Source organism: Heliconius melpomene, chromosome 16, assembly GCF_056956725.1.
Source record: "Heliconius melpomene rosina isolate 202511_hmr_F chromosome 16, ASM5695672v1, whole genome shotgun sequence".
NCBI classification, from domain to species: Eukaryota; Metazoa; Arthropoda; class Insecta; order Lepidoptera; family Nymphalidae; genus Heliconius; species Heliconius melpomene.
The window spans coordinates 1-123909 of NC_140404.1; the positions used below are offsets into that span (position 1 = coordinate 1).

The window sequence follows — 123909 nt, forward strand, 5'->3', positions numbered from 1 at the left end:
CCGCAACCAAGAGTGGAGTTCCGATATATTCGGCGCTGGCACATCACTGCACCTGCGTGGCGGTAGGGTGAGTACACGCCACGCGCGCCCTCCGGTTCCTCACACTGTGGCCTCTGCATGACAGAGGACACGCGGAGAACCACGTCGGATTATTAGCCAGCTAGCAATCATTACCCAAGGACGAATCCTGTGGGCACCAATTACTAGCCGCCCAGGGTGCACCGGCCCGCAACACTGTTCGTCCCCCCCGGATGACAAGCATTCGAGAAAGGGCCAACAGCGAGCGAACACACGAGGAGGTTATCCGACCAAGCACCCCAACCCAACCCAACCCTTTTTTTTTTTTTTTTTTTTTTTTTTTTTTTTTTTTTTTTTTTTTTTTTTTTAACGTGAGGAAATCCTTTTACGGATACCGGCCCGAGTGGGGACTCGGGCGGGTTATGTGGGACTCGTGGACCGGCTGAAGGCCAATCCCAATACCCACTAAAACCTCACGGTGCTCCTCCTCGACCGCCACTGGCCGCGAGACGCGGGGACTAGAATCGTCCACGAATCGCGGCGGCGGGAGCCTGCAAGGCACGTCGCGGAGTCAAGGGTGTGTGGGCACCCTCGACGGCCTGCTCGGAGTAGCGCGCGGGAGCAACCTGCGCGCGCCTACTCGGGCCAGGTTGGTAGGCGGCCAGCTTCCCCAAGCTGACCGCCCTCTGGCACATTAGGGCGGAAGGCGGCGGTCGTGTGCCGCCCTCCGGCGACCCGGTCTCCTACGGCGGATGGCGACTTCGGCAAAAGCCTCCCTCGCCCGTTCCGCCGACTCCTTCTCGAGCACCACTGCCTCGCAGAAGGATGAGACCGCGTCCCACGACGTCTCGCTGCCGGCCATAGCCTTGACCACGGCCGGCAGGGAAAGGTCGTCCCCTATGACGTCGCGCAAAGCGCGACGTTGAGACGCCCAGGCTGAGCACACCTCCAACGTGTGCTGGGCCGTCTCATCGAGGCAGTCGTCGCAGTGGTGGCAGCGAGCGTCGGGCTCCCTTCCGGCGATCCGACACAGGTAACCCCCGAAGCAGCCATGCCCCGTGAGCACCTGTGTCATGCGGAAGGTTAGGACGCCGTGACGCCGCGCTAACCACTGGCGGAACACTGGACGAACAGCCTCGATCGTCCTCAGGCCGGCAGATGGTGTTGCCAGCCGAGTTTCCCACATTTCAACAGCGGCTACCCGCGCCTCCTCAGTGCGTGCTTGGCTTGCCGGTTCCCCGGACACAAGGCCCCGACGCCGGCAATAGACCGACGCCAGAGAACGAGCATCCAGATCCCACGGCATGACTCCAGCCAGCACGAACCCAACCCTTTTTTTTTTTTTTTTTTTTTTTTTTTTTTTTTTTATCGTGAGGAAATCCTTTTACGGATACCGGCCCGAGTGGGGACTCGAGCGGGTTATGTGGGACTCGTGGACCGGCTGAAGGCCGATCCCAATACCCACTAAAACCTCACGGTGCTCCTCCTCGACCGCCACTGACCGCGAGACACGGGGACGTGAGTCTTCCGCGAAACGCGGCGGCGGGAGCCTGCAAGGCACGTCGCGGAGTCAAGGGTGTGTGGGCACCCTCGACGGCCTGCTCGGAGTAGCGCGCGGGAGCAACCTGCGCGCGCCTACTCGGGCCAGGTTGGTAGGCGGTCAGCTTCCCCAAGCTGACCGCCCTCTGGCACATTAGGGCGGAAGGCGGCGATCGTGTGCCGCCCTCCGGCGACCCGGTCTCTTACGGCGGATGGCGACTTCGGCAAAAGCCTCCCTCGCCCGTTCCGCCGACTCCTTCTCGAGCACCACTGCCTCGCAGAAGGATGAGACCGCATCCCACGACGTCTCGCTGCCGGCCATAGCTTTGACCACGGCCGGCAGGGAAAGGTCGTCCCCTATGACGTCGCGCAAAGCGCGACGTTGAGACGCCCAGGCTGAGCACACCTCCAATGTGTGCTGGGCCGTCTCATCGAGGCAGTCGTCGCAGTGGTGGCAGCGAGCGTCGGGCTCCCTCCCGGCGATCCGACACAGATAACCCCCGAAGCAGCCATGCCCCGTGAGCACCTGTGTCGTGCGGAAGGTTAGGACGCCGTGACGCCGCGCTAACCACTGGCGGAACACTGGACGAACAGCCTCGATCGTCCTCAGGCCGGCAGATGGTGTTGCCAGCCGAGATTCCCACAACTCCATTGCGGCTACCCGCACCTCCTCAGTGCGTGCCTGGCTTGCCGGTTCCCCGGACACTAGGCCTCGACGCCGGCAATAGACCGACGCCAGAGACCGAGCATCCAGATCCCACGGCATGACTCCAGCCAGCACGCACGCCACCTCACCGGAGATGGTCCGGTACCCCCGTATCGCCCGGATGGCCATCACCCTCTGCGCCCGTCGTAGCAGGGTGATGTTTTGCCGATCCAGGGCGTCCGCCCAGACGGGAGCACCGTAGAGGGCCATCGACCTGACCACTCCGGTGTACAGCCGACGGCTAGAGGCGCTCGGCCCATCGACATTGGGCAAAAGGCGCGCCAGTGCCGCCGCTGTCTTCATCAGTTTCGGGGCCAAGGATGTAAAGTGGCCCCGGAAACTCCACCGACCGTCCAGAACAAGTCCGAGGTACTTCATGCTCCTCTTGACGTCTATGTTGACGCCACCGACGACGATGTGGGCATCAGGTGGTGGGCCCTTTCGAGGAGCATGGAAGTATAACGCCTCGGACTTGTTCAAGGCGACCTCCAGACCAAGCCGCCTTATGCGGCCGACAATCTCCGCTACTCCAGCGGTCGCGAGTACCGCCGCCTCCCGATAGGTCCTCTGCTGTGCCAAGACCAGCGTGTCATCGGCGTAGCAGAGGACCTTTATCCCCCTCAGGGTACCGCCTCGCAGCACCCAGTCGTATCCGATGTTCCAGAGGATCGGACCCAGCACCGATCCTTGTGGAACACCGGCCGACACCTCATACTCCTCCCAACCTCCTCCAGGAGCCGGAAAGATCACAGACCTCCCGGACAGGTAAGCCCCGATGACGCAGCGCAGGTATGGAGGCACACGGTGGTATAAAAGTGCCTCCTTAATGCAGGGCCAGGGCAGGGAGTTGAAGGCGTTGGCGATGTCTAAAGACACCGCCAAAACTCCATCGCCCTTGGCCACCGCATCCTGCGCATGGGACTTCACCTCCAGTATGGCATCCACCGTCGATCGCCCCCTGCGGAAGCCATACTGCTGGTCCGAGAGGTCCGGACCTGTCTCCTCCAAGTGGTGTTGCAGCCTCCTGGCTACAACACGCTCGAAGAGCTTGGCGATCTCGCTCAAGAGCACGATGGGCCTATAGGCGGAGGCTGAATCCGCCGGGCGACCCTCCTTCTTGATGAGGACTAGCCTGCCTGTCTTCCACCGCTGTGGAATTATGGCTTGAGCCAGACAGGCAGAGAATAGCCCTCGCACTCTGGGCCCAAGGATGTTAAGGGCCAGAGTTAGCGCCCGGCCGGGAACGCCATCCAAGCCCGGGGCGGTGCTCTTGAGCCGAGATCGGCATATAGCTTCTTCGAGCTCCTTCTCATCCACCAGTGGTGCGACACTATCGACTTCCTCCTCCTGCACTACAGGGCGGGCCATGGTTGGTGGTGTAAAACTGGCCCGCTGCGGGAACAATGACGTCAGCACTCCTCGGAGGACGTCCGGTTGGAGCGACTGCGTCAAGGGCGGAGCCCACGTCCGGAGTTTACCGCACACCATGCGATACGGCGTTCCGAACGGATCCCCGTCTATCCCCGCGATCAATCGGTCGTTAGATTCTGCCTTCGAACGACCGATTGCTTCCTGTAGCGCCTTCCTCGCCTCAACATATGTGCGGTACCGCCGTTCCTCCTCCTCTTCCTCTCGGCGTACCCGCCTGCGATAGTGCGTGTACTGGCGTCTCGCCTCAATGCAGGTGACGCGCAATTGAGCGATCTCTCCCGACCACCAGTACACTTGTCGCCGCTGAGGGCGGTGCCTAGAACGGGGCATAGACGCGTCGCAGATACGCGTCATAGCCCTCTGCGCCCAGGTGGCAGCGTCTTCCACAGACGCCAAGCTCTGGGGCAGCCAGGCCTGCACTATCGCAGCCTCCTCCAGGAGTTCTCTGTCGAGACACCCAAGTCGCCACCGCGGTCCGAACTCTCCCGAAGTTGGACTGGGGGCTGACTGCGCCGCTGAATGTGTGGAGATCTCATATTGGATGTAGAGATGGTCCGAGAGAGTCTCCACATCATTCAGCACTCGCCAGCCCTGAACACGGCACGCTAGGACAGGACTCGCAAACGTTATGTCTACGACGGACCCGCCCTGCCTTCGCACACACGTGTTTGTAGTCCCTCGGTTGAGAACTGACAAACCGGTGGCGACAATCCACTCCTCCAATGTCGCACCACGTACGTCCGTCCTTGCGGAGCCCCACACGCTGGATTTAGCATTCAGGTCTCCTGCGACCAAGACCTCCGGCGCACGGTGTCTTTCCACCATTTCCCCCAAGCGGATTAGGAATTCCTCGAACTCTGCAAGAGTTCGATTGGGAGAAAAGTAGACGCCTATTACAACTAGATCGCCGACATGTGCCGCGACGCATCCCGCACCCTTCTCTACTCGTGAAAAGGGCGGAGAGCCCGCAGCGATCTGGGTGACCAGAGCTACCACTCCGGTGTTGTCTGCGACCCAGTTGTCACGTGCAGGAATGCTATAAGGCTCCGCAACGACCGCCACCTGAATCGACCACTGCACCAGGCTTTGGACCAATAAGTCTTGGGCTCTGGCACAGTGGTTGATGTTCGCCTGGAGCACGTGGAGCGCCATTATTGATGCTCCATGTGCTGCAGCTCCTCGCCCTGCGTCGGGGCTTCAGGTCGGCTTCGGCTTGTTCGCCTCGCCGCACCTCTCCGCTTCTTCGCTTGAGCGCACATCTTGGCGCACGCTGCTCCACCTGCCAGGTGATCCGCAGGCCTATTCGCGTCCTCGCAAATAGGGCAGTGCGCCGCCGCAGAGCAAACACTTTGTTTGTGCCCTGGCTTCCCGCACCTGTAACAGTGTGCACTCCGGTCTTTGTCACTCGTGCAATTAGCCGCGACATGCCCTACTTCGTGGCAGCGGAAGCAGCGCAGCACGCGAGGCTTCAGTAACTGCACGCGTGCCGACACAAAGCCGACCAACAGCCTTCCGCCGCTGACCTTCTTCGCCGCTGCCACTGGACAGCGGAGCCAGGCAGTACCGAGCCCATTTCGATCTTGGCGGATCTCCCCCACTTTAACGGCGCTAGCGTCGCAGCCACCTGCTCGACTCACAGCCGCCGCCACCTCCTCCGATGTCACAGAGTCATCGAGCCCACAAACTCTCAGCTCCGCACACCTGGTGGGCCTCGAGACCTGCACATCACCAGCGTTAAGGACGCTCCGCAGATGTTGCGCGAGAACGTCCGCCTTCTCCCCGGTATTCAAACCCGGCAGTTCGAGTAGCCTCGCTCCCGTTGAGGCAACTCTGAACCTGACGTCCGTGATGCCCAGATCTTCCAGTACCACCTTCTCCTTGATCTGGGTCAGGACGTCCTTGTAAGTCACCTCCTTAGCACCCGGCTGCAGCTTCAGCGCAACCACAGACGACCTAGGAGGTCGCAGTCTGGGAGCTTTCGGCGCAGACTTTTGTCGCGTCTTCCCGCCCTTCGGCTGCTGCTGGACAGCCTTCTCCTTCTTCTTCTTGCCCTTCCTGGCGACGACGTTCCACCCCTCATTTAGGTCTGCCGGAGCAGGTGGTAGAGGCCGCGGCTCGGGAGCTTTCGCCACAGTGCTCTTCCCCTTACCCTTGCCTTTGCCCTTGCCCTTACCCTTGCCACTCTCCGGCATTGGGCCTCTTTTGGGAGCAGGGTTCGCAGGAGCCATGAGCGTGGTTGTCGTCTCTGCCCTCGCCGATGTTGTGGCAGTCGCTTTATTGGCACCCTTTGACGCCGCCAGCGGAGGGCGCATGCTCTTCTCCGGAAGAAGTCGGCTCTCAAGTCCCTCAATCCTTGCACTGACCATGGTTCCGACCTCCATCATAATGGAGCGCATCAGCTCGTCGGAACGCCCAGGCATAACCTTCTCAGGTGCCACTCCTTGGCCCTTTTGCTTTTGGAGGTCAGCCCGTAAAAGACTGACCTCGTTTCTCAACTCCGACATTTCGTAGCGCAGCTTGTTATTATGAACGCGCAGCTGCGCCACCTCCTCTGTCGCCGTCCGCTGTGCCAACTCGTCTACGGCCATGCCTATGGCTTTGGCAGCCTCCTTTAGGGCCCTGGTAAAGGTGCCCTTCAGGTTACCAGACTTGGTGGCAACCTTCCTTATAATTTCTAGGCTCCCAGCCACCTGATGCTGTAGGTCAGATGCGAGTCTGGCTTCGTCCTGCTCCCCATCGGACCGCCGAGACATGTCTGAAAGTCTAGAACTGACTCTAGACCGCACGACTGAGACACTTTCCAGTACCTCTTTCTCATTTCTGAGTTGTAACTCCTCTTTATTGGCCTCCCTAATCTTCTCAGCTTCTATAGTAGGCCGACCTCTTTCTCTTTTCTTGGCCACAACTTTTGACGCCGGTCGGTCGGACTCTCCATCGCCGGAGGACCCTGATTGGTCACTCGGCTTCCGTGGTCTTTTCCTCCTATCTTTCATGAACTGTGACCGCGTCTTAGTTCGTTGCGACTCCACCGACATTACGCTTTCGGAATCAGAAGCTCTCGACTCCAATGCTGCCCATAGCCGCCCAAACGACGAACCAGATCCTCTCCTCGATCTACCACCAGTGATAGACGCTACATCGTCGAGATCCACCCTGGTCAAAACCACTCGCGGCTCCCCCTCTGCGAATTGGCCAACATAATCTGACCCAAACGCCACACTACTCGACACGGACTGCCTCCGCTGTTCACATTCACGTGTCTCCACAACCACTGCCGTTGCACTTCCAACACCTTCGCCCTTCCCGGACCCAACTTCTCCTTCTCCTTCTCCTTCTCCGCCCCTTCACAGGCACTCCCTCCACTCCGCCCATCTCGGGCCCCTCCCCAGCAACACATCGGAAAGACTGGCCCCCCCCAGATTCGCGGGGCTTGCGTGCCGTAGCACGGAGGGATTCCCCGGCCTCGTAGAGACCGGAACCCTCCTGGGGTAGTGAATTGTAATTCTGCTTGTCCGACATGTTTGTTACTGTTCCACAGTGGGGCTTTTCTGTCGGGGTGTGCTCCCCTAGGCCGTGTCCATAACAATGGACTAAAGACACGCCCATGCCTAGCTGGTTTTGGTCCGCGCCGGGAACAAATTCCCGGTCCACTCGCCCGCAAGTGCGAGTGGTTTCCCCTATCCGCCACCGGGGGACGCGCCCAGTAGGAGACCAGCAACTCCCTTGGGAGCACGAACCCAACCCAACCCAACCCAACCCAACCCAACCCAACCCTTTTTTTTTTTTTTTTTTTTAACGTGAGGAAATCCTTTTACGGATACCGGCCCGAGTGGGGACTCGAGCGGGTTATGTGGGACTCGTGGACCGGCTGAAGGCCGATCCCAATACCCACTAAAACCTCACGGTGCTCCTCCTCGACCGCCACTGGCCGCGAGACTCGGGGACTAGAATCGTCCACGAATCGCGGCGGCGGGAGCCTGCTAGGCACGTCGCGGAGTCAAGGGTGTGTGGGCACCCTCGACGGCCTGCTCGGAGTAGCGCGCGGGAGCAACCTGCGCGCGCCTACTCGGGCCAGGTTGGTAAGCGGCCAGCTTCCCCAAGCTGACCGCCCTCTGGCACATTAGGGCGGAAGGCGGCGGTCGTGTGCCGCCCTCCGGCGACCCGGTCTCTTACGGCGGATGGCGACTTCGGCAAAAGCCTCCCTCGCCCGTTCCGCCGACTCCTTCTCGAGCACCACTGCCTCGCAGAAGGATGAGACCGCGTCCCACGACGTCTCGCTACCGGCCATGGCCTTGACCACGGCCGGCAGGGAAAGGTCGTCCCCGATGACGTCGCGCAAAGCGCGACGTTGAGACGCCCAGGCTGTGCACACCTCCAACGTGTGCTGGGCCGTCTCATCGAGGCAGTCGTCGCAGTGGTGGCAGCGAGCGTCGGGCTCCCTCCCAGCGATCCGACACAGGTAACCCCCGAAGCAGCCATGCCCCGTAAGCACCTGTGTCGTGCGGAAGGTTAGGACGCCATGACGCCGCGCTAACCACTGGCGGAAAACTGGACGAACCGCCTCGATCGTCAACCGGCCGGCAGATGGTGTCGCCAGCCGGGATTCCCACACTTCTAATGCGGCTTCCCGCTCCTCCTCGGCGCGTGCTGGGCTAGCCGGTTCCCCGGACGCTAGGCCTCGACGCCGGCAATAGACCGACGCCAGAGACAGAGCATCCAGATCCCACGGCATGACTCCAGCCAGCACGCACGCCACCTCACCGGAGATGGTCCGGTACCCCCGTATCGCCCGGATGGCCATCACCCTCTGCGCACGTCGCAGCAGAGTGATGTTGTGCCGATCCAGGGCGTCCGCCCATACGGGAGCACCATAGAGCGCCATCGATCGGACCACTCCGGTGTACAGCCGACGGCTAGAGGCGCTTGGCCCATCGACGTTGGGCAAAAGGCGCGCCAATGCCGCCGCTGTCTTCAACAGTTTCGGGGCCAAGGATGTAAAGTGGCCCCGGAAACTCCACCGACCGTCTAGAACAAGTCCGAGGTACTTCATACTCCTCTTGACGTCGATTCGGACGCCACCGACGACGATGTGGGCATCTGCCGGTGGGCCCTTCCGAGGAGAATGGAAGTATAACGCCTCGGACTTGTTCAAGGCAACCTCCAAGCCCAACCTTCTAATTCGGCCGACAACGTCAGCCACTCCGGCCGTTGCGAGCACAGCTGCCTCGCGATAAGTCCTCTGCTGCGCCAAGACCAGCGTGTCATCGGCGTAGCAGAGGACTCCAACTCCTCGTAGGGTGTCACCTCTCAACACCCAGTCGTACCCGATGTTCCACAGGAGTGGCCCGAGAACCGAGCCCTGTGGAACACCGCACGACACTTCGTACTCTTCCCACCCTCCTCCAGGAGCCGGAAACGTCACAGACCTCCCGGACAGGTAAGCCCCGATGACGCGGCGCAGGTATGGAGGCACTCGGTGATAGATGAGTGCCTCCTCAATGCAGGGCCAGGGCAGGGAGTTGAAGGCGTTGGCGATGTCTAAAGACACCGCCAAGACTCCATCGCCCAGGGCCACCGCATCCTGCGCATGGGACTTCACCCTCAGTATGGCATCCACAACCCAACCCTTTTTTTTTTTTTTTTTTTTTTTAACGTGAGGAAATCCTTTTACGGATACCGGCCCGAGTGGGGACTCGAGCGGGTTATGTGGGACTCGTGGACCGGCTGAAGGCCGATCCCAATACCCACTAAAACCTCACGGTGCTCCCCCTCGACCGCCACTGGCCGCGAGACGCGGGGACTAGAATCGTCCACGAATCGCGGCGGCGGGAGCCTGCTAGGCACGTCGCGGAGTCAAGGGTGTGTGGGCACCCTCGACGGCCTGCTCGGAGTAGCGCGCGGGAGCAACCTGCGCGCGCCTACTCGGGCCAGGTTGGTAGGCGGCCAGCTTCCCCAAGCTGACCGCCCTCTGGCACATTAGGGCGGAAGGCGGCGGTCGTGTGCCGCCCTCCGGCGACCCGGTCTCCTACGGCGGATGGCGACTTCGGCAAAAGCCTCCCTCGCCCGTTCCGCCGACTCCTTCTCGAGCACCACTGCCTCGCAGAAGGATGAGACCGCGTCCCACGACGTCTCGCTGCCGGCCATAGCCTTGAACACGGCCGGCAGGGAAAGGTCGTCCCCTATGACGTCGCGCAAAGCGCGACGTTGAGACGCCCAGGCTGAGCACACCTCCAACGTGTGCTGGGCCGTCTCGTCGAGGCAGTCGCCGCAGTGGTGGCAGCGAGCGTCGGGCTCCCTTCCGGCGATCCGACACAGGTAACCCCCGAAGCAGCCATGCCCCGTGAGCACCTGTGTCATGCGGAAGGTTAGGACGCCGTGACGCCGCGCTAACCACTGGCGGAACACTGGACGAACAGCCTCGATCGTCCTCAGGCCGGCAGATGGTGTTGCCAGCCGAGTTTCCCACATTTCAACCGCGGCTTCCCGCGCCTCCTCAGTGCGTGCTTGGCTTGCCGGTTCCCCGGACACTAGGCCTCGACGCCGGCAATAGACCGACGCCAGAGAACGAGCATCCAGATCCCACGGCATGACTCCAGCCAACACGCACGCCACTTCACCGGAGATGGTCCGGTACCCCCGTATCGCCCGGATGGCCATCACCCTCTGCGCTCGTCGCAGCAGGGTGATGTTGTGCCGATCCAGGGCGTCCGCCCATACGGGAGCACCGTAGAGCGCCATCGATCTGACCACTCCGGTGTACAGCCGACGGCTAGAGGCGCTCGGCCCATCCACGTTGGGCAAAAGGCGCGCCAGTGCCGCCGCTGTCTTCAACAGTTTCGGGGCCAAAGATGTAAAGTGGCCCCGAAAACTCCACCGACCATCCAGAACAAGTCCGAGGTACTTCATGCTCCGGGCAACGTCAATCTTGACGCCACCGACGATGATGTGGGCATCTGCCGGTGGGCCCTTTCGAGGAGCATGGAAGTAGATTGCCTCGGACTTGTTGAGGGAGACCTCTAAGCCCAGCCGCTTTATGCGGCCGACCACCTCCGCCACTCCAGCCGTCGCGAGGACCGCTGCCTCCCGATAGGTCCTCTGCTGCGCCAAGACCAGCGTGTCGTCGGCGTAACAGAGGACCTTTATCCCCCTCAGGGTACCGCCACGCAGCACCCAGTCGTATCCGATGTTCCAGAGGATCGGACCCAGCACCGATCCTTGTGGAACACCGGCCGACACAACGAACTCCCTCCAACCTCCTCCAGGAGCCGGAAAGGTCACAGACCTCCCGGACAGGTAAGCCCCGATGGCGCGGCGCAGGTATGGAGGCACACGATGGTATAACAGTGCCTCCTTTATGCAGGGCCATGGCAGGGAGTTAAAGGCAACCCTTTTTTTTTTTTTTTTTTTTTTTTTTTTTTTTTTTTTTTTTTTTTTTTATCGTGAGGAAATCCTTTTACGGATACCGGCCCGAGTGGGGACTCGAGCGGGTTATGTGGGACTCGTGGACCGGCTGAAGGCCGATCCCAATACCCACTAAAACCTCACGGTGCTCCTCCTCGACCGCCACTGACCGCGAGACACGGGGACGTGAGTCTTCCGCGAAACGCGGCGGCGGGAGCCTGCAAGGCACGTCGCGGAGTCAAGGGTGTGTGGGCACCCTCGACGGCCTGCTCGGAGTAGCGCGCGGGAGCAACCTGCGCGCGCCTACTCGGGCCAGGTTGGTAGGCGGTCAGCTTCCCCAAGCTGACCGCCCTCTGGCACATTAGGGCGGAAGGCGGCGATCGTGTGCCGCCCTCCGGCGACCCGGTCTCTTACGGCGGATGGCGACTTCGGCAAAAGCCTCCCTCGCCCGTTCCGCCGACTCCTTCTCGAGCACCACTGCCTCGCAGAAGGATGAGACCGCATCCCACGACGTCTCGCTGCCGGCCATAGCTTTGACCACGGCCGGCAGGGAAAGGTCGTCCCCTATGACGTCGCGCAAAGCGCGACGTTGAGACGCCCAGGCTGAGCACACCTCCAATGTGTGCTGGGCCGTCTCATCGAGGCAGTCGTCGCAGTGGTGGCAGCGAGCGTCGGGCTCCCTCCCGGCGATCCGACACAGATAACCCCCGAAGCAGCCATGCCCCGTGAGCACCTGTGTCGTGCGGAAGGTTAGGACGCCGTGACGCCGCGCTAACCACTGGCGGAACACTGGACGAACAGCCTCGATCGTCCTCAGGCCGGCAGATGGTGTTGCCAGCCGAGATTCCCACAACTCCATTGCGGCTACCCGCACCTCCTCAGTGCGTGCCTGGCTTGCCGGTTCCCCGGACACTAGGCCTCGACGCCGGCAATAGACCGACGCCAGAGACCGAGCATCCAGATCCCACGGCATGACTCCAGCCAGCACGCACGCCACCTCACCGGAGATGGTCCGGTACCCCCGTATCGCCCGGATGGCCATCACCCTCTGCGCCCGTCGTAGCAGGGTGATGTTTTGCCGATCCAGGGCGTCCGCCCAGACGGGAGCACCGTAGAGGGCCATCGACCTGACCACTCCGGTGTACAGCCGACGGCTAGAGGCGCTCGGCCCATCGACATTGGGCAAAAGGCGCGCCAGTGCCGCCGCTGTCTTCATCAGTTTCGGGGCCAAGGATGTAAAGTGGCCCCGGAAACTCCACCGACCGTCCAGAACAAGTCCGAGGTACTTCATGCTCCTCTTGACGTCTATGTTGACGCCACCGACGACGATGTGGGCATCAGGTGGTGGGCCCTTTCGAGGAGCATGGAAGTATAACGCCTCGGACTTGTTCAAGGCGACCTCCAGACCAAGCCGCCTTATGCGGCCGACAATCTCCGCTACTCCAGCGGTCGCGAGTACCGCCGCCTCCCGATAGGTCCTCTGCTGTGCCAAGACCAGCGTGTCATCGGCGTAGCAGAGGACCTTTATCCCCCTCAGGGTACCGCCTCGCAGCACCCAGTCGTATCCGATGTTCCAGAGGATCGGACCCAGCACCGATCCTTGTGGAACACCGGCCGACACCTCATACTCCTCCCAACCTCCTCCAGGAGCCGGAAAGATCACAGACCTCCCGGACAGGTAAGCCCCGATGACGCAGCGCAGGTATGGAGGCACACGGTGGTATAAAAGTGCCTCCTTAATGCAGGGCCAGGGCAGGGAGTTGAAGGCGTTGGCGATGTCTAAAGACACCGCCAAAACTCCATCGCCCTTGGCCACCGCATCCTGCGCATGGGACTTCACCTCCAGTATGGCATCCACCGTCGATCGCCCCCTGCGGAAGCCATACTGCTGGTCCGAGAGGTCCGGACCTGTCTCCTCCAAGTGGTGTTGCAGCCTCCTGGCTACAACACGCTCGAAGAGCTTGGCGATCTCGCTCAAGAGCACGATGGGCCTATAGGCGGAGGCTGAATCCGCCGGGCGACCCTCCTTCTTGATGAGGACTAGCCTGCCTGTCTTCCACCGCTGTGGAATTATGGCTTGAGCCAGACAGGCAGAGAATAGCCCTCGCACTCTGGGCCCAAGGATGTTAAGGGCCAGAGTTAGCGCCCGGCCGGGAACGCCATCCAAGCCCGGGGCGGTGCTCTTGAGCCGAGATCGGCATATAGCTTCTTCGAGCTCCTTCTCATCCACCAGTGGTGCGACACTATCGACTTCCTCCTCCTGCACTACAGGGCGGGCCATGGTTGGTGGTGTAAAACTGGCCCGCTGCGGGAACAATGACGTCAGCACTCCTCGGAGGACGTCCGGTTGGAGCGACTGCGTCAAGGGCGGAGCCCACGTCCGGAGTTTACCGCACACCATGCGATACGGCGTTCCGAACGGATCCCCGTCTATCCCCGCGATCAATCGGTCGTTAGATTCTGCCTTCGAACGACCGATTGCTTCCTGTAGCGCCTTCCTCGCCTCAACATATGTGCGGTACCGCCGTTCCTCCTCCTCTTCCTCTCGGCGTACCCGCCTGCGATAGTGCGTGTACTGGCGTCTCGCCTCAATGCAGGTGACGCGCAATTGAGCGATCTCTCCCGACCACCAGTACACTTGTCGCCGCTGAGGGCGGTGCCTAGAACGGGGCATAGACGCGTCGCAGATACGCGTCATAGCCCTCTGCGCCCAGGTGGCAGCGTCTTCCACAGACGCCAAGCTCTGGGGCAGCCAGGCCTGCACTATCGCAGCCTCCTCCAGGAGTTCTCTGTCGAGACACCCAAGTCGCCACCGCGGTCCGAACTCTCCCGAAGTTGGACTGGGGGCTGACTGCGCCGCTGAATGTGTGGAGATCTCATATTGGATGTAGAGATGGTCCGAGAGAGTCTCCACATCATTCAGCACTCGCCAGCCCTGAACACGGCACGCTAGGACAGGACTCGCAAACGTTATGTCTACGACGGACCCGCCCTGCCTTCGCACACACGTGTTTGTAGTCCCTCGGTTGAGAACTGACAAACCGGTGGCGACAATCCACTCCTCCAATGTCGCACCACGTACGTCCGTCCTTGCGGAGCCCCACACGCTGGATTTAGCATTCAGGTCTCCTGCGACCAAGACCTCCGGCGCACGGTGTCTTTCCACCATTTCCCCCAAGCGGATTAGGAATTCCTCGAACTCTGCAAGAGTTCGATTGGGAGAAAAGTAGACGCCTATTACAACTAGATCGCCGACATGTGCCGCGACGCATCCCGCACCCTTCTCTACTCGTGAAAAGGGCGGAGAGCCCGCAGCGATCTGGGTGACCAGAGCTACCACTCCGGTGTTGTCTGCGACCCAGTTGTCACGTGCAGGAATGCTATAAGGCTCCGCAACGACCGCCACCTGAATCGACCACTGCACCAGGCTTTGGACCAATAAGTCTTGGGCTCTGGCACAGTGGTTGATGTTCGCCTGGAGCACGTGGAGCGCCATTATTGATGCTCCATGTGCTGCAGCTCCTCGCCCTGCGTCGGGGCTTCAGGTCGGCTTCGGCTTGTTCGCCTCGCCGCACCTCTCCGCTTCTTCGCTTGAGCGCACATCTTGGCGCACGCTGCTCCACCTGCCAGGTGATCCGCAGGCCTATTCGCGTCCTCGCAAATAGGGCAGTGCGCCGCCGCAGAGCAAACACTTTGTTTGTGCCCTGGCTTCCCGCACCTGTAACAGTGTGCACTCCGGTCTTTGTCACTCGTGCAATTAGCCGCGACATGCCCTACTTCGTGGCAGCGGAAGCAGCGCAGCACGCGAGGCTTCAGTAACTGCACGCGTGCCGACACAAAGCCGACCAACAGCCTTCCGCCGCTGACCTTCTTCGCCGCTGCCACTGGACAGCGGAGCCAGGCAGTACCGAGCCCATTTCGATCTTGGCGGATCTCCCCCACTTTAACGGCGCTAGCGTCGCAGCCACCTGCTCGACTCACAGCCGCCGCCACCTCCTCCGATGTCACAGAGTCATCGAGCCCACAAACTCTCAGCTCCGCACACCTGGTGGGCCTCGAGACCTGCACATCGCCAGCGTTAAGGACGCTCCGCAGATGTTGCGCGAGAACGTCCGCCTTCTCCCCGGTATTCAAACCCGGCAGTTCGAGTAGCCTCGCTCCCGTTGAGGCAACTCTGAACCTGACGTCCGTGATGCCCAGATCTTCCAGTACCACCTTCTCCTTGATCTGGGTCAGGACGTCCTTGTAAGTCACCTCCTTAGCACCCGGCTGCAGCTTCAGCGCAACCACAGACGACCTAGGAGGTCGCAGTCTGGGAGCTTTCGGCGCAGACTTTTGTCGCGTCTTCCCGCCCTTCGGCTGCTGCTGGACAGCCTTCTCCTTCTTCTTCTTGCCCTTCCTGGCGACGACGTTCCACCCCTCATTTAGGTCTGCCGGAGCAGGTGGTAGAGGCCGCGGCTCGGGAGCTTTCGCCACAGTGCTCTTCCCCTTACCCTTGCCTTTGCCCTTGCCCTTACCCTTGCCACTCTCCGGCATTGGGCCTCTTTTGGGAGCAGGGTTCGCAGGAGCCATGAGCGTGGTTGTCGTCTCTGCCCTCGCCGATGTTGTGGCAGTCGCTTTATTGGCACCCTTTGACGCCGCCAGCGGAGGGCGCATGCTCTTCTCCGGAAGAAGTCGGCTCTCAAGTCCCTCAATCCTTGCACTGACCATGGTTCCGACCTCCATCATAATGGAGCGCATCAGCTCGTCGGAACGCCCAGGCATAACCTTCTCAGGTGCCACTCCTTGGCCCTTTTGCTTTTGGAGGTCAGCCCGTAAAAGACTGACCTCGTTTCTCAACTCCGACATTTCGTAGCGCAGCTTGTTATTATGAACGCGCAGCTGCGCCACCTCCTCTGTCGCCGTCCGCTGTGCCAACTCGTCTACGGCCATGCCTATGGCTTTGGCAGCCTCCTTTAGGGCCCTGGTAAAGGTGCCCTTCAGGTTACCAGACTTGGTGGCAACCTTCCTTATAATTTCTAGGCTCCCAGCCACCTGATGCTGTAGGTCAGATGCGAGTCTGGCTTCGTCCTGCTCCCCATCGGACCGCCGAGACATGTCTGAAAGTCTAGAACTGACTCTAGACCGCACGACTGAGACACTTTCCAGTACCTCTTTCTCATTTCTGAGTTGTAACTCCTCTTTATTGGCCTCCCTAATCTTCTCAGCTTCTATAGTAGGCCGACCTCTTTCTCTTTTCTTGGCCACAACTTTTGACGCCGGTCGGTCGGACTCTCCATCGCCGGAGGACCCTGATTGGTCACTCGGCTTCCGTGGTCTTTTCCTCCTATCTTTCATGAACTGTGACCGCGTCTTAGTTCGTTGCGACTCCACCGACATTACGCTTTCGGAATCAGAAGCTCTCGACTCCAATGCTGCCCATAGCCGCCCAAACGACGAACCAGATCCTCTCCTCGATCTACCACCAGTGATAGACGCTACATCGTCGAGATCCACCCTGGTCAAAACCACTCGCGGCTCCCCCTCTGCGAATTGGCCAACATAATCTGACCCAAACGCCACACTACTCGACACGGACTGCCTCCGCTGTTCACATTCACGTGTCTCCACAACCACTGCCGTTGCACTTCCAACACCTTCGCCCTTCCCGGACCCAACTTCTCCTTCTCCTTCTCCTTCTCCGCCCTTCACAGGCACTCCCTCCACTCCGCCCATCTCGGGCCCCTCCCCAGCAACACATCGGAAAGACTGGCCCCCCCCAGATTCGCGGGGCTTGCGTGCCGTAGCACGGAGGGATTCCCCGGCCTCGTAGAGACCGGAACCCTCCTGGGGTAGTGAATTGTAATTCTGCTTGTCCGACATGTTTGTTACTGTTCCACAGTGGGGCTTTTCTGTCGGGGTGTGCTCCCCTAGGCCGTGTCCATAACAATGGACTAAAGACACGCCCATGCCTAGCTGGTTTTGGTCCGCGCCGGGAACAAATTCCCGGTCCACTCGCCCGCAAGTGCGAGTGGTTTCCCCTATCCGCCACCGGGGGACGCGCCCAGTAGGAGACCAGCAACTCCCTTGGGAGTTAAAGGCAACCCTTTTTTTTTTTTTTTTTTTTTTTTTTTTTTTTTTTTTTTTTTTATCGTGAGGAAATCCTTTTACGGATACCGGCCCGAGTGGGGACTCGAGCGGGTTATGTGGGACTCGTAGACCGGCTGAAGGCCGATCCCAATACCCACTAAAACCTCACGGTGCTCCTCCTCGACCGCCATTGGCCGCGAGACGCGGGGACTAGAATCGTCCACGAATCGCGGCGGCGGGAGCCTGCTAGGCACGTCGCGGAGTCAAGGGTGTGTGGGCACCCTCGACGGCCTGCTCGGAGTAGCGCGCGGGAGCAACCTGCGCGCGCCTACTCGGGCCAGGTTGGTAGGCGGCCAGCTTCCCCAAGCTGACCGCCCTCTGGCACATTAGGGCGGAAGGCGGCGGTGCCGCCCTCCGGCGACCCGGTCTCTTACGGCGGATGGCGACTTCGGCAAAAGCCTCCCTCGCCCGTTCCGCCGACTCCTTCTCGAGCACCACTGCCTCGCAGAAGGATGAGACCGCGTCCCACGACGTCTCGCTACCGGCCATGGCCTTGACCACGGCCGGCAGGGAAAGGTCGTCGCCGATGACGTCGCGCAAAGCGCGACGTTGAGACGCCCAGGCTGTGCACACCTCCAATGTGTGCTGGGCCGTCTCGTCGAGGCAGTCGTCGCAGTGGTGGCAGCGAGCGTCGGGCTCCCTCCCAGCGATCCGACACAGGTAACCCCCGAAGCAGCCATGCCCCGTGAGCACCTGTGTGGTGCGGAAGGTTAGGACGCCGTGACGCCGCGCTAACCACTGGCGGAAAACTGGACGAACCGCCTCGATCGTCAACCGGCCGGCAGATGGTGTCGCCAGCCGGGATTCCCACACTTCTAATGCGGCTTCCCGCTCCTCCTCGGCGCGTGCTGGGCTAGCCGGTTCCCCGGACGCTAGGCCTCGACGCCGGCAATAGACCGACGCCAGAGACAGAGCATCCAGATCCCACGGCATGACTCCAGCCAGCACGCACGCCACCTCACCGGAGATGGTCCGGTACCCCCGTATCGCCCGGATGGCCATCACCCTCTGCGCACGTCGCAGCAGAGTGATGTTGTGCCGATCCAGGGCGTCCGCCCATACGGGGGCACCATAGAGCGCCATCGATCGGACCACTCCGGTGTACAGCCGACGGCTAGAGGCGCTCGGCCCATCGACGTTGGGCAAAAGGCGCGCCAATGCCGCCGCTGCCTTCAACAGTTTCGGGGCCAAGGATGTAAAGTGGCCCCGGAAACTCCATCGACCGTCTAGAACAAGTCCGAGGTACTTCATACTCCTCTTGACGTCGATTCGGACGCCACCGACGACGATGTGGGCATCTGCCGGTGGGCCCTTTCGAGGAGCATGGAAGTATAATGCCTCGGACTTGTTCAGGGCAACCTCCAAACCCAACCTTCTAATTCGGCCGACGACGTCGGCCACTCCGGCCGTCGCGAGCACCGCAGCCTCGCGATAAGTCCTCTGCTGCGCCAAGACCAGCGTGTCGTCGGCGTAGCAGAGAACTCCAACTCCTCGTAGGGTGTCGCCTCTCAACACCCAGTCGTACCCGATGTTCCACAGGAGTGGCCCGAGAACCGAGCCCTGTGGAACACCGCACGACACTTCATACGCCTCCCATCCTCCTCCAGGCGCCGGAAACGTCACGGACCTCCCGGACAGGTAAGCCCCGATGACGCGGCGCAGGTATGGAGGCACTCGGTGATAGATAAGTGCCTCCTCAATGCAGGGCCAGGGCAGGGAGTTAAAGGCGTTGGCGATGTCTAAAGACACCGCCAAGACTCCATCGCCCAGGGCCACCGCATCCTGCGCATGGGACTTCACCCTCAGTATGGCATCCACCGTCGAGCGCCCCCTGCGGAAGCCATACTGGAGGTCCGAGAGGTCCGGACCTGTCCGCTCCAAGTGACGCTGCAACCTCCTCGTCACAACTCGCTCGAAGAGTTTGGCGATCTCGCTCAAGAGCACAATTGGCCTGTAGGCCGAGGCCGAGTCCGCCGGGCGACCCTCCTTCTTAAGGAGGACTAGCCTGCCTGTCTTCCACCGCTGTGGAATTATGGCTTGAGCCAGACAGGCAGAGAATAGTCCTCTCACTCTGGGCCCAAGGATGTTAAGGGCCAGAGTTAACGCCCTCCCGGGAACGCCATCAAGGCCGGGTGCGGTGCTCTTGCCGCGAGATCGGCGAACTGCTTCCTCCAGCTCCTCCTCCTCCACCTGTGGTGCGACGCTGTCCTCCTCCTCTTGCGGTGCAGGGCGGGCCATTGAAGGTGGTGAAAAGTTGGCCCGCTGCGGGAACAGTGACGACAGAACCCCTCGGAGAATGTCCGGTCGGAGTGTCTGCGTCAGTGGCGGAGCCCAAGCCCGTAGCTTGCCAAGTACCATACGGTAAGGCGTGCCAAACGGGTCTTGGTCTATTCCCGCGAGCATCTGGTCGTGTGACTCGCCTTTCACACGACCGATCTCCTCCTGCAACCGCGTTCTCGCCTCGACATACAATTGGTACAGTCGGTCTTCCTCCTCCCGTAGTTAAAGGCAACCCTTTTTTTTTTTTTTTTTTTTTTTTTTTCGTGAGGAAATCCTTTTACGGATACCGGCCCGAGTGGGGACTCGAGCGGGTTATGTGGGACTCGCGGACTAGGCAGATGTAGGCCGTCCGCATACCCACTAAAACCTCACGGTGCTCCTCCTCGACCGCCACTGGCCGCGAGACGCGGGGACTAGAATCGTCCACGAATCGCGGCGGCGGGAGCCTGCAAGGCACGTCGCGGAGCCAAGGGTGTGTGGGCACCCTCGACGGCCTGCTCGGACTAGCGCGCGGGAGCGACCTGCGCGCGCCTACTCGGGCCAGGTTGGTAGGCGGCCAGCTTCCCCAAGCTGACCGCCCTCTGGCACATTAGGGCGGAAGGCGGCGATCGTATGCCGCCCTCCGGCGACCCGGTCTCTTACGGCGGATGGCGACTTCGGCAATAGCCTCCCTCGCCCGTTCCGCCGACTCCTTCTCGAGCACCACTGCCTCGCAGAAGGATGAGACCGCGTCCCACGACGTCTCGCTACCGGCCATGGCCTTGACCACGGCCGGCAGGGAAAGGTCGTCCCCGATGACGTCGCGCAAAGCGCGACGTTGAGACGCCCAGGCTGTGCACACCTCCAACGTGTGCTGGGCCGTCTCGTCGAGGCAGTCGTCGCAGTGGTGGCAGCGAGCGTCGGGCTCCCTCCCAGCGATCCGACACAGGTAACCCCCGAAGCAACCATGCCCCGTGAGCACCTGTGTGGTGCGGAAGGTTAGGACGCCGTGACGCCGCGCTAACCACTGGCGGAAAACTGGACGAACCGCCTCGATCGTCAACCGGCCGGCAGATGGTGTCGCCAGCCGGGATTCCCACATTCTTACCGCGGTTTCCCGCGCCTCCTCCGTGCGTGCCTGACTTGCCGGTTCCCCGGACACTAGGCCTCGACGCCGGCAATAGACCGACGCCAGAGACAGAGCATCCAGATCCCACGGCATGACTCCAGCCAGCACGCACGCCACCTCACCGGAGATGGTCCGGTACCCCCGTATCGCCCGGATGGCCATCACCCTCTGCGCACGTCGCAGCAGAGTGATGTTGTGCCGATCCAGGGCGTCCGCCCATACGGGAGCACCATAGAGCGCCATCGATCGGACCACTCCGGTGTACAGCCGACGGCTAGAGGCGCTCGGCCCATCGACGTTGGGCAAAAGGCGCGCCAATGCCGCCGCTGTCTTCAACAGTTTCGGGGCCAAGGATGTAAAGTGGCCCCGAAAACTCCACCGACCATCCAGAACAAGTCCGAGGTACCTCATGCTCCTCTTGACGTCAATATTGACGCCACCGACAACGATGTGGGCATCTGCTGGTGGGCCCTTTCGAGGAGCGTGGAAGTATAACGCCTCGGACTTGTTGAGGGAGACCTCCAAACCCAGCCGCTTTATGCGGCCGACGACCTCCGCCACTCCAGCCGTCGCGAGGACCGCCGCCTCCCGATAGGTCCTCTGCTTCGCCAAGACCAGCGTGTCATCGGCGTAACAGAGGACCTTTATCCCCCTAAGGGTGCCGCCCCGCAGCACCCAGTCGTACCCGATGTTCCAGAGGATCGGACCCAGCACCGACCCTTGTGGAACACCGGCCGACACTCCTCCCAACCTCCTCCAGGAGCCGGAAAGGTCACAGATCTCCCGGACAGGTAAGCCCCGATGACGCGGCGCAGGTATGGAGGCACACGATGGTATAACAGTGCCTCCTTTATGCAGGGCCATGGCAGGGAGTTGAAGGCGTTGGCGATGTCTAAAGACACCGCCAAGACTCCATCGCCTCGGGCCACCGCATCCTGCGCATAGGACTTTACCTCCAGTATGGCATCGACCGTCGATCGCCCCCTGCGGAAACCATACTGATGGTCCGAGAGGTCCGGACCTGTCCCCTCCAAATGGTGTTGTAGCCTCCTGGCTACAACACGCTCGAAGAGCTTGGCGATCTCGCTCAAGAGCACGATGGGCCTATAGGCGGAGGCTGAATCCGCCGGGCGACCCTCCTTCTTGATGAGGACTAACCTGCCTGTCTTCCACCGCTGTGGAATTATGGCTTGAGCCAGACAGACAGTGAATAGTCCTCGCACTCTGGGCCCTAAGGTGTTGAGGGCCAGAGTTAGCGCCCGGCCGGGAATGCCGTCCAAGCCCGGGGCGGTGCTCTTGAGCCGAGATCGGCGAATAGCTTCTTCGAGCTCCTCCTCCTCCACTGGTGGTGTGACGCTGTCTTCGTCCTCATCCTCCTCACGCACTGCAGGGCGGGCCATACTGGGTGGTGCAAAACTGGCCCGCTGCGGGAATAGCGACGACAGAACCCCTCGGAGTACGTCCGGTTGGAGTGTCTGCGTCAGTGGTGGTGCCCAAGCCCGTAACCTACCGAGCACCATTCGGTAAGGTGTGCCGTACGGGTCTTGGTCTATCCCCGCGATCAACCGGTCGTGCGACTCGCCTTTCACACGACCGATCTCCTCCTGCAGCTGTTTTCTCGCCTCGACATAGACGCGGTACAGTCGGTCTTCCTCCTCCTGCACCTTCTGTACCCGTCTGCGATAGTGGCTGTACTGGCGTCTCGCCGCAACGCAGGTGTTACGCAGTTGCGCGATCTCCCACGACCACCAGTACACTTGCCGCCGTTGAGGGCGGCGCCCGGAACGGGGCATTGACGCGTCACAGATACGCGTCAGCGCCCCCTGCGCCCAGGATGCGGCGTCTTCTGCAGACGCCAAGCTCTGGGGCAGCCAGGATTCCACTATCGCGGCCTCCTCCAACAACTCCCTGTCGAGACGACCCAGTTGCCACCGCGGTCCGTACTCTCGCGAGTTTGGACTGGGGGCTGGTTGCACCGCAGGATGTGTGGAGATCTCGTACAAGATGTAGAGGTGATCCGAGAGAGTCTCCACATCATCCAGCACTCGCCAGCCCCGAACACGACACGCTAGGGCCGGGCTCGCGAACGAAACGTCCACGACGGATCCGCCCAGCCTTCGCACACACGTGTTCTTGGTCCCTCGGTTGAGCACAGACAAACCGGTGGCAACAACCCACTCCGACAGCGTCACACCACGCACATCCGTCGTTGCGGAGCCCCACACGCTGGACTTCGCGTTGAAATCGCCCGCGACTACCACTTCCGCCGGACGAAATCGCTCTACCATTTCCCCCAATCGTATAAGGAACTCTTCAAACTCCGCGAGAGTTCGATTGGGGGAAAAGTAGACCCCTACGACAACTAGGTCGCCGACAAGTGCTGCGACGCATCCCGCACCCCTCTCTACTCGTGAGAAGGGCGGAGAGCCCGCTGCGACCTGGGTGATAATAGTCACCACCCCGGTGTTGTCGGCTACCCAGTTGTCTCTGTCGGGAACGCTGTAGGGCTCCGAAACAACCGCCACCTGGATAGACCACTGCGCCAAGCTTTGGACCAATAAGTCCTGGGCCCTGGCACAGTGGTTAATATTCGCCTGCAGCACACGGAGAGCCATTATTGGTCTTCCATGTGCTGCGCCTCCTCTCGCCCAAGTGGGGCGTCTGGCTTGCCCGCTAGTGGCCCATTTCCTCCCTTCCTGCCGCTCCTCCTCTTCCTCGAGGTGCTGGCTTTCGCACATATGGCGCTTCCCACTGTATGGTCTGCGGGCTGTTCTGCCGCCACGCAAACCGGGCAGTGAGGTGCCGCCGAGCACTGATTTTGTTTGTGCCCAGCTTGTCCGCACCTGAAACACTGCTGGCTCCTATCATGTGCACTGCTGCACTTCGCCGCCACGTGACCAATTTCGTGGCAGCGATAGCAGCGCAGGGCTCGCTGTTGCAGCAGTTGCACACGCGCCGAAACGAAGCCCACTAGGAGCCTCGACCCGCTGACCTTCTTCGCTGCCATAATAGGGCAGCGAACCCACACTGTGCCCAGACCATTTCTGTCCTGCCGGATCTCCCCTGACTTCACTGACCCTTCGTCACATCCGCCAACTCGGCTTATAGCCTGCACCACCTCCTCCGAAGTGGCAGAGTCATCCAGGCCACTGACCCGCAACTCTGCGCACTTCACTGGTCTTGCGACCAAAACCTCGCTGGAGTCCAGCACCCCACGCAGCCGCTGAGCTAGGGTATCCGCCTTTTCGCTACTATTGGCGCCAGGTAGCTCCAGAACCCTGGCACCAGTAGAGGCGACTCTAAGACGCAAGTCAGAGATGCCCAGGTCTTCTAACTTTATCGCCTGCTTTACTTGTGACAGCACGTCTTTGTATGTCAACTCCTTGTTGACGGCTGCCGGCTGCAGAGTCAGCGTCACCGCCGCCGATCGCGGGGGGCGCAACTTGGGCTGCTTGGCAGACTTCTTCGCCTTCGTCTGCTTCCCACTAGGGACTACAGCCGCCTTCTTTTTGCCCTTGCGCACCACCACGCTCCAGCCCTCGTTCAAATCGGCAGGAGTGGGAGGCAGCGGACGAGGCTCCACAGACGCCGCTTTCTTTCCTCCCGTTTTGCTTTTCCCTTTCTTTAGGCCCTGTTTTTGCTTTGGGCCTGGATTGGCAGGCGCGACTAGGGTTGTCACAGTGGGCTCAGCCACCACCACTGAGACGGCCGCCTGTCGCCTTCTGTCCGCCGCTAAAGGAGGACGAACTGGCTTTGCCGGTAGGAGCCTGTCCTCCAGCGCCGCCAGCCGCGTATTAAGCAATGTGCCCACCTGCACCATTACCGTACGCGCCACGTCGTCCTCCTTTTTCTTCTTTTCGTGTCCCTGTCGCTGGGTCCTTGATCGTTCTAATTCCTCTCCCATCAAGGACATCTCTTTGCGCAGCTCCGACAGCTCATTAGTTAGACGGCTATTGGCCGCCCGCAACTGCGTCACCTCCTCGTTTGCCGTCTTATTGGCCAAAACTTCCACGGCCATACTAATGGCGCCGGCGGCCTGCTTAAGGGCTTTTGTAAAAGTGCCCTTAAGATTGCCGGATCTGCAGGCGACTTTGTTGATAATGGACAAGCTGTCCTTGACCTGGTGCTGCAGATCTTGCACCAGTTGGCCACTTACACTAGGTCTCGCCGAGTCGGAGAAATCCGAGAGCCTGGAGCTTGCCCTGGACTGCACCGACTCCATCATCCCCTCAACCTCTTCCTCCGCTTGTAGCCGAAGCTCCTCTCGCCGAACCGAACTTAACTTGGCCTTCGGCTTTTCTCTCTCTCCGCCACTTTCCGAAGAGCCGGAGCGGGTCTTCCTGCTCCTCGGCCTCTTCCGATACTTGCGGTCTCTCCGCATCTCCTCAGTTTGTGGCTCTATGGAGACACAACTATCTGCCCCCGACTCAGTGGCCGCCCAGAAACGGCCACGTGAGGATGTTGAGCCCGACCTGGACCTTCCGCTGACAGTGGAGGCGATTTCCGCCACGTCCAGCCGCTCTATCACCACTCTCGCGTCTTTTACGCCACTAGCTCCACTTACAGGCGCAGAAGCCAGTTTACCGCCGCCTATGAAAGGCACAACGCCTTCTACTCCGCCCATCTCGGGCACTATCACACCACCGCCCTCCTCGGGCCCCACCACATCATCAATTTGGTTTTTAGTTTTTAAATCTTCCATATTGTTCCCACGAGCGTGGGGGAAAAACGGTCCATCCGAGCAGTGCCCCCTGTACTCGGATAAGCCTATTACGCCAGGGTGTCGGCCGGTACCCTGGCGGGACCAGCAGTAGCGACTGATCTCCCCATCAGCCATGAACCCCTCGCGCTGCTTCGCCGCTTGGGTTGGGGTAATTTTTTTTATAGAGGTTTTCTTCCTCGCAGCCCGGCCGGTAAAGGCAAGGCCCTCGGTTCCACTCCTGATTACGAGACATGACCGCAACCAAGAGTGGCGTTCCGATATATTCGGCGCAGGCACATCACTGCACCTGCGTGGCGGTAGGGTGAGTACACACCACGCGCGCCCTCCGGTTCCTCACACTGTGTACTCTGCATGACAGAGGACACGCGGAGAACCACGTCGGATTATTAGCCAGCTAGCAATCATTACTCAAGGACGAATCCTGTGGGCACCAATTACTAGCCGCCCAGGGTGCACCGGCCCGCAACACTGTTCGTCCCCCCCGAATGACAAGCATTCGAGAAAGGGCCAACAGCGAGCGAACACACGAGGAGGTTATCCGACCAAGCACCCCAAAAAGTATTATTGCTGCGACGTAGGCTCGAACTCGGGTCTACTCGATTTGTTTCTTCGTACATCACCATTAGGCCAACGTAAACGTTAACCCAACCCAACCCAACCCTTTTTTTTTTTTTTTTTTTTTTTTTTTTTTTTTTTTTTTTTTTTTTTTTTTTTTTTATCGTGAGGAAATCCTTTTACGGATACCGGCCCGAGTGGGGACTCGAGCGGGTTATGTGGGACTCGTGGACCGGCTGAAGGCCGATCCCAATACCCACTAAAACCTCACGGTGCTCCTCCTCGACCGCCACTGGCCGCGAGACGCGGGGACTATAATCGTCCACGAAACGCGGCGGCGGGAGCCTGCTAGGCACGTCGCGGAGTCAAGGGTGTGTGGGCACCCTCGACGGCCTGCTCTGAGTAGCGCGCGGGAGCAACCTGCGCGCGCCTACTCGGGCCAGGTTGGTAGGCGGCCAGCTTCCCCAAGCTGACCGCCCTCTGGCACATTAGGGCGGAAGGCGGCGGTCGTGTGCCGCCCTCCGGCGACCCGGTCTCTTACGGCGGATGGCGACTTCGGCAAAAGCCTCCCTCGCCCGTTCCGCCGACTCCTTCTCGAGCACCACTGCCTCGCAGAAGGACGAAACCGCGTCCCACGACGTCTCGCTGCCGGCCATGGCCTTGACCACGGCCGGCAGGGAAAGGTCGTCCCCGATGACGTCGCGCAAAGCGCGACGTTGAGACGCCCAGGCTGTGCACACCTCCAACGTGTGCTGGGCCGTCTCGTCGAGGCAGTCGTCGCAGTGGTGGCAGCGAGCGTCGGGCTCCCTCCCAGCGATCCGACACAGGTAACCCCCGAAGCAACCATGCCCCGTGAGCACCTGTGTGGTGCGGAAGGTTAGGACGCCGTGACGCCGCGCTAACCACTGGCGGAAAACTGGACGAACCGCCTCGATCGTCAACCGGCCGGCAGATGGTGTCGCCAGCCGGGATTCCCACACTTCTAATGCGGCTTCCCGCTCCTCCTCGGCGCGTGCTGGACTGGCCGGTTCCCCGGACGCTAGGCCCCGACGTCGGCAATAGACCGACGCCAGAGACAGAGCATCCAGATCCCACGGCATGACTCCAGCCAGCACGCACGCCACCTCACCGGAGATGGTCCGGTACCCCCGTATCGCCCGGATGGCCATCACCCTCTGCGCACGTCGCAGCAGAGTGATGTTGTGCCGATCCAGGGCGTCCGCCCATACGGGAGCACCATAGAGCGCCATCGATCGGACCACTCCGGTGTACAGCCGACGGCTAGAGGCGCTCGGCCCATCGACGTTGGGCAAAAGGCGCGCCAATGCCGCCGCTGTTTTCAACAGTTTCGGGGCCAGAGATGTAAAATGGCCCCGGAAACTCCACCGACCGTCTAGAACAAGTCCGAGGTACTTCATACTCCTCTTGACGTCGATTCGGACGCCACCGACGACGATGTGGGCATCTGCCGGTGGGCCCTTTCGAGGAGCATGGAAGTATAACGCCTCGGACTTGTTCAGGGCAACCTCCAATCCTAACCTTCTAATTCGGCCGACGACGTCGGCCACTCCGGCCGTTGCGAGCACTGCTGCCTCGCGATAAGTCCTCTGCTGCGCCAAGACCAGCGTGTCATCGGCGTAACAGAGGACTCCAACTCCTCGTAAGGTGTCGCCTCTCAACACCCAGTCGTACCCGATGTTCCACAGGAGTGGACCGAGAACCGAGCCCTGTGGAACACCGCACGACACTTCATACGCCTCCCATCCTCCTCCCGGAGCCGGAAACGTCACGGACCTCCCGGACAGGTAAGCCCCGATGACGCGGCGCAGGTATGGAGGCACTCGGTGATAGATAAGTGCCTCCTCAATGCAGGGCCAGGGCAGGGAGTTGAAGGCGTTGGCGATGTCTAAAGACACCGCCAAAACTCCATCGCCCAGGGCCACCGCATCCTGCGCATGGGACTTCACCCTCAGTATGGCATCCACCGTCGAGCGCCCCCTGCGGAAGCCATACTGGAGGTCCGAGAGGTCCGGACCTGTCCGCTCCAAGTGACGCTGCAACCTCCTCGTCACAACCCGCTCGAAGAGTTTGGCGATCTCGCTCAAGAGCACAATTGGCCTGTAGGCCGAGGCCGAGTCCGCCGGGCGACCCTCCTTCTTAAGGAGGACTAGCCTGCCTGTCTTCCACCGCTGTGGAATTATGGCTTGAGCCAGACAGGCAGAGAATAGTCCTCTCACTCTGGGCCCGAGGATGTTAAGGGCCAGAGTTAACGCCCTCCCGGGAACGCCATCAAGGCCGGGTGCGGTGCTCTTGCCGCGAGATCGGCGAACTGCTTCCTCCAGCTCCTCCTCCTCCACCTGTGGTGCGACGCTGTCCTCCTCCTCTTGCGGTGCAGGGCGGGCCATTGAAGGTGGTGAAAAATTGGCCCGCTGCGGGAACAGTGACGACAGAACCCCTCGGAGAATGTCCGGTCGGAGTGTCTGTGTCAGTGGCGGAACCCAAGCCCGTAGCTTGCCAAGTACCATACGGTAAGGCGTGCCAAACGGGTCTTGGTCTATTCCCGCGAGCATCTGGTCGTGTGACTCGCCTTTCACACGACCGATCTCTTCCTGCAACCGCGTTCTCGCCTCGACATACAATTGGTACAGTCGGTCTTCCTCCTCCCGTACCTTCTGTACCCGCCTGCGATAGTGGCTGTACTGGCGTCTCGCCGCAACGCAGATGGTACGCAGTTGCGCGATCTCCCACGACCACCAGTACACCTGCCGCCGATGAGGGCGGCGCCCGGAACGGGGCATTGACGCGTCACAAATACGCGTCAGCGCCCCCTGCGCCCAGGATGCGGCGTCTTCTGCAGACGCCAAGCTCTGGGGCAGCCAGGATTCCACTATCGCGGCCTCCTCCAACAATTGCCTGTCGAGGCGACCCAATTGCCACCGCGGTCCGCACTCTCGCGAGTTTGGACTGGGGGTTGGTTGCACCGCTGAATGTGTGGAGATCTCGTAAGAGATGTAAAGGTGATCCGAGAGAGTCTCCACATCATCCAGCACTCGCCAACCCCGAACACGACGCGCTAGGGCCGGGCTCGCGAACGAAACGTCCACGACGGATCCGCCCAGCCTTCGCACACACGTGTTTGTCGTCCCCCGGTTGAGCACCGACAAACCGGTGGCAATCACCCACTCGGACAGCGTCACACCACGCACATCCGTCGTTGCGGAGCCCCACACGCTGGACTTCGCGTTGAGATCGCCGGCCACCAACACCTCCGCCGGACGAAATCGTTCTACCATTTCCCCCAATCGTATAAGGAACTCTTCAAACTCCGCAAGAGTTCGATTGGGGGAAAAGTAGACCCCTACGACAACGAGGTTGCCGACAAGTGCGGCGACGCATCCCGCACCCCTCTCTACTCGTGAGAAAGGCGGGGAGCCCGCGGCGACCTGGGTGATCACAGCCACCACCCCGGTGTTGTCGGCTACCCAGTTGTCTCTGTCGGGAACGCTGTAGGGCTCCGAAACAACCGCCACTTGTATCGACCACTGCGCCAAGCTTTGGACCAATAAGTCCTGGGCTCTGGCACAGTGGTTGATGTTCGCCTGCAACACACGGAGAGCCATTATTGGTCTTCCATGTGTTGCACCTCCTCAGGCCCAGCTGGGATATTAGACGTGGCCGATGTTGCTGGCACTCGTCTGCGCTTTCCACCTTTATTGGTGCTAGCCTTTCCACAGGCAGCATTCCCCAACATGTAACCCTTTTTTTTTTTTTTTTTTTTTTTTTCGTGAGGAAATCCTTTTACGGATACCAGCCCGAGTGGGGACTCGAGCGGGTTATGTGGGACTCGTGGACCGGCTGAAGGCCAATCTCAATACCCACTAAAACCTCACGGTGCTCCTCCTCGACCGCCACTGGCCGCGAGACGCGGGGACTAGAATCGTCCACGAAACGCGGCGGCGGGAGCCTGCTAGGCACGTCGCGGAGTCAAGGGTGTGTGGGCACCCTCGACGGCCTGCTCGGAGTAGCGCGCGGGAGCAACCTGCGCGCGCCTACTCGCGCGCGGACGCGGACTTGTTGAGGGAGACCTCCAAACCCAGCCGCTTTATGCGGCCGACGACCTCCGCCACTCCAGCCGTCGCGAGGACCGCCGCCTCCCGATAGGTCCTCTGCTGCGCCAAGACCAGCGTGTCATCGGCGTAACAGAGGACCTTTATCCCCCTTAGGGTGCCGCCCCGCAGCACCCAGTCGTACCCGATGTTCCAGAGGATCGGACCCAGCACCGATCCTTGTGGAACACCGGCCGACACAACAAACTCCCTCCAACCTCCTCCAGGAGCCGGAAAGGTCACAGACCTCCCGGACAGGTAAGCCCCGATGACGCGGCGCAGGTATGGAGGCACACGATGGTATAACAGTGCCTCCTTTATGCAGGGCCATGGCAGGGAGTTGAAGGCGTTGGCGATGTCTAAAGACACCGCCAAGACTCCATCGCCTCGGGCCACCGCATCCTGCGCATAGGACTTTACCTCCAGTATGGCATCCACCGTCGATCGCCCCCTACGGAAGCCATACTGGTGGTCCGAGAGGTCCGGACCTGTCCCCTCCAAATGGTGTTGTAGCCTCCTGGCTACAACACGCTCGAAGAGCTTGGCGATCTCGCTCAAGAGCACGATGGGCCTGTAGGCGGAGGCTGAATCCGCCGGGCGACCCTCCTTCTTGATGAGGACTAACCTGCCTGTCTTCCACCGCTGTGGAATTATGGCTTGAGCCAGACAGGCAGTGAATAGTCCTCGCACTCTGGGCCCTAAGGTGTTGAGGGCCAGAGTTAGCGCCCGGCCGGGAATGCCATCCAAGCCCGGGGCGGTGCTCTTGAGCCGAGATCGGCGTACAGCTTCTTCGAGCTCCTCCTCCTCCACCGGTGGTGTGACGCTGTCCTCGTCGTCCTCCTCTTCCTCCTCACGCGCTGCAGGGCGGGCCATACTGGGTGGTGCAAAACTGGCCCGCTGCGGGAATAGCGACGACAGAACCCATCGGAGTACGTCCGGTTGGAGTGTCTGCGTCAGTGGTGGTGCCCAAGCCCGTAACCTACCGAGCACCATTCGGTAAGGTGTGCCATACGGGTCTTGGTCTATCCCCGCGATCAACCGGTCGTGCGACTCGCCTTTCACACGACCGATCTCCTCCTGCAGCTGCGTTCTCGCCTCGACATAGACGCGGTACAGTCGGTCTTCCTCCTCCTGCACCTTCTGTACCCGTCTGCGATAGTGGCTGTACTGGCGTCTCGCCGCAACGCAGGTGTTACGCAGTTGCGCGATCTCCCACGACCACCAGTACACTTGCCGCCGTTGAGGGCGGCGCCCGGAACGGGGCATTGACGCGTCACAGATACGCGTCAGCGCCCCCTGCGCCCAGGATGCGGCGTCTTCTGCAGACGCCAAGCTCTGGGGCAGCCAGGATTCCACTATCGCGGCCTCCTCCAACAACTCCCTGTCGAGACGACCCAGTTGCCACCGCGGTCCGTACTCTCTCGAGTTTGGACTGGGGGCTGGTTGCACCGCTGGATGTGTGGAGATCTCGTACAAGATGTATAGGTGATCCGAGAGAGTCTCCACATCATCCAGCACTCGCCAGCCCCGAACACGACACGCTAGGGCCGGGCTCGCGAACGAAACGTCCACGACGGATCCGCCCAGCCTTCGCACACACGTGTTCTTGGTCCCTCGGTTGAGCACAGACAAACCGGTGGCAACAACCCACTCCGACAGCGTCACACCACGCACATCCGTCGTTGCGGAGCCCCACACGCTGGACTTCGCGTTGAAATCGCCCGCGACCACCACTTCCGCCGGACGAAATCGCTCTACCATTTCCCCCAATCGTATAAGGAACTCTTCGAACTCCGCAAGAGTTCGATTGGGGGAAAAGTAGACCCCAACGACAACTAGGTCGCCGACAAGTGCTGCGACGCATCCCGCACCCCTCTCTACTCGTGAGAAGGGCGGAGAGCCCGCTGCGACCTGGGTGATAATAGTCACCACCCCGGTGTTGTCGGCTACCCAGTTGTCTCTGTCGGGAACGCTGTAGGGCTCCGAAACAACCGCCACCTGAATTGACCACTGCGCCAGGCTTTGGACCAATAAGTCCTGGGCCCGGGCACAGTGGTTTATATTCGCCTGCAGCACACGGAGAGCCATTATTGGTCTTCCATGTGCTGCGCCTCCTCTCGCCCAACTGGGGCGTCTGGCTTGCCTGCTGGTGGCCCATTTCCTCCCTTTCTGCCACTCCTCCTCTTCCTCGAGGAGCTGGCTTTCGCACATATGGCGCTTCCCACTGTATGGTCTGCGGGCTGTTCTGCCGCCACGCAGACCGGGCAGTGAGGTGCCGCCGAGCACTGATTTTGTTTGTGCCCAGCTTGTCCGCACCTGAAACACTGCTGGCTCCTATCGTGTGCACTGCTGCACTTCGCCGCCACGTGACCAATTTCGTGGCAGCGATAGCAGCGCAGGGCTCGCTGTTGCAGCAGCTGCACACGCGCCGAGACGAAACCCACTAGGAGCCGCGACCCGCTGACTTTCTTCGCTGCCATAACAGGGCAGCGAACCCATACTGTGCCCAGGCCATTTCTGTCCTGCCGGATCTCCCCTGCCTTCACCGACCCTTCGTCACATCCGCCAACTCGGCTTATAGCCTGCACCACCTCCTCCGGAGTGGCAGAGTCATCCAGGCCACTGACCCGCAACTCTGCGCACTTCACTGGTCTTGCGACCAACACCTCGCTGGAGTCCAGCACCCCACGCAGCCGCTGAGCTAGGGTATCCGCCTTTTCGCTACTATTGGCGCCAGGTAGCTCCAGAACCCTGGCACCTGTAGAGGCGACTCTGAGACGCAGATCAGAGATGCCCAGATCCTCCAGCTTGACCGCCTGCTTGACCTGCGACAGCACATCCTTATACGTCATCTCCTTGTTGACGGCTGCCGGCTGCAGAGTCAGCGTCACCGCCGCCGATCGCGGGGGGCGCAACTTGGGCTGCTTGGCAGACTTCTTCGTCTTCGTCTGCTTTCCACTAGGGGCTACCGCCGCCTTCTTTTTGCCCTTGCGCACCACCACATTCCAGCCCTCATTCAAATCGGCAGGACTGGGAGGCAGCGGACGAGGCTCCACAGACGCCGCTTTCTTTCCCTCCTTTTTGCCTTTCCCTTTCTTTGGGCCCTGTTTCTGCTTTGGGCCTGGATTGGCAGGCGCGACTAGGGTCGTCACAGTGGGCTCAGCCACCACCACTGAGACGGCCGCCTGTCGCCTTCTGTCAGCCGCCAAAGGAGGACGAACTGGCTTTGCCGGTAGGAGCCTGTCCTCCAGCGCCGCCAGCCGCGTATTAAGTAATGTGCCCACCTGCACCATTACTGTACGCGCCATGTCGTCCTCCTTCTTCTTCTCCTCGGGGCCCTGTCGCTGAGTCCTAGAGCGCTCAAGTTCAGCTCTCATAAGCGACATCTCCTTGCGTAGCTCTGACAGTTCTTGGGTCAGCCGGATGTTCGCTGCCCGTAGCTGCGTCACCTCCTCGTTAGCGGTCCTGTTGGCCAACATGCCCACAGCCGTATTAATAGCGCCGGCGGCCTCCTTAAGGGCTTTTGTAAAGGTGCCCTTAAGGTTGCCGGATCTGCTGGCCACTTTATTAATGATGGCGATGCTGTCAGAGACCTGGTGCTGCAGATCATGCACCAAAGGGCCATCCACCCTAGGTCCCGCAAAGTCGGGCAAATCTGAGAGCCTGGAGCTTGCCCTAGACTGCACCGACTCCGCCATCCCTACTACCTCTTCCTCCGCTTGGAGACGAAGCTCCTCTCGCCTAGCCGTGGATAACTTGGCCTTCGGCTTCTCTCTCTCCTCTCCACTTTCCGAAGAGCCGGAGCGGGTCTTCTTGCTCCTTGGCCTCTTCCGATATTTGCGGTCTCTCCGCATCTCCTCAGTTTGTGGCTCTATAGAGACACAACTGTCCGCCTCCGACTCAGTGGCCGCCCAAAAACGGCCACGTGAGGATGTTGAGTTCGACCTGGACCTTCCACTGATGATAGAGGCGATTTCCGCCAGGTCCAGTCGTTTCAAGACAACTTTAGAGTCTTTGATACTCCCTGCCTCACTTGTGGGCACAGAAGCCCTCCTCTCGCCTATAGCAGGCACGACTCCTTCAACTCCGCCCATCTCGGGCCACGTCACCTCACCGCCCTCCTCGGGCTCCACCACATCCTCAATTTGGTTTTTAGTTTTTAAATCTTCCATATTGATCCCACGAGTATGGGGGAAAAACGGTCCATCCGAGCAGTGCCCCCTGTCCTCGGATAAGCCTATTACGCCAGGGTGTCGGCCGGTACCCTGGCGGGACCAGCAGTAGCGACTGATCTCCCCATCAGCCATGAACCCCTCGCGCTGCTTCGCCGCTTGGGTTGGGGTAATTTTTTATAGAGGTTTTCTTCCTCGCAGCCCGGCCGGTAAAGGCAAGGCCCTCGGTTCCACTCCTGATTACGAGACATGACCGCAACCAAGAGTGGAGTTCCGATATATTCGGCGCAGGCACATCACTGCACCTGCGTGGCGGTAGGGTGAGTACACACCACGCGCGCCCTCCGGTTCCTCACACTGTGTCCTCTGCATGACAGAGGACACGTGGAGAACCACGTCGGATTATTAGCCAGCTAGCAATCATTACCCAAGGACGAATCCTGTGGGCACCAATTACTAGCCGCCCAGGTTGCACCGGCCCGCACACTGTTCGTCCCCCCCGAATTACAAGCATTCGAGAAAGGGCCAACAGCGAGCGAACACACGAGGAGGTTATCCGACCAAGCACCCCTTCCAACATGTAACCCAACCCTTTTTTTTTTTTTTTTTTTTTTTTTTTTTTTTTTTTTTTTTTAACGTGAGGAAATCCTTTTACGGATACCGGCCCGAGTGGGGACTCGAGCGGGTTATGTGGGACTCGTGGACCGGCTGAAGGCCAATCCCAATACCCACTAAAACCTCACGGTGCTCCTCCTCGACCGCCACTGGCCGCGAGACACGGGGACGTGAGTCTTCCGCGAAACGCGGCGGCGGGAGCCTGCAAGGCACGTCGCGGAGTCAAGGGTGTGTGGGCACCCTCGACGGCCTGCTCGGAGTAGCGCGCGGGAGCAACCTGCGCGCGCCTACTCGGGCCAGGTTGGTAGGCGGTCAGCTTCCCCAAGCTGACCGCCCTCTGGCACATTAGGGCGGAAGGCGGCGATCGTGTGCCGCCCTCCGGCGACCCGGTCTCTTACGGCGGATGGCGACTTCGGCAAAAGCCTCCCTCGCCCGTTCCGCCGACTCCTTCTCGAGCACCACTGCCTCGCAGAAGGATGAGACCGCGTCCCACGACGTCTCGCTGCCGGCCATAGCTTTGACCACGGCCGGCAGGGAAAGGTCGTCCCCTATGACGTCGCGCAAAGCGCGACGTTGAGACGCCCAGGCTGAGCACACCTCCAATGTGTGCTGGGCCGTCTCATCGAGGCAGTCGTCGCAGTGGTGGCAGCGAGCGTCGGGCTCCCTCCCGGCGATCCGACACAGGTAACCCCCGAAGCAGCCATGCCCCGTGAGCACCTGTGTCGTGCGGAAGGTTAGGACGCCGTGACGCCGCGCTAACCACTGGCGGAACACTGGACGAACAGCCTCGATCGTCCTCAGGCCGGCAGATGGTGTTGCCAGCCGAGATTCCCACAACTCCATTGCGGCTACCCGCACCTCCTCAGTGCGTGCCTGGCTTGCCGGTTCCCCGGACACTAGGCCTCGACGCCGGCAATAGACCGACGCCAGAGACCGAGCATCCAGATCCCACGGCATGACTCCAGCCAGCACGCACGCCACCTCACCGGAGATGGTCCGGTACCCCCGTATCGCCCGGATGGCCATCACCCTCTGCGCACGTCGCAGCAGGGTGATGTTTTGCCGATCCAGGGCGTCCGCCCAGACGGGAGCACCGTAGAGGGCCATCGACCTGACCACTCCGGTGTACAGCCGACGGCTAGAGGCGCTCGGCCCATCGACATTGGGCAAAAGGCGCGCCAGTGCCGCCGCTGTCTTCATCAGTTTCGGGGCCAAGGATGTAAAGTGGCCCCGGAAACTCCACCGACCGTCCAGAACAAGTCCGAGGTACTTCATGCTCCTCTTGACGTCTATGTTGACGCCACCGACGACGATGTGGGCATCAGGTGGTGGGCCCTTTCGAGGAGCATGGAAGTATAACGCCTCGGACTTGTTCAAGGCGACCTCCAGACCAAGCCGCCTTATGCGGCCGACAATCTCCGCTACTCCAGCGGTCGCGAGTACCGCCGCCTCCCGATAGGTCCTCTGCTGTGCCAAGACCAGCGTGTCATCGGCGTAGCAGAGGACCTTTATCCCCCTCAGGGTACCGCCTCGCAGCACCCAGTCGTATCCGATGTTCCAGAGGATCGGACCCAGCACCGATCCTTGTGGAACACCGGCCGACACCTCATACTCCTCCCAACCTCCTCCAGGAGCCGGAAAGGTCACAGACCTCCCGGACAGGTAAGCCCCGATGACGCGGCGCAGGTATGGAGGCACACGGTGGTATAAAAGTGCCTCCTTAATGCAGGGCCAGGGCAGGGAGTTGAAGGCGTTGGCGATGTCTAAAGACACCGCCAAAACTCCATCGCCCTTGGCCACCGCATCCTGCGCATGGGACTTCACCTCCAGTATGGCATCCACCGTCGATCGCCCCCTGCGGAAGCCATACTGCTGGTCCGAGAGGTCCGGACCTGTCTCCTCCAAGTGGTGTTGCAGCCTCCTGGCTACAACACGCTCGAAGAGCTTGGCGATCTCGCTCAAGAGCACGATGGGCCTATAGGCGGAGGCTGAATCCGCCGGGCGACCCTCCTTCTTGATGAGGACTAGCCTGCCTGTCTTCCACCGCTGTGGAATTATGGCTTGAGCCAGACAGGCAGAGAATAGCCCTCGCACTCTGGGCCCAAGGATGTTAAGGGCCAGAGTTAGCGCCCGGCCGGGAACGCCATCCAAGCCCGGGGCGGTGCTCTTGAGCCGAGATCGGCATATAGCTTCTTCGAGCTCCTTCTCATCCACCAGTGGTGCGACACTATCGACTTCCTCCTCCTGCACTACAGGGCGGGCCATGGTTGGTGGTGTAAAACTGGCCCGCTGCGGGAACAATGACGTCAGCACTCCTCGGAGGACGTCCGGTTGGAGCGACTGCGTCAAGGGCGGAGCCCACGTCCGGAGTTTACCGCACACCATGCGATACGGCGTTCCGAACGGATCCCCGTCTATCCCCGCGATCAATCGGTCGTTAGATTCTGCCTTCGAACGACCGATTGCTTCCTGTAGCGCCTTCCTCGCCTCAACATATGTGCGGTACCGCCGTTCCTCCTCCTCTTCCTCTCGGCGTACCCGCCTGCGATAGTGCGTGTACTGGCGTCTCGCCTCAATGCAGGTGACGCGCAATTGAGCGATCTCTCCCGACCACCAGTACACTTGTCGCCGCTGAGGGCGGTGCCTAGAACGGGGCATAGACGCGTCGCAGATACGCGTCATAGCCCTCTGCGCCCAGGTGGCAGCGTCTTCCACAGACGCCAAGCTCTGGGGCAGCCAGGCCTGCACTATCGCAGCCTCCTCCAGGAGTTCTCTGTCGAGACACCCAAGTCGCCACCGCGGTCCGAACTCTCCCGAAGTTGGACTGGGGGCTGACTGCGCCGCTGAATGTGTGGAGATCTCATATTGGATGTAGAGATGGTCCGAGAGAGTCTCCACATCATTCAGCACTCGCCAGCCCTGAACACGGCACGCTAGGACAGGACTCGCAAACGTTATGTCTACGACGGACCCGCCCTGCCTTCGCACACACGTGTTTGTAGTCCCTCGGTTGAGAACTGACAAACCGGTGGCGACAATCCACTCCTCCAATGTCGCACCACGTACGTCCGTCCTTGCGGAGCCCCACACGCTGGATTTAGCATTCAGGTCTCCTGCGACCAAGACCTCCGGCGCACGGTGTCTTTCCACCATTTCCCCCAAGCGGATTAGGAATTCCTCGAACTCTGCAAGAGTTCGATTGGGAGAAAAGTAGACGCCTATTACAACTAGATCGCCGACATGTGCCGCGACGCATCCCGCACCCTTCTCTACTCGTGAAAAGGGCGGAGAGCCCGCAGCGATCTGGGTGACCAGAGCTACCACTCCGGTGTTGTCTGCGACCCAGTTGTCACGTGCAGGAATGCTATAAGGCTCCGCAACGACCGCCACCTGAATCGACCACTGCACCAGGCTTTGGACCAATAAGTCTTGGGCTCTGGCACAGTGGTTGATGTTCGCCTGGAGCACGTGGAGCGCCATTATTGATGCTCCATGTGCTGCAGCTCCTCGCCCTGCGTCGGGGCTTCAGGTCGGCTTCGGCTTGTTCGCCTCGCCGCACCTCTCCGCTTCTTCGCTTGAGCGCACATCTTGGCGCACGCTGCTCCACCTGCCAGGTGATCCGCAGGCCTATTCGCGTCCTCGCAAATAGGGCAGTGCGCCGCCGCAGAGCAAACACTTTGTTTGTGCCCTGGCTTCCCGCACCTGTAACAGTGTGCACTCCGGTCTTTGTCACTCGTGCAATTAGCCGCGACATGCCCTACTTCGTGGCAGCGGAAGCAGCGCAGCACGCGAGGCTTCAGTAACTGCACGCGTGCCGACACAAAGCCGACCAACAGCCTTCCGCCGCTGACCTTCTTCGCCGCTGCCACTGGACAGCGGAGCCAGGCAGTACCGAGCCCATTTCGATCTTGGCGGATCTCCCCCACTTTAACGGCGCTAGCGTCGCAGCCACCTGCTCGACTCACAGCCGCCGCCACCTCCTCCGATGTCACAGAGTCATCGAGCCCACAAACTCTCAGCTCCGCACACCTGGTGGGCCTCGAGACCTGCACATCGCCAGCGTTAAGGACGCTCCGCAGATGTTGCGCGAGAACGTCCGCCTTCTCCCCGGTATTCAAACCCGGCAGTTCGAGTAGCCTCGCTCCCGTTGAGGCAACTCTGAACCTGACGTCCGTGATGCCCAGATCTTCCAGTACCACCTTCTCCTTGATCTGGGTCAGGACGTCCTTGTAAGTCACCTCCTTAGCACCCGGCTGCAGCTTCAGCGCAACCACAGACGACCTAGGAGGTCGCAGTCTGGGAGCTTTCGGCGCAGACTTTTGTCGCGTCTTCCCGCCCTTCGGCTGCTGCTGGACAGCCTTCTCCTTCTTCTTCTTGCCCTTCCTGGCGACGACGTTCCACCCCTCATTTAGGTCTGCCGGAGCAGGTGGTAGAGGCCGCGGCTCGGGAGCTTTCGCCACAGTGCTCTTCCCCTTACCCTTGCCTTTGCCCTTGCCCTTACCCTTGCCACTCTCCGGCATTGGGCCTCTTTTGGGAGCAGGGTTCGCAGGAGCCATGAGCGTGGTTGTCGTCTCTGCCCTCGCCGATGTTGTGGCAGTCGCTTTATTGGCACCCTTTGACGCCGCCAGCGGAGGGCGCATGCTCTTCTCCGGAAGAAGTCGGCTCTCAAGTCCCTCAATCCTTGCACTGACCATGGTTCCGACCTCCATCATAATGGAGCGCATCAGCTCGTCGGAACGCCCAGGCATAACCTTCTCAGGTGCCACTCCTTGGCCCTTTTGCTTTTGGAGGTCAGCCCGTAAAAGACTGACCTCGTTTCTCAACTCCGACATTTCGTAGCGCAGCTTGTTATTATGAACGCGCAGCTGCGCTACCTCCTCTGTCGCCGTCCGCTGTGCCAACTCGTCTACGGCCATGCCTATGGCTTTGGCAGCCTCCTTTAGGGCCCTGGTAAAGGTGCCCTTCAGGTTACCAGACTTGGTGGCAACCTTCCTTATAATTTCTAGGCTCCCAGCCACCTGATGCTGTAGGTCAGATGCGAGTCTGGCTTCGTCCTGCTTCCCATCGGACCGCCGAGACATGTCTGAAAGCCTAGAACTGACTCTAGACCGCACAACTGAGACACTTTCCAGCACCTCTTTCTCATTTCTGAGTTGTAACTCCTCTTTATTGGCCTCACTAATCTTCTCAGCTTCTATAGTAGGCCGACCTCTTTCTCTTTTCTTGGCCACAACTTTTGACGCCGGTCGGTCGGACTCTCCATCGCCGGAGGACCCTGATTGATCACTCGGCTTCCGTGGTCTTTTCCTCCTATCTTTCATGAACTGTGACCGCGTCTTAGTTCGTTGCGACTCCACCGACATTACGCTTTCGGAATCAGAAGCTCTCGACTCCAATGCTGCCCATAGCCGCCCAAACGACGAACCAGATCCTCTCCTCGATCTACCACCAGTGATAGACGCTACATCGTCGAGATCCACCCTGGTCAAAACCACTCGCGGCTCCCCCTCTGCGAATTGGCCAACATAATCTGACCCAAACGCCACACTACTCGACACAGACTGCCTCCGCTGTTCACATTCACGTGTCTCCACAACCACTGCCGTTGCACTTCCAACACCTTCGCCCTTCCCGGACCCAACTTCTCCTTCTCCTTCTCCGCCCTTCACAGGCACTCCCTCTACTCCGCCCATCTCGGGCCCCTCCCCAGCAACACATCGGAAAGACTGGCCCCCCCCAGATTCGCAGGGCTTGCGTGCCGTAGCACGGAGGGATTCCCCGGCCTCGTAGAGACCGGAACCCTCCTGGGGTAGTGAATTGTAATTCTGCTTGTCCGACATGTTTGTTACTGTTCCACAGTGGGGCTTTTCTGTCGGGGTGTACTCCCCTAGGCCGTGTCCATAACAATGGACTAAAGTCACGCCCATGCCTAGCTGGTTTTGGTCCGCGCCGGGAATAAATTCCCGGTCCACTCGCCCGCAAGTGCGAGTGGTTTCCCCTATCCGCCACCGGGGGACGCGCCCAGTAGGAGACCAGCAACTCCCTTGGGAACCCAACCCAACCCAACCCTTTTTTTTTTTTTTTTTTTTTATCGTGAGGAAATCCTTTTACGGATACCGGCCCGAGTGGGGACTCGAGCGGGTTATGTGGGACTCGTGGACCGGCTGAAGGCCAGACCCAATACCCACTAAAACCTCACGGTGCTCCTCCTCGACCGCCACTGGCCGCGAGACACGGGGACGTGAGTCGTCCGCGAAACGCGGCGGCGGGAGCCTGCAAGGCACGTCGCGGAGTCAAGGGTGTGTGGGCACCCTCGACGGCCTGCTCGGAGTAGCGCGCGGGAGCAACCTGCGCGCGCCTACTCGGGCCAGGTTGGTAGGCGGTCAGCTTCCCCAAGCTGACCGCCCTCTGGCACATTAGGGCGGAAGGCGGCGATCGTGTGCCGCCCTCCGGCGACCCGGTCTCTTACGGCGGATGGCGACTTCGGCAAAAGCCTCCCTCGCCCGTTCCGCCGACTCCTTCTCGAGCACCACTGCCTCGCAGAAGGATGAGACCGCATCCCACGACGTCTCACTGCCGGCCATAGCCTTGACCACGGCCGGCAGGGAAAGGTCGTCCCCGATGACGTCGCGCAAAGCGCGACGTTGAGACGCCCAGGCTGAGCACACCTCCAACGTGTGCTGGGCCGTCTCATCGAGGCAGTCGTCGCAGTGGTGGCAGCGAGCGTCGGGCTCCCTCCCGGCGATCCGACACAGATAACCCCCGAAGCAGCCATGCCCCGTGAGCACCTGTGTCATGCGGAAGGTTAGGACGCCGTGACGCCTTGCTAACCACTGGCGGAACACTGGACGAACAGCCTCGATTGTCCTCAGGCCGGCAGTTGGTGTTGCCAGCCGAGATTCCCACAACTCCATTGCGGCTACCCGCACCTCCTCAGTGCGTGCCTGGCTTGCCGGTTCCCCGGACACTAGGCCTCGACGCCGGCAATAGACCGACGCCAGAGACAGAGCATCCAGATCCCACGGCATGACTCCAGCCAGCACGCACGCCACCTCACCGGAGATGGTCCGGTAACCCCGTATCGCCCGGATGGCCATCACCCTCTGCGCACGTCGCAGCAGGGTGACGTTGTGCCGATCCAGGGCGTCCGCCCAGACGGGAGCACCGTAGAGGGCCATCGACCTGACCACTCCGGTGTACAGCCGACGGCTAGAGGCGCTCGGCCCATCCACGTTGGGCAAAAGGCGCGCCAGTGCCGCCGCTGTCTTCATCAGTTTCGGGGCCAAGGATGTAAAGTGGCCCCGGAAACTCCACCGACCGTCCAGAACAAGTCCGAGGTACTTCATGCTCCTTTTGACGTCTATGTTGACGCCACCGACGACGATGTGGGCATCAGGTGGTGGGCCCTTTCGAGGAGCATGGAAGTATAACGCCATGGACTTGTTCAAGGCGACCTCCAAACCAAGCCGCTTTATGCGGCTGACAATCTCCGCTACTCCAGCGGTCGCGAGAACCGCCACCTCCCGATAGGTCCTCTGCTGTGCCAAGACCAGCGTGTCATCGGCGTAACAGAGGACCTTTATCCCCCTCAGGGTACCGCCACGCAGCACCCAGTCGTATCCGATGTTCCAGAGGATCGGACCCAGCACCGATCCTTGTGGAACACCGGCCGACACCACGTACTCCTCCCAACCTCCTCCAGGAGCCGGAAAGGTCACAGACCTCCCGGACAGGTAAGCCCCGATGACGCGGCGCAGGTATGGAGGCACACGATGGTATAAAAGTGCCTCCTTAATGCAGGGCCAGGGCAGGGAGTTAAAGGCGTTGGCGATGTCTAAAGACACCGCCATTACTCCTTCGCCCCGGGCCTCCGCATCCTGCGCATGGGACTTCACCTCTAGTATGGCATCCACCGTCGAGCGCCCCCTGCGGAAACCATACTGGTGGTCCGAGAGGTCCGGACCTGTCCCCTCCAAGTGGTGTTGTAGCCTCCTGGCTACAACACGCTCGAAGAGCTTGGCGATCTCGCTCAAGAGCACGATGGGCCTGTAGGCGGAGGCTGAATCCGCCGGGCGACCCTCCTTCTTGATGAGGACTAGCCTGCCTGTCTTCCACCGCTGTGGAATTATGGCTTGAGCCAGACAGGCAGAGAATAGCCCTCGCACTCTGGGCCCAAGGATGGTAAGGGCCAGAGTTAGCGCCCGGCCGGGAACGCCATCCAAGCCTGGGGCGGTGCTCTTGAGCCGAGATCGGCGTAAAGCTTCTTCGAGCTCCGTCTCATCCACCGGTGGTGCGACACTGTCCACTTCCTCCTCCTGCGCTACAGGGCGGGCCATGGTTGGTGGTGTAAAATTGGCCCGCTGCGGGAACAATGACGTCAGCACTCCTCGGAGAACGTCCGGTTGGAGCGACTGCGTCAAGGGCGGAGCCCACGTCCGGAGTTTGCCGCACACCATGCGATACGGCGTTCCGAACGGATCCCCGTCTATCCCCGCGATCAATCGGTCGTTAGATTCTGCTTTCGAACGACCGATTTCTTCCTGTAGCGCTTTCCGCGCCTCGACGTACGTGCGGTACCGCCGTTCCTCCTCCTCTTCCTGTCGGCGTACCCGCCTGCGATAGTGCGTGTACTGGCGTCTCGCCTCAATGCAGATGACACGCAATTGAGCGATCTCTCCCGACCACCAGTACACTTGTCGCCGCTGAGGGCGGTGCCTGGAACGGGGCATAGACGCGTCGCAGATACGCGTCATAGCCCTCTGCGCCCAGGTGGCAGCGTCTTCCACAGACGCCAAGCTCTGGGGCAGCCAGGCCTGCACTATCGCAGCCTCCTCCAGGAGTTCTCTGTCGAGACACCCAAGTCGCCACCGCGGTCCGAACTCTCCCGAAGTTGGACTGGGGGCTGACTGCGCCGCTGAATGTGTGGAGATCTCATATTGGATGTAGAGATGGTCCGAGAGAGTCTCCACATCATTCAGCACTCGCCAGCCCTGAACACGGCACGCTAGGGCAGGGCTCGCAAACGTTATGTCTACGACGGACCCGCCCTGCCTTCGCACACACGTGTTTGTAGTCCCTCGGTTGAGAACTGACAATCCGGTGGCAACAATCCACTCCTCCAGTGTCACACCACGTAAGTCCGTCCTTGCGGAGCCCCACACGCTGGATTTAGCATTCAGGTCTCCTGCGACCAAGACCTCCGCCGCACGGTGTCTTTCCACCATTTCCCCCAAGCGGATTAGGTATTCCTCGAACTCTGCCAGAGTTCGATTGGGGGAAAAGTAGACGCCTATGACAACTAGGTCACCGACATGTGCCGCAACGCATCCCGCACCCTTCTCTACACGTGAAAAGGGCGGAGAGCCCAAAGCAGCGATCTGGGTGACCAGAGCTACCACCCCGGTGTTGTCTGCGACCCAGTTGTCACGCGCAGGAATGCTATAAGGCTCCGCAACGACTGCCACCTGAATCGACCACTGCACCAGGCTTTGGACCAATAAGTCTTGGGCTCTGGCACAGTGGTTGATGTTCGCCTGGAGCACGTGGAGCGCCATTATTGGTGCTCCATGTGCTGCGGCTCCTCGCCCTGCGTCGGGGCTTCAGGTCGGCTTCGGCTTGTTCGCCTCGCCGCACCTCTCCGCTTTTTCGCTTGAGCGCACATCTTGGCGCAAGCTGCTCCGCCTGCCAGGTGATCTGCGGGCCTATTTGCGTCCTCGCAAATAGGACAGTGCGCCGACGCAGAGCAAACATTTTGCTTGTGCCCTGGTTTCCCGCATCTGAAACAGTGTGCACTCCGGTCCTTGGCACTACTGCAATTAGCCGCCATATGCCCTACCTCGTGGCAACGAAAGCAGCGCAGCACGCGAGGCTGCAGTAATTGCACGCGTGCCGACACGAATCCGACCAACAGCCTTCCGCCGCTCACCTTCTTCGCCGCTGCCACCGGACAGCGGATCCAGGCGGTACCAAGCCCGTGTCGGTCTTGGCGGATCACCCCAACCTTAATGGCGCGAATGTCGCAGCCACCTGCTCGACTCACAGCCACCGCCACCTCCTCCGATGTCACAGAGTCATCGAGCCCACACACTCTCAGCTCAGCACACCTGGTGGGCCTCGAGACCTGCACATCGTCAGCATCAAGGACGTTCCGCAGATGTTGCGCGAGAACGTCCGCCTTCTCCCCAGTATTGACACCCGGCAGTTCGAGTAGCCTCGCTCCCGTTGAGGCAACTCTGAACCTGACGTCCGTGATACCCAGATCCTCCAGTACCACCTTCTCCTTGATCTGGGTCAGGACGTCTTTATATGTCACTTCCTTGTTTGCACCCGGTTGCAGCTTTAGTGCAACCACAGACGACCTCGGAGGACGAAGTCTGGGCGCTTTTGGCGCAGATGTTGGTCGCGCTTTCTTCCCTTTCGGTGGCTGTTGGGCTGCCACTCCCTTCTTCTTTTTGCCCTTCTTGGCGACGACGTTCCACCCCTCGTTCGTGTTTGCCGGAGCAGGTGGTAGAGGCCGCGCCTCAGGAGCTTTCGCCGCTTGTGCCTTATTGCTCTTCCCTTTACCCTTGCCCTTGCCTTTCGCAGGCTTTTGTCCTTTCGTGGGGGCTGGGTTGGCGGGGGGCATGAGTGTGGTCACTCTGGCCTCAGTAGCGCTTGTTGCCGAAGTTGAGGCTACATTCGCTGGCGTTCGGTCTGACGCAAGCGGCGGACGCAAGCGCTTAGCTGGCAGTAGCCTATCTTCCAGGCCTTCCAAGCGAGCACTGACCATGGTCCCGACTTGGATCATTATGCTCCTTGCCAGCTCGTCGGGGTCCCCTGACTTCTCATTACGAGACGGCTTGTTAGGTCTCTTGTGGACCTGCTGCTCTGCACTTCTCTCTTGTGAGCGGCTGCTATCAAGGTCAGCCCGTAAAAGACTGACCTGTCTTTGCATGTCCAGCATCTCCTGTTGCAGCTTGGTGTTATGTGCTCGTAGTGTGGCAACCTCCTCGGTAACCGTTCGCTGAGCGAGCGTGTCCACAGCTACAGCTATAGATTTAGCTGCCTCCTTCAGGGCCTTCGTAAACGTGCCCTTTAAATTTCCTGATTTGGTGGCAACCTTTTGGATGATTGCCAGACTCTCCGCTACCTGACCTTTCAGGTCTGAGGTTAGCCTCGTCTCCTCCAAGTCCATATCCGAGAGCAGCGACATATTGGACAAAGCCAAGTTTGTGCTGCTTTGCACAGCTAGGGTTCTCTGCGCCACCTCTTCCTCTGCCCTAAGCCGGCGTTCCTCCAAATTTGCCTTCCTGGCCTCGGCCTGCACTACACGTAATCCCGGTGTTGCGGGTCTTCCTTTCCCTCTCTTGCCAGCCACGATTTTCGGCGCTGGTCTGTCCGACACTCCCTCTCCAGAAGAGCCGGATTCGTCACTCCTGCGTCTGGGCCGCTTTCTTCTATCCTTCAGGTAAAGCGCCCTTACGGTCTTTGACTGCGACCCGACCGAGGTGAGGCTCTCTGTATCCGAGCCCTTCGACCCAGGCACCCCCCAGAACCTTCCCGCAGACGAGATGGACTCACATCTCGATCTCGCACCGTCGGACGCAATCGACACTCCTTCGCTCAGGTCTAACCTCTCAACTACGACCCTCGCTTCCTTCAGGACACCTCCGCTGTTATGAGGCACCTCTCCCAACACCTCCACAGTCTCCTGCAACTCTCCACCTTCCACAGGCATCTCTACTCCGCCTGTCACAGGCACTCCCACTTCTCCGCCCTTCCCAGGCACTCCCCCTACTCCGCCCATCTCGGGCCCTTCCCCAGCAACATATCGGCAAGGCTGGCCCCCCCCAGATTCGCGGGGCTTGCGTGCCGTAGCACGGAGGGATTCCCCGGCCTCGTAGAGACCGGAACCCTCCTGGGGTAATGAATTGCAATTCTGCTTGTCCGACATGTTTGGTTACTGTTCCACAGTGGGGCTTTTCTGTCGGGGTGTGCTCCCCTAGGCCGTGTCCATAACAATGGACTAAAGACACGCCCATGCCTAGCTGGTTTTGGTCCGCGCCGGGAATAAATTCCCGGTCCACTCGCCCGCAAGTGCGAGTGGTTTCCCCTATCCGCCACCGGGGGACGCGCCCAGTAGGAGACCAGCAACTCCCTTGGGACCCAACCCAACCCAACCCTTTTTTTTTTTTTTTTTTTTTTTTTAACGTGAGGAAATCCTTTTACGGATACCGGCCCGAGTGGGGACTCGAGCGGGTTATGTGGGACTCGTGGATCGGCTGAAGGCCGATCCCAATACCCACTAAAACCTCACGGTGCTCCTCCTCGACCGCCACTGGCCGCGAGACGCGGGGACTAGAATCGTCCACGAAACGCGGCGGCGGGAGCCTGCTAGGCACGTCGCGGAGTCAAGGGTGTGTGGGCACCCTCAACGGCCTGCTCGGAGTAACGCGCGGGAGCAACCTGCGCGCGCCTACTCGGGCCAGGTTGGTAGGCGGCCAGCTTCCCCAAGCTGACCGCCCTCTGGCACATTAGGGCGGAAGGCGGCGGTCGTGTGCCGCCCTCCGGCGACCCGGTCTCTTACGGCGGATGGCGACTTCGGCAAAAGCCTCCCTCGCCCGTTCCGCCGATTCCTTCTCGAGCACCACTGCCTCGCAGAAGGATGAGACCGCGTCCCACGACGTCTCGCTACCGGCCATGGCCTTGACCACGGCCGGCAGGGAAAGGTCGTCCCCGATGACGTCGCGCAAAGCGCGACGTTGAGACGCCCAGGCTGTGCACACCTCCAACGTGTGCTGGGCCGTCTCATCGAGGCAGTCGTCGCAGTGGTGGCAGCGAGCGTCGGGCTCCCTCCCAGCGATCCGACACAGGTAACCCCCGAAGCAGCCATGCCCCGTGAGCACCTGTGTCGTGCGGAAGGTTAGGACGCCGTGACGCCGCGCTAACCACTGGCGGAAAACTGGACGAACCGCCTCGATCGTCAACCGGCCGGCAGATGGTGTCGCCAGCCGGGATTCCCACACTTCTAATGCGGCTTCCCGCTCCTCCTCGGCGCGTGCTGGACTGGCCGGTTCCCCGGACGCTAGGCCTCGACGCCGGCAATAGACCGACGCCAGAGACAGAGCATCCAGATCCCACGGCATGACTCCAGCCAGCACGCACGCCACCTCACCGGAGATGGTCCGGTACCCCCGTATCGCCCGGATGGCCATCACCCTCTGCGCACGTCGCAGCAGAGTGATGTTGTGCCGATCCAGGGCGTCCGCCCATACGGGAGCACCGTAGAGCGCCATCGATCGGACCACTCCGGTGTACAGCCGACGGCTAGAGGCGCTCGGCCCATCGACGTTGGGCAAAAGGCGCGCCAATGCCGCCGCTGTCTTCAACAGTTTCGGGGCCAAGGATGTAAAGTGGCCCCGGAAACTCCACCGACCGTCTAGAACAAGTCCGAGGTACTTCATACTCCTCTTGACGTCGATTCGGACGCCACCGACGACGATGTGGGCATCTGCCGGTGGGCCCTTTCGAGGAGCATGGAAGTATAACGCCTCGGACTTGTTCAGGGCAACCTCCAAGCCCAACCTTCTAATTCGGCCGACAACGTCAGCCACTCCGGCCGTTGCGAGCACAGCTGCCTCGCGATAAGTCCTCTGCTGCGCCAAGACCAGCGTGTCATCGGCGTAGCAGAGGACTCCAACTCCTCGTAGGGTGTCGCCTCTCAACACCCAGTCGTACCCGATGTTCCACAGGAGTGGCCCGAGAACCGAGCCCTGTGGAACACCGCACGACACTTCGTACTCTTCCCACCCTCCTCCAGGAGCCGGAAAGGTCACAGACCTCCCGGACAGGTAAGCCCCGATGACGCGGCGCAAGTATGGAGGCACTCGGTGATAGATGAGTGCCTCTTCAATGCAGGGCCAGGGCAGGGAGTTGAAGGCGTTGGCGATGTCTAAAGACACCGCCAAGACTCCATCGCCCAGGGCCACCGCATCCTGCGCATGGGACTTCACCCTCAGTATGGCATCCACCGTCGAGCGCCCACTGCGGAAGCCATACTGGTGGTCCGAGAGATTTGGACCTGTCCGCTCCAAGTGACGCTGCAACCTCCTCGTCACTACCCGCTCGAAGAGCTTGGCGATCTCGCTCAAGAGCACAATTGGCCTGTAAGCCGAGGCCGAGTCCGCCGGGCGTCCCTCCTTCTTAAGGAGGACTAACCTGCCTGTCTTCCACCGCTGTGGAATTATGGCTTGAGCCAGACAGGCAGAGAATAGTCCTCTCACTCTGGGCCCAAGGATGTTAAGGGCCAGAGTTAACGCCCTCCCGGGAACGCCATCAAGGCCGGGTGCGGTGCTCTTGCCGCGAGATCGGCGAACTGCTTCCTCCAGCTCCTCCTCCTCCACCTGTGGTGCGACGCTGTCCTCCTCTTCTTGCGGTGCAGGGCGGGCCATTAAAGGTGGTGAAAAATTGGCCCGCTGCGGGAACAGTGACGACAGAACCCCTCGGAGAATGTCCGGTCGGAGTGTCTGCGTCAGTGGCGGAACCCAAGCCCGTAGCTTGCCAAGCACCATACGGTAAGGCGTGCCAAACGGGTCTTGGTCTATTCCCGCGAGCATCTGGTCGTGTGACTCGCCCTTCACACGACCGATCTCCTCCTGCAACCGCGTTCTCGCCTCGACATACAATTGGTACAGTCGGTCTTCCTCCTCCCGTACCTTCTGTACCCGCCTGCGATAGTGGCTGTACCGGCGTCTCGCCGCAACGCAGATGGTACGCAGTTGCGCGATCTCCCACGACCACCAGTACACCTGCCGCCGATGAGGGCGGCGCCCGGAACGGGGCATTGACGCGTCACAAATACGCTTCAGCGCCCCCTGCGCCCAGGATGCGGCGTCTTCTGCAGACGCCAAGCTCTGGGGCAGCCAGGATTCCACTATCGCGGCCTCCTCCAACAATTGCCTGTCGAGGCGACCCAATTGCCACCGCGGTCCGCACTCTCGCGAGTTTGGACTGGGGGTTGGTTGCACCGCTGAATGTGTGGAGATCTCGTAAGAGATGTAAAGGTGATCCGAGAGAGTCTCCACATCATCCAGCACTCGCCAACCCCGAACACGACGCGCTAGGGCCGGGCTCGCGAACGAAACGTCCACGACGGATCCGCCCAGCCTTCGCACACACGTGTTTGTCGTCCCCCGGTTGAGCACCGACAAACCGGTGGCAATCACCCACTCGGACAGCGTCACACCACGCACATCCGTCGTTGCGGAGCCCCACACGCTGGACTTCGCGTTGAGATCGCCGGCCACCAACACCTCCGCCGGACGAAATCGTTCTACCATTTCCCCCAATCGTATAAGGAACTCTTCAAACTCCGCAAGAGTTCGATTGGGGGAAAAGTAGACCCCTACGACAACGAGGTTGCCGACAAGTGCGGCGACGCATCCCGCACCCCTCTCTACTCGTGAGAAAGGCGGGGAGCCCGCGGCAACCTGGGTGATCACAGCCACCACCCCGGTGTTGTCGGCTACCCAGTTGTCTCTGTCGGGAACGCTGTAGGGCTCCGAAACAACCGCCACTTGTATCGACCACTGCGCCAAGCTTTGGACCAATAAGTCCTGGGCTCTGGCACAGTGGTTGATGTTCGCCTGCAACACACGGAGAGCCATTATTGGTCTTCCATGTGTTGCACCTCCTCAGGCCCAGCTGGGATATTAGACGTGGCCGATGTTGCTGGCACTCGTCTTCGCTTTCCACCTTTATTGGTGCTAGCCTTTCCACAGGCAGCATTCCCCAACATGTGATTAGCGGGCCTTTGCGCCGCCTCACACACCGGACAATGAGGCTCTGCCGAGCACGATCTCTGCTGATGCCCGGTTTGGCCACACTGGAAACACTGTTTGCTGCGGTCCACCTGGCTACTGCACTTCGCAGCCATGTGGCCCACTTCGTGGCAACGGAAACATCGTTGCGCACGGGGCATCAACAGCCTCACTCCAGCAGAGACGAAGCCAACAAGTAGTCTCGCCCCGTTGATCTTCTGCGCTGCGCCGACAGGACATCGGACCCATACTGTTCCTAGACCGGCCCGGTCCTGTCGGATCTCTCCGACTTTTATATTAGCCGCAGCACAGCCGGAAACTCGGCTTATTGCCGCCGTCACGTCCTCAGCAGTGGCGGAATCATCGAGGCCAAACACCCTCAATTCCGCGCATTTCACTGGCCTCGACACCTGAACCTCTTCGGGGCTGAGAACCCCGCGCAACTTCTCAGCCAGCGCATCCGCCTTCTCAGCAGTGTTGGCGCCAGGCAACTCCAGCATTCTAGCGCCAGTAGACGCAACACGGAATCTCAGATCATCTATACCCAGGTCTTCCAACTTTATACTTTCCTTGACCCGGGTAAGGACATCGCTATACGACATCTTGTCGGCTACGGCTGGCTGCAGCTTAATCGTCACAACTTGCGATTTAGGACGACGCAGCTTTGGCTCCTTTTTCGCTTTAGCCTTTTGCGCTTTCGGCTTAGGAGCTGGCTTTCCCTTCTTGGCCCCCTTCCGGGCTACTACAGTCCAGCCCTCAGACATATCAGCCGGAGCGGGTGGCAAAGGTCGAGGCTCAACAGACGCGATCTTCACCGGACCTTTCTTCTTCTTGGCCTTTTTAGACCTTTGCTCCTTCGGTGCCGGATTAGCCGGCGCCATCAAAGTGGATGCAACAGGGTCCACTGGCGCCTGCTTTGGGCTATCCACCTTGCGCTTGTCCGCCGCTAGCGGAGGTCGCAGATTTCTCTCTGGTGGTAGCCGATCTTTAAAGGCTTCCAGCCTGGTGGAGACCATAGTGCCCACTTCCACCATCACAGTGCGCACTATGTCCTCCACAGCAATAGACTCCGTGGGAGTGGGTCGCAAATCCGGTGCTCTAGACCGCTCCAACTCCGCTCTCAAAAGGGCAAACTCCTTCCGCAGCTCCACCAACTCCGACTGCAGCCGCGAGTTTGTTGCCTTGAGGATATCCACTTCCTCTGATGCCGTCCTCTTTGCCAGAGTATTAACGGCAGAAGAGATAGCTCCGGCAGCGTCTTTAAGGGCCCTAGTGAATGTGCCCTTCAAATTCCCCGACTTGCAGGCGACTCTGTTGATTATAGCCAAGCTATCAGATACTTGGCTACGCAAGTCGGAGACCATGTGCTCCTCACCGCAAAGTTCCAGGGGCACATCCGAGAGCCTAGAACCTGCTCTACTCTGTATCGCCGCGGAGATTTCAGCAACTTCCTCCTCCGCCCTCAGCCGACGCTCCTCTCGCTTGGCGTCGTTAAGCGCCTTCTTCCCAACGTCTAGCCCTATGTTTGGTGGACCATAGCTCCGTCTGGCCGAAGCCACTTTCGCTTTCGGCTTCTCTGTTCCCCCATCCGCATCCGAGGACTCAGACCCACTCTTCTTGGTACGGCGCCTCTTCCTGTCCTTTCGGAACTGCGCCTTAGCCCCCTCGATAACATTCGAGCTGTTCGAACCGACAGACATCACGCTATCGGCATCCGACTCGGAAACCGCCCAGAAACGGCCTCGTGACGAAAGTGATGATCTGGACCTACCACCACCACTTATAATAGAGGCAACCTCCTCGTGGTCCAGACGCTCCAACACGACTCGCGCATCCTTCCACGCTCCTCCTACTGGCACAAGTGCCGGACTTTTGCACCTCTCGGGCAAAGTATCCCCTACGCCTATCTCGGGCACAACAACTTCTCCGCCCATCTCGGGCACAACAACTACTCCGCCCATCGTGGGCACAACAACTACTCCGCCCTCCTCGGGCCCTCCCACGCCTTCATTTTGGGTTGTTTTTGAATTTTCCATTTTGTTCCCACGAGTGTGGGGGAAAAACGGTCCATCCGAGCAGTGCCCCCTGTACTCGGATAAGCCTATTACGCCAGGGTGTCGGCCGGTACCCTGGCGGGACCAGCAGTAGCGACTGATCTCCCCATCAGCCATGAACCCCTCGCGCTGCTTCGCCGCTTGGGTTGGGGTAATTTTTTATAGAGGTTTTCTTCCTCGCAGCCCGGCCGGTAAAGGCAAGGCCCTCGGTTCCACTCCTGATTACGAGACATGACCGCAACCAAGAGTGGAGTTCCGATATATTCGGCGCAGGCACATCATTGCACCTGCGTGGCGGTAGGGTGAGTACACACCACGCGCGCCCTCCGGTTCCTCACACTGTGTCCTCTGCATGACAGAGGACACGCTGAGAACCACGTCGGATTATTAGCCAGCTAGCAATCATTACCCAAGGACGAATCCTGTGGGCACCAATTACTAGCCGCCCAGGGTGCACCGGCCCGCAACACTGTTCGTCCCCCCCGAATGACAAGCATTCAAGAAAGGGCCAACAGCGAGCGAACACACGAGGAGGTTATCCGACCAAGCACCCCAACCTAACCTAACCTAACCTAACCTAACCTAACCTAACCTAACCTAACCTAACCTAACCTAACCTAACCTAACCTAACCTAACCTAACCTAACCTAACCTAACCTAACCTAACCTAACCTAACCTAACCTAACCTAACCTAACCTAACCTAACCTAACCTAACCTAACCTAACCTAACCTAACCTAACCTAACCTAACCTAACCTAACCTAACCTAACCTAACCTAACCTAACCTAACCTAACCTAACCTAACCTAACCTAACCTAACCTAACCTAACCAGAACCTAACCTAACCTAACCTAACCTAACCTAACCCATCTGCGGGAGTAAAACCTACAAATATATATTTCTTCTATATTGTATATATTCTGTTATCATTCTGACACGGTAGGCCGAGAGGGGAAGATTAGCTTTTTATTAAAAAATCTTTTGGTTCCCCTCACCCCAGTACATATCTACTTCCTTCTTTATTTACTCCCGACAGTTTTTTATATTTATTTGACTCTGGGTGGCTCTATACACCACTCAGATAGCATTGACGAGTCCCTCTGGCAACACCGAAATGTTCCGTACACCGTCAAAAGGACATGCCCAAACCCTGGATCTCTCAGGAACCCCAGAAGAAGTGGGGTTCCTGAACGACTCGCCGGTCCGAATAACCTCCCCGCCCGTCCCATCCCGCCCAAGGAAACCCAAGAATATTGCGACCGAGGAAAGCCTCGGCCCTAAGAAGAGACCTAGTTACGCGAGCAGGACAGCCGAAGCCAAGGCGTGGCTCACAAAAGCCAAAATCCACCTTGGCAACTCGCGTAATTTGAAGTCCGACATTAGGGCCGAGGTCACGGGCGCGATAGAGAGGTTGTACCAGCTCGTGAAGGAAGCGGAAGCAGAGCGGCTTAAGGAAGAAGGGAAGGATCCAAGAGAGAGAGAGGAGGAGAAAGATGGGGGAGAGGTGAAAGGAAAAAGGGAAGAGGAGTTAAGCAAGAAATTGGAAGCGCACGCTCTGCTTATCAAAGAAAACGGAGAAAAAAAAAAAAAAAAAAAAAAAAATGGAGGACTTGAAACGGGTCCTAGAACACCAGAAGACAACGCTCGAAAAGAACACATACGCGAGCGTGGCGGCCGGCGAAACCAAAAGGGTTAGCCCACAGCCAGCCGCACTACACTCGGTTGTGGTCTCCTCAAAGAACGCCACTGACACCGGCGAGGAAGTACTCGCACATATAAGAGAGGCGGTTGATGCCAAAGATGGCTGGGTCAGGGTGGAAAAGGTCAGAAAAGCGAAGGACAGGAAAGTGATTTTGGGATGTAGTTCGGAAGCGGAGAGGGAAAGAGTCAAGGAAAGGCTTAAGAGGGCTAGCGATAGGCTACAAGTAGAGGAAGTTAAGAACAAAGATCCACTCCTGATCCTCCGCGACGTGCTGACGTACAACACAGACGCGGACATCCTAAGCGCCTTCAGGAAGCAAAATCGGGGCGTCTTCGAAGGTGTTCCCGACGAAGAATTCCGCGCCGAGATCAAATTCCGTCGGAAGGCAAGGAACCCCTTGAGTAGCCACCTTATTATGAGTGTGTCCCCCGGAGTTTGGAATCGGGCAGTTGCGGCGGGTGCACTGCACATCGACCTGCAAAAAGTCAGAGTAGCAGACTTTTCGCCACTCGTGCAGTGCTCCCTATGCCTGGGATATGGACACAGCAGACGCTTCTGTAAAGAAACCGAGCCAAAGTGCAGCCACTGTGGGGGGTCTCACATGAGGACGGACTGTGAAAGCTGGCAGAACAATAAAGCGGCATCGTGCTGTAACTGCGTTGGGGCCAGACTCGAACGGGCCGACCACAATGCATTCAGCACAGAATGCCCGGTCAGAAGGAAGTGGGACGCGCTGGCCAGGGCAACCACAGCGTACTGCTAAAGGCGCCCCAGTCGTACAAACCCGTGCCGGATACACTGTGGCTCAGGCCAATCTGCAAAGAAGCAAACTAGCCACGAACGAGCTCATGATGTTCGCGGAACGCACCGGAACGGCCATAGCGCTTCTGCAGGAGCCTTACGTCGGCAGCATCAGGACCGTTAAGAGTTATGGGGGGGCGAGGATCTACCAGAACACCAACATAGGAGAAGGGACTGTAAAAGCTGCTGTAGCGGTCTTCGATCAAAGCCTAGACGTTATACAGTGCCCAGAACTCACCACTAATAACATCGCCGTGGTGAGGATCCGTACCGAATCCTGGGAGATCACCGCCGTCTCATACTACTTCGAGCCGGAACAGCAGATCGAGCCATACCTGAACCACCTAGAAAGGATCAGCAGGGAGAGGGGAAACACCAGAATCCTCATAGGCGGAGACGCAAACGCAAAAAGCGCATGGTGGGGTAGCACGAGCACGGACCTGAGAGGCGAGGTGATGTCCGGTGCCCTGGACCAATTCGGACTGCAGGTGCTGAACGAAGGCAACACTCCTACCTTTGATACCGTAAGGGGAATTAGGCGAATCACCAGCCACATCGACGTGACAGCATGCACGGACGACTTATTCAACCTCGTGGAGGAATGGAGGATCGACGAGCGTGCGACGAGCTCGGACCACAATACAATTATTTTTAAAATCAATTTAAGGAAATCTCGTGGAATAACAATAAACAGAACTACCAGGGTATATAACACTAAAAAAGCCAACTGGAAAAAATTTAGGGAAAAATTATTAATCTCATTAGAACAAAATTATATAACAGAAACTAAAATAAAATTAATAAATAATAAAACAGACATAGATTGTACAGTAGAAAATTACATTAAAATTATAAATACAGTTTGCGAAGAATCAATACCAAAAAAGAAAAATAAAGAAAAGTTTAACTTACCTTGGTGGAACGAAGAGCTCGCCGCACTAAAACACGAAGTTGCAACGCTGAAACGTCGAATCCGCTGCGCCGCTCCAGTGCGAAGATCCAAAGTCGTGGGTGAGTACCTGAAAGCAAAAGAAGAGTATCAAGAAAAAGAGAAAAGTGCCCAGTTAGCAAGCTGGAAGAGCTTTTGTGAGAAGCAGGACAGGGAAGGGATCTGGGAGGGAATATACAGGGTAATCGGAAGAACAGCAAAGAGGGAACAAGACACCTTACTGAAGAGAAACGGAAAAACCTGCGGCCCCGAAGACTCAGCCGCTCTGTTGGCAGAAGTCTTCTACCCGGACGACGATCCTGTCCAGGATGGAGCCGAGCATTGCCGCATTAGGAAAAGGGCGGAAGGCATAAATGATGGGGAAAAATGTGAGCGTTTGGATCCACCATTTACCACATACGAGATGCTCGCGGCGGTGAACGGCTTCAACCCGAAAAAAGCTCCCGGCTCAGACGGACTAGGAGCGGATATCTGCCAGCACGCAATAGCCACTTGCCCCGACATATATTTGGGAATTGCAAACAAATGTCTGGAACTTGGGCACTTCCCAAAAATCTGGAAGATAGCGACAGTCGTGGCCCTCCGAAAACCCGGGAAATCGGACTACACGGAACCCAAATCCTATCGCCCTATTGGGCTCCTGCCAGTTATGGGTAAAATCCTGGAGAAGCTGTTGATCACACGCATTAGGTGGCATATCCTCCCAAGCCTCTGTACCCGCCAGTACGGTTTCATGCCCCAAAAAAGTACCGAAGACTCCCTCTACGACTTGATGGGACATATTAACGACAAACTTCTTTTGAAGAAACTAGTCCTAATAGTCTCCCTGGACATAGAGGGAGCCTTCGATAGCGCATGGTGGCCAGCTATAAAAACTAGACTGGCTGAGGAAAGTTGCCCTATTAACCTAAGACGAGTGATCGACAGCTATCTCCAGGACCGAAGGGTTGCCGTGAGATACGCCGGCGCGGAATACTCTAAAAATTCCACAAAAGGCTGTGTGCAGGGATCGATAGGTGGCCCAACCTTGTGGAACCTTCTTCTTGACCCCCTGCTTCATGGACTCGTGCGCCAACAGATTTATTGCCAGGCATTCGCGGACGACGTCGTTCTAGTGTTTGAGGGAGACACCGGTCTGGAGTTGTCCCTGCGGGCCAACGCCGCTCTCGCCTATGTTCAGGAGTGGGGTACAACGAATAAATTGAAGTTTGCGCCACACAAAACTCAGGCGATGATGGTGACGCGTAAGCTAAAATATGATACCCCACGCCTGACCATGGGCGGGATCGGTGTTGCATTCTTCAAAGAAATAAAGATACTCGGACTGACAATCGACGACAAGCTCACCTTCAACTCACATGTCAACAAATTAAATTTAAAGGTGACAAACATTTATAAACAACTGTCCAGAGCGGCGAAAGCCAGTTGGGGTCTTCAGCCCGAAGTCGTTAAACTAATATACACGGCAGTTGTCGAACCGGTGGTATTGTATGCGGCGAGCGCATGGGCAAAAGAGGCACAAAAGTTGGGAGTCCGGAAGCGTTTGGACGCATTGCAAAGGGGTTTTGCCCAGAAAATCGTCAGGGCCCACCGAACCGTCTCCCTGAATGCCTCCCTGGTGCTTGCTGGATTGCTGCCACTTGATCTCAGGGTGCAGGAGGCGGCGGCCCTCTATGAGATCAAGAGGGGGAAATCCGAAGCCGTCCTTGGGGACAGGCAGATCGAGCGGAGAGTTGGGCCCTTCGGATTGCAGCACCCGGCAGAGGGAACAGCCCTCAAATTCTCCAGCCTGGAGGACCGAGAGCAGGTTGATAGGCACAACTGCCAAGCAGTGCGAATGTTTACAGATGGGAGTAAGTTTGAAGAGCGAGTTGGGGCGGCCATATCCGTGTGGAATGGCGACGCGGAAACCAGGGCCTTCAAACTGAAACTTGCTTCGCACTGCTCGGTCTACCAGGCTGAGCTACTGGCGCTGTGCAGGGCCACAGCCCTAATGCTGGAAAATCCGGCCAGCTCCTTTGGTCTATACACCGACTCGAGATCGTCACTCGAGTCGGTGATAGGCCAAAAGTCCCTCCACCCACTGGTAGTGCAAATCAGGGACAACCTGAGGCGTTGTCGCACCCAAAATAAGAACGTATGCTTGTTTTGGGTGAAGGCACACGCAGGGCTGGAGGGGAACGAGCGCGCAGACGAGCTGGCCAAGCTAGCGACCAAATTGAAAAAAAGGCCAGACTACGACGCGTGTACGATCTCATTCGCCAAACGACTTCTTCGTCAGAAGTCGATTGGCGAATGGAATCGGAGATACCAGTCTGGCCAAACGGCGTCCGGAACAAAACTGTTCTTCGCGGATGTAGCAAGCGCTTACAAGACCACCAGGAGGCTTAGTATGGACACGGTGTTGACTCAAATATTGACCGGCCACGGTGGGTTCTCCCAGTACTTACATAGGTTTAAGTGCAGGGAGAGCCCATCGTGCATCTGTGAGCCGGGCACCGCAGAGAGCGTGACTCACATTCTGTGCGAGTGTCCGGTCCACAGTAGTGAGAGGGCCCAACTGGAGATCCAAACCGGTAAAAGGATAGCAGCCGACAACCTAAAAACATTGTTAAGGGACAGGGAGAGCCACGAAGCATTTGTAAATTTCTGTAAAGACATAGGCAACAAAGTTATTAGTAGAAATAAATAAAATAAAAGTACTTCCAGCGTCAGCGGTAAATCTTATTCTAAAGCACATTCCAGCAGTTTCATCCAAGATATTATTTTAAAGTCAGGCAATTCTAAAGTGAAATTCATCATTGGCCTAGAGCCACTTCTTCAAAATTAAAATCAGTTGAATAAAATAAAACAAAATTAATAAAGTCTCTGATTACGTCAGAGGGACGAAAAATAAAAAAAAAAAAAAAAAAAAAAAACCTAACCTAACCTAACCTAACCTAACCTAAACCTAAACCTAAACCTAAACCTAAACCTAAACCTAAACCTAAACCTAAACCTAAACCTAAACCTAAACCTAAACCTAAACCTAAACCTAAACCTAAACCTAAACCTAAACCTAAACCTAAACCTAAACCTAAACCTAAACCTAAACCTAAACCTAAACCTAAATAGGAGAATATGGGTATATATATCTCGCCATATATTTAAAGTTGGTACTTGACACCTTTCAAACACAGGTGTTTCACATTCATTCGACAAGTACAACCTCCTTTGTGTGTTCTCCATACAACGTGATATTGGCGAAGTGAATAGTGCTCAACTGGCTTGCTCGAAGCGCCATAAATAAAGAACCGAACCGTTCATTCGCCAATTTGTGTGAATGTGGGCTGGACGACGGTTCACCTTCCCACATACTTTTTTCCTGTCCTAAATTAATTCATCCCTTATATGATGTTCTTCCTTATAAAGTTCCCCGTCCTCTTAGTGTTCAATGTTTACTAATGTTTGTGTTTATTCCTCTATGTAAATTGTTATGTAAATATATTAGATATAATAATATTAAACTATAAATTAATATATTTGTAAAATACTATTTACTACTAACTCATGTTCATGTATATATTTATTTTATGATTTTCTATTTTATAGGTGAAGGCAACACTTTAACTGGACTCTTTTTGACATGCATTCTCCTATCGTGTAATATAATCTCTTTTATACCGTACAACCTCCTTTGTGTGTTCTCCATACAACGTGACATTGGCGAAGTGAATAGTCAACTCAACTCAACTGGCACGCTCGAAGCGCCATAAATAAAGAACCGAACCGAACCTTCGACAATTACTTTACTAACTTATATAAAGTTGATAAATAGTATATATAAATCAGTTTCTCTTATAATTGTAGTTTGATAGTGAAAGTTTAACAAGATTTATGTAGTTAAATGCATTCTCATTCTATTACATCAAAAATTATTGAAGTGAAACATACAGTTTATTGTAGTTAGTGCATTGTCAAAATATTCTATAGTAACTAACACAAGACTTACTGAAGACAACATAAACGGTATGTGCTACTAGTATTATATAATAAATATGTATTTATTTATTTATTTTATTTTATTTTAACTGTATAGATATAGATTTTTCTACAAGAGTACAGTTAGTAATCATTGTTTTCAAAAATATATATTTTAAGGTAAATAAAATTAACAACATTTACTTATGATGAAAATCATAATAATTTTGTCCACTTTTTTACATTGATTAGGTCATATTTATTAGAAGTATAGCATTCTCAGCATGATGGGACATTATCCAGGTATTTAAAATCATTTAAATGCTTAAAATAATAAAATGTTTCCTGCAAGGTAAAAGTATTTTTGTTTGTCTGTTATTCATATACTATAAAAAAAAATATATATATTTTACATTGAAGTTAGTCCATTAGAAGCATATTAATGTAATTACCAAGAATGCCTGCTTTCTTATCAGTATGACTTAAATATGTATAGCCTTATGAAACTAGGTATATATTCTTATATTGTTTAGTGTAAAATGTTTGCAATACTATTTAAAAATTTATGAAAGGAAATGACAAGTTTTAGAATATATTAAATATTTCTTTTTTTCCTATTCTTTAGGCTTCATCCCTGGAAATCATTGTTACAATAATAATCACCTTCTGCGGGCAATATACAAAAAAAGAGTATTCAGCATTTGTCCGAGTTTAATATTTTTTAAACTCGGACAAATTATAATTAAAAAAAACAAAAATTATAATTTATCAGATACAATAAATAAGAAACATGCAAATTCATCAAACTTGATATAATAGTAAAAATTACTTTGAATTTATTTTGTTTTAAAATGTATGTAAAAGTATTTTTAAAGCATACTTAAGTTATACTCAATAATGTACATTTTTATAATATTGTACAATTTGTAAAAATAAAGCCTCATACTGTTGGTCTTTTATTTACCACGTCCTACGTCATACGTCACTACGTCGAACAAATGTCAAACAAGTGGCGAGTGGCGACATCTGTAGAACTCTATAGTCTCTGGATATTGTCTCTATTGAGATAGGTTATAGAATGATTAAATAATAGTCCTATATTGGTGAGGAGCCACGCACAATTTTGTAGCATATGTAATATATATTGTTGCACAGCACTAGTGCAACAGATAATATAATACCTCGCATCATACCACCCACTATTTAATATATAGTTAGGAGACTTCTGTGCTACAATAAGTCAACTGTCAAATATAGTACTGCTATGTGTCAATGTCGAAATGCCCGCTCTTTTCATTTTGTTATTAAAAGTTACTAATTTAAGCGGGAAGACATATTTGCCCCTCACATACTTGAGGTTACACGTGTTGTAGTCGATGTGATTTGTTACTAGGTTGTTAATAGATAATTATTAGCAAGTTATAAAGTAATTTAAATGTTTTAATTAATAAATATTGTGAATTGGTTAAAAGAGCTGCTATAATTAACACTGAGTAAATACCTATATGTGTTTTCGAATGTTGTTGGTGTTTTATATAGGTTTCTAGTTATTTAAACTTCAGTTTATAGTTATTTTGATTTTTAATAAATAAGATTGTATTTGTAACAATAGTGTTGTATAGTTTTCTTTTGATATTTCACTTCTGAAACCTAATTATATAATTAGTCTTATATAAATAGCATAAAAAATCGAAAAAAAATGTTTACAAAATTCATATTTTTTTTACACTATATCGGGGTCATACTCGTATGAGTGTTATGTTACAATAGCAATAATAAATAAAAGAAAATAGAACGATTTTTCATTCTAAATTTGATTATGCCTACCCCGTATGATAAGTGGATAGTCAACACATCAAAATTAAAAAAATAATGTAAAGAAAAAAATTTAAATTCCACCATTTGTCCCCTTCTGTGGACTGTTCAGATTCGTAGTTCATAGTTTCAAAGATATGTCATTTATGTTATTACGCCCGTGTTATCAAAACTACACATATTTTCATCGTAGAATATACTTGAGTTAAGTTTTTATTGATTATTTCCAAAATGTGCTTCAGCCTTTTTACTATAATTTCTAATAAACAATCCGTTACACGTATATGACTCTTTTCTGTGATCCAAAAAATCTGCATTAAAAAAATGTCTACTAAAATTACCATAAATGTAATATCTTTTAATTTGGTAATATTAGACAGCTATAATTTGCTTACACCCTTTACGCAAGACGGATGTGTATTTTTTTATATTATATTCCAATAAAAAGAATCGTGGATTTTATTCATTTTGTAAAAGATCAATGAATCTTTCCTATTTTAAGTGTATTTCGGTAAGTATGTGCTTCTTATAATTGTAATTATTTAGGCACAATGGTTTTAAAGGAGTATTTTTGAAATCTCACTCGCCATATCTCTAGCCTTGAAAACTAAAGACCATTGCTGATTTTCGATTGGAAAATCATTTCTGTAGACATATTGTCTGTTACTCTAGGTGTCCACAGGAAATATGTATGTCCACATAAAATACTATTAATAGTAAAAAATATATGTTGTAATGTCATAATCACTTTTTTGTTTATTTTTTTATGCTTGCGCTTGTAAAACTAAACTAACAGTTGTTTTACTATTTTATAATAACCAAAATAAAATCAATATATCGTATATGTCTTGAAAAATTAAATGTAGACTAATGTATCAGATTATACTAAACATATAGCATTTTAAAAGTGTCAAGTGTTGTAAGTTATTAGCTTAAATAACTAAATCTTAGCTTAGCTAGCATTGTTCCAGCCACATTGCCCTATTCAAATAGATCTGGGGTGCACTAAAACAATGAAGAGAAGAAAAAACGAAGACGTGAGACAAGTAGAGCTAAATAAGATGCTATTATTAACTAATATCGTGCCATGATATCTATAAAACAAAACATTGATCAACATTGATCGTCATCACCAGCTGATGATTTACATATTAGCTTCTGAATCGGCTGCGAGGCGGAAGCTAATAACTACAACTAAGCGTGGGGACATAGGTCCAACACGTAGAGGCCCCTAAGAGAATATACAAATGTTTTACTGTGACGCATGAGCCGGGATCCATCGCTGGGCAACCACAGGTAATTGCCCAGAGATGGTCGCCGGTTAATGCGTAGGAACTATGGAAAATGTGGAAATCTAAACTAGGACTATGGAATGGAATTTGGATGGACTGGCTATTGGATGAGACTACCGGACGTCCGTCTTTACAATAGTCTCAAATTGAATGGTTGGTGGACGGTGACTCACCTCCCACTAGATGGGCCCCCACAAAGTGGTGTAATGCCTCGGGCGCAACATCGGGGTGGTCGGCTAAGGGTATACAGAGAAGCAGTAGCAGAGCTCACCATCACGAGGAGCTCGTGAGCGGAATTCCCTGTTATAACGCATTACGTTTGAGCACTTCCACCCTTTCGAGCATATAGCTCTTGCGCTGCACTCTGCCGGCCACTAAAGGAAAGCCAGAGGCGAGGAATAGATTACAACTCCCCTCCGGAGGACTCAGGTCCGTGGGGTCGCCAATCCCCAACAGCTCGCCACAAGCTGCCCTGCGGGCTTATTATTATTCTCTGAAAATTACTGTTGTTAATATGGATCAAAAGTTCAACCAAGCCATTTTAGTGGATTAAAAACTTTATTTACACACTTGGGTCTTTCTTTACTACCCGTTGATTATCAGTCACTACAACTTAAGACAACATCTATCTGTTCTATTTCTACAAATTTGAGACATGATCCCTTACTTAAAGATCTGATTAAGAAACAGAGAGTTTTTTGAAAATGACGAAGAAAACTTAATTTTATCAATTTTTTCGATATAATACTTGGCCATTCATTATTGAGTAGATATTGTTTAGTTTGATTAGGAATCTTTCTTATTGTTTTAAGAGGCTAGTATTTGTTACAGCATCATTATCGTTACGTTAACATTGTTAATCAATTTATTCATTGTTTAATTAAAGATTTTGAGTTTAGTTCCGTTGACGTATGTAGAAAATAACTGAAACTATTATGAATAAACAAATAATGATAAGGAAACATGGATTAATATGCTTGCTATACAGTAATTGTAAGAAATTATATTTTTCTTCTTTTTATTACTTTACATTTTTAAGATTGAAGGAATCTGCTGTATGAATCTGACATTTACCTAGATTTTTATTTTTTTCGTGACAATATTGATGTTATATCGTAATCAAGGACGTCAGTAACCAATACTATTATTATTAGAAGTAGGAAACCAAACAAATACATGTAGCACTGATACTTTATACTTTTCTGTAGAACTGTGTCCCTTCTGTGGTCATCAAAAAAATTGTACATCGAATATCTTTCTCGAAAACGAATAATGATCTGATTTCATATTTTTCCTGTATTATGGTAATCTATAAGAATTAAATGAGAGTGATTTTGAACAAATATTTCACTTTTTTTTTTGTACACATTCAGGTCGCGATTTATGTATGACTCATCTATCTATTTATCTAGTGGGTGCACAGGGAGGTTGTTACACAGGGGACTAGTTGGACTTTTTTGGAACCTTCTTATCAATTCTCTTAACTCCTGAGGAAGTCAGCCCGGAGCGAATGTATGAAGAGGTTGACGACAATGGACAAGGCGAAAGAGGTATGTAGAGCTCACTTAGGCGCCCTATTCCCTCTGACTCCTCCCTAGCGACCCCGCTAGGAGTCAGAGGAAAGCGAAACTATGTAAGTAACTCGAAATGGTTCGTATAAAATGTGCACACTGCGCATTTTAAGTACATGAAATTTTTTAAAGGACTTTTTATTTATTTAAAAATATGTATGTGCCGTTTTGATCGATGATTTGTATTGCCATCTTATGGGTAGTGCACGTAATAGTGCCATGAACCCATTCTTGTAGAAATTTTGAAATTTTAGATTAAAAAATCTGACAGGCAGTGTTGACAGGGTTGTTTTGAGATTAGCTTTATGCTTCCTAAAGAGTTTTGTAATGACTGCAAAGAGTTTTGTAATGACAAAGATTATGAAAATAAACTCGAAATTGGCACGCTCGAAAAGCTATAATTTAAGAACTGAACTGAAAATAAACTGACATTTGAAGTTAAATGTCAATTTCAGTGACTTTGACATTAGTATTACTTAAAATCAAAAATGTTTACTTGACAATTTTCTTAATAATATTGTTGAGCTTACTTGTAATTTATCCTGGCCACAGGCCAATATAATGGAGTCAATATATACTATAGACTTTAATAATAAGTTGCCAAATCGCTTTCGAATGCTTTAATTTAACGTTTGTCATGATTTCATAAATCAATATAAAACGGTTGCTACTTAAATGTTGTGTGTTTAATGAGAATTATAACATTTATATGTTACAATGGTGTTAACGGCAAATGAATTGGATAGCGAAATGGTCACTGGATATGAGGTATGATTGACTTCAATATAAATAACCTATAAAAACAATTCATTGTTTTTCTCAATTTTCGTATAGTTCTACATATTATATTATACCTATTTAGTTTTACGTGAAAAGAGCCACCCTGTCAATTTATGAAATCAGAGTAAAAACTGAACATCATAATTTTGTAATTGTTTAAAATTCTATTATTTATGCTTATAAAATGTTATACATATATATAAATTTAACAACAACTTTAAATATTTTTCTGCCAATATATCTTTCTGCCAATATGTTTTTATGACAGCATATTAACCCTTTAACTGGTACTGGTACTGTATTTAATGTAACATTGGCAAAGTGCTAAGCTGGCATGTTTGGTATGTCATGATCAAATAAGATTCTATGTTGTGATTTATGTATCATGCATGTACGCCTGTGCACCTAGCCAAGATCTGGATCTGGGACCACTCATTGTGTGAATGTGGCCTGGACAATGGTTCCCCTTCTCACATACTTTTTTTCTGTCCTAAATTAATCCATCCCTTATATAACATACTTCCTTATAAAGTTCCCTGTCCTTTTAATGTTCAATGTTTGTGCTTAGTCCTCTCTGTAAATTTTTATGTAAATATATCAGATATAAAATTGTAGTTAAAATAAAGTTTTAAATAAATAAAATCATAATATTAAACTAACATATTTATAAAATATTATTTGTTACTAACCCCTCTCCATGTATATATTGTAATTATATATATATTTTATTTTATAGATGAAGGCAGTACTCTAACTGGATCTCTTTTTGACATGCATGCTCCTCCTCCTCATACTCCTATTGTACACAATATTATATTACAATATAATCTCTATTCTACTGTAAAATCTCCCTTGTGTGATCTCCATACAATGTTTCATTGGCAAGGTGATTAGTACTCAACTGGCACACTCAAAACACCATAAATTAAGAACTGAACTGAACTGATTTATGTATGTTTTGTAAATATCTAATGTCTTACCAGATATTGTTTACAAAAACCTTTTTTCCAATCTGGTAAATTATTTGCTTATTTAGGGATTTGATTTAATGTGATTGGTGTGTTTTCCCAGTATCCCATTAAAAGTCCATTGCCAAGGTTTATTTCAAAGTACAACCAAGTACAATAATATTTTAATTTTTGTTAATACAATTAAAAATATAATTTTATTTTTTTCACTTTAAAAAAGGTTATAGTAGTATCTGAATACCAAAAATATGAGTTAAAAAATATTTTAATATGCTTTTTTATTTGTTTCATATAATAGGTTAAAGAGACTTCGACAAATAAAATAAAAGAAAACTCAAATATTTTTTTCATTACAAAGTATGAAATTAATTAATTTAAAAAATTAAATAAATCATTTCCAGCACAGGTATAAAAAACAGTGTAATAATATTCTGACAGGCTAAAGGTGTCCCAAATTTACTGAACATTTCAATAAAAAACACCATTCTCAGTATTTTGAAATTTAAAAAGTAAATAAATTTAATATATTTGCAAAAAAATAATGTAGGAGGACTTAAGGTGATTTTAAAAAATATGTAGGGGAAATGGCCTACACTATTTAGCTAGAGATTGGAGTCTGTTTGTACACCTACTTCTGTACTACTGGACCGAATTGAATGAAACTTTTTTTTATTGTATATGTAATTTGCTATGAATCTATTGCGATAATGAACTCAGAAGGGCTTTACTCTATTATTTTTTTTTCTGATTTCCAAAGACATGCATAAAGGAAGGTTTTTAGTTTTAAGCTCCTCAAGTCGGCTATATAGCTGAAATGTATTATTGCAGTAACAATAATATTTTCTTTGATGAAGGGTCCTCAAATGCCAACTGGCTTGAGTAGACTGCAGTAGCGTATGATCTGCCATGTTACTATTAGTGCTGCGCTAAGTGTGCAGCAAAATCAGTTGGTTCGATCCTCACTAGAGAAAAGGGAATATTGTTTCAAATTTATATTTTCATTTCTACACTCTGGTGTCGAGGCAAAGCGCGCGCTTAGCAGAAAATAGAGAACAGAGTGTCTTAACACAAGGTTCCCTCTGCCTACCTTGCTGTGTGCGGGACACAGCATGAAGCTGATTAATATTTCAATACAATATAAATACTTGGGTTGTATTGCCATAATTTCTATAAGGATTTTTGATTATTTTGGAAATAATAAAATATAACATAATTATGTTGATGCTTGACAATTTACCCACCATAAAATATTACTTTGATTTAATAAAATATCAAAATTTATTTTAAAATTCATATATTTTTTTTATGTATGCTGCCACCATAATATGTCACATGGTTTTGTAAGCAAAATGTCAACTAATCTTTGCAACCTCAGTTATGAACTGATAATAAGCTGTTAACAATATCAATGTATATTATATGTATACACCCTTTGGGGAAAATTTTATTGTATGAATTTATTTATGTTATAGATCAATATATGGTCGTTGCGCTTGCCAAAACCGCTATGTGTTTTTAGTCAAGTTTTCAGGAGAGACAAAAAACTATCTTATTTATTAAATAATAGCTTTATCAAAAAATTATAAATGCAGTATGGTGACAAAATATATTATATGTAAGCTGAGATACAAGTGAAAATGATAAAATGTACCCTTCATCTGCAATAATTTTTTTTAACCATTTTTATGCACATATCAGAATTGTCTTGCAGTCCCCATTTCGTACAAGTGAAATATATACACATGTCAGATTTGGTAAATAGCATAATCGGATTTATTTATTGTTTTGTTATTATGAGCATAACAAAAAACAAATTAAATTATTAAATTTTAAACAGATATGTGTACTAATTATTAGTAATAATAAACGTAAAAAAATATTTGTCTGTCTTTCTTTTACGTGGAAATGTTCTACGGCTATTAAATTTTAAAAAATCTGCTTCACGCTGTATCCCGCACACAGAAGGGTAGACAGAGGGAACTTAGTGTTAAGACACTCCGTTCCCCACTTCCTGCTGAATTCTGGAGGCATTGCGTGTTAAATAAAACGTGTTGAATAAATGTACATTTGAAGTAAATGAAATGCAAGTTACATAAGCATTGCAATAACTTTATTGAGCTTTAATAATTTTTACAATTTTTTCTCATAAAAATTAAAAACAAAAAAAATATATATCCGAAACTTCGGTCTTTTTTAACCATCAATGTTAGTTTTGACGATCTTCTAATAATAATTAGTAGTTAATGCACTAAAATTAATTATGTAGTAATAAAATGTTATAAATGTAACAACTTTGGAATATACTTAAGTCTATCAATTTTTGAATCAGTCTTCAGTTTTTTTTATTAATTACTTATATTTTATTAATAATTGAGATTGTCGTAGAAGAAGTGGTGATCTCGGTGCATATAATTTTTTAAAGATTGAAGACTTTCATATTTTGTCTTGTCTATTTTTCGTGGTGAGTTGTAAAGGTCCATAAGATTTGCGATTCTCCTTAACCGTCGTTGAGGCAAAATTTTCCAATCATCTGGATGGCGCAGTCTAAAAAAGATATCCCCGTCTTTATATAGCAATCCCCTGATGTCGGTAACTAACGGATCTCCAGTTCTTTTGCCAGGTCTTATTGAATCAAACTGACATATGCGCTCATAGTTTTTGAAAAAATTGTATTCAAGGTGATGAATTACATATGGTTTTTTGGATCTGGCTTGTGCCATGCGGTTAATGTAATCATTGGGTGTATAAATTGGTGGCTTAAAAAGTTGTTCTAACGTCGAATGCACACTATCTACCTGCATCATTGTATGTCCCTTCTCTAATATTAGCTGCTCAATCTCTATACTGGTATTAGATGATAGGTTCAATAAAGCTGAAGACAGTACTTTATTTCTATTTTGGTAGCCGCATCCGTCTGATATTAATATGATTTTTTTGTAACCTTTAGTAAGTTTTATGTTCAGAAAGTCTATGAGACAAGTTGTGAACTCGTTAGCGGTCACTCCTCCGTCACCTTCGTGCCATACATATAAATGGACATCTTTATCGTTGCTACAATAAAAGGTGTAATTATGAATTTGCAGTTTTTGCTTATAGTACTGCACGGACACATGTAGTTTTGGTGAAAGGAGCACGCTTTGCACATCCATAGTTACCACTAAAACTTCAGATGAACATAAGGAATGCGCCCTCGTCTTGGCCTGGTATGCTTCTTCTTTCTTAACTTCGTGTACTTGATATTCTTCTATCGACAAATTTCCTTCTTTAAATGAGGTGCACGTGTCACATTGATCCTTTCTTGGTTTAAATATGGAAATTTTTTCCTCTTCCAATATTGATGTGAATAGTTTACGTTTTGCTGTATCCTTTTCATTTTCTTGGCTCCATTTTTTGTATTCTGTAAACATGTGTGTCTTGTTACGAAACGCGTTTTCAACGTAGACTCTTGATGTGCTAGCCCTGCAGTAATGACTAGAAACTTTTGGCAACAAGTCCAACCATTCCCTTACAAAAGCTGACTTAGGGGAATGATATTTTGGTTTATTTTTAGAGGTTGATTCTGGTGTGATTGCATATGATTGTTTTACCCATGTATTTAAAGTATCATTTGTTATGACAAATGTTTTAAGTAATAAATTTTTGCACACTCGTATTAATTCATTGTTTTGGTTCTGTAAAAAGCAATCGAATCCCTGCTCTTTTGCAGGGTTTGCAGACTTTTGCGTAGATTTCCGTCTTCTTTTAATAGGACGAGGTCGAACGAAGGTTTTAATGTAAGCTTTTTTAGCACCCCAAGTATCTAAACTCCAGAAATATCGAAAAATAATTTCTCTTTCTTCATCGCTTAAAGTACCACATAAAAAAGTCCTGTGTGACTTTAATTCACTTGCACTATGTGTACAAGTTTTAGTCTTCATTGTTTTTAGTTCTTTTACAATAAAGTTAAGTGTTTTTTTAGAATTTTCAGCATCAACTTCTATTTTTCTTCCCATGTACGGCTGTCCTACAACTCTCTGTTTCTTATTAAAGTCTCGCTTTTTTTTATTACTGTATATTTCTTCCATGTCTATCTCGTTGTAGTTTTCATCTTTTCTCTGTGTGTCAATTTCTATCAAGTCTCCAGTTTGCTCATTCAATATAAATCGCCCAGTTCCGGGTTCGACTGACTGAACTGACTGACTGACAAATTTCCCTGTGGCTTCGTCCAGGTACAAGTGACTTGTATTGTCTGTACACTCTGACTCTGCTATCTCCATTGGCAGTGGCTGAGAGTTGTGCTCAGCCTCATTTCGTACCGATGGGTTAGAAGTGGAAGGGATTGTTGCCATTGGATGGTAGCTAGTAGGTATGAAAGGGTCTAATATACCTTGCTCTAAGTTTTCTATAGAAACGTTTCCTATGCTCATATCAACGTGGAGTCTGCTTCGCCAATTACTTTGAGACGCCATTATTTTTCACTACTCAGGAATATGCGTAAGCAACCAAAAGCTTAAGTTAAGCACACCTTAAAAAAAACAAAGAAGTAACCCACACCATTTATAATTTTATTTAAAGTAATAATCATCATCAATCAATAAAGCATGTCCCAAGCTATTAGTTTGAACTTAAATAATTGCAATTACAGTAGCATATCACTTAAAATTTGAAATAAATAAAGCCATTGTAGCCGAAACTATTTTTAGGTTATGTTTAAATATATAATAATATTAAAGAATATAAATCGAGTATTTAATAAAATTAAGATAATAGTCATGTTATTAAGTAAAATTAACTTACTTGCGCTTGATTTTATTTAATTAGTACAATTTTATATACGCTATTACATTACAAAAAAAGTTACAACATAAACCGCCAAATCATTTAAATGCGAACAAAATTTGACATGTGCAACATTGCACATAACTAATTTGTCATTGCCAGAAACAAAAATTAAATGCACATATAGATTTTGTTAAATCGACTCCTAGACGGAATTACTACATATTTGTTTTTGTAGGCTATGCAGAGTACTATTTTAATGCTATTTATCGAATAAAAAAAAAATAAAAAAAATACACATAACGGTTTTGGCAGGCGCACCGACGATATATTAATAGATTGGTATCCGACAGAACCAAGGCTCTGCAGAAGAAGCCATGGACGTGTCTTCGTTGCATGATCAGCTCGTGCGGCACGTGCTCGTCGTCAACGGGGAACTGGACTCCCGCCTCGATGTGTGGGGCGAGCATTCATACGCGCGCGCGCGCGGCGTCGCCAGCAACGCGCACATACGCGTGCTGCTGGCGCCCCCCGCCCGCCCAGTGCGGGGCCAGCGCGCGCCGCAGTCGCCGAGCCGCCGCCGCCGCGCCCTCGTGCCGCGCCCAGCGCCCTCCGCCTCGCGCCGCCGCCAGTCGCTCCAGACGCAGGTCGCGCAGCACGCTTAGCGCGGCGGCGGCGAGGCGCGCGTGCGCGGCGGACGGTGCCTGCGCCACCAACCTGTCCTCCCAGTCCTCCGCCTCGCCCGAGGGGTCGTCGAGGTCTTGGGGGTCGATGAGGTCACGAGGCGGCGCCGGCAAAGGCCGCGGCACGATCTCTACGTCGATAAAGTCGTCGTCGTCGTCGTCGGGGGCGGCGGGGGGCGCCAGCAGCACGCGTATGTGCGCGTTGCTGGCGACGCCGCGCGCGCGCGCGTATGAATGCTCGCCCCACACATCGAGGCGGGAGTCCAGTTCCCCGTTGACGACGAGCACGTGCCGCACGAGCTGATCATGCAACGAAGACACGTCCATGGCTTCTTCTGCAGAGCCTTGGTTCTGTCGGATACCAATCTATTAATATATCGTCGGTGCGCCTGCCAAAACCGTTATGTGTATTTTTTTGATTTTTTTTTTATTCGATAAATAGCATTAAAATAGTACTCTGCATAGCCTACAAAAACAAATATGTAGTAATTCCGTCTAGAAGTCGATTTAACAAAATCGATATGTGCATTTAATTTTTGTTTCTGGCAATGACAAATTAGTTATGTGCAATGTTGCACATGTCAAATTTTGTTCGCATTTAAATGATTTGGCGGTTTATGTTGTAACTTTTTTTGTAATGTAATAGCGTATATAAAATTGTACTAATTAAATAAAATCAAGCGCAAGTAAGTTAATTTTACTTAATAACATGACTATTATCTTAATTTTATTAAATACTCGATTTATATTCTTTAATATTATTATATATTTAAACATAACCTAAAAATAGTTTCGGCTACAATGGCTTTATTTATTTCAAATTTTAAGTGATATGCTACTGTAATTGCAATTATTTAAGTTCAAACTAATAGCTTGGGACATGCTTTATTGATTGATGATGATTATTACTTTAAATAAAATTATAAATGGTGTGGGTTACTTCTTTGTTTTTTTTAAGGTGTGCTTAACTTAAGCTTTTGGTTGCTTACGCATATTCCTGAGTAGTGAAAAATAATGGCGTCTCAAAGTAATTGGCGAAGCAGACTCCACGTTGATATGAGCATAGGAAACGTTTCTATAGAAAACTTAGAGCAAGGTATATTAGACCCTTTCATACCTACTAGCTACCATCCAATGGCAACAATCCCTTCCACTTCTAACCCATCGGTACGAAATGAGGCTGAGCACAACTCTCAGCCACTGCCAATGGAGATAGCAGAGTCAGAGTGTACAGACAATACAAGTCACTTGTACCTGGACGAAGCCACAGGGAAATTTGTCAGTCAGTCAGTTCAGTCAGTCGAACCCGGAACTGGGCGATTTATATTGAATGAGCAAACTGGAGACTTGATAGAAATTGACACACAGAGAAAAGATGAAAACTACAACGAGATAGACATGGAAGAAATATACAGTAATAAAAAAAAGCGAGACTTTAATAAGAAACAGAGAGTTGTAGGACAGCCGTACATGGGAAGAAAAATAGAAGTTGATGCTGAAAATTCTAAAAAAACACTTAACTTTATTGTAAAAGAACTAAAAACAATGAAGACTAAAACTTGTACACATAGTGCAAGTGAATTAAAGTCACACAGGACTTTTTTATGTGGTACTTTAAGCGATGAAGAAAGAGAAATTATTTTTCGATATTTCTGGAGTTTAGATACTTGGGGTGCTAAAAAAGCTTACATTAAAACCTTCGTTCGACCTCGTCCTATTAAAAGAAGACGGAAATCTACGCAAAAGTCTGCAAACCCTGCAAAAGAGCAGGGATTCGATTGCTTTTTACAGAACCAAAACAATGAATTAATACGAGTGTGCAAAAATTTATTACTTAAAACATTTGTCATAACAAATGATACTTTAAATACATGGGTAAAACAATCATATGCAATCACACCAGAATCAACCTCTAAAAATAAACCAAAATATCATTCCCCTAAGTCAGCTTTTGTAAGGGAATGGTTGGACTTGTTGCCAAAAGTTTCTAGTCATTACTGCAGGGCTAGCACATCAAGAGTCTACGTTGAAAACGCGTTTCGTAACAAGACACACATGTTTACAGAATACAAAAAATGGAGCCAAGAAAATGAAAAGGATACAGCAAAACGTAAACTATTCACATCAATATTGGAAGAGGAAAAAATTTCCATATTTAAACCAAGAAAGGATCAATGTGACACGTGCACCTCATTTAAAGAAGGAAATTTGTCGATAGAAGAATATCAAGTACACGAAGTTAAGAAAGAAGAAGCATACCAGGCCAAGACGAGGGCGCATTCCTTATGTTCATCTGAAGTTTTAGTGGTAACTATGGATGTGCAAAGCGTGCTCCTTTCACCAAAACTACATGTGTCCGTGCAGTACTATAAGCAAAAACTGCAAATTCATAATTACACCTTTTATTGTAGCAACGATAAAGATGTCCATTTATATGTATGGCACGAAGGTGACGGAGGAGTGACCGCTAACGAGTTCACAACTTGTCTCATAGACTTTCTGAACATAAAACTTACTAAAGGTTACAAAAAAATCATATTAATATCAGACGGATGCGGCTACCAAAATAGAAATAAAGTACTGTCTTCAGCTTTATTGAACCTATCATCTAATACCAGTATAGAGATTGAGCAGCTAATATTAGAGAAGGGACATACAATGATGCAGGTAGATAGTGTGCATTCGACGTTAGAACAACTTTTTAAGCCACCAATTTATACACCCAATGATTACATTAACCGCATGGCACAAGCCAGATCCAAAAAACCATATGTAATTCATCACCTTGAATACAATTTTTTCAAAAACTATGAGCGCATATGTCAGTTTGATTCAATAAGACCTGGCAAAAGAACTGGAGATCCGTTAGTTACCGACATCAGGGGATTGCTATATAAAGACGGGGATATCTTTTTTAGACTGCGCCATCCAGATGATTGGAAAATTTTGCCTCAACGACGGTTAAGGAGAATCGCAAATCTTATGGACCTTTACAACTCACCACGAAAAATAGACAAGACAAAATATGAAAGTCTTCAATCTTTAAAAAATTATATGCACCGAGATCACCACTTCTTCTACGACAATCTCAATTATTAATAAAATATAAGTAATTAATAAAAAAAACTGAAGACTGATTCAAAAATTGATAGACTTAAGTATATTCCAAAGTTGTTACATTTATAACATTTTATTACTACATAATTAATTTTAGTGCATTAACTACTAATTATTATTAGAAGATCGTCAAAACTAACATTGATGGTTAAAAAAGACCGAAGTTTCGGATATATATTTTTTTTGTTTTTAATTTTTATGAGAAAAAATTGTAAAAATTATTAAAGCTCAATAAAGTTATTGCAATGCTTATGTAACTTGCATTTCATTTACTTCAAATGTACATTTATTCAACACGTTTTATTTAACACGCAATGCCTCCAGAATTCAGCAGGAAGTGGGGAACGGAGTGTCTTATTGTCATGTTATTAAGTAAAATTAACTTACTTGCGCTTGATTTTATTTAATTAGTACAATTTTATATACGCTATTACATTACAAAAAAAGTTACAACATAAACCGCCAAATCATTTAAATGCGAACAAAATTTGACATGTGCAACATTGCACATAACTAATTTGTCATTGCCAGAAACAAAAATTAAATGCACATATCGATTTTGTTAAATCGACTTCTAGACGGAATTACTACATATTTGTTTTTGTAGGCTATGCAGAGTACTATTTTAATGCTATTTATCGAATAAAAAAAAAATCAAAAAAATACACATAACGGTTTTGGCAGGCGCACCGACGATATATTAATAGATTGGTATCCGACAGAACCAAGGCTCTGCAGAAGAAGCCATGGACGTGTCTTCGTTGCATGATCAGCTCGTGCGGCACGTGCTCGTCGTCAACGGGGAACTGGACTCCCGCCTCGATGTGTGGGGCGAGCATTCATACGCGCGCGCGCGCGGCGTCGCCAGCAACGCGCACATACGCGTGCTGCTGGCGCCCCCCGCCGCCCCCGACGACGACGACGACGACTTTATCGACGTAGAGATCGTGCCGCGGCCTCTGCCGGCGCCGCCTCGTGACCTCATCGACCCCCAAGACCTCGACGACCCCTCGGGCGAGGCGGAGGACTGGGAGGACAGGTTGGTGGCGCAGGCACCGTCCGCCGCGCACGCGCGCCTCGCCGCCGCCGCGCTAAGCGTGCTGCGCGACCTGCGTCTGGAGCGACTGGCGGCGGCGCGAGGCGGAGGGCGCTGGGCGCGGCACGAGGGCGCGGCGGCGGCGGCTCGGCGACTGCGGCGCGCGCTGGCCCCGCACTGGGCGGGCGGCGCGGCCTGGCTGCACGCGGCGTTGGCTGGCGCGCCGCTGTACGCGGAAGTGGCGGGCGAGCTACGACGGCAGGTGCCGCGGCTGGCGGCGCGGCTGCCGGCGCTGGAGGAGGCGGGGGCGGCGGCCGCGCAGAACGACCCGTTGGAGGCGGTGGGCGCGCGGCGGGCGGCGGACGCGCCGGGCGCATGGCTGGCGTGGGCGCCAGGAGGCGGCGCGGCAGAGGACGCGCGCTGGCTGCGGCGGCTGGGCGCGCTGGTGCACGCGCGCGCTCTCTGCCCGGGCGTGGAAGGGGGAGGGGTGCGCGCGGGTTCGTCACCGGAGCGGTGGTGCGCGGCGTTAGCGCAGGAGGCGCGCGCGGCGCTCTCTGATATGTTAGCGGACGCCGGGTAAGTGTGACCGGATAAGATCTTTGATTTTCGCAATTGCTGACATTTTAAATCAAACTTTATGACCTGAATAATCGTGTATATTTAGTATTGTGTTTGGAAACAAATTGCAGTAGTCCGTGGTCCTAGATAAATTGAGGTGGCATCATAGATGTCGATAAATATCTAATCTTAATGCACTCTTTGCGAGGTAGTAATAAGAACAAGGTAGTAAAAGTGCAAGGCGTTAAGTTTCGGTTTGGCCACTCAACACGCAATGTCTTTAAAATTGGGCAGTGCGTGGAGCGGCGTGTCTTCATTTGGGTTCTCTATGCCTACCCTGCTGTATGCGGGGTACAGCGTGAAGCTGTAAATAACCAGTAAGTTGCATGGGCGCAGGCGTCGCGCTGTGATCGTAGGCGGCGTGGGCGCTGGCGCGGCGCTAGCGGCGTGGCTGGCGGCGGGCTCGCGGGGAGCGGGGGGCGCGCGCGGCCTGCTGCTGCTTGCGCCGCCGCTGATCACCGCCGAGGGGCCCCGCGACGCGCCCGACGATGCACTCGCTGACGTGGAGTTGCCGCTACTGGCGGTGGTGGGCGGCGGAGCGGCGCAGTGTTGGCGCGGCGCGGCGGCGGCGCTGGCGGGCGCGAGTGCGGGCAGTGCGGGCCCGGTTCGCCGCGTGCTGGTGGTGGCGGGCGCGGACGACGCACTGAGGGTGCCGCGCGCGCTGCGCCGCCGCCGCCACCTGCCGCAGCAAGCGCTGGACGCGGCGCTGGCGGTGAGTGCGGGACGTTGCTTTTCTAAGTTAAATTCATACAAGAAATTAGTTCTAGCTGAGATAAACATCTGAGCTGGAACTAATTTCTTGTAAAAATAAAGTGTCTAACACACTAATTAACTTTTAGATCATTAACTAAAATTTAAAATGACTTAAAACATACAGCAAGTAACATTATTTGTAAGAGTAGACCGACGATTCGCTAGACGTTGCTAAACGGTTCTAATAAGATTTTTTTCTCCTAGTCTAGAGGAATATCAGAAACCGGCTAGGGATGTTATTTTAATATAACTGCGCGTGTTGCAGGAGGAGTGCGCGCGCTGGGCGGCGGAGGCGGCAGAGGCGCCCGAGACGCCGCGTGAGCGCGCCGGCCGCCGGAAAGGTGCGTAGCGCGCGTGCTGATGTCATTTACAACCTAACGTATTCAATTTTTTGCATCTTCTTTACAGGGGCCGCCCCGTCGGAATATGAAGAAGGCCGTTCTATTCCAACGTGAGTATGTTTATAAGACACTCGTTATATTATTATCTGTTCATTCGACTTTTATTCAAACCTTACTTTCTTTTCATAGGGGAGGACGATCTATAGAAATAATAGGTAAGTGGAAAGAAAATCTTATAGTGGTTGCTATTGTTTATTTATTTTTATTATTTACTAGCGACCCTCTTACGGCTTCGCCCGCTTTAACTTCTGGATTATTCATATAATGTATGTTGGCAAAGCACTTAAGATAATGTGAAAATCAATTAAATCCTAATGCAACCCGCATTTTCGTAGTTTCAATAAGGATTTTCCAATTGTTTTACACAGCAAGGATTTTTTAGTAGGGTCCGTAATTTTAAATCTGTGCTACTAATCTTTTCAAGTACTTATTAAAATATATTTAAATGACTATTTTTAGATAGTTAAATGACTATTTTTAAACGGAAGAAATGATAAACAAAAACCTCCCTACTAATAACTACTACAAAAAATATGAAACCAAATACATCGCGCTGAAATAATACATTCAACTCCAATTATCCAGTACGTGCAAACGCATCTGAATCTTCGTTGCTATAGAGACAGGCGGGTTTTTTTTTCGAGCTTGTGGTTAATGCTTAAGAGGGTATTCTGTCCCTGATGAAAAGCAAGAACTACGTGGCTGCCTGTGAAGGAAATTAAAAAGAATGCATCGGCCGGGAATCGAACCCGGGCCGCCCGCGAGGCAGGCGAGTATTCTACCACTGAACCACCGATGCGTGTAAGGCAGGCGGGCGCGGCGGACGCGCTTGTATAAGCAAAACGTCTCGGGGCGCGCAGGGACGCATGGCGAATGGCGAGCCGTTTCGCAGCAAGGATTTGTGCAATACTCCTACAGATTTTTTGATATTGTAACAACTTCTAAAGTACTTATAAAATGAAAAACAAAACATTATTAAAATGCAAAACAGTAAAAGACAGTTTTGATCTACATTAAATGGCCAACGTAAATATACTTATTTATTTGCCGAGACTAAGGGATAAGTGAAACTTGACTCGATACAGCTGATGTATGAACGGCGTGATGTTTTAACAATTAAATGCGTTTTTCTCTAAAACTATTCGCAATTTCGAAATAGTGTAAAAAGCAAATTTATCTTCGTTTAACGTAGAAAATTAATAAAGTATTTTAAAGGATAAGGATTAATACCATTATGGAAAAATATCCCTCACAATAAAAAATATATTGAAATTACTATTTTTAGACAGAAATATGATCATTACGCGTTATTCTTAAAAGAAACGAATATGCTGTCGCGGACATTTTTGTAGATCTTATTAAGAGGAACAATACTCCAGTACATTATTTTCATGTAGTACTTACCATTAAAGCAGCGCAAATGAGCAATGAGCAACAATATCTACTCAATACTACCAACGCCCGCGCTGGTGGTCAGTGGCCGCCTAGGAAAAGACGCGCCTGCGAACAAAACTGGTTAACAACAAAAAAATTATCTTCATATATAAAATATAGCATAAAATATAACATATAAAAGAAAGATTTAAAAGAAAGAATGTAGTGTTACAAAATATTCGTATAATAAATAATTAACTCTAAGTTCAAAGTATCCTATCCTATATCTTATAAAACAAAGTCGCTTTTCGTGTCTGTCTGTTGTTTCTAACTCTTCTTCTTCTAAACCACCCAACGGATTTTGATGCGATCTTTACCATTAAGTCGGGTGTTTTTCGTAGAAGGTTTATATATAGTTTATTATTTGTACATTCTTATGTAAATTAACATAAATACGATAAATGTGTATAAAGTCCTACCCGTTGAGACACTTTCGCGCATGCGCTGCTCTAATGGTAAGTACTACATGAAAAAAATGTACTGGAGTATTGTTCCTCTTAATAAGATCTACAAAAAAGTCCGCGAGAGCATATTCGTATCTTTTAAGAATAACGTGTAGTGATCATTTTTCTGTCTGAAAATAATAATTTCAATATATTTTTTATTGTGAGGGATATTTTTCCATAATGGTATTAATCTTTATCCTTTAAAATACTTTATTAAATTTCTACGTTAAACGAAGATAAAATTTGCTTTTTACACAATTTCGAAATTGCGAATAGTTTTAGAGAAAAACGCATTTAATTGTTAACACATTACGCCGTTCACACATCAGCCGTATCGAATCTAAGCTTTACCTACCCCTTACTCTCAGCATATAAATAAGTATATTAGTTACCTTGACCATTTAATGTAGGTCAAAACTGTCTTTTACTGTTTTTCATTTTAATAAGTACTTTAGAAGTTGTTACAATATCAAAACATCCTTGCTGCGAAACGCGCCCCGCCACGTTTTGCTTATACAAGCGCGTCATGAGCAGTCATCGGCAGTTCAGTGGTAGAATGCTCGCCTGCCACGCGGGCGGCCCGGGTTCGATTCCCGGCCGATGCATTCTATTTAATTTTCCTCACAGGAAGCCACGTAGTGCCTACCCAACCGGTGTCGCTGTTTTAACAGCATTAACCACAAGCTCAAAAAAAAAACCCGCCTGCCTCTATAGCGAAGAAGATTTAGATTGTGTTATTTATTTGTGTTTATTTTAAAATAATTGGAAAATCCTTATTGAAATTACGAAAATGCGGGTTGCATTAGGGTTTAATTAATTTTCACATTATCTTAAGTGCTTTGCAAACATACATTATATGAATAATTCAGTAGTTAAGGCGGGCGAAGCCGCGAGCAGGTCGCTAGTATTATTATAAAAATGAATACCAAATAACAACAATGGTCGTACACAAAACAATCGAAAATCCTTATAGAAAATTATGTTAATGTCGTAAAAACCTGAAGCTCTAGTATCATATCTGCTATATTCATTTGACCAGCGCAGTTTATCGTATAGATATTTAGGAGTACGATAGTTCACAACAGCAGAGAGCAAGCAATTGCAAGTCAGGTCTTAGATATTATCTAATGCGATATAGAACTTTCAATCTATAAAAACAACTGCGAACCGTATTGAAAACATGTTCCTCAAATCGAAGGTTTTCATTAATTAGCACACCTAGGTTTCGAGCTTCTGTTACACGTTCAATTATTTCAACTTTAATTCTTACTTAGCCACAAGACAGTTAGCCTCCGACCACTGGGCTATATTTTTCAAATCATTATTTAATCGGTCAACGGCGCTATGCGTTTCACTAGGTTTGAAAGAAATATATGGACATATGAAGTCTGGCATTGTTTCTATTGTTTTATCAACATTTAATTTGTTTATATAAATTTGTTTTTGGCTAATTTGATTACGAAAACACATATTCATGTGCTGTAAATGTACTTACATCACTTTCAAAATTAGACAATTGTTAAAATCGTTTAATTTCAATTTTGAAAAATCAAATATCGCTTAAAATATACTTCATTTTAATATAATTTTGTTTACAAATACGCATAACAACACATAAAATTTTATTTTAGACGGCAATTACATTGTCATTACAAGATACTGATTACAATAATTTACTTATTCTCTGCTTGTCTACCACAAGCTCTAAGTTTCAAAATATGCATGATACACCGGAGGTATATAGGGTAGTAGCTGCTTCATTTTCTTTGCTTTGCTGCTTTCTTTATATTTTTCGTACGTAATAGGTCTTGCATTTTGGCATTTTTCACGTAATATCACACGTAATCCTATAAATATTATAAGTTTGTAAGTTTTTTTTTTGGGTAATTGTATCGTCAAAAGTACGTAGTAAGTAATAGATTGGTTTCAAATTTAATACACAGCTAGAGTATGAATTGGAATAGTACACAGGCTACATTTTATTTAAAAATTCAATTCCTAAGTAATATACAATTAGAAAAATCGTAATAAGATTGCGGATTTTTCTGCAAGAAGATGGCGCTACTTTTTATTTTGTTGTTTTTTTTATTCGCCAAAATACGGGCAAAGATACGGAGTCATAAAGCCTTGTCGTATTTATTTTCTTCTCACAGGTTATGCGCTGTACATACATTTCTCTATTTTTTAATATCTATATTTAAACTTACGAGTAGTGGCAACACGGAGGGGAAACAATGAAACATGAAAAATCGCTCTTGAAAATATATATTAACGACATGTTAAAAAACATCCAAAAAATTTAAAAACTTCGTGGTATGAAAAATAAAATATTATTATTAATAGTATTTAAAAAATCATATAATAATGTATTACTATTATATAAATAATGATATGATCGCTGACTGTGCGGGTGCAGAGGGCCGCGTGGTATCGCGCGGGCCGGCGGGCGCCCCCATCGCGCTGCTACCCCCGCGCCTCGCGCCCGCCGACATCATGCAGCTGCCCATCGTGTTCGCGGACGACGAGCCCGCGACCCCGGCGACCCCCTGCCCTCGCGCGAACCCCGCGCCCGCGCGCGCCTACACACGCGTGCTTGTCGCCAAGCGCGGCGGCGGCGGCGGCGGCGGCCGAGCGCCCGCGCCGCGACGACGCGCCTTTAACTCACCCAACTGTTAAATGTTATATATTAATATGCTTGTAAAATATACATATGATAAGTAAATTAAGTGCTTCATTTTTCTGATACCCCTAGTACTTTCATTTATGAAACTATATACAATGTAACACGAGGTCTCGTCACGATTGGTTCTACTCATATGTGAACACATAAATACTTTTAATAAACTAAGTTAGTAATAACTGAAAGCATAAATAATCCTTTCTTTAATATAATAATAACTGAACGATTTCAAAAGTAATCCAATTGTGAAGGGTTATAATTGTAAGTATAATAAATAATAAAACGGTAGTGAGAAGTGTAGCTCGGAGCAGTGCCTGGGACTGAGACCACAGGTGTAGGCTTCAGGGGCCCCAGTACGAAATACAGGTATGAAACATCGATAAATGAAAAAAAAATCATACATCTAAACTGTTGAGGTATCTTTATTAATTTCTTTAGGAGTTTGAAATATTTTACCCTATATGCTGGTCCCGCAAAAGGAGCGCTGACGCTTCCAACCTGTATATGTTATAGGCAAGTTTTGTTTCCAATTTCAGATAAAAAACCTCCAAAGCAGAGCAGAGGCGGAGGGGCGCCACTGAGCCACGGTTAGCATCGTTCTCTGTATTATTTTACGTTTTAAAAATTAAATAAGAGTTCATAGCCAGTGAAAAGAAGACAATTGTTGGAAGATACCAAGATAGACGACATATGTTGTGGATACGGACAAATAACCAGTGGAAGACGTTTTATAATGAAAACAAAAAACAGAGCGTTAGTGTGATTTCTTTTATGACATGTTTAAAAAATACGACATCTAAAGTAACCAATCTGAAACTGTGAAACGGTGACTAGTGCAGACTAATTATAGTGTTTGTGGGTGTATATACACAACTTATTTACGCAGCTAGCGCCATCTCTTGGAAGTTTACGATCCTAGTTAAAGTTTGTTATTGGATTACCAGTTTCTAATCGAGCCACAAGAGCTCGCTACTAGACGGAAGACATTACACTTTATTGCATTTATTACTCTCAATCTCAAATTAAGAAAAAATAAACATGGAAGAAGTCTTAAGTGCTTTACGGAAAAATCAGAATGATCTAGACGAACAGAAAACAATGATTTTAAAAAACGAAGAAAAAGTAACAGAGCAAATTACACAGAATATTGATAATATACTAGACGCGAAATTTAAATGCTGGGAAGAAAAGTACGAGAACCTCAAAGTTAAGCTGGATTGTCAAGAAATAAGGTTATATTTCTTTGAAAAACAATCTAGACAGAGAAATATCACTTTATTTGGTCTGGAAGAAACTGGATCATCATACTCAAACTTGGAAAATACCCTAACAACTTTTACTAATAAGTACTTAAATGTAAAAGTCGATGGGACACAGAGGGACATACAGGAAGCTAGAAGGATAGGCAAAAAAGGAGATAGACCTAGACCAATAAAAATCACACTGTTAACACTGGGGATTGAAATAAATATACTTAAACAGAAAAAACAACTTAAAAATACTACATACTATTTAAAAGAAGACTACCTAGAGCATATCGTAAAGAATCGGAAAGAATTACAAGAGCAAATGAAGATTGAAAAAGAAAAAGGAAACTCTGTGATCATTGTCTACGATAAATTAAAGATTCTTAACTAAAACCCGAACTCACAAACCAAAACTAAAAGAATGCTTTCCAGTTCACCATACTTTCCAGTTCATCATACTGCCAGTATACTGGCCCCTCAGAACCCTCGGTTATAACCGAGTCTATTGAACTTCCTTAGTGGAAAAAACTCAAACTACTCCTCAAAGAAGCTTGAAAATACAAACAACGTCTTGTAGGCATTAACACTCCTCTCCCACATAGAAAAAACAGAATTAAAAAAAAGACACTTTGGAATAACACTTGCATAAAAGAATCGTCTGCAAGCCTTGTGTAGAATATTTACGACACTGGAGTCAAGGGTTCAATTTGGAGTGCCGATATTAGGGACTGAGCCGACTAAGACCTGCTAAGACTGGTGACTGTTTTAAATAATTGTGTCAAAAGATTTCAGTTTTAAGTACGTAACTATAGACCAATGAAAAGCACTGTGCACTGTATTTGCAAACACTGTGATACAAATTGAATCTAAAGCATGGCTCGGCTTTGTTTTAGTAGTCAGACATTTTTTCGGAAATAATAAAATCTCTTCAGAATTACTTACTTGCCAAAATGTTTAAAAAATTTTACAATTAGGTAAGTAGGCGCTAATATGAGCATTTCCCGGATAATCTGGATAGACTACTATTGGACTTTAATGAGGGATTGTTCTGATTGCTCAGGACCATGACAGAAAGGTTATAGAAAAAGTTTTTTTTTTTAATATTCCTCAATTTTTTTTGATGAACAGCATACACACTTTTTGTTTTCATGTCGTTTTAATGAAGTTAGAGGCCAACCTGTCCCGTGTAAAGTCACACGTGCACCTGCGCCACGAATCAATCTTTTCTCAAAGTTAGTGAGGATGGACAAACGTTCATCTTTCACGCAAAAATTCATAAGGTACTTAACGCATTTAGATAAGAAGATATTAGAATTACATACGTTGGACAGAATAGGTACCTGTAGGTATTTTTTTTATAACTTCGTCATAATATAAAAATAAGTTCAAGCGGGCGAAGCCACGCGTGGATTGCTAGTTCAGAATAGTATCTTTAATCTTTATAATTTCTTTAATCAAATATTTCAAATTAATTCCGTTATTTGGTAAAATACATAAGCCTACCCGGGGTCTAGATACACGTAGTTGAAGGTCCTTCTTGCAGAGAGAAGCAACTATACAAATAATTAATGAATACTGTCTCGATACAACAGGCGCGCTACCGCTGACAGCCAGCAGCCAGTAGCCACCTCCACGAGCCGTCACGGAACTATCGATCGGACGTCCTTGTCCGCAATTACGGCCTTACGTGCAATGCAATGCTGACATTTAGGTACATGCCAAAGCATTTTGTCAATTTTGTAATCAAAAGGGTAATAATAATACAATATTAAAGCTGCAGTAAAAAATAAATATTTTTTTTTGGGAAGCTGTTTAAAATAATATAAAGCAATTCGTCAGCGATGCCAATCTTGATTCCCGACCATAACACGTCGGTACATATTCTCTTAAAAAATCAATAATGAAAATAATATTCCAAATGTATTCAATTAGTGCATGCTTCACAGGTCAACCGCAACTAACGTCACAACGTGGCGCTAGTAAATGTATATAATATATACTTGAACGAAGCCTCGAACCAAAACATTGAAGTCAACTATGTTACGACGCGCACGCGCGGGGGCACGCGGGGGTGGGCGGGACGAGCCGCGTGGGGCGGGCGGCGGCAGTGAGGCGCGCTGCAGCGTCGGAGCCGCGCACGAGAGAGACACGCGAGCCCGCGCGGGCCCCGAGCGATGCGAGCCGGCCCGCACCGCCGCCCGCCGCCGCCCGCCTGACGCCCGCGCGACCCCGCTCGACCTCGTGCGACCCCGCGCGACCCCCACCGGACCTCGCTCGCAGTGAGTTGCGTGCGTCCCCTCGTCTCTCGTTGAGCAGCGAGCGCGATGATGTGAGTCCCCTTACGTAAGAACGGCGAGGGTGGCGAGCAGCAGTCCTCGCGTAAACAGTATCGATCGGGGTCCGCCGTCGCCGCCGCTGCACGTTACACCATGAAAACATATTTTGTTTCCGGTTGCGCTCTGGCTCAATGCTCGAACGTAAATGTAAGGTACTCGGCCAGTCGACGTGACCTCAAAGAGTGCCGTTGATTAACTTTTGTCGTAGAGTTTTTTCTAATATGGTTTGTTTGTTTCCTTAGTTTTTGTAGATGATTGGTTATTTAAATAACTAATTTGGGCGTTAATATATAGTTAAAAATAATTATAAATGTGTTTTTATTTGCGTCCATCAGAATTTTATGTTTAAATTAGAGTAGGTATAGGTTAGATAATATTTCTTTACGCTATGTCCAAAATAAGTGCTTTGGAAGAGAAATAGGTATTTGTTTACAATATTTCTAATAATCAATTCAAGACGATCAACAAAGTGACTATTGTGAGTACCAAGACAGCAATACTAGTCGGCTGGCACAGAAGTATCGTATAATATTAGGAGCGAGTGAGTTTTGACTTTCTATAATCATATAGAAGGAACGTCGTAGACTCACGTTAAGGCAGAAGGTGATTATACGCAGACGGAGTTCCGCGGCGTCTTATACGGACCAATCTCGACAGGTGTGAGGTGAGACGAGCAGTTGTAGGCATTCCTCGGACCCTCGCACGTGTGTGTTACTGGCTTGGACATCATTCTAACATTAGAGCCATGCTTTAATATATGCATACACTGTGTATGGAAGGTAAGCTGGTCGTAGATTCATTCGTAGGTACATAAGTTCAATCCACTCTAAATGTTGTTACGCAATTCACAGTAAGCGCTCGCATATCTGGTTTAGATTTCTATGAATCGCCCTAACTTTGTTGTTGCCAGTTTAATATGAATGTATGTTGCTAGGTGCATGCCTATAGATTTGTAAGTGTGAGAGTAACCAGTGCTCGTCCGGTCGGTTGCAGCGGGCCCGGCGCCCAGGTAGCCGCAGCAGCAGCAGCGCGCGCGTGACGCGAGGCCGCAGCACGCGCGCGGCATGCCGGGGGGCCGCCGGGGGCTCGTAGCCCCGCAGAATACCTTCCTCGAAAATATCATACGCCGCTCCTCATCACAGCGTCAGTATTTCACCTATTCCAAATGTAATAATTATTGCTTTATATTATGTTGCAATTCTTATATCATTTTAGTTTTTTTTGTTATTGTATAGAAAAAAAATGAATATATATATATCAGGTTCACGCTGTATCCCGCACATAGCAGGGTAGGCACTTCTTCGAGTGGGGATCGAACCCACAACCGTAGCGTTACAATCACAGCCTTGTGAAATATTTATTTACGTTTATATTTCCATTTCTTCGCTCTGGTGTCGAGGCAAAGCGCGGCGTTGAGTTCTGCCACTCAACATGCAATGCCTTCAAAATTCGGCAGAAAGTGGGGAACGGAATGTCTTAGTACTAGGTTCCCTCTGCCTACCCTGCTGTGTGCGGGATGCAGCGTGAAGCTGATTTAATTTAATTTATTTTTTTATATATTATATGTACATAATAATAAGAATATAAGAGAGCAAATACGCAACTTCTTTCTTCATATACCTTACCTAGAGGTACAAAATACATTTTAAAAGAAAATATTTAAATGTAAAAAGTGAGTTTGATAAGCTATAAGTTTTGACCAACAGCAGACAGCAGCTTTCTGCTGGCGAACGCGCAGATCGTGGACTACCCGATCGTGTACTGCAACGAGACGTTCTGCAAGATGAGCGGGTACAACCGCGCGGAGGTCATGCAGAAGTCCTGCCGGTATGTCTGCCGGTACATCGTACCGCCACTTACTTGTGGGCAACGTACCACTTTACGAATGTCCCTCTCGTACACAGCTGCACGTGGATGTACGGAGAGCTGACGGAGAAGGAGGCGGTGGAGCGCGTGGACCGCGCGCTCGATCACCACCTCGCCGACCAGTTCGAGATCTTGCTCTACAAAAAGAACCGTACGCTTTTTATTATACACTGCACTAGCGACACTCCTCACAATTATCTGTTTACTAATTTCAGTTACTTTCGTGTTTTAATAACAATATCATTTGAAAAACAATATCCATATTCCATACATAGAAAATCAATAGTTCAGCCAATGAGAGACACCAACACGTAAAAATATTACTAGGAGCCGATAAATGTCCAATTACGGGTGATACGGAATGTTTCTTTAACAATTCTATTTATCTAATTTAGTTATAAAAACACAATTGCATTTAGGTACCTACTTATAGCAAAACCGCGAGAGCTAAACGAGCGTCGACTGGCAAGACGCAACATGACGTCACACGCCGTGCTTTAATCTGATAACAAAAAACGTTGGTGGGGCTCATTCAATGAAACTATTATGAATTTTGTAGCTAGTTTGTCGAACCAAATACTTTATATAGCACGGAAGCGTCAAAGCTCCTTTTACGGGAACATGATATAGGGTCAAATATTTCAAACCCATACCTAAAGAACTTAATCAAGATACCTGTTGAGGTAACTAAACTAAACTAAACTAAACTGTTCAGTTTAGACGTAGGATTTGTGTGAGGCAGTTACGCAAAGGCACCTACGACTACAATCCTTACGACTTGATTTCGGAATGAGGCGTGTGCGTGCGTCGTCCTTAGCAAATGCTGTTTTCTTTTACAATCATTATTTTATTATTTATTATATTGTTTTTTGGGATTTGTTTTAATTGTATTAAGCTTTTATAGAGTAGTTAAAACTGTGGTTTCATTTAAAGTGGTGCTGACAAAACACTCTGTATATATGAGGCCAGTCATGGCGCAGGGGCACAACGCGTGAGTGTAAACACGACTGGTTTTGGGTGTGATCCCCACTCGAGGAAATGAAATATTTATTTCAATTTATATCTTCCTTACTTCGCTCCGGTGTCGAGCGCAAAAGCGCGGCGTTGAGTTCCGCCTGAGTAGCAAAACGCAATGACATTTCTGTGACTAGCGTGTACAAACTCACAAACACAAACAGACAATAAGGTATAAGTTTTTAAAAATCATTGTTTTGAATTCTATTACATTGATGAATCCTCCCAATAATAGGTGTTCTCATATACATATATTCCTATGTACAGACAGCGATCAGTTACAATGTTATTACATGTATAAATATAGATATTAATTACCTATGTAAATAAAATGATTATATAGTAGATAAGTGTCAAGGACATAACGTTGTGTTACCTGTGTGTGTTTGCAGGCACCCCGCTATGGCTGCTGGTGCACGTGGCGCCCATCCGCAACGAGCGCGAGCTGGTGGTGCTGTTCCTGCTCACCTTCCGCGACATCACGGCCCTCAAGCAGCCCATCGACGCCGACGACCCCAAGGGAGGCAAGTCAGACACGCTCATACAATCTCCACCTCGCAAGTCATTACACTTGTTACTTTTTAAATAAGTAAATTATGAGATAAATAATTGAGATTATACCTGTATATCTACTTAGTTTTGGTTACTAACACACTCCGCGTTAGGGCAGAGTAAAGTATATTTGATAAGCCGCGGTTTGACTGAGGCAGGTCTCTCGAAGTTTGCCAAGCTGGCGCGCAGCGTGACGCGCTCGCGCTCGGTGCTGGTGTCGGCGCTGCCGGCGCTTAAGGAGCCGGCGCGCCAGAGCCAGCTCGCGCATGTCAGTACCACAGCATCCCATGTAAACACGCACGCTCTTCTCTTCTACACTTACCGCTAGTCAACCTTCTTTACCGAGGAGTTGCTTGGACGCCCTATGACATTGTCCAGGCAACTTCGACATTATCAATTACGTTTTTATTAAGTAAAATGGAAACGCGGCTATCAATGAATACCTAATAACTATCTCTCACCTCATCACGAAGGCTGCGTGGATGTCCGTGGCCGTGGTCCGCCACGCGGCGATTGTTTTAAATACTTGAACAACATTCACTTGATATTTGCGTTTTTATTTCCAATATTTTTATAATTACTTGAGTTTATAGGATTAAATAAACCAATTCTTTACTAACTACTTTTAATACTGTTAATCTAATAGGATGACTATATTTTATAGCACATTTACAATGTTGTCAAATAGTCTATTTCATTAATTTACCAAATATTACGTAGACAAATATACCTACTTCTTGATATATCTAATTCATTTTAGTGGTCACAGGAACACTAAATTATAATAAATGTTTCTTATGTGAAAGTAAAATGCAGGTTTGATAGTTGCTTAGCACTTTTCACAAACGAATCATAGCAACATGGAAGTAAACATCTTTGGCCTTTCTTTTGTACGCACGACGACACTGCACTTTTCTTGTTGAACCTTCATCGCATATAGACTCTTTCATAAATGTATTGAAATAATAGTCAACATTTAACTTTGCCCCTTGTGGACTGTACGCTGTGTCGGCGCAGGTGCTGTCGCTGTCGGGCGACGTGCTCCCGCAGTACCGCCAGGAGGCGCCGAAGACGCCACCCCACATCTTGCTCCACTACTGCGCATTCAAAGCCATCTGGGACTGGATCATTCTCTGCCTGACCTTTTACACGGCAATAATGGTCCCGTATAATGTCGCATTCAAGAACAAAACTAGCGAGGACGTATCACTTCTAGTCATCGATTCAATAGTCGACGTGGTGTTTTTTATAGACATTGTGCTCAACTTTCATACAACTTTCGTGGGACCTGGCGGTGAAGTTGTGAGCGACCCTAAAGTTATACGGAAGAACTACTTCAAGTCGTGGTTTCTGATTGACCTCCTCTCGTGCCTTCCATATGACGTCTTCAACGCATTTGACCACGACGAAGACGTTAGTATACTTTCTTCTTGTTTGTATAAACCTACAAAGATTACTAAATATAATCGTTATGATGGTGCGAAGCGGCTGCGTGACAATATGTGTACGAGATATAATCCAATTTAATGTTATGAGACTAAGAAAAGTTTCGTTGGATTTAAATTCATATATGTATGTAATTTAATATATGTATGTAAATATAGCAGTTCAGCTAAACACATAACTATAGCTAATACAAGTTCATTGGTAACGTATAGGGCATAGGTAGCCTGTTCAGCGCGTTGAAGGTGGTGCGTCTGCTGCGGCTGGGGCGAGTGGTTCGCAAGCTGGATCGCTACCTGGAGTACGGCGCGGCGATGCTCATCTTGCTGCTGTGCTTCTACATGCTGGTGGCGCACTGGCTGGCCTGCGTGTGGTATAGCATCGGCCGCTCCGACGCCGACTCCGGCCTGCAGTACTCGTGGCTGTGGAAGCTCGCAAACGTCACTCAGAGCCCCTACTCGTACGTGTGGTCTAACGAGTCTGACGGGCCCGAGCTCGTGAACGGACCCTCGCGCAAGACCATGTACGTGACCGCGCTCTACTTCACGATGACCTGCATGACCTCCGTGGGCTTCGGCAACGTCGCCGCCGAGACCGATAACGAGAAGATCTTCACCATCTGCATGATGATCGTAGCAGGTGCCGGAATTCTTCTGTTATTAGTCGGAGCACGATCGCGACTCTCGCGCAGCTCAGGTCGCTGCGTCGAGAGCCGCGCTGCCCCTCACCCTCGTCTCACACCCTGTCCTTTCTTTGTATTTGACATTGATCATCTATTACTTATTTGTGACTTTCTTTATTTCATATTTTCGGTTTCTTTCATTAACTGTAGAAATATAATTACAGTAAAACTAGCTATGCTTGGATTTATTTATTCATTCGTGTTATAAAACATTTCGATTATTTTCCTTCAATCAATTTTTGTTAGGTACTACCTAGCTACTTAATAAAATTTTAATTACTAAGTTTGTATTTTCTTTGGTTAATTATTATTTATGACATTTCTCATATATCCCATACGCAATCCCATCAGCAATCCTGTCCCATGCACCCCACCGTGCAGGCCCACGAAGCGTCACAGTGTGCGGGCGCCGCGCTACTCGGTTTCGCATCACCGAGCTTCTACGATTTTAAACCCTTTAAATTTGTAGAAGCTCCTAAGGTGCAAGGAGGGTCGCGGCTCTCATACATATTACGTTTATCGTCAAGAAGCAAACGCAGTCGAGTGCGCGACAGTTTCTTGTAAATATCTAATCTCATTAAGGTAAGTCAGAGAATGAGATACAACTGTAGAGTCCACATTGTACTCATCTAAGTCTATTACATGATAACATTATTTCATTATGTTTTTTTTATAACTCGCTAAAAGCTAGTTATTCATATTTTACTTGATTGAATTGAACTATTCTTATATAACCATACCAACATAGTTTTAGTAATGTAAGTAACCGTATGTTTGCCAATGTAATAAAGCGGAAGCGTTTGTTTATTTGTTTAAGCGCTAAGATCTCTGGAACTACTGATTCGATTTTGAATGATTTTTTGTTTTGTATGATAGCTACATTTGTCAGGAGTGCTGTAGGCTATATAACATTATTCTTAGTTAGTCTTAAATAACGAAATAATTGTAATAATGGAAGCCATCGAATTACTTTATCCGCGTGCGCTGCGAAAATAGTTAAACTTAGGTATGTAAGTATTGCCAAAAACAGTTCTAAAAAAACGGCATTTTGTGACAAAAAATATTAAAAAAATTGCAAGGTGATATTTCTTCTTTTTATTTAACATTCACGTTGCAACTTACGACCGGAAATTATTCCATCATCCATCACTATTCCATCACTTTAATGAAGATAAGTTTTGGCTTGTATAGTATGTCATTTAGACGTACCTACACTTTTCGATAAAAAACGTAAAATTAAAATAATTTACTGTTCTGTTGACGGCCGCCGCTGATTACATCCCCGCAAGCAGCCGAGCAAATCTTGCACTTTCATCAGAATTATGAAAACAAGTTGTTCATGATTAAATATACCGATCTGTTGGCAAATGCAGCATGAAACAATTATAAGTGGTATGCGGGCGAAACCATGAGTGGGCCGTTTGTAAATAATAATTGCAAAAGCTATAACATTTTAACATTCGTAGATCGATAAGTACAAAAAACTAAAAAAATAACAAAATTAAGTAAAAAAAACTATAACTTAAATTGATGCTAACGATCTAGCTTCGCAATATTTAACAGCCCTGCTTTACGCGACGATATTCGGGCACGTGACCACCATCATCCAGCAGATGACCTCCGCCACCGCCAAGTACCACGACATGCTCAACAACGTGCGCGAGTTCATGAAGCTGCACGAGGTGCCGAAAGCGCTGAGCGAGCGCGTCATGGACTACGTGGTGTCCACGTGGGCTATGACTAAGGGCCTCGACACCGACAAGGTGGGTGGTGGGTGGTGGGACGCGACGACTGAAGACGTCGACATATTTATTTTACACGACCCGTGTTGGTGTTGTAGGTGCTGAACTATTGCCCGAAAGACATGAAGGCCGACATCTGCGTGCACCTCAACCGCAAGGTGTTCAACGAGCACCCCGCGTTCCGGCTGGCGTCGGACGGTTGCTTGCGCGCGCTCGCCATGCATTTCCACATGTCGCACTCGGCGCCAGGGGACCTGCTCTACCACACCGGGGAGTCCATCGACTCGCTCTGCTTCATTGTCACAGGCAGCCTCGAGGTGATACAGGACGATGAGGTCGTAGCCATACTAGGTAAGTCGTGCATATTAACAAGGTATACCCATTAAATAGCTTATTGTATTTTTAAATATTATTTGATGTGACATTTGATCCTGCGCCTGTCAGGTTCACAAAGTGTGACTGTAAAACTGGAACTGACGACTGGTTGTGGGTTCCATCCCCACTTGAGATGAAATATTTATTTAAATTTATACCTACCGTGAAGACTGTGCAGTTTGGAGATGTGGGTAAGTGAACTTTGCCGCCCACAATCTCATGTAACACCAGAGTTGCCGGCCTTTAAGGAAGAGGTAGAAGTTCTTTTTAGAGGTACCCGTGTCGTATCGATCTGGAAACATTGCCGCAGGCAGTGGCAGGTCAAAGAGTTCCTAAGGACTTTTTTCTTATGTATGAAGTGTTCTGATATGTTTTTACGTTGTTCTATTTTCAGGCAAAGGGGACGTGTTTGGTGACTCTTTTTGGAAGGACAGCGCCGTGGGTCAGTCAGCTGCGAACGTGCGCGCTCTCACCTATTGCGACCTCCACACCATTAAGCGAGACCGCCTACTCGAGGTTCTCGACTTCTATCAGGCGTTTGCGAACAGTTTCGCCAGAAATCTGACTTTGACTTACAACTTGCGGCATCGGTTAATATTTCGAAAGGTTAGATATCCTTAGGTTTATTAATTTTTAAAGCATCTACTTTATCTCGATTATATAGGTATTAGAGGCCAGCCTTGGCGCAGTGACACAAGTGTGTAAACGCGACAGGTTTGGGTTCGATTTCCACTCGAGGAAATGAAATAATTAATATTTCTTCGCTCTGGTGTCGAGGTAAAGCGCGGCGTTGAGTTCCGGTACTCAACACGCAATGCCTCCAGAATTCAGCGGAAAAAGAAGAACGGAGTATCTGTGTGCGGTATACAGCATGAATCTGAAAAAAAAACTGAAAAAAGGATAGGCATTATCAGAGAGTCAGGGACTGGCTAGACTTACAGATTCATTTCTTTTATAAAATTATGTCTTTCCTGGAAAAATAGTTATTTCTAGATTTCTAGATGGGTATCTCAACCGGTATGGCTTCACTTGCATTTTGTGACTTATCCCATGCGTCATAAATGTGCTTTAGGAGTGCAGCACCCGCATCCGTAATGGACCTGCCTTTGGTGAAACCATATTGCTCACTATGGAAACAATTGTTAATATTTAAGAAAATTGTGAGCTGGTCAAATATTATTTTTTGTTATCCCGCACACAGCAGGGTAGGCAGAGGGAACCTAGTGTTAAGACACTCCGTTCCCTATTTTCTGCCAAATTCTGAAGAAATGCAAATATAAACGTATATCAATATGAGTGGGGATCGAACCCACAAGCGTCGCGTTACAGTCATACCCTTGTGCCGCTGCGTCACGACGGCCTCAATAATAAACCTAATATAATGTCAGATAAGTAATCACCAAATGTCTAAAATGAATTGTAAATAAGTATTTATAAAACTGCTCATTTGGGGTTTATTTGTGGACGGCAGGTGGCGGACGTGCGGCGCGAGCGCGAGCTCATGGAGCGGCGCAAGCGCGAGCCGCAGCTGGAGCAGGCGCAGGACCACCTCGTGCGCAAGATCTTCTCGCGCTTCCGGCGCGAGCGTAGCGTGGCGGCGACGCCCGCGCCCGCGCCCGCGCGCGCCTCCGCGCCCGATCCCGAGCGCGGCGACGGTACCGCCTCCTCGCATACTCCTTACGACCACGCTCGTGGCTCGCTCTCGTTCTCCATCGGTACAAGGAGCACTTGTTCAGGTTCCACCGGCACGAGTGCGTCCAACGGCGGCTCGGAGGAGGGCAAGCCGGGCGCGGCGGGCGGCGCGGGCGCAGCCGGTGAGGGCGCGGGCGGTGGCGGCGCGGCGGCCGCGCGCGGCAAGTGGGGGCGGCTGCTGGCGGGCGGCTCGCTGGACGCGGGCGACGCGCCGCGTGCAACCTTCACACGCTCAATGAGCGCGCGCGATCGCCCCGCACCGCCCGACACCACCACTACGCCACTTTCGCTCAAGGTGACATTGTTAATATTATCAATCAATCAATCAATCAAATCAGCCTATTCGGATCCACTGCTAGACACTCTCCCAGGGTGCGCCAAAGCTCCCGATCCTCCGCCTTCCACATCCAATCAAAGCCAGCAATCTTCTTCTGGTCGTCGGTCCATCGAGCTGGAGGGCGCCCACCGCTACGCTTGCCGGTCCTTCAACAGATGTGTCCAGCCCATTGCCAGTTCTACGTACTAATTTTGCGAGCGATTTCGGTAACTCCGGTTCTTTTCCGGATAACCTCATTTCTGATTTTATCTTTCAAAGAGACTCCGAACATAGCTCGCTCCATAACACGTTGGGCGACTTAAAACTTGTGGACTAGACCGACTGTTAGTGGCCACGTTTCGGCACCGTATGTCAAGACTGGCAAAACGCACTGGTTAAAGACTTTTTGTCTTCAGACATTACGTACAAGGAGATGCGATGTATTCGTAGAATAAGCGGAGTCAGTTTAGCTGCTATTGGCAGGTACTAGTGAAAATGTCATGGTGAGAATGAAAAAGAACTTGCCTGGTTGGTTTGGGCACGTCTATGAGAATTCAAAATGAGTGATGAAAGAATGACCATTATATGAGTGATGAAAGAATGACCAATATTTATAAAAAAATAGTGAGTGGTAAGGGAGGCAGGATGAGAAATCAGTTGACTTTTGAAAATATAGAACCATTGATATTGGAGGATGGTCACGTAAAAAGCATGAAGACCCCGAGGGCATCTTTGAAGAGATTGATGAAAATAAACGAGGCGAAAGAGGTATGCCTCTATTATAAATAGATATATATTTACACTCAAGATGTTGGTACTAAGATACGTAAGCGATGCGGAGTAAGCAAGTATTGTTTGAACCGAAAGAACAAGAGGTTAGCTGTAGAATATGGATAAATAGAATCCTGCAATCACAGGTTCGTCTTCACGTAAGACGGGACTCCCGAGTTATTTACATTTTATGTGAACTAGTGATTCATTACTTTTGGTTCACCACTCGCAAAATACTGGCTGACAGCTTTATATAATAAACAATAATACCTAAGGGAAATGTACGGGGGTTCGGCAGTTTAAGGCTCTTACCTATAACTGTAAACTATTGTAAATACATTATTAAAGGTTATTATATCAATTTGCAAATTTTAGTGTGATCAAAGTGGGTCTTTTGGCAGTAATTTAATGTGTGAAATATGCGGTTTAACTTAAGCTTAATTTTTATATTAATTTATTTGTGGATCTCTTGATTGAACCCTACTTTGTGATGAAATTTAGCTCTGTTCCTAACTTCGTGAGTTTGTGGCCCCTATTTCGGGTCACAAGTTTTTACCTCGCGAGTAAGGTTTTATAATAAAAAAATAAACACCTTTATACGTTTTGATTGTAAAGAATTTGTAAATAAAAAATAAATTATAAGCAAAAAACATTTTTAGAAAAAGCTTTTGTTTAAACGCCCTAAAAAGGAAAAAATAAAATTTGTCTTTTAAATTTTAACTATCAACTCATAATAACCTCATTGTACACAATTTATGTGACTATAAAAGCTTGTCGCGTTAATCAATATTTAATTAAATTGAAACTTAGCAGATTTTATATAATTATATTAGCACTAGTTTAGTTACACAAGTAAATCGCGCGACAAGTACAATGAGGTTATGAGTTGATAGTTAAAATTTAAAAGACAAATTTTATTTTTTCAAATTAAGTTTAAATAAAAGCTTTTTCTAAAAATGTTTTTTTGCTTATATTTTATTTTTTACTTTTTAGTTACCACTGGCTAGGTTTCTCACACTAGATGTCACATTATTTTTCTAATTATTCTCGGCAAGCCCTTTCATTTGACCGGTATTGCAGATGTGCATAAATAATAACTATTCCGCCATCTTAGATTTAGGAAAACGTCACACTTTTCAAGTTACTCTCAACGAGCCTTTTCAATAGATATCCATATTGTAGAAGTAGACCCAAAAATAACTATTCGGCTATCTTGGATGGTCCGCCATATTGGATTTAGAATGACGTTAGATTATTTTTCGAGTTGCTCTCAACGAGCCCTTTCATTTGATATCCATATTGCAGAATTGCAAAAATAATAACTATTTGGTCATCTTGGATGGTCCGCCATATTGGATTTAGAATGACGTTAGATTATTTTTCGAGTTGCTCTCAACGAGCCCTTTCATTTGATATCCATATTGCAGAATTGCAAAAATAATAACTATTTGGTCATCTTGGATGGTCCGCCATATTGGATTTAGAATGACGTTAGATTATTTTTCGAGTTGCTCTCAACGAGCCCTTTCATTTGATATCCATATTGCAGAATTGCAAAAATAATAACTATTTGGTCATCTTGGATGTTCCGCCATATTGGATTTATTATAACGTCACATTATTTTTAGAGTTACGGTCAACGACCCATTTCATTTAATATCTATATTGTAGAAGTAGACTTACGCCCAATGTTAATAATCGATCCTAATCCATAAATTGCTACCATAGATTAAAATATCAATCTATTTTTTGAGTTTAGCTTGCCAATAACCTATCGAAGTACTTCATTTTCAATCTTTAACTTCAATCTATCGTTGGGAGGACTAACTGGAGATGAAGAGGGAACTTTGTATGAAAGTTACAGCTTGTGCGTGCCAATAAACGATCTGTCCATTTTGACATTACGTTGGATAGCAAAAATGACAGCTAATTGCGATCCGACATATTTTGGGGTTTACTTTATCATATCCCCGGATTGCAAAATTGCATTTATATTATATTTGATTTTTAAAGTAAATAAATATGTGGAGTGACATTTCTTCGAGTGATAGTAATGATAGTGTTATGTAGTCAGTGTCAGCAATTACAAATATATGCAGTGAGCATATAAAAATATATCAAGAGAGTGCTAAAAACTTCTATCAAGTTGGTGCCTTTCCTGGAGTTATTGCTGCAATTGATTGCACTCGAACACTTATGTGCTTAATCGCCATGTGAGTATTATTAAGTTATATAAAGTTTTCTTTACAAAAGCAGGCAAATTATGGAAACTTTTTTTTGTATACTTAATCTTAGTTACTAATTACCATTTCATTTCTTAATTTGAGCTCTGGGCTTATTAATTTCAGTTGCTGATTTTCCAAATTACTATCTCATATATTTGTAAAATAATATTTTATATTTTATTATAGGCAGCAAAATGTGATGCAAGACATTATGGTAATCAATGGAAGTAAAGTACCAAATAGACCATATTTATTAACACAAGTTCTTAATCCAAGTACTAAAGCAAAGCTGCAAGCAAGCATATATTAAACCAGGAACATAATAGAAAGGTATTATGTTAACCTAATATTACCTATGGTATGGAAAAAAGGGGACGGACCATATAAAAAAAATCTTATTATAATTTATTAGTATGATGTGTAAATAGTATTAAACTTATTAATATTCATGAATTATATACCTAATATAGAAATTTTATATTTTTAGAACATTTGCAAGATAATTTCATATTATGGCACTCCATTTGCAGAGATCTTAATTTGGAGGAAGTACCAGGAATGGAAATACCTTCATGACATGATAGATAATGAGGACAGCGCTGCAATATAAGATATCACAGAAAGGACGTAAATAATTGTTTTATAAGATGAATAATTATTCAAATATTTTATATTTATTAATTACTTAAGCGAGAAGATTGTTAGTTAATCATAGTTTTACTTGTTCTTGGGGGTGAATAAGGAAAACACACATTGTATTGTAATTTTTTTATTATTAAAAAAATGTAACCTATTTTTTTATTTGTCTCTTTATATAAACATTTTTTATTTCTTAATTCTAGCTTGCTCCATGTTTAGTAATTTTATCAGCTTTATTCTCCATACATTTCTTATAAGCTACAAAATATTTAGTGAATTTCTTGCAATCACTGTTTTGTTTTTACTGAAAAAAATAAAATATTTATTAGTTCATTGTTCAATAAAGCATTCATCAATATAAGTTAAAATAATAATCTTGCACTTAATCTTTTCTGTTCTATTTGTTTTATCCTTTTTCTTTTATTTGTGTGCAATAAAGTATAAACTAACTAACTAACTAATCTCAAATTTTATTCTTTGTTATCCAATGTAGCAATAAACAATATGAAATTGAAATAGCCAAGCAAAGCGATATTAATATTATAATGAATTCAAAAATTCTTTAGAGGCTAACGCCTTTATATAATTTTTTGCATGTATATTTAAACTTAATAAACAAAATTATGAATACATACGATACTTACCTTACTATGCCGGACTCCATTAATGAAATTAAAATAATTATCTTTAGTTCAGTTTAGTTGTAATTTTATGGCGTTTCAAGTTATGTTTAATAATTTATACATGAAAATGGGTTAGGAATAAAGTATCTTAAAACTAACAATTAATTATTATATTATAAAAACATATGCTGTCAAAATGACATGTTCAAGTTCCATTGTACGCACCTAAGCATATTGCATTAAGTTTTAAAAAGTGTTTTAATATTATTAATTTTTATTCTTTTTTAATATTTTGGGACTTAAAGATTTATTATTTTATTAAAAATAGTTTTTATAGGACTTTTATAAGTAATAATAATTAATTTTAAATTTAATTTAGCATATATATTAGGATTTTGTTAATTAAAAAAAGATACGTAAAACGAAACTATCGTTACCGCAGGGAGGGCCCTGCAATCCACTTTTGATGATAAGTTGACATTATCCGGAATGGTTATTGGCATGCAGGTTAGAGATTGGATAGATATGTCGAACATTCCAAGATGGACGTTAACTGGAGATCGGAGATACATTATTAATTTCGGGCGTCAATAGATACTCGGCTATCTTCGATATCCTCCTTATGGGATTTAGAATGACATCACATTATTTTTCGAGTGTTGCTCTCAACAAGCCCTTTCTTTTGATACCCATATTGTAGAAGTACATTAAAAACAACTATTCTGCCATCTTGTACGGTCCGCCATATTACATTTAGAATGACGTCACATATTTTATCGTGCATTGTCATCCAACGTAAACGTGTATACAAAATTTCAGCTCAATCGGTTGACGATATCTACTTCAAAATTGAGCGCAAAGATTTCACCCGAACCCACATACATACATTGCAAGTTAAATAAAAGGTTAGATCAGTTTATCGACATTAAAACTTTTATTAAAAAAAATCAAATTAAATCATCTTCACGCTGTATCCCGCACACAGCAGGGTAGGCAAAGGGAACCTAGTGTTTTTAAGACACTCCGTTCACCACTTTCTGCGGAATTCCGAAGGCATTACATGTTAAGTGGCAGAACTCAACGCCACGCTTTGCCTGAAATGTAAATTTAAATAAATATTTTCTATTTTCTATACTATTTCTATTTTCATCTCCTCGAGTGGGGATCGAACCCACAACCAGTGGGTTTTACAGTCACACTTTGTACCCCTACGCTACGACTGGCCTCAACTTTTATAATTTACAAATTATAAAAGCTCAGTTTAAAAAAAACAACTACATTTTTGAACTTTTATATACTTGTTTTATAAAAAAATATAAAAAAGTTCAAAATTCAAGTTTAATTTTTTTAAGCTAGCTATGCCAGTTTATAGAACTAGGTATATTTTTGGCTAATGGTTTTTATTTTCGCAACCAGTTTGTACGGCATTTTGTGTTTAGTATATTCTTGAAAAAATAAAAAGATCTTTATTTAGACTTATAACAAGGTAAACAATATTAACAAAGACAGAGAAATCAATGTGTTTATTTTACGTAGATTTATTTGTCACGAATTTAGAGAAAATAATGAAATGTAGGGGATCTTGTTTCGTGTCACTGATTTTGGTAACTTCCGCAGTTCTGTTTATTCAGTATTTTTTACATTATGTAAAGTAGTCATTAACTACCATGTATATTCGAAAAAATACACAAATATAAACCATTTAAGGTTGATTAAAAAAACAAAATTGCATTGGCAGTACCTATACGAATTTAGCTTAAAATTATTAATTCAGGTTACCTTTAAAATAGTAATATAGAAATTTAAGTGAACAAAATATATACCGAATTTCGATCACCAGAAACCTTAATCATAATAAATACATTAACTGATTTTAAGCTTTAAATTTAAAATATCTCAATTATTACATAAATATAAATTTATTAAAAGGAATCTAACATCTCCCTAATTCGGTGGTAACACGAAATAGCGGACACTTGATAAATAAAATGACTGCTATTTCGTGAATCGATTTATTGCAACTTTAAAAGAATTTTATACTTCCATCTATTTTTTTTTTCAATAAAATGTTTTTTTATAGAATACTAAAAAGCATATATTCAATGTTTTATTCGAATAACTTACCTTTGTCTTTCTACAACCTTAAGAAATTCTTACGCTAGTCTTACGGTGGCAAGCATCGCAGACACGTTACAATGCAGTTTGTAGCCAACTCTGCGTTTAAAATGTCGCTATACGCTCAATTTTATCATTAAAATATTGTTATTTAATTTTTAGACAGTTGAAAGTATAAAGATTATATACCAATATATAGTTTACGTAAATGATACGTAAATTGCGTATTATTTTTGCCAGAAGCAAAACTCACGACGTACTAGCACGAAGTTACCGTCACTTACCTTATATACCCTCTACGCTTCTACTTATTTACAATTTATTACAAAAGATAATTAGTAATTGCATTAGATAGCGATCGAAGCACTATGGTCTCTGTTGCATTGCGATTGCTTGTATTAGAAACAAATGGGCATTCTTATGATTTGCTTATGTACTTGCTACAAATTTAATGTGTTAATACTGACAGACCGCCTTTGGCCGTGGTCGCGCCGGCAGCGTGCTGGGCGCAGCGTCGCGACGCGAGCCCATCGACGAGGAGGCGGACGAGCGCCGGCCGCACCCCGCGCCTGCGCCCGCCGGCCCCGCGCCCTCTCCGCCACCGCCCGCGCCCGCGCCGCCGCCGCCGCCGCCCGCGCCCTCTTCGCACGACGCGGCGCTGGCGGAGCTGCGGCGCGACGTGCGCAATGAGGTGCAGCGGCTCCAGCAGAAAGTATGTGTGCATAATTAATATGTGCAAACTTAAATAAAACCTAAATTGTAAATAATATTGTTAGAAATCAGAAGTGAAGTATATTTAAAAAAAAACTTTCCGATATATCAACACTCGCTTTGCCTGCTCCAGTCTAGTGTCATTATAAATAGGTGGTAACCAATTTATTATGAAAATAGCAATTAATTAACCAAATAAATAATTGTCCAAATAATCCAGTCCGTCAACAACATTTTATTTACTTCAAAATCAAGAAAGTTGAAAAATGATGAGTTTACTTATTAAGAAAATGTATAAATAAATCAGCATAGCGGGATTTAAACTCTAAGCACTCTGACCACTCAGCCATAGAACGCATGGTTCTCGAGAAGGATAAACAACAATGCTGTCTTATATACAGGTTGAACGGATATCATAATATGACCGATGCGACGCACAGTAGCTGTACTGTATCATTTACTATACTAGTTTATTTTTTAGTATTAAAATGCGTCTCAAGTTTGAAAACAAGTCGGCTTTTTGGTGATTTTAGATGTCAAGTATTAAAAAAATAATTTATGTTATTTAATATTTACGATACCGTAAAATGTGAATAGAAAAAATATTCGATTTGAAATTTAATATTCACTTCAAAAATATAATTATAAAAATCATATCATTATCAATGAAATCGATAAATTTATCTCACGCCTTCGTGAATAGGGTATGATATAGCTATGCGTATGGCTGAGCACTTAAACGCGTTCAAATCCTGCTACATTAAAATTTTTATGCTAAGTGTGGAATAACAATTTAAAATTGTTAAAAATGAGCGAAATTATTAATACTTTACACCTACTTATTTACTACTTTTTTTGGAGTAAGTATAGTTTTGAAGTTGTTTAGTTATTTTTTATATTTTATTCTTTTACTATTTAGTTTTACTTAATTTAAAGTGACTCTTATTATCAATTTTAAAAGAAACAGGAATACCTCAATAATATAAACGAAAACATCGTCTTTGTATATAAATTCTTTATTTTTGACGAAATTTGCATGAGAATATTAAGTAAGTAGTTGTAACATTTTTATCAGCGCTCCAAGTAACAGTTCCATGGTTATTCGGTACAGTTTTTAATCTTTACATAATCTCCAAGTCAATATGGGCAAGTTTAACGACTCCACTTATCCACTAGATCTAGAAGTTTAGGAATTATACCTACTTACAATCATCAGCTTAGCAATGATGTCATGCCAGTAAGCATGGCTTTAACCTTAACTCCTAGCCAGACACCCTTTAATTCTAATAAGCTATAAGCGCCTACGAACATATAAGGAGCAAATAGTACTTACTTTTTAGATATTAGGTAATTAAAATTAATCCGTACACTACTACTACTACTACTACATCACAACATCCGTAGGCGCTTTTAATTTATTAGGGTTTAGAGATGTCTAAGTGCCCAGTGCCTGGTCATTTAAAATCAAATAAATTAGCTTCACGCTGTATCCCGCACACAGCAGGGTAGGCAGAGGGAACCTAGTGTAAAGACACTCCGTTCCGCCGAATTCTGGAGGCACCGCGTGTTGAGTGGCGGAATTAAACGCCGCGCTTTTAACTTTTGAAGAACGGAAGTCTAAAAATTGAGCATTATCATTTAACAAACGTACCCTAATAGTACTTACTGGGGCTGGGTGTGAGTGCACAGGGACTTTTAGGTTTTGTAACATAACGAGGGTGTGGCTGTTTTAGGCTCCCTCTCTATAGGAAACGCGCATCGGTACGTCATATATAGGTAAAAATACGTAGGTATATGTACATATATGGTTCTAGTTGTCGATGTATTTGATCAAAGATACAGAACTAATATTGGTAACCACTATCACTTGACAGTTGGGACGAGTGGAAGAATTACTAACCCTGCTAGCATCACGGCTCGGCGCCGACCCCGGCGACGGCGTGGACGAGCGCGGAGAGCGGGGGGAGCGCACCGAGCGGGTGGAGCGGGGGAGCGACCCCGCCGCCGTCGCGCGCAAGCGGCGCACCAAGGTGTCTATCTGACGCCACAAGTCTGACTGTGAACGGGATGGCTGTGAGCTTAATTCCCATTCGAGGGAGTGACTTATTTTCATATCTTCACTCTGATGAGAGGACATTGCGAAGACAAGCGCGGCATTGAGTTTCCCCACTCAATACACAATGACTCAAAAAATGAGCAGCGCGCGAGGAACGGAGTGTCGCAACGTTGCAATGGACTAACTTAACTCTTTGCCTAATTCTGTTCGCGGGACGAAGCGTGAACAATTGCGTATTGTAATGTAATTGCTTTCAGGCGCGGAGTAAAGGCGCCGCCCCGCAGGTGCCCACGCCCACTACGCCGGGGGAGCCCCCGGGCGCGGTGTAGCGCGCGGCGGCGGGGGGCGCCCCCCGCGCCTCCTGCACAGACCCGCTTTTCTAGTAAAGCACTCGCGCAGCTTCCCGCCGGCGGCCGGGGGCGTGGGGGGTTTGTGGGGGACCCACTCCTCGCCGAGTATTATTTTTGTACACAAAATAATTATTATCACCCGCTAGAGATAAGTAATTTCGCTCTGACTGATTCTATTTGAGGCGAGGTCGCGTTAGTTTTTTTGAGATGCTTTATTCTGCTATTTATTAAGTAATAAGAATGTTTGAATACTGCCGACGCGCCCCCCCCCGCGCCTCGCCCGCGCCATCGGCTCTCGGCACTGTTATATAGCAATATGTTAATCTATACATAGTCTATATTTAGGAGTTTGTAAAAATATATAAATATAAATTATATACACTTAATGTAATATTTAAAATTTGGAAAGCAATACTTTGTCGATTTTCTTTCACTACAATTCTTTAATATTCTTCGAACAGGATTAAGTACACAAATGACCAAATATTTTCTTATCGCGATGATATTCTATAATATATAATAATAAATAATTATAATGCAATATGCGACTCCGACAGACCTCGCGACCTTCGCGGGGTCTTCGCGGGGGTCGGCCTCGTTGTAGCGTGTAAAGGTTTATTTTGTTATCTTTATGTACTGTATAGTCATTCCTAATACATATCTAAGTGAAGCGCGAGCTCTGTTGTCCTAGGTTTATTATTTATTGTTAATGTTTTGAAATTCTACGCGCGTCGCGGGCGCTCCTATTGTCTTCTAATGAGAAATATATTCACTGAAAACATACATTAAGTGTTTTATTCTCTACAACTATACATTCAATTTGATTCCTAGTTTCTATGTTACTATTGCTTATGATTTTACATGTATATTTTTGTAGGCTGTTCAATATAATAAAACATTTTTTTAGAGTTGTTTAGCCGTTTAGAGTTGTTTGTACGTTTAGCCGCAGCGACCCCGGCCACCCCTTTTGAAGGTCAACGTTCCATCCGCCACGTGCATCACGAGAACACACTAATAGAGTCCCCGTGTGTCTGGAGTGTCAAGTGGCGATGAATGCGGTCTTGGGGACCACCATCTCACCATGTCTGGGACAAGTGGGGGATGAGGCTACAAATAGCTACATGGCATAGTAAAGGGACGAGGGGAAGAACAGACCGGAAAGCGAGCTAGGATGTCAAGGTGCTATTGTCTTCTCTATTGGTTAGTGCAGCAGTAGAATACAGTTTTTGGGTTCACATGAAACAAGAAGCTCCATTAGACGAACTCGAGGAGTTTTGGGAGAGTATAATGGACAAACTAAGTAGTATTCGAGACCGTATACAGAGACCGTAGCGTTTGGTGCTTCTCTTTCCCTGGCTACCCCGCTAGGGATACAGCGTGAAGATAAAATATATAAAAATCTTAAGGTGCGACTTTTGTAACATTCAACATATTCTAAAATGGAGGGGGTCAAGGGGCTGGTGTAAATAAAAGCCACGGTGGTTGTCGGTCCTAAGTGTAATATATACAATGGCGGGCGTGCGGCTAGTGTGGGCGCGAGAGCGCAGAGTGCGCGGAGGAGCACAGGTCCTGGTACGAGAACTGCGGGAAGGTCTCCTCGGGGATTCGGCCCAGACCGGCCTCCTCGGGCGGCGTGAGCTCCACGCTCTCGCCCGTGAACTCGGAGTCGAAGTAGCGCGTGTCGGTGTCGGACTCCACCTGTGGCTTGAAGGGCGGCGGCACCTTCTTGGCCAGCAGGTCGGCCCAGTTCACGGCCGCAAAGAAGGGGTGCGCCATGATGTCGGCCGCGTCGTCGGGCCCTGCGCCCAGGCGCCGCGCCGGCTCCTTGCACAGCAGCGCGGCCAGCAGCGCGCGGCACGGGGCCGACAGCGCGCGCGGAAAGCGCACTTCTTCCTCTACGATAAGCGCGAACAGTACCTCGTGGTCGCGGTTGTAAAAGGGCAGGCGCCCGCAAACCATCTCGTACAGCACCACGCCCGTGCCCCACCAGTCAACGGCCGGCCCGTAGTCCGTGTCCTCCAGCACCTCGGGCGCCAGGTACTCCGGCGTGCCGCAGAACGTCTTGGTGGTGCGGCCGTAGGTGATGTTCGTCTTGCACAGCCCGAAGTCGGCGATCTTGATGTGGCCGTCCTTGTCGAGCAACAGGTTCTCGAGCTTGAGGTCGCGGTAGATGATGCCCTCGGCGTGCAGGTAGCCGAGCGCGGACACTATCTCCGCGCCGTAGAAACGCGTGCGGTCCTCGCTGAAGGAGCGCACCCTGGACAAGTGGAAGAACAGCTCGCCTCCGTTAGCGTACTCCATCACGAAGCACACACGGTCGGCGGTCTGGAAAGAGTAGCGCAGCGCCGTGAGGAAGGGATGCTTGGTCTTCTTGAGCACATAGTTCTCGGTGATGGTGTGTGCAACCTCGTCCTTCTGTATGATAAGATGCTTCTTGAGGATCTTCATGGCGTACAACTTGCCGGTACCCTTCTCGCGGCTGAGCACCACCTTGCCGAACGTCCCTTTCCCCAGCACTTTCACAAACTCGAATTTTTCTAATGTCTGCAATAAAATTAATATTTTCATAACTAAATGTGTATTTTTATTTGCTTTTATATCATTATCCATTTTCATAACCTAACACGAATTTGTAACATTTACGAATTTAAAAATGTAAAAAAATAAAAAAAAAGGAAAAGAAAGTAGGGAACGGAATGTCTTAACACCAGGTTTCCTCTGCCTACCCTTCTATATGCGGGATTCAGCGTAAGCTGATAAATAAAATCATATATTAAAACGTAAAAACAATAGGCATTTTACAGAACTTTTTTAGCTTTAAATTTATTGAAGTTGTAGAATAACAATTTTGTATTTAATTTATTATAGAGGAAACCACTAAGAAAACCATAGAATTTATGTGAAAATTTAGCTTATGTGAAATAATAGTAATTCACGTGAAAATTTAGAATTTATGTGAAAATTATTATTTAGTAGAGTAGATATAGGGGACACTTTACCTTTCCTACAGTTGCTTGTATTATGTTTTGGGCTATAAGGTAGTACGGCGTGTTTTTTTTAATATAGTTTGTAGAATAAAAACTTGTCTCACAGTGAGTACGTTCCAAATACCTTTTCAACAGGAACATAAATAAAATAGAAAATAAACGGAAAATTATTTTTTTCATAAACAGAACTCTTTTTTGTTATTATTTTAGCCTAAAATTGCGTAATATACTAAATCATTGATAAACGAGTAAAAACAAATCATTTACTGCGATAAACTTGCCTCTTCCTGAATAAATAGTAATACAAGTGTCGCCTGCATGACGCTTGTTTGTCGCAAATTTCGCAGAAGCGTGACTCACGCTTGCAATTTTCCTGTTCCAGAATAACAGCGACTACACCGCTGCAGGCGGCGCCCCCCATCCCCGCCAATAGTCGATATCAAGTGCACGCACAGACACACTGCACACGTCGTCATCTAACTTAAGTTCTAGCGAGACTAATGAACAGCAGAGAATGGCAATCGCTTTTCTTATATTGGGTCGACGAGTCGTGGCCGCTTAGCCATAGATCCACGACTCCTCGACTGTACTGTCAGTCACAGAGACACAAAGAATACTTACAATACGTCTGGGATCGCGGAAGCTGGTCCCCAGCTGAGCGATGTCCTTGTCGTCGGCGTCCACTAGCGCGGCGGGGGCGCAGGCCGGGCCCGCGCCGCCCGCGCCGCTCAGTTGCGACGACACGTAGCGGATGGCCGCCACCCACTCCTCGCTGAAACGCCACCCCCAAATACGGATACATTTCGTGTATTTTAAAACAAATACCTGTCAATTAACTAGGTACATATGTATATCTCCACCAGAATTGTGTGTGACCCAAAATGCCTTTTGGGTCATGGTATCCACACAAACCTACTTTGATGAAATTTGGCAGTCCAAACAGGGAACAGTTTCCCTAACTTGGAATGTACATTCATTATAATTACATCATTTCTATATAACTTTTAGTTTATAAGATATTGTTGACAAACATACAAAGAAAGTTTCAAAAAAATTTAGAAAATATATTTTTGTGTTAGATAGTCCATTTATCTAGGAATTGTATAGCCAACATGATATAAAATGTATATAATCCTGGATATTTGGACTATCCAAAACAAATGATTTTTTCAATTTGGATCAGTACTTCCGCAGAATAACGTTCAAACTTAGCTTTATAATATCAATAAGTATAAGGCAATTCAGTGAGCTTTCATTTATTAAAGGATGATGTTGTTTCTTTTAACTATTGATTCTATTGTTGGAAAATAAATTATTTTTTAACAAAAAGAAAAACTGACTTCTAACAATAAACAAAATTTTGAAGTTGGTGTCTAACTAATGCTACAACTAACGTAAAGAAATTAATATTTTGAAAGTTTTTTTTTTTTTTTAAATAAAAAAAGACAATTAAATCTGCTTCACACTGTATCCTGCAAATAGCAGAGGAAACATAATGTTTAAAGACAGTTCGAGTGGGTATTGAACTCACAACCATCACATTACAGTCACCTACACCTTTTATAAAAAACTAGCGGACGCGCGCAGCTTCGCTTACTTATTTAGGGGTGAATAATAAACCACGAAACGTGTTCATTGAAATATTTTTAAGAGTCTAAATTTCAAATTTTATAAAAATCGGTGGCGATTTAAACATTTTTCCATACAAACTTTCAACCCCTTCTTGGCACCCTTAGAGGGTAAATTTAAAAAAACCGTAAAACACGTGTACAATTAAATATTTTTAATAGTCTGAATTTCAAATTTTATAAAATTTGGTGTCGATTTAATTTTTTTTCCATACAAACTTTCAACCCCTATTTCACCCCTTTAGGGTTAAAATTTTTCAAAATCCCTTTTTAGTGGATGTCCAGATTATGAAAGTAAGCATATGTCCAAATTTCATGTTTCTACCATCAGTGGTCACGGCTGTGCGTGCGTCTTACCTCAGTCAGTGAGGACAAGTCTTTTTATATATATATAGATAAGTTATTATTATAAAAAAAACACTAATAGAATATGAATATACGATTTTTTTAAAATATTTGTGGTACACCATACCATACACACACAAAATTATAATTCGAGGATGAATTTTAATGAAACTTGTTTTCTTGTATAGCTAGACTTATATTTGACCACATAGATTCTCACACTTCCCAAGAAAATATCTATTCACTCTCTTGATAATATTTTTAATTTAAGGTCATTATTTATTATAGTTATTTGAATTGTTTTCGATATTCACTTTCAAAGACAAAGCATGGCATTGATGCAACACACAATGTCCCAAATATGAGTGGAAAATGAAGCACAGATATATATAGTATACACAGATATGTACTACACTACTAGTGTTGCCTGCTTGAATAGTAAATTGAAAATATGGCAGTTGCAGGACACAATCATTAATACCAAAAAAATGTTTAAGAGTTTTAGGTTCAGTTTAAGTTTTTCAATAAGGAACAAAGTAAATTTTATGTTGTTCTATTAGAGTACTACACTAGTACCTTATTTTAATGCTCTATTTTAAACTGTGTAGGTAATTTAAAAAGAATATGAAGATCTTTTTAAGTTTATTAGAATTTAATATTGTTCTTTCCTTCCCAAATAATTTATTATACTCACTCACAGCATAGCACACAGTATTAATTATGTCATTGGCAAATATACCAGTGATGGTCATCATATTAAAGTAAATATTAAATTAATTATAAGCCTAAAGCACATGCGGTTAAAACATGAACACCTAATGTCAGTAGGCAATTAAATGCTTCATAATATAATATGACAAATAGTAAGATTCATTAATACAAAAACATAAATAGGGATTTGAGGTTTCAACAAATCACAAGCTTCCTATAAAATAAAGTTATAATTTAGCTTCATTACACTATTTCTAGCATGTTTATTTTTAAGTAAAATGTATTAGTGTTAATAATAACGGCATAAACTAGTTGCAAGCGTACATGTAAGAATATTGCAGGACTACAAACTCACCGCGCCTCCTCGGTGTCCACGGCGAAGTTGCGCTCGATGACGGTGGTCCACTGCAGGCCGCGAATGGTGAACACGTAGGAGCGCGGCTTGTCCACGGCCATGATCTGGCAGTCGCGCACCGTGAACTTGTTGAGCGGGTCGCGGTAGTTGTTGCGCTCGGGCTGTGTCTTGAAGCCCACCAGGTCACCGTTGGCGAACAGCACGAAGTAGCGGTCGCGCCAGTTGCGGATGTGCTCGCCGCGCTTCAGCAGCCAGCCCTCCTTCACGATGCTGCCGGGCGCCTCCGCCATCGCGCTGCGCTCTCACCTGCGGCGGGCTACTCCTGCGGACCGGCCAACGGACATTCTTCACTTTAACGATCGGTTAATGCACGAATTATTCACTTCTTTACTACAGAAAACGACACGAATTAGCGACGTAGCCTCGAGGTAGCGAATAGCGATATGATCAAATGTCGAGGAACGTATTCCGCGTGCGCGCGAGCGAGATCGCGGCGCGGGGAGCGCGCGCGGCCCCGCGTGCAAGCGGGACGCACGGTCGGGCACACGCAACAAATACGTCAATCTATTTAGCAGCGTAATAACCTATTTTGACAAATTAGTGTCATATGTCTGCCGCTAGGGGCACTAACGGCGTTGTTTCTATTTTCTTAACAACGTTCCGTTTTGCGTTCTGTAAGACATTGTCTTTCGTGAATGCTTTATACGAATTTGTTATTTACAAAAAATATATCGTCGGTGCGCCTGCCAAAACCGTTATGTGTATTTTTTTGATTTTTTTTTATTCGATAAATAGCATTAAAATAGTACTCTGCATAGCCTACAAAAACAAATATATAGTATTTCCGTCTAGAACTCGATTTAACAAAATCGATATGTGCACTTCATTTTTATTTTTGGCAATGACAAATTCGTTATGTGCAGTTATGACCCAGCAGCAATGATTCGATGAGGAATGTAATACATTATGTAATGTAATACATTAAGGGGAACCGTCAATCGAGCCTTGTGCTACAGATTTTTTTGGTACAGAACTTTTGGAGGATCAGGTTGAGTATGTCCCTTCCACTTTTACCTTATCGGTATATAATGAGACAGAGCTCAAATCTCAGCGACTGCCGATGGAAATAGCAGATTCAGAGCGACCAGGTATAGTATTGGTTGAAAATACTACTCATTTGTACCTAGATGAAGCTACTGGAGAATTTCTAAGCCGGAAGTCAGCCGAACTCGGAACTGGTCACTTCATACTAGATAAACAAGCTGGAGAAAATTTCAAGGAGATGGATATTGATGAAATATACCTACAACAATAAAAAAGCGCGACTTTAATACGAAGCAGAGAGTTATAGGAAAGGCGTACTTAATACAGTTGTAGAAGACACTTAACTAACGATACTTTTAATACAAATATAAGCAATTGTATGCCACCAAACCAGAATCATCTTCTGAAAGTAAACCAAGAAATCCTTCTTGTAAGTCAGCTTCTGTAAGAAGCTTGTGAGAATAGTTTTAGGTTTATTGCCAAGAGTTCAAGTTAAATCATTACTGCAGAGCAAGTGCACGAAATGTTTGAAGTACACAATAAGTATAACAATTAAAAAAAAACCGACTTCCACTGGATCCCATAATTAGAACATAACCAAACTCTCATCAAGCTATCCTTGAAGTGTATCCTTTCCAATAAAAAAAGAATCATCGAAATCGGTTAGCATGATATTGAGTTATTCTTCCATTTGCTGTGCACATACTTAATGCAAATTTAAGACTTATATGATTTTGTCATGGATAAAATTGTCAGAAATTGACCAAATCAAAGTAAAGACCAGTCAAAAGTTCTGAGGTAACAAATATAAAAAAAATACACTCGACTTGATAACGTCCTCTTCACTGAAGTCGATTAAAAGGTGAAGCCAGAAAAATGAGGAGGATACAATAAAGAGAACTATTTACATTAAATTGGAAGCTGATAAAGTTTTAATTTGACATGTGCACCGTATTCAAAGAAAATTTGTCACTAGAAGAATATGAGGTACACAAAGAAAGAAAAAGCATACCAAAACAAGAAGAACGCACATTCTAGAATCCTCTAACATGTCATTGATAATCTGAAGAAATAGCGTACGGGACAGCACACAGCCTTGGGGGACAGCGTTCACGGGCATGTACTCCAAGCAAAAACCATCAACAATTACCTTGAGGCTGCACCCAGTGAGAAAGCTAGCGATCCACTTGCATAAACTCTCGGAAAGCCATAGGATGGAAGTATTGCAAGGAGCGCCTCATGCCACACGCGTTTGAAGACCTTCGCCATGTCCAAACTAACTGCCAGACCCTATTCCTTGCTTTCAATAGCCGTAGCCTACCAGTGGATTAGGTAAACCAAAAGGTCACTAGTTGAGCGACCATGGCGGAAGCCATATTGACTGTCGTTAATCAATCAGTGATTCTCCAGTTAAATCAAAAGCTGGCCATTGATAATGCTTTCCATAACTTTCAAGAGCCAGGGTGGCAATAGGCCTGTGGTTAGATGGATCGGAACCATCGCCTTTCTTGGAGATCGGGTGGATAAGAGCGCTCTTCCACAAGTCTGGGACCATACCGATTGAATAAGAGTGCCAAAACAGACCCATTAGCACAGGTGACAGCTCAGGAGCACTAAAGGAGAGATGTCATCTAACCCACTCGACTTGTGGATGACCAAAGAAGACAGAGCTCGCCTAACAGCTTTTTAGCTGAACTTAATTTCAGGCATTAAGCTCTGCTCTTAAGCTCTCTATTCCTTGGTCATCCATATTCGAGTTGGAGGCAAAGAGATGTACTGTAGTAACGATAAATACGTCCATGTATATGTGCGGCACGAAAGCGAAGGTGTTACTTAAATTTAGTTTTATTTATCTTGATAAAGTTTATTGCAATACTTATTGAATTCGCTTTTTATTTACTTCAAATTTACCTAGTTATTTAAGGGATAAACATTAAAGGCTTAGTCTATCTATAAACCTTTCCTAACCACTTTCTAACAACCCTTCGAGTTTTCTATTAAACATTTTTTTGTTAATTATTATTAGTATTAATAACCATAGGACTAATATAACGTACCGTACTGTATTATCGTTATCAGATTAACCAATTTCATGTAAAAAAGCGCCAAACCACAATTCCTCACGTTTATCATTACTAATCATTAGTATACATATTTGTTTTAAGTTTAATACATTTTTGTTATCCTCATAATAACACTAAATAAATCCGATTATGTTCTTTTACAAAACTGATATGTGCATATTTTTCACTTGTAAGAAATGGTGGTTACAAGACAATTCTGATATGTGCATCAAAATGGTTAAAAAAAATTATTACAGATGAAGGGTACATTTTATCATTTTCGCTTGTATCTCAGTTCAAACATAATATATTTTGTCACCATATTGCATTTATAATTTTTTGATAAAGCTATTATTTAATAAATAAGATAGTTTTTTGTCTCTCCTGAAAACTTGACTAAAAACACATAGCGGTTTTGGCAAGCGCAACGACCATATTTTAGTAATAAAAAAATATACTGAAGAAGAATAGAATGAAGTCGTTAACGAGTGGCATAGTGACATTACAATCCAGTCAGAATATCCAGACTTTTATTGTTATGTACTTAGGCAAAATCTCTTTTGTTTCAATTGTATGAGGCTTTTTACTACCCTAGTAGTTAAAATTGTGGTTTCATTTAAAGTGGTGATGATAAAACGCCGACACTGTATACAAACTAAATGACACTTGGCGTCGCGTTCTACTGTATTTTAGAATTGTGATCGGGCTCGCAGGGCAGCGGTGCGGTGTGAGCGGGGACGTCCCCGATTAGGTAAGGTAAGTGACGGTAACTTCGTGATAGTACGTGGTTTCGTGAGTTTTGCTTCTGGCAAACATAATAAGCAATTTAAGTATTATTTACGGAAACTATATATTGGTATATAATCTTTATACTTTCAACTGTCTAAAAACTAAGTAATAATATTTTAATGATAAAATTGAGCGTATAGCGACATTTTAAACGCAGAGTTGGCTACAAACTGCATTGTAACGTGTCTGCGATGCTTGCCACCGTAAGACTAGCGTAAGAATTTCTTAAGGTTGTAGAAAGACAAAGGTAAGTTATTCGAATAAAACATTGAATATATGCTTTTTTGTATTCTATAAAAAAACATTTTATTGAAAAAAAAAATAGACGGAAGCATAAAATTCTTTTAAAATTGCAATAAATCGATTCACGAAATAGCAGACATTTTATTTATCAAGTGTCCGCTATTTCGTGTTACTACCGAATTAGGGAAATCTTAGATACTTTTTAATAAATTTATATTTATGTTATAACTAAGATAATTTAAATTTAAAGCTTAAAATCAGTTACTGTATTTATTAAAGTTTCTCGTGATCGAAATTCGGTATATGTTTTGTCCACTTAAATTTCTATATTACTATTTTAAAGGTAACCTGAATTGGTAATTTTAAGCTAAATTCGTATAGGTACTGCCAATGTAATTTTATTTTTTAATCAACCTTTATAATTTATTTTTGTGTATTTTATCGAATATACGTGGTAGTTAATGATTACTTTACATAATGTAAAAAATACTGAATAAACAGAACTGCAGAAGTTACTAAAATCAGTAACACGAAATAAGATCCCCTACATTTCATTATTTTCTCTAACTTCGTGACAAATAAATCTACGTAAAATCAGCACATTGACTTCTTTGTCTTTGTTAATAGTGTTTATCTTAGTCTTGTTATAAGTCTAACTAAAGATCTTTTTATTTTTTCAAGAATTTTTCAAGAATATAATATATACCTACTAAACACAAAACGCCGTACAAACTGGTTGCGAAAATATATAGTTCTATAAACTGGCATACCTAGCTTCAAAAAAATTAATTAATTTGAGTTTTTTTATATATTTTTTATAAAAAAAATATATAAAAAAACTCAAAATTCATATTTTTTATATATTTTTTATAAAAAAATATATAAAAGTTCAAAAATATGTTTTTTTTAAAACTGAGCTTATATAATTTGTAAATTATAAAAGTTGGCCTACTCGTGGCGCAGGAGTACAAAGTGTGACTGTAAAACCGACTGGTTGTGGGTTCGATCCCCACTCCAGGAGATGAAAATAGGAATAGTATAGAAAATAGAAAATATTTATTTAAATTTATATTTCAGGCAAAGCGCGACGTTGAGTTGTGCCACTTAACATGCTGTGGTGACTCCGGAATTCCGCAGAAAGTGGGGAGCGGAGTGTTTTAAAAACACTAGGTTCCTACCTATCTACCTACCTACCTATCTACCTACCTACCTATCTACCTACCTACCTATCTACCTAGGCCTATCCTGCTGTGTGCGGGATACAGCGTGAAGATGATTTAATTTGAATTGATTTTTTTTATAAAAGTTTTAATGTCGTTAAGCTGATCTACCTATATTTATTTATTTACAAATTCTTTACAATCAAAACCAATAAAGGTGTTATTTTTTTTTTTATAAAACCTCACTCGCGAGGTAAAAACTTGTGACCCGAAATAGGGGACACAAACTCACGAAGTTAGAAACAGAGCTAAATTTTATCACGAAGTAGGGTTCAAATTAGAGGTCTACAAATAAATTAATATAAAAATTAAGGTTAAGTTAAACCGCATAATTCACACATTAAATTACTGTCAAAAGACCCACTTTGATCACACTAAAATTTGCAAATTCATATAACCTTTAATAATGTATTTACAATAGTTTAAAGTTATGAGAGCCTTAAACTGCCGAACTCCCGTACATTTACCTTATCTATACTCGTATAAATATTTATTCGATAATGTGGATTCTAAAGTACTTTCTTTCTAAAGGCTTTCCAACTTTTTAAGCATTATTTATCCGCGCTGCGAGAGATTGAAACTCATTGCACTCATATGGTCTTTAAAAACACCTGAGGCCGTCGTGGGGCAGCGATGGTTGTGGGTTCGATCCCCATTCGAGGAAGTCAAATATTTATTTACGTTTATATTTCCATTTCTTCGGTTTGGTGCCGAGGCAAAGCGCGGCGTTGAGTTTTGCCCCTCAACACACAGTGCCTCCAGAATTCGGCAGAAAGTGTGGAACGGAGTACCTTAACAATAGGTTCCCTCTGCCGAAGCTGTTTTTTTTTTCAAAAATAGAGTCAACAGGTCAAACCTTGTCTAGTAAGTCAACACTTACTAGACAAGCTTGCACCACCGTAGACCGCATCAATGCTCTTTAGGATTGTTACGGTCAAACGCAAGCTTATTCAAAATAGTAATAAAAAAGGACTACTCTGGACCACTATGGATCTATATTTATTTATTTCTCTGATGGTCTGTGCGGTAGCGTTGATATATTTGGTGGCTTCTGCTTCTTTAAATTAAGCATCCACAATTGTGTCTGGTCTGTGATGAAATCAAACACCTCGAGGCTTTTACAGAACTTATATTTCTTCCAGGGCTAAATAACATTAGGCTTCTACAATTTATATCTCAGGACTTTTACAGAACTTATACTTCTTCCAGGGCTAGATACCATTAGGCTTGTACAATGTATATATTAAATTATAATACAATATTTTATTCTAGAGGACCACTTTCCTCTTCAGCTCCAAATCTAATAATGCGCATCAGAATTTTCAACACATCAAGCGTCGCGCTAGTTCTATGTATAAATTTTCAAATATATCTTTTTATTAAACAAAGAGGTTGATTTACATTTTTCTATAACAAATTATCGTAAATATAAAAACTATTTATATACAATCATTACATTCGGCCATCCGACTTCGTGCAATCTCCCGATGCACGACTACTCACAAACTCACTCATTACATTCGGTCGATTACAAATAATATATGTATTGATATTGCCGCAGCCTACTTGACATCACTAGTTTCAACAAATACAACTAATTAAGCCATTGCGTCTTATGGAGCTAGTACAATCATATTATAACAAAATGCGCAATAGATACTAGACTTAACATATAATTTACAAAAAATAATTACTTTTGAGACCAGAAGACTTTTGGAGTTCTCTCAGAAATTTAACCATATGTACATATAACGAAATTGTAACTTATCGCTGCGTGGAAAAAATACTAGAAAATCTATCAATAAATAAAAGATGTTTTGTTAAAATGTCTGTCGGTTTGGTCGGTTTATGTCTCCTTGCGTTTGTCTGTACGCATATCCTGAGATTATGAACACTTTAAACATTTTAGTAATAAAAGTTGAGCAAGTAAAGGAATATGTAATATAAAGTTTAGTTTCAACAAGTAATATCAATAATCATACACACAAATATAAATATTATGTCCACTGGCTACATGCTTGTTTATCTCTGCGTATATTGCACTCTTTACCTACATTATTAAGTTTATTTTCTTGCTGTTACCTATTATTATCTGTCAGTTTCGTTATTGAACTTTAATTTCACTTCTAAATATATAAAATAATAAGCATAGCGTATTTATATTTGAAACTCCTGTAATGATACCCGCTATAATTACAAATATCCTACGAAATACTTTGTCCATCATCAAATAAAGAGAAGTAAAAGAAAATGCTTAACATAAGAAAATGCACAGCAGGCGGCCTTATCGCTGTAAGCGATCTCTGCCAGGCTACCTTAAGGTGCACTCGGAAGTGTATGTCAATCGGTAGCCTACCGCTGCTTTATATCCTTATACACATACGTAATATATCCTATTATATTGTATAGAATTATTAATATAATTTCTAATGTCAACAAATATATATAAATACGGTCACGTTAATTTGTAAAGAAAAGGATACAAAAACTTAAATATGTCTAGGTCTAGGTCTTGGTATAAGGATACCTAGGAAATATTATTAAGCAATTTTAATTAACACAATAGATGTATGTTGATAAGTATGTAAAAAAAAATCCATAACAGTACGTTCAGAAAGTAAGGATCAACGATATTACAGAGCCAAGTAGTGTGCATCTAGCTGGGCTAATATAATGTTTGGATTGAGAACGTTACATTCGATAGGAATACAGCGTCGAGCTATTGGCATCATCAAAAATAAATATATATAATAACAATTTTGCAGTTGAGTTATAACAATTACTTCACATACATACTCATAATAAAATCGTAAGAGGTTCGGTCTTTACTTGAAAAATATTTTTTTAAAAAAAATGTTATTAACCTAATAGAACCCAAAACAATTATTTTTGAATTTTTGTTTATTTGTCCGTTTGTCTGTGCGTTTGTTATCTCAGAATCGACTTAACCGATTTAAATGCGGTTTTCACTATTGGGTTCTGGCAAGCTCCCGAAAACATATAGGGTTTATTTTATTACAATCGGTTCATAAACAAAAAAAAAATAAAAGTTATGCCAATTTAAAGTATTTAGTTCGACAAATTTGCTAATTGCCGTAACAGTTATTTTATACAAGTGTTTTACTGAACTGACTGAATCTTTAGTTTTCAATTCCTTTATTAATATTTCTATTTCAGGCGGGCGTAGCCCCGGACGGGCCCACTAGTAGTAAATAAATTCTTATGTAATGTAAAGAATAACCTCATGAGAAACACTATAACGATTTTACAAAGTTATTTTTTTATTTTAAAATCATCCAATATGAGAATTCCAATTTTAATTAAGTAGAACAACATGTTCCCTGAACTATTCAAGACCGACCTAAACACAGCAATCCCTAACCATGCCACGGAACGACATGCAAGGAGAGTTAGCTGTGGCTGAAATATTCGAAACGATCATCTGTTGAACTATATTTACATAAAAGTCATTTAAACCATCAAATATTCTTTGCGTTGTAAAATTTACTCGTTAAAGAACCGATTCCGAAAATTCCTCAAATTTTTGCAATTGAAATTTACTGAATTTAGGTAAAAAAATACATATAGGTATATATATCAAGGACGAGTAATTTCGACGGCTAAATCAAATTTTAAAAACTATGATTTATATAGATAAAAAATAATTTTCCGTATTATTTCTTAACGTATACACAATGCTACAAAAACTATTTTTTTAGTCCTATGTAACTTCCCTAGTAATTTCCTAAAAAATATTTCTTTTGAGATACTTTAATTTTTATAAATAAATTTAGAAATCTTTATTGCCCATTTACGCTTTATGACTAGAATTGGTTTATGAATAAAAACGTTATGTTAATATGAAGCACGTTTGTAAGACAAAATTGCTGCAAAATAACTTATTGAATCGGCTAAAAATGTAATTTTCAACGTATAAACATTGTTTCTAAGTCTACGTTGACGATGCGGTCCCAGAACGAAAATACACTAAATTGTGACCACCATGTTGTCATAAGGGGAACAAAATCGCGTTTAAATAACTACGTACGTAGCAGTTATTATTATTTACAGTTACCAGCAAACAAATTGCGATCTTTTACGAGCTACCAATTGTTAAAGTTTCGAGTTCGTAAGAGAGTAAACATCTATCTTCGTGACAAATTTGACTAAGACAAGGTAAGCAACAAACGCGGAACGCCATATTTTAATGCAGTAAAATCTCATCTACAACTAGAGCACTAACGCCTGCCTAGTCATCAGATGAATTTTCAAAAGGTAAGTAAACCCCTGGACAGAGGTCCAAGAGAGGTGAAGAGAAACTAACAAGTTTACTAGTCTTAGTTTACATGTTTATTAAATTTATGAGCTTAAGAAATGCAGATATTGACACTCGCTCTATGTGCGTTTCAATTCGCTACCATAAAGAAAATGGCAGAATACATAAATATACATTTTGTACTAAATAATATATTTTGGAACTGGAGAAAAATATATGTAAAGACAATATACTACCTTTTTAAACATAGCGTTTCATTTTTATGACCCCCGACAGATGTCTATAATTAATTGACAGCCTCGTACAAAGAATAAAATACTGAATACGTGTGAATACAAAACCAACGTAAGAAAATAATAATTGCTATAAATCAAAGCAGACTGGATAACCCTAAAAGACAACAAAGTGAGATGAATAATTAATTGTGACTGTCGTTTCTCTAATTTACACATAACTTGCAACGTCTGTACATATTGTAATTATGCTAATAATAAAATTGTAACGTGTGTACGCCTAATAAACTCTTATGTACATAGAAACAAATTTAATTAATTTATTCCAATCACCCCAACCCGATATATAACTATATACTGGAAATAAAAAATGTCGAAACTTGTAGGTGGTACTACACTGGTGGCAGAACCTAATGCTGTGACTTTGTTATCGTTTTTCTATTTATCTTGTTTAATATATTTGTTGCCACAATAATTGATACATAAAAAATATATATCTTTCAATACATAAAATTTTGAACTAGCAGACCAAACTAACACTGTTATGACCTATAATATTTATGACACTGACGGTACCTGATCCTGATCCTGATCCTAATCCTGACCCGATACCCGAGTGAGACTAATTTTCTACTTTTAATGCATGATATCTGAGATAAATCAATAAATCTTCTGGTTTTTTTACATTTCTAATAGGTTTATCGAGTATCCTAATACAGAAAATAGCTTTTTTCTTTCGTTTTAACCAGATCTAAAAGTAAAGCTAAGGGTAATTTATTACAGAAATATTGATGTATATTTTTTTTATTGTCTAGTATTAGCTTTCATTTCTTTGAGAAACTGATCATAATTTCGCTCAAAGCACTTTATTAAACTTTTTGTAGATACGAATTATTTCCTCACAAGACCCATTATAAACAAACGAGCAAAATTTATACACTCATTTACTTATGTAAGCCAATTTTCTATATGTCACACAAACTGCGGAATTACATTTAAATGTGATCTATTAACTTTTATAATACCAGTAACTAAAGTTTAACTTTAATTCTTATCTATTATACAGAAATTTATAAATCTAAACATTGCTTTTGTATACCAGTAAGAAGTTCCTTTGCTTGTCTTTATGTCACCGAAGCGCTTTATCACATCAGATGAACCGCTCATCAGAAGATGTAAATCACTCTTACGGCCGCGAAGATCTCGAAGTTTTGCATTTTCGATAAATTCCCTTTTTTTTTTTTGTTTGTCATTGCCATCATTCCACTGGGTGGTTCCTCTAGGGTGCGTCTCAGCATCCGACTCCATTTCCCTCAAATTAATGCAACAAATGTCATTAAAAACTAATAATCTTAATAAATTAATTGGTGTATTTATAAATTATCAATTCAAAAGTATTCTCTTTTAAATGTCATTCAAAAAATATTTAAAATGGATCGTCAAAATGTCAATAAATAAATCAGAATCAATCAAAAGAAAAAAAAAATACTAAAATAATCAATATTAATAAACAAACATAATAATTTAAGCATACATTACTTACAAAGACTACTACACACTATGCCTGACTGCCGCAATCATCAGTCACGAGCAGGCGCTTACTTAATGTTTTACTTTACTACTACGCCCGACATACCGAGGCCACCACCAGCCTCGAGCAAGCAGGCTCTTACTCTAAATACATAATATCAATCATCAATCTTCGGCACGCTGACCGATAATTCATCTACGGCACGCTGACCGTTAATTCATCTATGGTATTCTAACCATTCTTCTGTGGCACGCTGACCACTAATTCATCTATGGTATTCTAACCATTCTTCTGTGGCACGCTGACCACTAATTCATCTACGGCATCCTTAGCCGTGTATCAATCTTTATACTATTCTATAAAATATACTTTATCTTCATACTATTCTAATAAAATATACTTCATCATCACACTATTCTACAAAATATACTTCATCATCACACTATTCTATAAAATATACTTTATCTTCATACTATTCTAATAAAATATACTTCATCATCACACTATTCTACAAAATATACTTCATCATCACACTATTCTATAAAATATACTTTATCTTCATACTATTCTAATAAAATGCATAATAACTCTTAAAGTGACTAAATTTTCAATCAAAAGCTCTCCGATCAATAATATTTACAAAAGCTAGCAGTGGAAAACTTGATTTCCATGTTTTTGTTGTACGTACCTCACTTTGGGGCTGGATCTGATCCCACTTCTGAACTGTGATGAAATCAAACACCTCGAGGCTTTTACAGAACTTATATTTCTTCCAGGGCTAAATAACATTAGGCTTCTACAATTTATATCTCAGGACTTTTACAGAACTTATACTTCTTCCAGGGCTAGATACCATTAGGCTTGTACAATGTATATATTAAATTATAATACAATATTTTATTCTAGAGGACCACTTTCCTCTTCAGCTCCAAATCTAATAATGCGCATCAGAATTTTCAACACATCAAGCGTCGCGCTAGTTCTATGTATAAATTTTCAAATATATCTTTTTATTAAACAAAGAGGTTGATTTACATTTTTCTATAACAAATTATCGTAAATATAAAAACTATTTATATAAAATCATTACAGGTCTGCCTAGTCATGTAGTCATAGGCTGGAATAGCTTATCCGCGCTGGAAGGCAAGTATTATGTCCTTGTAAGCCATGAGCTTCATTTGTTTGGTAGCTTTTAGAAATGCTTTTGTATAACGGTCGTTGGGATCCGATACTAAGACAGGATGATTTACCTGATTTATTGCCGCTCTTGTTAACTTGAGCTGGGCTCGGATAAGAAGATCTTTTACTGGATTCAAATGGGGCAGCTTC

The 123909-nt window shown here is 47.8% G+C and overlaps 8 protein-coding genes and 3 long non-coding RNA genes across 23 annotated transcripts; 5 read left to right on the plus strand and 6 right to left on the minus strand.

Annotated features, from left to right (window-relative positions):
* Positions 1-3580: 3580 nt before the first annotated feature.
* LOC146530588 (uncharacterized) lies at positions 3581-4846 on the minus strand (the record flags this gene model as incomplete). Its single annotated transcript, XM_085199488.1, has 1 exon — positions 3581-4846. A coding segment is annotated over exon 1 (1266 nt), but the record flags the coding sequence as incomplete, so codon positions are not given.
* On the minus strand, positions 4846-14591 carry LOC146530589 (uncharacterized). The gene is made up of 4 exons (XM_085199489.1): positions 13326-14591; positions 8747-9053; positions 7009-7260; positions 4846-6875 (listed from the first exon to the last, which is right to left on the minus strand). Exons 1-4 carry the CDS (start codon positions 14589-14591, stop codon positions 4846-4848), a joined length of 3855 nt encoding a protein of 1284 aa, XP_085055615.1.
* A 29745-nt stretch (positions 14592-44336) lies between these two features.
* Positions 44337-46715, minus strand: LOC146530590 (uncharacterized). The gene has a single exon (XM_085199490.1). It carries the CDS (start codon positions 46713-46715, stop codon positions 44337-44339), a length of 2379 nt encoding a protein of 792 aa, XP_085055616.1.
* An 18258-nt stretch (positions 46716-64973) lies between these two features.
* Positions 64974-82442, plus strand: Rcd1 (Reduction in Cnn dots 1). The gene is made up of 10 exons (XM_085199491.1): positions 64974-65494; positions 71586-71879; positions 71962-72143; positions 73040-74687; positions 75740-76644; positions 77023-77398; positions 77705-77780; positions 77848-77890; positions 77970-77995; positions 82137-82442. Exons 1-10 carry the CDS (start codon positions 65444-65446, stop codon positions 82394-82396), a joined length of 3861 nt encoding a protein of 1286 aa, XP_085055617.1. The 5' UTR covers positions 64974-65443; the 3' UTR covers positions 82397-82442.
* On the minus strand, positions 67794-71574 carry LOC146530592 (uncharacterized). Its single transcript, XM_085198977.1, has one exon. It carries the CDS (start codon positions 70920-70922, stop codon positions 68838-68840), a length of 2085 nt encoding a protein of 694 aa, XP_085055103.1. The 5' UTR covers positions 70923-71574; the 3' UTR covers positions 67794-68837.
* Positions 82443-82532: 90 nt separating the features above from the next.
* Positions 82533-86287, plus strand: LOC146530593 (uncharacterized). Its single transcript, XM_085198981.1, has 3 exons — positions 82533-84927; positions 85240-85358; positions 85594-86287. Exon 1 carries the CDS (start codon positions 83439-83441, stop codon positions 84036-84038), a length of 600 nt encoding a protein of 199 aa, XP_085055107.1. The 5' UTR covers positions 82533-83438; the 3' UTR covers positions 84039-84927; positions 85240-85358; positions 85594-86287.
* LOC146530594 (uncharacterized) lies at positions 85685-86287 on the plus strand. Its single transcript, XR_014878840.1, has 2 exons — positions 85685-85976; positions 86226-86287. It is a non-coding gene; the product is annotated as an uncharacterized LOC146530594 (long non-coding RNA).
* Positions 85973-105938, plus strand: eag (potassium voltage-gated channel protein ether a go-go). 12 transcript variants are annotated; one of them, XM_085198975.1, is made up of 16 exons: positions 85973-86647; positions 86977-87150; positions 87690-87810; positions 87888-88000; positions 89256-89387; positions 89574-89704; positions 90433-90828; positions 91074-91497; positions 93104-93303; positions 93381-93633; positions 94052-94263; positions 95129-95312; positions 95394-95644; positions 102508-102750; positions 104624-104779; positions 105063-105938. In XM_085198975.1, exons 2-16 carry the CDS (start codon positions 87048-87050, stop codon positions 105132-105134), a joined length of 2991 nt encoding a protein of 996 aa, XP_085055101.1. In that variant the 5' UTR covers positions 85973-86647; positions 86977-87047; the 3' UTR covers positions 105135-105938. The 12 variants fall into 12 exon arrangements, with proteins under 12 accessions (XP_085055101.1, XP_085055102.1, XP_085055091.1 ...); XM_085198976.1 differs by having other exon boundaries at positions 86977-87126; positions 89574-89683; XM_085198965.1 differs by having other exon boundaries at positions 85973-86207; positions 86319-86647; positions 95129-95644.
* LOC146530596 (uncharacterized) lies at positions 95655-99454 on the plus strand. Its single transcript, XR_014878842.1, has 3 exons — positions 95655-98649; positions 98848-98991; positions 99149-99454. It is a non-coding gene; the product is annotated as an uncharacterized LOC146530596 (long non-coding RNA).
* LOC146530597 (uncharacterized) lies at positions 99420-100825 on the minus strand. The gene is made up of 2 exons (XR_014878841.1): positions 99945-100825; positions 99420-99604 (listed from the first exon to the last, which is right to left on the minus strand). It is a non-coding gene; the product is annotated as an uncharacterized LOC146530597 (long non-coding RNA).
* Positions 105939-106634: 696 nt separating the features above from the next.
* On the minus strand, positions 106635-111738 carry Akt (AKT serine/threonine protein kinase). 2 transcript variants are annotated; one of them, XM_085198978.1, is made up of 3 exons: positions 111182-111738; positions 108764-108914; positions 106635-107699 (listed from the first exon to the last, which is right to left on the minus strand). In XM_085198978.1, exons 1-3 carry the CDS (start codon positions 111469-111471, stop codon positions 106680-106682), a joined length of 1461 nt encoding a protein of 486 aa, XP_085055104.1. In that variant the 5' UTR covers positions 111472-111738; the 3' UTR covers positions 106635-106679. The 2 variants fall into 2 exon arrangements, with proteins under 2 accessions (XP_085055104.1, XP_085055106.1); XM_085198980.1 differs by lacking the exons at positions 108764-108914; positions 111182-111738 and adding an exon at positions 108155-108400.
* Between the last annotated feature and the right edge of the window lie 12171 nt (positions 111739-123909).

Bases quoted from the DNA above. Each gene is read 5' to 3' on its own strand.
- LOC146530590 (XM_085199490.1), bottom strand. From the start codon at position 46,715: ATGTCGGACAAGCAGAATTGCAATTCATTACCCCAGGAGGGTTCCGGT.
- eag (XM_085198965.1), top strand. From the start codon at position 87,048: ATGCCGGGGGGCCGCCGGGGGCTCGTAGCCCCGCAGAATACCTTCCTC. The intron at 89,388-89,573 runs GCAAGTCAGACA...TGACTGAGGCAG, and splicing joins CGCCGACGACCCCAAGGGAG to GTCTCTCGAAGTTTGCCAAG. The intron at 89,705-90,432 runs GTAAACACGCAC...GTGTCGGCGCAG, and splicing joins TCAGTACCACAGCATCCCAT to GTGCTGTCGCTGTCGGGCGA.
- Rcd1 (XM_085199491.1), top strand. From the start codon at position 65,444: ATGGTGTTAACGGCAAATGAATTGGATAGCGAAATGGTCACTGGATAT. The intron at 77,399-77,704 runs GTGAGTGCGGGA...CGCGTGTTGCAG, and splicing joins CGCTGGACGCGGCGCTGGCG to GAGGAGTGCGCGCGCTGGGC. The intron at 77,891-77,969 runs GTGAGTATGTTT...TTCTTTTCATAG, and splicing joins GAAGGCCGTTCTATTCCAAC to GGGAGGACGATCTATAGAAA.
- LOC146530589 (XM_085199489.1), bottom strand. From the start codon at position 14,591: ATGGCGCTCCACGTGCTCCAGGCGAACATCAACCACTGTGCCAGAGCC. The intron at 9,054-13,325 runs GTGGATGAGAAG...GGTGTTCCACAG, and splicing joins TCGATAGTGTCGCACCACTG to GGCTCGGTTCTCGGGCCACT. The intron at 7,261-8,746 runs GTATGAAGTACC...GACACGGCCTAG, and splicing joins CCGAATCGACGTCAAGAGGA to GGGAGCACACCCCGACAGAA.
- Akt (XM_085198978.1), bottom strand. From the start codon at position 111,471: ATGGCGGAGGCGCCCGGCAGCATCGTGAAGGAGGGCTGGCTGCTGAAG. The intron at 108,915-111,181 runs GTGAGTTTGTAG...GTGGCGTTTCAG, and splicing joins GTGGACACCGAGGAGGCGCG to CGAGGAGTGGGTGGCGGCCA. The intron at 107,700-108,763 runs GTAAGTATTCTT...ATTTTATTGCAG, and splicing joins TCCGCGATCCCAGACGTATT to ACATTAGAAAAATTCGAGTT.
- LOC146530592 (XM_085198977.1), bottom strand. From the start codon at position 70,922: ATGGCGTCTCAAAGTAATTGGCGAAGCAGACTCCACGTTGATATGAGC.
- LOC146530593 (XM_085198981.1), top strand. From the start codon at position 83,439: ATGGAAGAAGTCTTAAGTGCTTTACGGAAAAATCAGAATGATCTAGAC.